Raw genomic sequence first — 109,883 nt, 5'->3', positions numbered from 1 at the left:
TGGTCTATTCATAAGTCATTAATAAAGTTTCGGCCTGGCTTAATTTCGCCTGCAGTTTACTAGGTTTAATAAATGGTATTACTTCAAACAATTTTATCTAAGGTTGCTTTTTAAAATGTGGTTTTATTCATTCTTTTTTTTTATTTGTAAGAAAGTTTATAACAATTTGTGATTAAATTATTTCACATTCCAGTTCAATGCCAGTAATCGTTTCTAATGTACATGTATGATTTTATAAAAGCAATATTTATAACTGTATTTTAGAATGTACTATGGCATTTCATACAGTTTTTAAAATCTGGTAATCTATTATGACACTTTGGTCACTATTGCAAATGTACCATAATACATAGTTACTCAAAGTCACTAAATTATTATTATTGTGATGAAAGGTTTAAACCTCATCATTTTCTTCCTTTTTAATTATTTTATAATGAAGATGAATATTTTGTTTGAGTATGGTCATCAAGATTGTTACCTGCCATGTATATATATGCTTGTATTTGAAACCCTTGAAAGCCTTTGGTAGTTTAGACAGTGCATGTGCAATAGCCCGATGTTGTGTATAGTACTATACACAAGACATGCCGTGTTAATAATAAAATATAAATGTCTTTTTTATAAATCATTATTTACGTTTGTTATGTAAACCTTTCAAGTAATGTATCTTAAGAAATGAAAATAAATCAGCACATACAGACTTTCAATTGTTTTAGTATTTTTTTGATTGTTTAATAAACAAAACTAATAGAAAAACAACAGAAATCAAATGTGTGGTTTCAGCTAACCAGCTAATGTAATTTTATTGCTGAATCCAAGTACTGGGTTTGAAATAAAATGTTTATCGATACCAGTACAGCAAGTTCCCTTATAGATTATTAACTTAAAATTCTCTTTTAAATTTTATTTGAAGTTAAAATATTACTTTCATTAAATATATTATAATACTACTGTATCTCTTCCATCGGTAAAAGTACATATTGTCATGTAATATTTAAATGTATATAAAGCCATCATACAAGTACACCACGAACATTCTTGCAGAAACTAATTCAATTTAATTTCAAAGAAACAATGCTACAACAAATACCTACCAGTTTTTATCAGAACTATACATTACAATTATTATGTAAAGGGAAAATTTAAAAAATGCAAGCTGCTAAAGTTTTACCAGGTTGATGCTATAATAAAGACTTTTTCTTTAATGTAACCATTAATGCAGTCAGTGCCCCAGTGAGAATCATTCTTTTTAAAAATGTGTAGAAACCTGAAGCTGTTGGAGCATTTCTCTCTAAAAATGTTGATTTCAATGGTGCAGCTGGTATTTCCTAGAAAATAATACAAATTTATATCAATGTGTTTATTAAAAGAAGATTTAAAAATGAGTTTTAGGTTGTTAGGTTTGAAAAATATGCATTGGAAACCTTTACTGCTCGAATGAATGCATTGCCCATTCAGAGGCTCTCTATTCTTACATTATTCATAAATGTATAAATTACGATATAAAATTGAAACTTAACTACTAATATCGGGACTAATATAGTGTAAATGTGTAGATAAAATCATATTAGGCCGGTGGCAAGAGGCGGGAATCATCACCCAAAAGGGGACAAATTGCCATCCAACTCTTCTAGACTAGAATTTTCCATAGATTACGAATGTGAAAGGTAATCGATCAGGATAGCGAAGCGTTTTCGAGATATAAAGTTAAAGTTGACCAATTATCACAATGTATTATGTATATGTATCGATATAAATTTACGTAAGGGCAAAATTCGGTAAATCGCACGTTACTTCTAGAATTTTTACTTAATGGTAAATAAAGTTGACTCATACGTTCGGCACTGATTTTAACCACCTAATGTAACCTTGTTTACTAATTAAGTTGAGTTAGATAATTATTTATCCCCATAGACAATTCGTTAACCACAGAGGATTGTCCACCATCCACTGTCTGATTGATATTTACCACCATCTAGTTTCAGGTGCAGAGAAGCCTAAAAACATTAGCACAATTTTGCTAACTGATTTTTCCAAGGCGTTCGAGTTAGTTGACCATCAAATCTCAGTCACTAAACTACTCGAACTTGGGGCACCTCCCAACTCGTACAGTGGGTGGTGGACTTCCAGACGGAAAGAAAATAAAGAGTTCGATATAAAAATTCGTACTCTGATTGGATTGAGTTGATGGGTGGAGTGCCCCAGGGTACTTCATTGGTCCCATAGCATTTTTAGCTATGATCAATGACGCTCTAGTTAACATCAATAATAACAAAATTAAAGTGTGGAAATATGTAGACGACCACACACTTGGTGAAAATAGGTATTAGTGGTGATACATCGATTCAAACTAGTTTAGACACTCTGTTTGAATGGAGCATTAATAATAAACTTAAACTAAATCCAAATAAATGCCTTGCAATGCATATCAATTTTAGTAAACATATATCCCCCTATCCTGATTTGCATATATCTATATCACTCTTTGGCTGTAGTACAGGAAGTTAAATTGTTAGGTGTAATCATTCAAAACAATTTAAAGTGGCATAGCCAGGTAGATAACATTTGTATTAAAGCTAACAAGAAAATGTTTATGATGCGCAAGTTGAAAGAAGCAGGTCTTAATAGTAATGAACTTATTTATGTTTACAAGGGTTATTTGAGACCCTTTGTGGCATGCAGGTCTTACGCAGGGACAGGTGAATCAGGTGGAAAAGATTCAGAAGCGTGTCTGCAAGATTGTGATGGCAAAGAGTATACAACATACTCTGATTCTCTTGCCATTTTAAATCTTGAACCACTCCACACTAGAAGATGGCACACTTGCAAGGTTTTTGCCTCTAAAGCACACGCCTCTGGTCAATTCTCCACCTGGTTCCCTGCCCCTCAGTATAGATCCTGCATGACCCTTAGGCATAATCGTAAAGTGGAAAATTATAGTTATAAAACAAAACATTTCCAGACAAGTCCAGTTCTTTTATGGTTGAACTTTTGAACAAACTTCAATTTATTTATTTTTTTGCTTGTATTATTTGAGGTAACTGCAGTTACTTATTCTTATTCATATATTTATATATAGTTGAAAACAGAAAAAAATGGAAACAAATTGTGGAAAGCGTAATGTTGGAAGACGGAAAACGTTAACAACAACAACAGTTGATAGTGTTGTCTATAGTTTAAATTTTTGTTATTGTGTTATACATATGCAATTCAGCCATGTGCTGCCATGTATGTATTGTACTTCTAAATGTGAATTTTTGAATAAATATACCGAGATATTATTGACGATTAAAACAAATTGAGGTTTAACGATTTGCTCCAAATAGAGGGGATTTCCGATCGTGGTATACACTCTCTAATGGATGTTGATGCTGAAAAATACCTCCACACAATAATAATAATATCTCCTTCTACGATAATTGTTTTTAATAGCTGAAAATTGGTTAAACAGTTCGAGTACAGCATGATAATGTTGGAGACAATCCCATTTTCTTTAAAAAATACAATTTTGATAGATTTAGTATACGTTTATACAAACGTATTGCTTGGCGATGAATGGAACATTCCAATCTCTCACTCTCCCAGATTATCTTTAAGATAAACTTAAAACCTTTGACAATAAAAAATACATAAACCATTTTTTGTCGCCATTTGAAGTGCAAATTTCTTACTGCGAGTGTAAACTTTATTACTCACAGTTGCTTCTCGTTAATTGTATCAATTAATAATTACAACAAATATAAACGTCAGAGTGGTGTACAGTTACATGTACTTTACTATTTCCATCGACTATGACAGTGACAGTTTCAACAAAGTATTGTTTAAATTTGACTCAAGTAATTCCCAGGGTGCTAATTTTAGTTGACTACATAAATCACCATGTCTATTTATTCGTTCATGCAAACGAGTCCACTTTTTTTCTTAGTCCAGCCCCAACCTTAGAGTTTCATATTTCGCAGTAAAAGGCATTTTCCAGGGACTTGTCTTGTTTCAGATTATTTCGAAGTATAAGTCCAATTTGGTTTTATAGGTAAGTTCTATGATTGGTCAATATTGACATTTCACAAGGTTGATGAATAGATACATGTAATGTAAATTTATATATTGTTATTTCTTTATTTTCTTTATTTTATTTTTTTTTTTTCTTCCGTGTTGTTTAAATCTTGTCTTTGTTTGGGCATGTCTGCCACAAGCTTTTTGCTTTTTTGAACATGCCTTCTTCAATCATATTACCTTTCTTTACACCATTTTGTATACTGTTTTTATTTAAAGAAAATAAATGTTACTTTGAATTGAATTGAAAAAATCATAAAAATGTCCAGATTCAGAAAATTCTGGTCTAGAAAAGTTGTATGGCCATTTGTCCCCTATTGGGTGGTGATTCCCCTCTCCTGTCTGCCACCGGACTATGGACTGAAGGTGGCATATTTAAGTGTGTGCATTCACCTTTGATTCTGGTTCATCTTGCCATATTTCTTCTTTTCTGATTTTGCCTTCCTTATACAGTATCTGTTAATACATAAAATGATCATAGAAGTACGCATATACTGTATTACTATTTAATCAAGTAACTGCCAACTTACCAATAGTTATGCCTAATAAAAAAGCTCATCAATCTGTGTTTTTCACAGCATTTGACACTTTTTTTCCTCTACTTATTTTTGTCAAGTTCGAATTTTTGCTTTCATGTGTTTATTGATACCATAAGGAAATTTTTCAACTTGGTGCCTAAATTTTAACACATTTATCACCCATTGGGGGTGCTTTGAAAAATGACCACATATGTTGTGACTCACCCACCTTATATCTCGGCAACCGCTAACTGTATACATTTCATTTTAGTTTCAAATTACTCACAATAATGTTTATATTTGCTCTAATAAAAAAGTTTGTTGAAAAATGGCGGGAAAAGTCATTTCTGGGTTTTTGACCTCTGACCTCTTAATATTATATCTCAATAACTGCTGGTCATACAACTAAATTGATCTTAAATTGTTCGTAAGCTCTGTTTTTCTATTTGCTCTAATTAAGTATTAACAAATCACAATATATACTTGTTACATACTATAGTTTTATTTGTGATTTGATGAATAAAATGTATTTGTATTTATATAAATAGGTAATTTTGACCCTTGACCTTGTATTATCATATCTTAATTACGAATGCCCATTCAGCTTTAAAAATAGTGCCAAATTGTTCGTAACATGTATATTTAGGTTATATGCATGATATGCATATAACCTCTTGATTCTGTCAGGATCTTTATTTATTTATTTATTTATTTATTTATTCTTTCCTTAGCACTATTTTGTCCGTGAATTATCTTGGCATCAGTTTCATCTAGCTAAGTCAATTTTTCAGAGTATATTCCTTATGGCCAGGAATCGATGTGGTTATGTTTTCACGGTGCGCAATCATAAATTACGCGGTCTACGCACGATTTAATGAAATCACGTTTGTAATCATATCTTCACAAGCATGAATCACTTTTAAACAAAATTTGGTACTCATAATTTTCAGGTCATATTTCATCATATGGCAATATAATTACGTGCGTAGCGCATATAACACATGCGTACGCGCGCTTAAAAGTTTTAAAATTGTCAACATTTATTTTCGATGAAATTAGAGTACGTTTCAGGCAATTTTAAGCGTTTAAAAAATTGCCATGAGTGCGCAGAATTTTGCACGCGCACTGCGCGTTAAACGTTAATGCGCACTCTTTTTGCCCGATTTCTGTTTTACAACCTTTCTTTAATAATATCATCATATTTGATTCACTTTTCAACTCGAAATTGCGTTATACAAGCACGTCAAAAGTGACAGGCTACGCACGTATAAGTTAACAAAATAGTGAAAATATGCTAAATTTTAAAATTAATATACATCGTCAGAATGCTGGGGAACACCTATTTTTTATTTCATTTTCTTGAAGTGTATGTATCATATGTATGATTTATTATCAAATTAAGAGAACAAAAGTTGATTAAGTCATCATTAATTGCATATTGAATTAAAAAAAATTAATTTCGACAATCAAACAAATTTTGACATTTTCTTAGGCCGAAATAACAAACTTAACATTAACTTTCTTTCTTAAGAAGTTCATATATTAAAGTTAAAAGTATATAGTTTGACAGTGCATCATTTTTTTAAATTGTTTAAGATGTCATCATAGTAACAAATTATAATTCATTGCGGTATGTAATAATCTATCTGCACCAAAGTGGCTACTGAATGGTAAATACACAAAGAAATCTTTCTACAAGTTTTAGTCAGTTGTGTATGGCTCGCTCGTCTATGCGCGTGTCTATGGCATTCAAGGTACCGAGATCGAGCCTCACCTTGGGTAACGAAACGAAATAAGATTTTTTTTATTATTCGTATTGTTTGTTCAATTGTATTTCTTAGTGTATAGATTATACACATGATTTATAATGAAATCTAATGTAACTTATGTCTTTATTATTATGTAACATTATTATGACATTATACGCAGAGGGATCTTTGATCGGATTGTGGTACCGGCTATTGTATTTGCGTTAGCAAGATACTATCACATATTATAAATAATTAAAGATTCTGAGAAAATCAATCAATCAATATATCTTTTACAAATCAATTATTTTTATTTAAATCAATGCATATAACCTATAATTCGTCATAGTGACGAATTAAATCTAGTTCTATTTATTATTATGTGAAATTAAAATGGCATATTCAACAAACAATTGTTTTAAAATTATTTTTAAGAGGGATAAAATATTTTAATTACATAGGCCTATGTAAATGTAACTTAAGATTAAAGCTAGAAAATAAGCAAATAATAGGAGTAAGAAAACAATTTTTATTATTATTTATTAGTTTTACATTCAATTGTATAATATTTAGGATATACAGGTCTCAATCCAATTAACGACCACTTTTTGAACCCATATTTTAGTGGTTTTTAGTAGCTTCTGTCTCCGATTTGATTCCTCCAACTAAAGATCGGCGCTATAAGTGGTCAATTAAATTACATAAGAGGCAAATTAAATATCAGAATGGTTGTTTTGCTCCCTAATGGGTGAGGGTAAAATGTAATCAGGTTGGTTGTTTTTGTCAATCTTTTTTTCATTGTCTGTATTTTGTATATTGTTTGATTTTCTTTTAACTTTCAGAGGCTGTTCTACCCTAAAAATGCATTAATTTTAAAAGTTTATTTTAATGTGGTCTTTAGTTGAGAGAAAAATTTAGAGAATGTTCAGTACCCCCAAACCATGGTCTAATTAGGAGTAGTTTTAAATTGCAATAACAATTGATTAATTGACAACAACAATATATTGCTGAACAATTCTGTTTTAATTTCATCACAATCGGAATATGAAAACTTCACTTTCTTATGACCGGTAATTTTAAGTAGTTGGTAATATTATTTGAATTATCATATTGGCTTGCCACCTCCTTGTAAATCTATAGAATATTAAATTATGCATTTGACTATGTATTGTATGTTGTTACAACAAACATGTTTTTAATATATGGCTATAAGCAGTGGTTTCTTCATAAATCTCCTTAATTATCGATGTGATTATATTTAAAGACCCCTTCCCTGCAATTTTGGACGGTTTTTGGAAAATAATACATATATATCACTTTAAAAACATTAAACCATGTCATTCCTTGTCTTAAATGTACGTTTTATGGTAAATTATGATAAAAAGTGAGAAACAATGCACTACCTAAGTAGCTCGCGGCGATCGACCTCTCGTGGACGGTCTTAGGCCTAGCCTAGCTAGGCTTAGTTTTGTAGGCCTAGCTGGAAAACATCGGTAACGTACGAACATCGTACGCTAGCTATATACCTAGCCTGACGTTGTATAGTTGCTGCATTATTTGTCTTTCTATTTTTGCCAGACTCCGTTGATACAAATTGGGGAAAACCCGGTATTTTCGCTGAAAAGTTAGGAGTCTTCCATTTGTTTTAGCCTCACGATCGATCGAAAAGTGGGCGAATTACAGGTGGAAAACAAAAATATCAATCCGCGCGCAATGCATTTTGGGATTTATAGCGGGCCGCTATAATTATTAGAATCGACTTAATTTTCACATTTTTAACCGTTTAAAGACGAAAAAAGTTATCGCAATAGGACCATATAGTATTATTTTTACTTTAAATATAGTTTGTGATCCTAAATTAGATCTAAAAAACGTAGGGAAGGGGGCTTTAAATTATAGTGCCTGGTGATTGGCTAGCGGTTATGTCATCCACATCACATCCAATCACCAGGCCTAATTAAATGAAAACTGCGATCCCTGATCCGGGATTGGCTGGCTATGTATAGTTGCGATACGTCACCACTGACTCTACTACTCTCTAGCTCTCATTTTGTTTTGAAAAGTAGACACAAGGCTAACTCAACCATGAACAAATGAAGCATAAAAGTAGCTACTATACTTAAGATTAGCCTACGAATAGGCCTACCTAGGCCTATATCAATGTCGGCAAATCATAGGGTTTACTAGTAAACCTAGAAGGTCCGGGCCTAGTATTCTTGCTGATCTTGTAATTTTACATGTAGGCTGAGATAACAACTACTGTAGTTGTTGTCTCAGATGTATGGCTACTACAGGTCATAAAAACATTAGCGTAGATCAATCACGGCAGATTTCGAACATGGCAAAATTAATGTTTTTTTAAACCCAAAGGGTACTACAATTTACAAACAATTTGTATTTAATCTTGTAATTACATTTATTAATAATCTTGTAATATTTCTGGGAGATCGTTTAATTTGAATTCAGAAAAGTTATATTAAATTCGTCACATAAAGTTTTGTTCGTCGCCATAGCAGCTAGCGCTAAAATATAAAATATTAATCATGCCACCAAGATAAGAGCACACGAAAGCATAGCCAACAAGGTTAAAGGTTGTTGAGCATGTGCAGTAAACAATATATTAGGCACACGACCGTTTCGTTGTTAACGACGGTTAATTAAACTGTGTTTATTTTGTAACATTGTGGGCGGTCCGCGCTCTGTCGGTTAGAGTCATGGAAGCTTTGATCTCAAACTGATGCATATCCTTCTTGAAAACAATTATGACTTTAATGACAAAGAAATTATGCTAATAGATAATTTAAATTGTGATCTACTTACAAATAATCCTACTTGCTATACTAAAAAATTAATTGAAATAAACTATAAATAATTTTTTAACTCAACTAATAACAACACCAACAAGAATCCTACACGAAAGCAAAACTTTAATAGATCATTTTTACACATCAGATCCTGATAAAGTATCAAAATCAGGTGTTTTTCATACAGGAATGTGTGATCATTCAGCAATTTATGCAATCCTGTGTAAAGATAAGAAACCTATGAGTAAACATAAACAAAAGAAACATTTTAATGAAAATGCTATCAAAATTGATATGCAAAATGTCAAGTGGGCTGACATCACAGATATTCAAATGTTGATGCTGCACTTAATTTCTTTGGAAAAACATTTTTAGATATTGCTAATATGAAGAAAAAAACTAGCCTATGGATAACTGATGACCTCATTCTACTAATGTTTAAAAAACTAAGAAACAAAGTAAATAGTGTAAGACAGAGTATTTCTCAAATCAATTAAAAACCAAAGACTCTAAAAACATTTGGGAAACATTAGGTATATTGTCCCATCTAAAAGTAAAAACAATCAAATACCTGCACTTAATACTAAAATGGTCTTTAATCAGACCTCAAAACTACTGCTAATGAAATGAACAATTAGTTTGCAAATGTAAAATTTCAATTTTGCCCGTTTTATCTAAACTTCTTGAACGTGCTGTTTTTGATCAGCTTTACCCATTTATTGAGCCTTTATTCTATGATCAACAATCTTGTTTCCGGCCTAATTTCTCTACAACATCAGGTTTATTAAACATTATTGAGGACTGGATTGATGAAATTAACAGTGGTAATTTTGTAGGATTAGTATGTTAGATCTCAAAAAAGCTTTTGACACAGTTGATCATGACATGACATGATAATCTAAATTATTTTAGTAAAAAAAAAGTCAACATGTAATACAATGGTTTAAAAATTACCTTAACAAACGAACCCATGTAACTATGATTAATGGAGTGATTACTAGTATTTGTGGTAACAAGGATCAATTCTTGGACCTCTACTTTTCATACTCTACATTAAAAACCACCCAAACTGTGTCAATCTTTGTAAAACAAGTATCTATGCTGATGACACAGCTATCCATTGCTCAGCAAATAACATTATACATTATAGTCCATGGGCTGGAGGGGGTTACCGTGCACCCCCCACACAGTTAAACTTCTTTGGTATCATTTTCTTTCCACGGACATATAGAGTGAAAAAATCGATGTTAACAAGAAAAATATAGGGATGCATTGTATGTACTTGCGTCATTTGTAATGATCATCAGTGTTTTATCTTCAAATATTTTTTGGGGTAGGGGGTAACATTTATCCTAATAACTCAAGAATCCAATATCTAATTAGTATTATCTTAGTAAAATTGTGTAGCATACATCTTTTAAAATCTTTTAAAATTTAAATAAAACTAATCGGAAGATTATTAAGGTCAATAGAGGTCAAAAGGTCATTGACCTTTTGCAAAATGCAAATTTTTCCTAAAATATAGATAAATTTCAATATCGTATCTACAATTTTAAATATTTTTTATCTTAATTGTGTTTTACTTGTGCTTACTGACATATTGAATAAGAAAATATATGTTAACAAGATAAAAATTGGAGTTCATTATATACAAATTGTTATTTTTTATTGTTAAAAATTGCAATAAAAATACATTTTTTGGGGTAGGGGGTAACAATAATAGCAATAACCCAAGAATCAAACATCTAATTAGTATGATCTTGGTGTCGTTGTGTAGCATTCATGTTTTTTAATCATATAAAATTTGAATAAAATTAATCGAACCATTTTTAAGGTCAGTAGAGGTCAAAAGGTCACTTACCTTTTGCAAAATTGCAAATATTTGCCATAATGAGATACATTTCAATATCAAATCTCCAATTTTCAATATTTTTTATTTTAATTGTGTTTTACTTGTGTTTACTGACATATTGAATAACAAAATATGTGTTAACATAAAAAAAATTGCACTGCATTAATACCATTGTCATGTAATTTTGTTATTCTTCAAAATTACAATAAAAAGACATTTTTGGGGTAGGGGGTAACATTTATCCCAATAACCAAAGAATCCAAAACCTAATTAGTATTATCTTGGTACCATTGTGTAGCATACATCTTTTAAAATCTTGTAAAATTTAAATAAAATTAATCGGACGATTAGTAGGGTCAGTAGAGGTCAAAAGGTCATTGACCTTTTACAAAAATGCACATTTTTGCCAAAATATAGATAAATTTCAACATAGTATCTACAATTTTCAATATGTTTTATCTTAATTGTGTTTTACTTGTGCTTACTGACATATTGAATAAGAAAATATATGTTAACAAGATTAAAATTGCAGTTCATTATACACAAATTATCATTTTTTATTCTTAAAAATTGCAATAAAAATAAATTTTTTGGGGTAGGGTGTAACATTAATAGCAATAACCCAAGAATCAAACATCTAATTAGTATGATCTTGGTGTCGTTGTGTAGCATTCGTATTTTTTAATCATATAGAATTTTAATAAAATTAATTGAACCATGTTTAAGGTCAGTAGAGGTCAAAAAGGTCACTGACCTTTTGCAAAATTGCAAATATTTGCTATAATGAGATACATTTCAATATCAAATCTCCCATTTTTTCAATACTTTTTATTTTAATTGTGTTTTACTTGTGTTTACTGACATTGAATAACAAAATGTGTGTTAACATTAAAAAAATTGGAGTGCATTAATACCATTGTCATGTAATTTTATTATTCTTCAAAATTGCAATAAAAAGACATTTTTTGGGGTAGGGGGTAGCATTAATACCAATAACCCAAGGATCAAACATCTAATTAGTATGATCTTGGTATCGATGTGTAGCATATATTTTTGTAATCATGTAGAATTTAAATGAAATTAATCGAACGATTACTAAGGTCAGTAGAGGTCAAAAGGTCACTGACCTTTTGCAAAAATATAATTTTTTTTTTTTTTTTTTATTATTACTGATGTAATAGATAAACTAAATTCTGACCTAATAAATGTTCAAAACTGGCTCATAAAGAATAAATTAACTTTAACCTTAAATGAACATTAACAAAACAGAATATATGAGTATATAGGAACGCACAAAAAATTAGCTAAAATAAATTATTCTGAATTAAATGTCAACAAATGGCACACAAATAAACTGTGTTGATCACTGTAAACACTTGGGTGTAGTCATAGACAAAACTCTAACTTGGAATAAACAAAAATTGATAATGTAATAAACAAAGTTCTTCCTGGTCTCTATTACCTGAAGAAAAGAAATTATTTTTTACCACAAAGCATACAATCAGTGATGTATAAATCAATAATTGTTCCCCATTTTGATTATTGAAATGTAATATAGGGCTGCTAAAATCATCACAAAAATTACAAGATACTGATTCAAGATCTGAAGCCCTGTTAAAACTAAACTGGATCAATCTCAATACTAAATTATATCAAAATGAAGCTCTATCCATGTATAAAATTATGAATTCACAAATGCCACAGCTTATTTAAGAAACTTATTCAAAGAAAGAAATATAAATTACAATACTAGGTCTACTGACATTCTTGAAGTTCCTAAACCAAACACTGAGTATAAAAAAATTATTATTATTATTGATTATTAAAAATATTGAAACAGTAGATTATATGTTCGAATTTGTTGAAATGTTTAACAAAATAAAGTCTTTAAACAACCACAATGCAGTGTCAGAAATATATTTTCTAGCCATTTTAGAAGAAAATTCTCTGAAAGTTGAAATTTGTTTCTTTATGATGTCATTGACCACATGAAAGTGAAAAATCAAACTTGTCGAAATTGCATAAAGAAAAATACAAATGCTGGCTGACTATTACCATTTTTTATTTGTTTTATTACTTTCAATTAGATGAAATGATTAAGTTTTGACAGTATAGGTAACTTTATTTGTATTAACAATTAACTTACTTCTCTAGCTGCTCTCTCACCAGACTCCACAGCACCATCCATATAACCTGCCCACTTACTAGCAGTTTCTGTTCCCCCAAAATGAATGCAACCAATTGGTTTACGAAGCTCCCTGTTAAGATTTTCGAATCATGAATATCAATTATAAATACACCGGCAGATAACTATACAATAGAGAACTATGACGCCATCTGGAAAAACTACATTCACATACACTGAGTTTAGTTTTGCAATTATTGTTTAGTTTTTTTTTTTTTAGTTGATTCTACGTCCAGATGATGACCTTTGATTCTGTTTATCACACACATACAACCTCATTTGAACACGTCATTGCAAAATACTAAAATAGATTTTACAAAGCGACAGAGGCTTTCAAGTCCTAGTCATGATGGTTCATTAACCTGCATGTAGATGTTATCTTCTTTTTTTTATTCTAGTTATGTTTTTATATATTTAATAATCAACAAAAATAAATATAAAATCTTTTTTAAATCCCACCGTCCATATCTGTACAAAGTTCCCGGGTGGAACACAGTTGTGTAGCAACCGCCAACATAAGGCTCTTCCATCCAATTCTTTTCAACATAGTATACAGGCTTTGAAGAAATGGGGAAAAATATATTAGAATCTTATAATTAGAACATAAAATGCTTACATTTTCTTTATGTTTCATTGTCAATTGTACACTTACATATAGGGCCTCGCTAGAGTCAAATGCCTTGGCAAAATACTGGCAGATTTTGTTTATTCTGTAAAATAAAAGTATTTATTTCATTTACAAAAAAATACTTAAAACTACAAAGCAAACATTAGGCCCTACTACTAATTGTATCAAGTCAAAAAGTTTTAAAATATTATTAATTATTTATTTTATATAAATAATAAGATCTTTTTTAGATTTTGAGATCTTTGTTAAATCTTAAGATCTTTGTGAGATATGTAGATTTTTTTAAGGAGATCTTTGTATTAGATATTGGGATCTTTGTGAGATATTGAGATCTTTGTAATTATTATTTTACATACGCAATATTAAAAAAAATAATGGCATCAAATAATAGCAACCTGCAATGAAATATAAAGTAAAAAATTAATCAGGTAGCAGGTTTGGAATTGGAAGGATTAAAATAACAAGACCAAAATAATACCATCAAACTTTGTTTAACAAGAAATATTTTTTACAAAAAACGCAGCTCGCTTGTTGACTAACAGTTTTAAATATACATCCAAAGGCAAATTACTGAAAAAAATGACAATGCTGTGGGTATCAGTGGCTGGATCTCAATGGAGATACAAATAAAAAAGCGAAAAGCTAAATCAAAACGATAAAGTAAACAGCCAGAAAAGTTAGCAGAGCTTTCGGGCAACACTAGCCCTTCATCAGTGCAAGTGAGGGAATTTGGATAAAGTCATAGCATATGAGTTGGCAAGTGCTGCCTGGGTGGACAGTTTTAAATATACATATATATATATTTTTCACTGATGAAGGGCTAGTGTTGGCCGAAAGCTCTGCTGACTTTTCTGGCTGTTTGATAATTTTGATAATAGCTTTTCGCTTTTTTTTTTGTATCTCCATTGAGATCCAGCCACTGATACTCACAGCATTGTCATTTTTTCAGTAATTTGCCTTTGGATTTATATATATATATATATATATATAAACACAAGAGGCAAAGAACATTAATTCTAAACCGCCCGGTGATATACTGAAAATTAATTAATCAATTTGAAACGATAAAGATGAGGAAATCTGTGAGAATGAGAAAAAGTCGTATATATATATATATATATATATATATATACTCAGGTTGAAGTTATCAGACCGTTAGGATAGAGTGCTCAATACCAAGGTAGAGCATAAATAAATAAAATAACAGCAGAAAACTTGGTTACTTCATTGTTTTAATCACTACAAACCTTACTCAAATATTAACAAAAGATGTAATTTATGTATATATGAAAAGTATATTATTATATGTCAACCAGAGCTATGCTCACTGAACCGTAAGAACGAGTTAGTCTCTACTTGTAGACATAGGAAAAAATTCTTACTAAATTGCAGATCCAAATAGTTTATCTAAATCTAAAACAATAGGCTATTGTATACGACTTCCTGATGACTCACTTCTATTAAGCACTATGAGACAACTGTGTCACTTATGTTTTACATTTCACCTGAAGAGTGCGGCCAGCTACATGCTGGTCGTACGAAACAAATTTGTAGTGATTAAAACAATGAAGTAACCAAGTTTTCTGCTGTTATTTTATTTATATATATATATATATCTTTATCGTTTCAAATTAATTAATTAAATTTCAGTATATCACCGGGCGGTTTAGAATTAATGTTCTTTGCCTGATGAGTTTATATATATATATATATATATAAATAAAATCACAGTAGGCAAAGAACATTAATTCTAAACCGCCCGGTGATATACTGAAATTTAATTAATTAATTTGAAACGATAAAGATGAGGAAATCTGTGAGAATGAGAAAAAGTCGCCCCAACCGAGACTCGAACTCGGACCGTCTGCTTGATATGCAGTTGCCCTAACCATTAGACCACTGGGGCTTTCATGGTATTGTTCAAACTCGATTGGATAGCGACTCTTTAACATTCTCGGCGTGGTACGGCGGAACAGCACTAGTCCTCAGTTGTACGCACGCGCAACAGAGATCAAATTGATACGCCCTCATCTTTCAGTATTTTTATTCACGAGGCGGGATCTCCGAAGAGATACTTTTTATATATATAAACACAGTAGGCAAAGAACATTAATTCTAAACCGCCCGGTGATATACTGAAATTTAATTAATTAATTTGAAACGATAAAGATGAGGAAATCTGTGAGAATGAGAAAAAGTCGCCCCAACCGAGACTCGAACTCGGACCGTCTGCTTGATATGCAGTTGCCCTAACCATTAGACCACTGGGGCTTTCATGGTATTGTTCAAACTCGATTGGATAGCGACTCTTTAACATTCTCGGCGTGGTACGGCGGAACAGCACTAGTCCTCAGTTGTACGCACGCGCAACAGAGATCAAATTGATACGCCCTCATCTTTCAGTATTTTTATTCACGAGGCGGGATCTCCGAAGAGATACTTTTTATATATATAAACACAGTAGGCAAAGAACATTAATTCTAAACCGCCCGGTGATATACTGAAATTTAATTAATTAATTTGAAACGATAAAGATGAGGAAATCTGTGAGAATGAGAAAAAGTCGCCCCAACCGAGACTCGAACTCGGACCGTCTGCTTGATATGCAGTTGCCCTAACCATTAGACCACTGGGGCTTTCATGGTATTGTTCAAACTCGATTGGATAGCGACTCTTTAACATTCTCGGCGTGGTACGGCGGAACAGCACTAGTCCTCAGTTGTACGCACGCGCAACAGAGATCAAATTGATACGCCCTCATCTTTCAGTATTTTTATTCACGAGGCGGGATCTCCGAAGAGATACTTTTTATATATATAAACACAGTAGGCAAAGAACATTAATTCTAAACCGCCCGGTGATATACTGAAATTTAATTAATTAATTTGAAACGATAAAGATGAGGAAATCTGTGAGAATGAGAAAAAGTCGCCCCAACCGAGACTCGAACTCGGACCGTCTGCTTGATATGCAGTTGCCCTAACCATTAGACCACTGGGGCTTTCATGGTATTGTTCAAACTCGATTGGATAGCGACTCTTTAACATTCTCGGCGTGGTACGGCGGAACAGCACTAGTCCTCAGTTGTACGCACGCGCAACAGAGATCAAATTGATACGCCCTCATCTTTCAGTATTTTTATTCACGAGGCGGGATCTCCGAAGAGATACTTTTTATATATATAAACACAGTAGGCAAAGAACATTAATTCTAAACCGCCCGGTGATATACTGAAATTTAATTAATTAATTTGAAACGATAAAGATGAGGAAATCTGTGAGAATGAGAAAAAGTCGCCCCAACCGAGACTCGAACTCGGACCGTCTGCTTGATATGCAGTTGCCCTAACCATTAGACCACTGGGGCTTTCATGGTATTGTTCAAACTCGATTGGATAGCGACTCTTTAACATTCTCGGCGTGGTACGGCGGAACAGCACTAGTCCTCAGTTGTACGCACGCGCAACAGAGATCAAATTGATACGCCCTCATCTTTCAGTATTTTTATTCACGAGGCGGGATCTCCGAAGAGATACTTTTTATATATATAAACACAGTAGGCAAAGAAAATTAATTCTTTATATATAATAAAGTCCATCTTGTATCATTTTATTTAACCATACCATGAAAGCCCCAGTGGTCTAATGGTTACATCTGCATATCAAGCAGAAGGTTCCGGGTTCGAATCTCGGTTGGGGCGACTTTTTCTCATTCTTTTTCTCATCTTTATCATTTCAAATTAATTAATTAAATATAAGATTATTTTGATTATATATACTGTTGTTAATGAAATGTAAAACAATTCAGTACAGTTGTATGTGTTTTCCTGTTTACAGTATATTGGATGTTCCAATTTTGTCCAATTTTTTTTTTTTTGCTGGTAGACATTGTTTATTAATCTAAGTAAATTTCTTGTCTATATACTAATTCATATGTTAATTAGGTGTTCATGGGGAATGGTTGTGGGTACAAAACATTTATTTTTTACGATGACTATTTACTTTAATACTTTTTAACTTTTAGAACAATGTGGATACTATTTTCTGACATTGAAATCATTGTACTATTGTTGTAAATGTAAGCGATTGTGTGAAAAATACAAGGGGGAAATTATTGAAATAAAAATATAATTGCAAACAGCATAAAAGTAAAGTTAACTAATTGGTAATCTGAATACTGTATATGTAACGCTCGCTTGTATGTACTGTAGTCCGAGACTGTAGTTGTAAGAACAAAGGTCTACAATCACCTCTGTGGGCCTGTTTCTGCTGCATAAAAATAACCGGTTAAAATCGGTGTGAATAAATTAAAATCGGTGTGAATAAATTAACTCCATTTTCTTGCCAGCAGAAACAGGACATATTTTTGGTAACCGGTTAAAAGGCAGCGCAAAATAACCGGTTAAAAACACCAATTTAAATCGGTGTTAGAACGCTGTTTAACCGGTTATCGCTGAGCAATTCTTAGCTGCAACACGAAATAACGGTTATTTGATTGACAGTTGTGACCCCGGGTCAGATACCGTCGCGTACCATGTGTGTTTTCCTTGTGGTTTTGACAGTCGAACGAAGAAGTGAACATGTATGTGGATGATTGAAATCACAAGATATGTTATTCAGTTGTGGGGGGGGGGGGGGGGGGGGTTGGGGGGGGGGGAGAGAAAATACGGGGAAGGATGGCAGGCAATAGAAAAGATTCACAGATATATAAGAGCATTTTTGCGAAAGTAAAAGAGGAATTCGGGGTGGAGTTCCGGACTACCCAAGCTAAACAATTTGAGGCGTTAAGAGCCATTGTCTGTAAGAATCAAAGAAATATAAAAAATAGTGGCAGACTAAAAAAAATGGATTTCTTCCAAATTTTGAACATGGCTATATATGTGTTGAGAGAAATCAAATATGAAGTATTTTTTATTTCACACATATATTTCCATGGCAACGGCCAAATTTGTGTTTTTGACAAATTTTGTCCTTTTTTAAGGTTTTTTAAAATGGATATTGGTACTACTTTGATGAATGATATTTTTGTTTTGTTCATTTAATTATAAAAAATAATTAGTGTATGCATAATAACAATGCATTGTGTACCTGTTTCATATTTTTTTTTTATTTTTGATTTCATACTTTGGGAGATACCATTTATTTAAAAAGGGGTGTTTTCACTTTTTTTAAATTGTTAAATGCAACTAAATTTTACTTCACCATAACGCCCAAAGTGGTGTATTTTTTTAGCTGATTTATTACAAATAGGTAGTTCTAATGTTTATTAATTGATTTCTAAAATAAAATACTGGGGTAATTTAAAAATCTACAAGCAGTGTTGCGAGAAACATAGGCATTTTTATAAAAAAAAAACATGGTATATTAGTAAAAACATTTTATTTTCTTTGATTATCTGATTTGAAACTCATTGGTCAGAAAAATTCTTAATGTTTTATATAGTTCTAGTTGTGTTGTGAGAAAAAAAACCAATATTTTTAATTATAGATTCTGTAATTCCCAGTTTTAATGTCATTTTTTAGGTTATATCCTCTGGAAATTTGAATAAATTATCAGATCGTTGTGAATTTTAATCTTTGCAACAGATTACTCCTCTCTTATTTTGAAGCTCCTCTTTCATTTTTTACTTCTTTTATTTGCTAACCTAAGCAGAAGATCCCACATGCCCATCCACCACCACTTTCGAAGCCCTGATGTGAAATTTCATTTCATTTAAGGTCAGCATGTAAAATATCACACTTTATATTAAATATTGGTTTTAAATTGAAATTCTATATTTTTTTTACTGTGATGGTTGGATTCAGTATTAATTATTAATTAATAATTATTTGATAATTATTTAATTTCCCTGAGTTATGCATAGCAACAGTTACTATGGTAACTAAAATTGAGATATTCTTTAAATTTTTCATACTTATCTTATACAAATTTAAATTTGTAGATTATTAGCAGGCATGCCTCATTTGCATTTTCAAATTACCGTTTTACAAGGTCATATTCGTAAGGACTTTCTTCTGTGATTATTTTTATTCATGAAAACCCCATATTTTATTTACAGCGGGCACCTCCCGTAAGTGGCCACCTCCCTTAACGGACGCACTTTGAAAAGCCTGTTTGTTCTTCCTATCTAATTAGTGCATTTGGTACCCACCGTAAGCAGCCTCCCGTAAGTAGCTGCGGACACCTTTTTATACTAAAAATGAGATTTTTTGTATGATAACTGACCTCCCGTAAGCGGCCACCCGCTTTATTTCGAAGCGGTTTTAAAAACATTACTGTGAAGAGATGAGAAAACTACACAGATTTTGACCGACCATTTTTCATATGATAAAAGCTTTTAACATTTGTCTGAAAATGCTAAAAAATACTAAACCACCTGATTATAAATAATAATACAATCAGCTGGAAAATTGAGAGGCTCGTTTCGTTAAGAATATCGTGTATAGCCATAATACGTGATTTTGGCCCTTTATCGGGAGAACCTCCCGTAAGGGGTCACCGCCCGTAAGCGGCCACTTTTCCAGGTCCCGAGGGTGGCCACTTACGGGAGGTTCAACTGTACAGTATTTAAAAAAACAATTATCCTCAGTTACGCATAAAAACGTTCTATAAAAAGGTTCTAAGATAACATAAATAATACATTTTGACATAATTTGACCCAACAAATGACCCTTTCACAAGGTCAGACATTTTCTGGGATTCAGTAGATAAGTAAATTTGGGAAAAAGTAGTAAAGCTATGTAATCAATTGTTTATAGTCATGAAACCCCATATTAAAAAAAATTATCCTTAGTTACGTAAACAGGTTTAAGATAACACTAAAGGTCAATTTTTTACCTTTATTCAGATTTGTCAAGACTTTCTTTCTGAGATTATTAGGATTCAGTATTTAAAGTAAATTTGGAAAAAAGTAGAAATGTAAAACTATGTAGAAAAAATGTTTTGTATTTATGAAAAACCCATTATTTGTTAAATATTTTCGCATAGAAACAGTTACTATGGTAAAATGTTGACCTCATTTTGACCTCAAAATGAATGAATTTACAAGGTCAAGTTTGTCATCACTTTAAGATTATTAGAATGCAGTAGAAGTAAAATTGAGAAAAATTACAAATGCAATCAATTCTTTGCATTCATAAAAATGCCATTTTTTACGTTTTTTTAAAAATTACTTTCCTTAGTTACACATAGAAATGGTTGCTAAGGTAACACTATAGGTAAAAAATGAAAACTGTTAAGAATTTTTTTGAACTATCTTGTAAATTTTGATCAAACATTAATAGTTGTAGTAAAGTGGGGACCTGTCCTGTTTTGCATTCTGACCCCTTTTGACCTCAAATGACCTATTTACAAGGTCAGATTTTTTGGGAGGTCTTTCTGTATCTCTTTACACAAAATAGACGTAAACATTTATAAAAACCATTGACGCAATTATTTCAAAGTTTAACATTATTTTCCATCAACTAAATATTTCAATGCGAAATACTGTTTTTCTGGCAATTAATTGAAATAAACCTGGCAACCCATTCTCGTATTTTATCTAAACTATTCGTATGACTCTAGTAGCATCATGACAAGCCACATATACATTTTATTATTGGATTAGCCATATTTAAATTGTGTTTCATGTATTTTGTTTCATGTATTTTGTTTGTATTTTTTTGTATTTTTCGTATTTTCCTGGCAACACAAAACCTATGTACGAAATTTACCCCAGTGTTTTTTTCGTGATTATTGTTGACAAACCTATTGACTATCAAATTACAAAACCTCATTGATATAAAAACACCACTTTGGAAGTTATAGGTATGTTTATGAGGTATACTTTTATAAAAAAAATATTTTTTAAAAACACCCCTTTTTAAAATAATGGTATCAACCAAACTCCAATTTGTAAATTTTTTTTTTCTACATTAAATGGAACTCAATACATGTTGTTTACACTGCTATAAACAAAAACTGTATACTGTAAGTATTTTTGGTTAAAATAAGTATACAAGTTTGTACTTTTTCACTATAGAAAATCTGTGAAAAATGGCAAAAACATCAAAATTTGGATAATTGACCGTTGTCATGGCAACGGAGGCTAAAAATTAAAATGAATGTTGTAGATATGCTTTTTATTGAAATGTCTATTCATGGTAAAAATTTGAGAGAAATCCATTTTTTTGCATCTGCCACCAAATCTTTGATTTTTACAGACAATGGCTCTTAATAAACGCTCGTGAAGGGTATGGTCCTATAAAATACCAAAACGGAAACAAAAGGGACTCAGAATGTTGCAAATACCTACCAAACGAGAATAGATAATGGTTTATTAATTATGAAAACCCAAATTTTATAGCAAAAATCGTCCGAATTTATGTTAAAAACGATGAATTTAGCAACAAAAACTGAAACCAAACGAGCGTATTTATGGCACGCCCTTAGTGCCTTTAATATGAGAACAATGAACAATCTTACTTTGATCGTTTTACATTATTATTATTATTATTATTTATTGCCAAAAACCAGTTACAAACAAACAAAAACACAGAAACTAAGGGAGTAGGCAGGAACCTAAAAGTGAACCTAATCACTATAACAAGAGTTCAGGTTCCGTACTCCCAAAGTAACAACAATGATATAAAATAAACTATATATATATATATTCCACGAGGAAAACTATAACTCGTTTTTAACATAATTTCGGACGATTTTTGCTATAAAAGTTGGGTTACATCATCATTTTTTAGAAAAACATCACATCGACCGAAAACAAAGGTTATCAGAGCCTTTGATAATATATTAAATATGATTTTATTAAGCATAGAAATGTGCTATTATTTATGTTAGTACATAAATATACGAAATAATGTTCAACACTCATTATTCTATTAAAGGCACTATGTGCGTGCGATATTCTATGACTTGGATACACTCGTTTGATTTAAGTTTTTGCGGCTAAACTCATCGTTTTTAACATAATTTCGGACGATTTTTGCTATAAAAGTTGGGTTTTCATAATTAATTAACAATTATATACTCTCGTTTGGTAGGTATTGCAACATTCTGAGTCTCGTTTTTGTTTCCGTTTGGTGTTTAGTAGTACCGCGCTCGCGAAAGACAACAGTCGTTCACGTGGGAAGGGCCGTATGACATCGCCTTTTTGAGGAGTTAGGCTAGATAATAATTATCCTAGGCGATCGGGCGCTGCACGACCCTCCCCATGTTTATTGAAGGCGGCACGAGAATTAATTTTATTAGTGATGGTAAGTAGGCTTTACAAAAAACAAAACTTGTAGACCTGGAGACAACATTTTATTATGTTAACATGTTTGAGATGTTCGGCGATATCACACACGTGTGTACTGACGTCGATGTAAACAAACAGCCAACTTACTACTTCCGTCTGAGTGTATTGCATTTTGGGTAATGATGACGTTTTGCTCGACGACCACCCATAGATTTAACCGGTTATTTCGGAGCACAAATTGAGCAGAAATGCGGTCTTGTTATTGTTATCTATTTTTAATCTATTTTAAAATAACCGGTTAAATTGCGTTATGCAGCAGAAACAGACCCTTAGACATTTGCAGGATCTCTTTGAAGTAAAACAACGCTGTTAATTTTCAAGACTGAGCGGGAACTGAGCTGTAGGAACGTTTCTCATTGTTTATAATGTGGACCGATTTTAACAACAAAACCATACACTTTTTACACCATTCACACTGTATTTCTTGGTTAGAGCACATGTTAACATTTAGCAGAAATGAGTAAACCCCAAAAACCCCACTTCGGTAACGATCCGACATACTCACAACACACTTCACGGATCACTTAACATAAATGATGTAATATGAGCGCCCAAAGCTTGCACGTGGTGTGTAACATGAGCTGCATGAGAATGAGTTAACTTGGCATGGACATTTTGCTGTGTTACATACTAAATAATTCAGTTTATGGACTTTACTTTTATTCCACAAATAATATGATTTTATTTTATGTAAGCTATAATTATTGGTTTATATGAGATATTGTTTGTCTGTAAACATTTGGGAAGCGTCAGCGCCAATTTTTAAATAATTTATAAATGGGATATAGTTTGTATACGATTCGTATACTGTCCCGTATACAGTATTTTTTATCATGAATAAACAAAGTATACATCCGTATGATAAACGTATACGACGCCAACTCTTTGTGAAGCAACAGAGTGGAAATAATGTAAACAGTATATGATCTGTATATCCTTATCATATAATGCTTTTTTGCAAAGGGCATTGTAAAAATACCAGCCTATAGGTTGACAGCCAAAATAAAGTTTCGATTATTTGACAGTGAATTATTATAATACCCGGCCTAGGTTGACAGCAAGAACGAAGTCATTATTTATTGAAAAAGATTTTACAGATTACCGTCTACATGCATCTCAAATACTGTATTATCAGCAAATGGTTTCATACTCTCTTCTCCCAGACGTACTTTGGGGTTTGTAATTTGAGCATGACCCGTCCAAGTTTACAAAATTCCAAAACTGTCAGCCTCCAGAATTATAGCTTCCGCTTGATGAGTAGTCCTCTGGGAATATAGCTGGATAAAGCCGCAGCGCGAAAACTAGTTAGCAAGCTGTGTGATGGATCAAATGGTCCTATACCTATTTGGTTTATGTATGTAAAGCAAAGATGAGATATAACTAAGCTTACCTTTGATCCTTAGTTAGTGCACAGAATTCTCTAGCTTTGTTAGCAGTTATGAACCTACCAGAAAAAAATTAAATTAATATTTTCCAAGTACAGTAGATAACAATTATGGATATTATATATTACACTGAGACATATTTCAAGAGAGATAATAGAAACATAATTTGTGATACTCCCAACATCGGCATATTCTTAAAGAACAGTTAGTATTAATAAAAACAGCATAGCCATTTATAATTGTGTAAAAAAAAAAGTTCATCGTAAATATAAACCAGTCTTCTTTTAACTTAGTGCAGATAGCAAAGTCTGCGGCTTACCTGTATATTGGAAGTTTCGTAGCAACACCACACGCTATCAATCAAGGATATCGGCAAAGATTGACAGAAAATGTTTTAATATGAATGCATTTTGAACATAGAGAACTTGGCAAGAAGTTATTAGAGGGGATACTTAGGGAGAAACGGATTTAGTAACAATGACCGAATTGTTAAAGGCCAGGTGCGGGCAAAAAATTTCTATTGATCATATATTCCAATAATTATCGATCTATAGTTTGTCCTATGTTTCATCATTTTTGGGATTTTATTTGTGTTACACAATCTTGTTGAAAATAAGCACTTTCTTATCAGTTCAAATTACACAGCAAAATCTCTATTCTTTTGTACACAACTGTAAATAGAGAGGCATTTTTAAAAAGCTATGAAAAATAAACGGCATGGTAAAAAATCTTATCAGATGACTAAATATGGGTAATATAACTTGAATTTTACGTGTCTGGTATTTTTATTCAACTTCAGCGTTTCATTTTTATGCTATAGCAAAAATTATCCACTCTATATCCACCATCTTTTTTTTACCTTCTAGGGAGTCACCAGACATTTTATTACATTAGGCTAAACTACCTAACTACTGAAAAAAAGGCTTCCTGGTTTTCATACCAGAATTTTGTCAAATTTTGTATTTGACCATTTTAAGGGATATTAATGTTTTTTCGTCTAGATTTCTATTACAGATATTTGATTTATGTACAATTAACCAGATATTATGGTTAAAATTCATGCCTGTACCTGAGCTTTAAATCCAATTTTTGCCGCCCTCCGTAATAAATCCCAAGATTAATTAAAAATACATCCCAAGAACAAAGAAGAAGAAATACATTTTTGATTTTTATTTATTTTATATTTAAACTATAGAAATTCATGATACTGTCGTATATTAATTTGACATTTTGAAACACAGATGTGTCGGACTAACACTGGAAAAAATGATAAGTTTAGACTGTGGTTTGAAATTTATCTAACCAATAAAAGAAATTAATTGCTCCCAGAAATTAAAAAAAAAAACCTCATGTCATAATTGCAATTGTTGAAGCCTGGTAGAATGAAAAAATTACTGATGGCAAAATAACGATTAAAAAGTATCATACAATTATAAGAGATACAAAATTTGAAACAGGAAAAGGTGGTGACATTGTAATTTATTACAAGACATCTTTAAATATCACAACCTGCCCTCAACTATTCAATCTGATCTTGATACAGCCCTATGGTTTGAAGCTAAATTTGATCACTAAGACACAATATGTTCATTGGAGTAGGTTTGTGAGAGTCCTAATTGCACAGTTGTAAAACTGAAAGATGCAAAATCAAACAATGTAATATTATTTGGTATTATTTAGACTTTTTGAGGTATACCATGGAATTCATTGGAGGTTTCAAATTCAACACTGGATGCCTATTAAACAAAAATATTAGAAAAAGAATGCACACTCGACATAAAGGGGCCATAGGAGAGGAGAAGGTTCTTGTATGTGTCGTCCACATGTGCGAAATTCTGAATCAGTTAGGCTGCAAGATTCCCCATATTTATAATACGAAGATAACCTCTGTAGTGCCGGAGGGTACTGAGCACTTTTCAGCGATCCTACAAGCACCCCTCGTCGTCGTCAGTTCTATCCATCCAGGATCCTTATACCCTGTTATCATTTCCTGAGGGATCTTCAGCATTGGAGGGTTATATAGTAGCGATCGAATAATGACGATGCGCTTCGAGGAAAGACCTGAAGGTTCTGCCATCTTTTATCCTCCCATGTATGAAGTACACTGACAGATACTAGTTACAAATAATTAAACGCTCTGTCCATACGGTAGCTAAATAAGAGAGATATGTTCTTTACTTTAGGAGTTGTCACTATAAATTGGAAATAAGTTTGAGACAAGTTAATCTTAAAGATGTATTGTCCCTTTGTCTAATTCCAAAAAAATAAAATATTTCGAAAAAAAGTGGGTCATTTTGAAGTATCATAATAGTTATTAACTTTCACCAAAAATTAGTCGAAAAAAAAAAATCATTTAACTGAAATACAGACGTTTTTTTGTTTAAAAAATAACTTTGACTTCCAGTCAAAGTTTTCGATCAAAACATATCTCATAATGCAACGCGCTTGTTTGGCTACTCTGTATGCATAATCATAAAACTTCCTTGCGGTCTGTGTGAAAACACCTTCTCAACCATGACAAGTTGTAAACAATCTTAATTAGCATATGCATAATGCATACTCGTGGTTTGAAATCTTTGTTTACTTTCGCTCGCGATGATTTTCCAGACGAAATGTAATCAAATTAATTTACCTGTTAATTACGTAAACTTCTTGTTTTTGGCTCAAATTTTCGACTTAAAGTGAATAACTTTAATATTATTTTGATATGGCCAATTTAAATTTAGAATATTTTGACCTTCATTTTTTTGTGTTTAAAGGGACAATACATCTTTAAGTTTAAAACACATTTTGTGTACACTGGAGTATCTTGGCGTATGAGTAATTTACAAGGAACGTGTATATGTTGACCTATTTATAATGTAGTCTAGGTCATAGGTTGATAAATTGTGTGCATTTACAACATTTCTTGACGTGCTTGGCGTATGGACTACGCTAGTGTATTCTTAACGTATATGAAACGTACATCTATCTATCCGTGGTCTTACATTGACTGGCCGCAAAATCGACAATCACTAAATTGGGTCAGGGCCGCTATCCGGATGTCGTACAACTCCTCAGACAACAACAACCGGCAAATATGTATCAAGTGTGTACGGTCGCTAATGTACTTCATGGGCGTTTTTTTTATGACATCCCTGCTTAGGATAACAGTCCACACTTCACAGTGTTTTGTATTTGAGTTATGCTGCCCTCTATGGCAAGTGTTAATAAAGGTTACACAAAATGGCCCCTGTGTGAGTTGCATGTCTGTCTCACGTGTTGAGGTAAAACAGAACATAACATGGTGTCAGAAGGATACATTTGTTTAAACTAAAGTAATAGATATGGAGTTTAAACCCCCAGAACAATTTAGAGTGAACCCAAATGAAAATACAGCTACAGCATGGGCCGAATGGAAACAAAATTTTGACCTGTATTTGACAGCCACGAACAAGGCAACAGCAACAGGTAGTAGGAAAGTCGCAATGCTATTGTGCATGATGGGAAAAGAATACATTAAGGTATACAACAATTTCATTTTTGAAGCTGGACAGAGCAAAGATAATTTGAATACTGTATTGGCTAAGTTTGATGGATACTTTGAACCAAAAAAGCTAATTAAGAAATATGTCACAAATTTCCAAAATAGGATGCAGGAAGAATCAGAGTCACTAGCTGACTATATAACTGAAATTAGAGAATTAGCCAAACATTGTGAGTTTGGAGAGTTAGAAGATAGACAAATTGCAATACAAATATCAAATGGAGTACGTGATGAAAAATTACGAGAAAAATTATGGGATGATGATCTTTCGCTAGATGATATTGTAAAGAAAAGCATGGCATTTGAACAAGCTAAGGAAAATAAGAAACTGTGCAGTACAAAACACAATATTAGTAATGGTATAGGTACCACAATCGAAGCTCGTGTTGATTCACATACATTTGGACACCACAGACCTACAACAAGTAGTAGAGGAAGAGCGTACCAACGAAGTAACGATCAGCAACGACATAGATCACGAGGACGAGGTAGACACACAGTTCAACGCACCTTCCAACGTGACTTACCACAAGGTCCACAGCAAAATTATTCGCATGCTAATTATGGAAGACAACCATTTACTTGTCAAAAATGTGGTAATCAGCACAGCAAAAGAAACTGCCCAGCGTATGGACAAGTATGTAGACACTGTAATAAGGTTGGACACTATGCTAGATGTTGTAGAATAAGAAAAAATGTTTTGTGTAATGAATTACAAGATAATGTACACAATGATGATGTAAATGAAAGTTATAATGATGTTGAGGATATCAACTTTACAGATTTGGATTTATTTGCACATTTTAATGATGATAAGTGTAACAATAATGAATGGATGGTTGAATTCAAAACCGATCAAAATGATACAATAATGTTTAAGATTGATACAGCAGCGGAATGTTCCGTAATTACAAAAACAACATATAACAATATGAAGAGTATGCCTAAATTAGAGAAAACAAATATTGTCATACATGGATATGGTGGAGCATCTATTAAGCCAATAGGCAAGGTTAGCATTCCTGTAAAAAGCAATCATAAAATGTATACGATTGTTTGTGAAGTAATAGAAAGCCAAGTACCTAATGTGTTATCTGGTAAAGATAGTGTTAGATTAAACCTCATAAGAAGAGTTAATGAAATTAACCTAAATGAAAATAAGAGTCAAAGTTCAAACAAAATCTATGAGAAATATAAGGATGTTACAGTTGGCATAGGTAATGTACCAGGAGTATATTCTCTCAAAGTAGATCCGACATGTAAACCAGTGGCTCATTCTCCGCGCCATTTGCCAGCGGCATTAAGAGAGCCAACCAAAATTAAATTAGAACAATTAGAAAAGGCAGGAATAATTAAGAAAATACCAATTGGGACACCAACTCCATGGTGTAGTAGCTTACATGTAGTACATAAGAAAAACTCAGAAAAAGACTTAAGAATTACAATATACCCAAAAGATCTAAACAAAGCATTACTAAGGGAATATCATCCAATGACTACAATAGAAGATGTATTAACTAGAACAAATGGATCCAAATTCTTTACTGTACTTGATGCAAACATGGGTTATTTTCAGTTAAAATTAGATGAAGATAGTACATTACTTACAGCATTTAATACACCCTTCGGTAGATATAAGTATCTTAGATTGCCTATGGGTATTTCGACAGCCCCAGAATTGTACCAACGAGCAATGAATGAAATGTTTGGAGACATCGAAGGAGTAGAGACTATAATGGACGATATATTGATACATGGATCAACAATAGAAATACATAACCAACGGTTAGAAACAGTCTTGAACCGATGCAGAGAAAAGAATTTGAAACTTAACCTGAATAAAACAAAGCTGTGTACTACAGAAGTTGAATACATTGGACATGTACTTACTGACAAAGGAGTAAGAATATCGCAAGAAAAAGTGAAAGCAGTCGCACAAATGCCGAAACCAAAAAGCGTTGCAGAAATTCAAACACTGCTTGGAATGGTAACTTATACATGTAAATTCATTCCAAACCTGTCATCAATTACAGAACCACTGAGACAGTTGGTAAAGAGTAGCAATGAACCAAATTTTGTATTTAGTTGGGAAGAAAAACATCAACAAGCATTTGAGAAATTAAAAGAACTAATGAGTTCAGCGCCAGTACTAAAGTACTACAGCCTATCAGACCCTATGATTATATCATGTGATGCTTCGCAGTCCGGATTAGGAGCTGTATTAATGCAAAATGGAAGTCCAGTAACTTATGCATCTAAGGCACTAACCACAACAGAATATGCATATGCTCAAATTGAAAAAGAACTGTTGGCGATAGTATTTGCATTTAGAAAATTTCATACTTATGTATATGGGAGAAGTGATATTATTGTTGAGACAGATCACATGCCGTTAGTGAGAATATTTGAGAAACCATTGCATCAGATTCCATTAAGATTACAGAAGATGGTGTTAAGATTACAACAATACTCATTTAAACTGATTGGAAAGTCAGGAAAGGACATACCTGTAGCGGATGCACTTAGTAGAGCATTTGTATCAGATACTTATCCAGGATTAGTAGATGATCAACAAGGATTTTTAGTATGTGCGAACGAAATCAAAAGCGTTTCATCATTTAGTGATGCAAAAATCAACGAAATTAAGGAAGCAACAGCAAATGATTCAGCATTAAGAAAAGTAATAGAAACAATACAAAAAGGATGGCCACAAACTAAATGGAGAACAGAAGCAGAAGTAAGACCATACTTTGAATTTCAAGAGGAATTATCAGTTGTAGAAGGGATAGTGTTTAAAGGAGATAGAGTAGTAGTACCAAAGAGTAAGCAAAAAGAAATGCTAGAAATTATACATCAGAGTCATTTAGGAAAAGTGAAATGCAAACAATTAGCAAGGGATATACTTTTCTGGATAGGGATGAATAAACAAATTGAAGATAACGTTTCACGATGTGACACTTGTCAGGAAAACAGAAATTATCAACCAAAAGAGCCAATGCAACCAAGTGAAGTACCACAATAACCATGGACAGTAGTAGCAACAGACTTGTTTGAATATTCAGGAACATCATTTATCATTGTAGTAGATTACTACTCAGAGTTTATTGAAATTGAACGATTAGAGCCAGATTCTACAAGCCAAACAGCAATAAGAAAATTGAGCAAAATATTTTCAGTGCATGGAATTCCTGAAAAAGTAATATCGGACAATGGTCCTCAGTTCAATTCTCATGAATTTGTTAAGTTTTCTGAGAAATGGAATTTCCAACATTGTACATCAAGCCCTTTGTATCCACAAAGTAATGGAATGGCTGAGCGAGCTGTACAAACAGTGAAGCGAATCATGAAGAAATGCATTGACAACAATGAGAACATATATCTGGCATTACTAAACTTAAGAAATACGCCAAGAGACAAAGACATTGGATCACCAGCACAAAGATTATTTGGAAGACGAACAAGAACAAGACTACCAACAGCAAAAGCACTACTCGAACCAGAAATCAAAAAAACATCAACAGTTCAAGCACGACTAAACATTCACAGAGAAACAGCGAAACAATATTGTGATCAATGATCAGCAGATTTAAGACCACTTACAGAAGGAGATACAGTACGAATAAGAACACAGGAAAAAACATGGAAAAAAGCAGAAGTTTTACCGCAGAACAAACAACCACATCAACCACGGTCTTATACAGTTAAAACACAATCAGGAAGAATATACAGACGAAATAGACGAGATTTACTCAAAACAAGAGAAGATAACAATCAACAACAATTACATAATTCTAATTCACAAAAATACAAATCATCATACCGAAATAATGATAGCAACTTAAAAACACCAATCATTCAACCTCATGAATATGTGACTAAAAGAGGCCGACAAATACACAAACCATCACATTATAAAGATTATTATGAGTAGAGATTGAATACAGTTAGAAATCATATAGTGTATAGTAGAGTTAATTGATCTATGATTAAAACAAGGATAGTTGATTTTTTGTAAATATGTTGGAGAAGAAAAGTTATATTTATAGTGATTGAAATTGATTGGATTAATTAACATAATCAATGAAAATGTAGAGTTTATAGTTATTGTTTCCATAAGAGTTTATTAGTGAACCAGAAGTAAGGTTTTGCTATTTTGAAAAAAAGGAAGATGTTATGTATTGTATTTGAGTTATGCTGCCCTCTATGGCAAGTGTTAATAAAGGTTACACAAAATGGCCCCTGTGTGAGTTGCATGTCTGTCTCATGTGTTGAGGTAAAACAGAACATAACACACAGTACCATTTCCACTAATAATATGGCACCAATATCACCGCTGACTAGTAGTACATAGTCCGTTGTTACACTGGCTAATTTTGGTTTATTCAGGTAAGATAGGCACAGAATAGACTATACAAACCAGAAATGGTGTTGGTACTATAGTCTATAAATTACCTGTGAATAAACACTCTCCTAACGTCATGCAGAGGTATTGAGAAAACGGTGGTACGGTACGGTCCGTCTACCACCAACTTTTATCAAAACGACTTTTCCCAGACTCTTTGGGCAACCTACGATACGTCTCTTACAGAAGCTCACCAACTTACAACCTGGCAAAACATCTAGCCAAAATAGTATACCCACTGGTAGGACTCTAACTAGTAGACTAACTAGAATTCTCAGCATTTCGTGGAACATCATCAAGGACGTTTACAGGACAAGCTGATCAGCTTCGACATCAAGTCTTTACTCACAAATGTTCCAGTCAGGAAGTCTGCACTATAGTCAAACATCGACTGCATGCTGACCCTAAACTCCAACAGAGGACCGCACTTACTGCAGAAGAAATCTATGACTTACTTCTACCATGTATATTATCTACTAACTTCAAATAGCAAGATCACTACTTTAAACAAACTGAAGGCATGGTTATGAGATCTCATTTATCCCAGACATTGCTAATATCTTTTTAGAACACCAACAAGCGACAAAAACGCTGGCTTCGATATGGCGATGATACATTCATCATCTGGCAGTACAGCAAAGTGGACCTAGATTGTTTTCTAAACAACTTTACTCTCAACATCAAAATTATAACATTCAATGTGGAAGAGAAAAACAACCACATTTTACCATTTCTCGGCGTGTTTGTTACAAAAAAAACAACCTGAGGGGACTCAAAGTTTATCGCAAATACACTCACACGGATAGATATTTACATAAGCGATCTTTCCTCCATCCATCGATGAGGAAATCAGTTAGTAAAGACTCTCATTAAATTATCGCACATCGTCAGCAACAAAAAGATAAAAAATACAACAATGTCATCAAAGCGTTGGAACTCAAATGGTTACAACAAAATGATATCAGCAACCAGCAACAACGGATCCTGCAGAGTTTAGAAAGTCTGAAAGTAAAGTCTCTGTATTTTTACCATATGTGGGACAGCTTTCTCATCATATCCAGCGAGTACTACAACATGCCGACATAAAAATATTTGATAGTGCACTCAACAAGTTGTCAGAGTCTCTTCAAACACACAAGGACAAACCATCATCGTCTGGTGTGTATCCCATGCGAATGTGGAAAGGTATACATTGGGAAGACTAGACGTGTGACCTTCCAATCAGGCTTAAAGAAGTTCAGAAGAGTAGAGCGAGACAAAGCATTCATAGTTATGCATTCTCACAACAGTACCGAGTTAATTGGAAAGATGCTAAAATAATTGCTACTGTTCCTTCTTGGCATTCCAGACGCACCAGTAAAGCCATAGTCTTTGGCCAGTTTACATTTCACAACCCTTTCTAATGGTTTTTGTTTGGCCAGTCTACATCCCACTTCGAAACAATGCTATTTAGCTTTGCTGTTCACACCTGAAACTAGGCTCTTCTATAGCTAGTTTCTAAATTCATCATTGTTCATGAGAAACAATGCGCTAGATTCAATCCCTCCCACTGTGAACCTTGCTATGTTTTAGCTTTCACACCAGTCTCACCTAATTTTACTTATATTTCCAGTTTCCTGGACTTCCTGTATTCGCACAATCAAAGTATATTGATCGAAATGTCGAGGAACTCAACAGTATCAATGACTTTCACAGCGTTGAGGCTGCCACGGAACAAGATAGACTAAGATGAAATGAAAATGGTATAATAATCTACTGTAGCCACTCCTAATTGTCATTATTTTATATTTATTTGTAATTTTTAGTCACATGCAACGCGACTCTACAGCTCACTATGTCGGTCGGTTGGTCAGTCGGTTGGTCTGTAAACACTAACTCAAATTTGAGCACGCGACTGCAGCCATGTATATGGCCTTGTTTGTATGTATATATGTACATATTTTATAATGAAGCAATAAATCTGTATTTACGGTTTCAACCCTTGGCATGTCTAATTTGATTGAGTGTCTTAATAATAATAAAGAAAATGATTGAAATTGAATTTAAAGAAAACAAGACTTACGTGATTAGGGCTGGTGCAGTTCCGTCTGGTTTTGTATCATCAAACGACCATTTAATTGGAAACTCTGGATCAATACTCCAAGTTGAGCCACAAAAACCTTATGATTATTAGAAATGAGAGAATTTAGTAAAAAATTATTCTTAGAGCAACATCATTTAATACTAAAAGTCACTGCAGATATTGTTTATTCAATTCAACGTCCATCATTTTATCATCTTACTCATTTATTCAGAACATATAAACTAGTGTTGCATGTCACTTGGCAGTTTATTACCTCGTCTCAACGCATCACCCATCATTTGTATTGACATTATCTCTTTAATGAATTCATCTTATAGAAGTAAACACTTATAAAGGTTACCTTTTTTCCTCCAAAATTGTGTTTTATAGTACACAATACATTTTAGAACAGATCCCATTGGGGCACGGGCGATGAGTTGGTTTCTTAATGGAGGTAATGGTGGCATAAAGTTAATCCTTTGTATCATGCCAGGAGGAATGGCCATCACTACATATCTAGACTGAATTAGAATAGAATTTTAAAATATTAAACTATAAATAGGCATTTTGTAGGTTTAATAAAGTTATCCACTTTTGCCAAAACAAAAACGCTTATAGAAAACAAAACAAATGGAACAAAAAATGCGTTTTCTTCCAGAAAATGTCCTTCCGGCTGATATTTTTTTCTTTAAATATTTAATATTTTATCAGGTAAATAACTTTAAAAATAAAAAACAAAGAATTTAAAGAAAGAATAAAAAAATAAATAATAATGCTATTTTACAGTTATCTCTGTAACTAAATACCAAACTTAGACTAAGCCTTTGTGTATACTGTAAACGATACACAAAAGTGGTGTTTAACATATTTATTATTTTGTCCAATAAAATAAAACAACGACACCCCTCATAAAAGCCACCTAATATAGAGTTTTTAGAATATAAATAATAAAATCATTTTTAGAATAGTAGTGAGTGCAGAAGCTTGGCTTGCTCTCACTCCTGGTTACTTTTCAGATGACAATACAACAAAATAACCTAAGTGCTAAATTCATTGTTTTAATGACATTTTGTAGACTACATCTTATTCTATACCTTGTATATTTCTCCTCCAAGCGTTTTAACAACAGCCTCATTATCGTTCTGCTCGATACTCATCACAACACTATTTAAGATCACTTTATCTTTTCCTAATTTGTCTTGGAGACGAAGACTAATCTGTTGTGACCCACCAATGAATTTTCTTTCCTGAAGATCAACAATATCAAATATAACAAAATATAAATTTACATAACATGGGTTAAACTAAATAAGAAAATAACTAAAAGAATAATTTTGGTATAAATTAAGAACTGTTCGTCTTCTTGTTACTCATCATTATAATTATTATCATAAAATGTAATATAATGAAAATTAATACTTGGATGTGATATATTTTTAAAGTTTAAATGAAAAGCTTTTCTTAGATATACAGCAACTTTAATATTTGAAGGTAGTTTATTCCATAGTTTAGGTCCACTAAATCTTATGTTATATTGAAATGATGTTTTTTTATGAAGAGGGATATGCATATCCTGTACAGTTCGAGTACAATAACTGTGAAAAGATTGACAGATCTTCTCTTTCTCTGAATGAAAGTTCATTTCGAACAAACATTGCTACACCACCGCCAACTTTCAGATGTCTGTGTTTAGAAATAAAAGAGTAGTTTGGTATATGCAATAAAGGGCTGTCATGCTTCAACCAACTTTCCGTAATAGAAATTATATCAAAGTTGAAATTTAAGGAATTTAAAAGAATATTAATCGAATCAAAATTACGACTAAGGCTTCTGGAATTGAAGTGTATGGTGGAAAAGCTTTTCTTATTATCAGTTTCGTTAGTATATTTAGAAAAATCACTTGGATGAAAATAATTAGATATATTCATAGAATCAGTAAAAAATTGAAGATCTGGGTCAATATTAGCATTATGATTATCATTAAATGAGAATAAACAGAATTAACATTGAACATAACAAAGAACAATAACAATTAATACAAGTAACGGTATAATATAGTATACAAGTTCAAAAACAGTCTCTGAGTTTAAGTAAATTACAAAGGATCTATGTGATCGAACGATAGATCAGTATCCAGCTTATCCTTCACCATATTAATTATTAGATCATCAGTATTTTCTCCTTCTTTCTCCGACATACCCTGATGAAATTAAGTCGACTATATTGCTGCAATGAATCTAATTCAGCATCCTGTGCTTGGATATTTTGCTCAAGATCGTTGATTTTATCAAGATGATTGGAGGTTTCGACCATTGCGAGCTCAATGTCGAAGAGCCGACTTTCGATTTTATCAAACCGATCTAAAAGTGGCGTGAGTTTGGACTCAATTTACCTCTGATATTACGCATCCGAAGATATCCTTGATTTCCTTACTTTTAAAGGCAATAGCAATGCTGTTGTTGATCATGGCTGCCAGCTCATCATATTGTAGAATCTCCGTCTTCGTGGCCTGTACCACCTATGTGGAATGCCTAGTAGATTGCTTTGTTCCGTCCTTTGTTGTAGACATTACAGATCCGTAGAGCAAAACAACAGTAAACCGTAAAGCACCGATAATATTCACAAAAACTCATTTAAAAGTTATAGGTAAAGACATCAATAATAAAATCACAGTTGAAGGGAAGGGAATTGCAACAGGTAAAAATATGAAGATATGAGACCGTTAGGAATGTGTATATGCTGATTTACGCCATCAAGCTAGGAGCTCATAAAAACACATCTGAAGCTCATAAAAACACGTCTGAAGCTCATAAAAACACGTCTTTTGCTAAAGTTATAAAAATTCATCATTATCTTACTGTAAAGTAGTATTACAGAAAGGTAGGTTGTTCACATTCTTTTTCACTGAGTTTCTGTCGAACTGTACAGGTCCCAAAAAATAATAAAATATATATACATATATATACATATGCGTACAGTATATAAAATAATCCATTAGGCCTACACTGGCACTATGTAGTTTTCATTTCCATTGGAATTCCTAAACATACATACTGTATAGTCTCAATGAACATAAGGCGCAAACTATAGTGTGAAATCATCTGCATGAATATTAATCTGACCAATTATGTAGACAGGATTTGATGGCCAACCGAAATAACTTTACTCATATTTTTGTCACTAACATGTTATAATTATTACCATACAGAATAGTTTTAGTATTTGGATTTGAACTTTTTTTTTCTTGTTACATACAAAACTGGAGTAAAGTATAACTGTATTCCTACCGGAGATATTAAAGATTTCTTTGAAGGTGAGTAAATTTCAACAATTTAATGTTGTTAATAATGTAATGGGTCGAGCATGGGGTGTTCTGACGCCTGACATTTGTAACATCAAGTGTCAGGACCGGCTAGCTCAAGCTTTGGGTGAAAATTAGTAGTCTTTCGGTGAACCGTAGAACACTCAAGTCAACATCACCTCCCTGTGGTGCTCCCTGGAAACTGACACCATCCTGTGTCAGGCTAACGAGGCGATGGCTAGGGGAAGGAAAACCCCGAAATTAAACCTACTGCGGTTCAGTTAACATTTTTGTAACGGAAACTATAAGAGAAACTCAGATACCAGTTAGTAATACTGAGGAAGGCTTTGGCGACGTGACGGTCCAAATACCAGCTGATGATAACATCACATTTGTGGACAGTATGAGACTGTTGGACCAAAGCCGAAAGGACGTTCAGCGGTTGAAGACGTCAATAACCAAGCCACAAGAAATTACAAATGTTGGAATCAAAATCGATATACTGGGAGTCAGTGAATGCAGATGGCTAGGATTTGGAAAAGTCAGACTGGAGAGAGCATAATATTTTCAAGGACATCGTCACGGTGTGGCACTGATGATGTCAAAGAAAGCAGAGAAATCACTACTCAATGGAAAACAATAAATAGCAGAATTATATATGCAAGATTTTTCTCAAAATTCATGAAATTGTCAATCATCCAAACGTATGCACCAACAAATGATGCAACCAAAGAGGAGAAAGACAACTTTGATGAGCAGTTGCAATCAGTCACGGACAGCATGCACAAACACGATCTACTTATGGGAGATTTTAATGCAAAAGTGGGAAAGGAAAATGAAGTATAAGGGCCGGGGAAACACGACATTGGAAAAAGAAACAATAACAGAGAAAGACTTGATGACAATTGTGGTCTAAACAACTTGGTGATAACTGGTACAATCTTTTCACACCGAAATATACACAAATACACCTGGACATCCCCACAACAAAATAGACCATATACTAGTTAGTAGGCAACACAGATCATCCATAAGGGACACTCGTGTTATGAGAGGTGCCTGTTATCGCAAATGACCATCAACTAATTCGCACAAAAATCAAACTGAAACTAGTAGCAGGATTAAGTTTGACACTAAACTTGAACATCCAAATACGAGAAAGCAATTTTCAATCAAACTAAATAACAGATTTGAAGTGTTAAAAGATGTCAGCGAAAGAGAAGATGTGGAGAAAAATGGAGTTAGCATTATAACTGCATACAAGAAAACTGCAAAAGAAGTACTTGGCTACAAGAAAAAAGGACAAAAGCCAAAGAAGAAAATTAAAGAGCAATATTGAACAAGCAAAGTAAGACAGAATTAAACAAAATCTCATGGAGAGATACAGAGATACAGATAAGAAAGTTAAGAACAGCATGAGAAAAGATAAAAGGAAATGGGCAGACGACCTGACAACGGAAGCCGAGAAAGCAGCTGGAAGAATGAGAGAATTGTACGAAATTACAAAGACGTTAAGCAATGAAAAGAGGAAAGTAACCAATGTAGTAAAGGACAGGTCTGCAACTGATGCAGAGAAGAGAGAGAGGTGGTGAGAGCACTTTGAAGAGATTCTTAACAGGCCTACTCCAGAACACACAGTTGCAGATGATACAGAAGATATTATCTATCCAACCATAGATGAAATCTTAACTGAATATATATTTCTAAAGCAGAGATCAGAACTGCAGTTCAGAAAATGAAAAATGGTATATGTGGTGGCTTAGATGAAATTAAAGTTAAAGAATTAACATAACAATTGAATGTCTTGAAGATTTATTTAAGACAATATGGGAAAAAGAAGTAGTCCAAAAACATGGAAACAGGGGCTCATCATAGAATTACCAAAGAAGGGTGACCTTACCGAATGTGGAAATTGGAGAGGCATAACTCTTACCTCTGCCCCTAGCAAGTGTTTGGTAGAGTGTAATTAAGCAGAATAAACAATGGGCTGGACAACATGCTATTAGAGATGAGCAAGCAGGTTTAAAAGGCAGAAGCATGGTGGACCAAATATTTGTCCTATGAAATATTGTTGAACAAGCTGTAGAATGGCATTCTGCCTTATATATCATTTTCATGGATTTTGAAAAACCTTTTGATTCAGTGCACAGAGAAGTTTGTGGAAAATCCTGGAAATCTATGGAATACCAAATAAAATCATAAAACTGATAAAGATTCTATATGAAGAAAGCAAGTGTGCCATCTTAGACGATGGAGTAGTGTCAGAGTGGTTTGAAGTCAAATCAGGAGTGAAGCAGGGAGATGTGCAGTTGACTAGATTATAAGGAAAACAACTGATGGAAGTAATACCGGGATACGATGGAAATTTACGACCAAACTTGAGGACTTAGACTTTGCGGATGACATTGCGCTCCTTTCATTTAATGTTCAGAATATGCAGTCAAAGGCAACAAAACTAAACGAATTCGCTGCAAAAACAGGGCTTAAAATAAATAAAAAGAAAACAGAAGTATTAAGGATTAACAGCAAGAATAAAATTGAAATCGACGACCAGGAGCTAAATGAGGTCAATAAATTCACATACCTAGGCGCCATTATTAGTAGTCAAGACATCAATAGTAGAATACGGAAAGCAATGACGTCATTTATGAAACTAGCTCAGATATGGAAGTCCAACAAATACTTACTGAAAACCAAAATAAGATTATTTAATTCACTAGTAAAATCTGTACTACTTTATGGCTACGAAACATGGAAAATCAATGAGGGAGACAAGAAGAAATTGGATATCTTTCAATTCAATGCTTAAGACGAATCTTAAAAATCAGATGGCCATATGTTATGTCTAACACAGAAATAATTACCAAAACTAAAGTTAAAAAAAGAAGTGAAAATGAGAAGGTGGAAGTGGATAGGCCATGTTCTGAGGATGAATCCTGAATGCCATTGTATGACTGCATTATTCAGAAGGGAAACGAAATGGGTCGACGCAAAACAACCTGGAGGCGCACAGTGGAGAAGGAAAGAGATAAATTAGGCTGAAGATCATGGAATGAAGCTAGAGCTGAAGCTAGAAACTGACTGGAGAGAGCATCTTGTAGCCTTATGGGACACTTGACCCGTAGAGGATAGGTAAGGTAATAATGTAATGATCGCCACTTTAAAGCTATTTGCTTAATTAATGTTGATAATTGTTTAAGTAGTTTATATCAGCTGCTGCTTTTATAAATGTTTTTGAGAGCTTTTCCAACTTTCGTAAGTCCGTAAAAGCAGCAGCTGATATTAAAATTGCAAAATGTTCCAAAATGATAATAATTGTATATTTATATTGATTCATACTTTTGTTTCTGAAAATGAATAAATTAAAATAGATAATTTGTGCACTATTTTGCCATTTCAACAGCATTAACTGTAGCGGAGACAGAAAAGCTCCCTGTTGTTGTCGTTGGTACAGACACTGATGTACTTGTCATGTTGGTGTCTAGGGCAACTCCTACCACAGATATGTACATGTTATGTTGCAAAAATCCTGTAACTGTCTACAACATTAATGAAATTCAAAATACTATAGGCGACACTAAGAATCACTTGATGTTTATACATGCTGTAACAGGATGCGACACGGTTTCTGCAATCTATCGACAAGGAAAGCGTAAAGCATTTAACATGATTCATAAAAGACAAGAATATGATGTGATGGACATGTTCACAACTACAAGTAGTCATGACGAGGTGAGAAAAGCTGGAGAAATGTTCATACTTAAACTGTATGGAGCAGTCCAACAATTTAAATCACTTGATGAATACCGACACATTGCATATAAACGGGTAATCAGTCGTAGTTCTCTAAGTTCAGAATTTCAGTTGGCCAGTCTACCTCCAACTAGTGCGGCAGCAAAGCAACATTCGTACTGCACTTATTTAACAGTTCAGGATTGGATGGGCAATACACTTCCTCCTACAGAATGGGGATGGAGATTGCAAGATGGGTCTCTTGCACCAATTGAAACAGAACGTCCTGTTGCTCCTGATACTTTGCTCAATATGGTATCATGGGTGCAAAGAGGATAAAATATTTCATTACACCAAATAAAAATATGCATGTTCTGAACAATTTGGGCCTAATTTCACTTCTCTAAGACAAGCCATTACCAAGATATGATAAGACCAGGTCAAAGGTCAAACTGCCAGAAACAGCAGTAGTGGCCATTTTTTGACAAAATTTTGTATTAGAGCAAATATGAATGTATATATTGTGAACTATTTGACACCAAAATCAATTATCTATGACAAGCGGTTACAAAGTTATAGACCAATTAAAATGGTGGACATTTTGGACGCCATCTTGGATTTCTCGGAGAGCACAAGGAGGATTTTTCAAGACTTCTAGTATGATGTTCCAATCATAGTTCTGGACCTTTTCTGAAAAAATCAGCTTGTTACCAGAAATGTCCGGGTCAAACTCTAATGCTCTTGGACTACCAGGACAGAATAATTACATAAACCAGCATCTAGATGAAACAGAAACTCACCTGACCTCCATTTTCTGCTGAAAATGTTCGTAGAAACCCATCGCATTGCTTGATATACCACATGAAAAATAGAACAGACATCTCATGAGGCTCAGCTGTTAAAATTTGACTAACCATGTGTGTACAGAAACGATTACCAGTCCTGTAAGGAATAGATTATAAAACCTTATATAAATATGTCTTGATACTGCTTTCCTAAAAAACAGTATGCCATGTAGCATTATATCATTGTGACAAATCAGGCACTCATTATTAGGAGTACGATACTAGGCCTATAGCCCAAAATGAATCCAGTAAATATACATTACGAAGATATTCATGAATAATTCACTAGTATAGAATCTATCACGATTTAGTATCAGATTGTTCGTACAGAAAGTAACATTAAAGCATTAATTATCTTACTTAGTCCATGTATTCTCATCTATCCACTGTTGCATTGTCATTTTATCTAGTTCTTCAGCATTTGGACATTCCCATGGTGCAGAAGATGGAATCTGATTAAAATTATTAAAATTATGTCATTCAAACTGCAGTTTAAACAATTTTAGCCATACATATTGAATCACAAACATATTTTAAAGTAGCACACTAATTATGGAAATAATGGTATTCGGAACTAGGAAGATCACTACTAAAATATATGATACTTACTGTTGACCCAATAACATCCCATTGTCTTCCAATATTATTGATGTCTAACCATACAAACGGATTCCAGAATCTTGGATAGTATCCTTCAGCAGGTACATATGGATAGAATTTGCCCTGAAAGTGGCATGGGTACACATTTTAAATGGAGATTTGTGTTGCCACAGTCTTATGGTAAATGATTTCTATAATGTAATCAATAGCATGTTTTATTCCAACATTTTTTAGAATATGGCTCTCAAATGTGAGTCCTCTTTATATTTTGGTACAGAATTATGTGAACTTACATTTAAAAACAGATAACAGTACATGTATCCTGTAGGATACCCTGTAGAGCTACATTAAAAATTAAAAGATGAAGGGCAGGGCGTATAACATTGGTATCATTCCTAAATAGGAATGAAATCCGTCAGGCTACTTCCACCAGTGTCTTCAAATCTCTCCTCAAAACCCACCTTTTTAATTTGTAATTTTTCAAAATTTTCTGTCTTTGTAAAGCGCATTGAGGCTTTCAGCATAATGCGCTATATCAAGTACCAGTTATTATTATTATTATTATTAATAGGATGCAGGTGTTATATATTATTAAGTCCAAGTGCGGTCGCAGGACTATTTTAACAGGGTTGCCCAAAGAGTCCAGGGCTGACACTGATGGGGTCTTGTGCCGAAGCGAATTGTTAAATGATACCCATAGATGGCCGCAATTATGGTACTCTCGCACATTAAATTCAAGATAAATGGAACCTCTAGTTCGCCGGAAATGTCACTCTATAGTGCGTTAGCAAACCAAGGATTGTAGCCTATATTATTCCGCCGGTAATAAAACATATGCGACTAACAATAGGATAACATTTTTTGCGTTTAATGTGAATGTTAGGAGGAAGTCCCCAACGAAGGTACTTCTGGTACAGTAATAAATTCTAATAACTACTGTATAATCAATTGCAATCAATTAATAATTTTAAGAGCGGTTGACTACAAATATCGACCTATTTCATTAAAAAGTGGCCAAAAGCCAAAAAATGGATTTCTTCATACTTATAATCACACTTTAGATAAATATAACAAAACTGAAACATTTTAGAAAAAAAAAGTAATGGTTGCCATGGTAACAGGTGTGGGATTCCCACACCCCCCCTCCCCAAAAAATGCAAATTTTACCCGATTTTGGCATGTGAATTTTGCCCTTTTTTCGAAAAAGAATTTGTGAATTGTTTTTGTGAAATCTTTTTGTACCAATCTTGCTCTAATGTAAAACAAAAATTTACGTAAATCAATTATTGAATTTAGGAGATACCATTATTTTTCTTAGGGGTGTTTTCAGGAATTTTATACATTTTATGTTTTTCAAAGGGCTATAACTCCGATGGCAACGCTTCAAATGCAACCATGGTGCAGGCATGGTTGGTTGAATGGTTGCTATTGCTGTTTCCATTAAAATTATCATGAGGAATCATCTAATTTCTGTGTAGTGTTTCTAGATAATATGGTTGAAATTTGCATTTTCTCATGTTATTTGTAATATAGAAATAGGTAGTAAAGCTTTTTCAGTCCAAAAATGTTTTTTTTTTTTGTTAAAACATACTAAACTATATGCCTATATAGATATTAGTATCTAAAATCTATTTGTTTATTATTAATTACGTATTTTCCATAAATTCAAAATGGCTGCCATTTAAAAACTTTGTCCCTAATTATCTCTTTAACCACTAAGTTTTTTGTAAAGAATGTTTTAAACACATATAAACATTATAATTAAGATTCAGAATAACTAATTTAATTTTGCCTTTGGAGTCTAGGTCAAAGGTCAATTTATTACACTACGGTATATCAAATTATTCTGTCAGGATCTTTATTTATTTATTAGGTTATATGCATTATCATGCATATAACCTCTTGATTCTGTCAGGATCTTTATTTATTTCTTTCTTTATTTATTTATTTATTCTTTCCTTAGCACTATTTTGTCCGTCAATTATCTTGATATCAGTTTCATCTAGCTAAGTCAATTTATATATTCTTATATTATATTCCTTATTGCCAGGAATCGATGTGGTTATGTTTTCACGGTGCGCAATCAAAATTACGCGCGATTTAACGAAATCACGTTTGTAATCATATCTTCACAAGCAGGAATCACTTTTAAACAAAATTTTGTACTCATAAATTTCAGGTCATATTTCATCATATGGCATATAACGCATGCGTACGCGCGCTTAAAATTGTCAAAATTAATTTTCGATGAAATTAGAGTACGTTTCAGGTAATTTTAAGCGCTTAAAAAATTGCCATGAGTGAGCAGATTTTTGCACGCGCACTGTGCGTTAAACGTTAATGCGCACTCTTTTTGTCCGATTTCTGTTGTACAACCTTTCTTTAATAATATCATCATATTTTATTCACTTTTCAATTCGAATTTGCGTTATACGAGCACATCAAATGTGACAGGCTACGCACGTGTAAGTTAACAAAATGGTGAAAATATGCTAAATTTTTAAATTAATATAGATTGTCAGAATACTCGGGAACACCTATTTTTTATTTCATTTTCTTGAAGTGTATGTATCATATGTATGATTTATTATTAAATTAAGAGAACAAAAGTTGATTAAGTCATCATTAATTGCATTTTAAATTTTTTTAAATTAATTTCGACAATCAAACAAATTATGACATTTTCTTAGGCCGAAATAACAAACAATTAACATTAACTTTCTTCCTTCAAAAGTGCATATATTAAAGTTAAAAGTATATAGTTTGACAGTGCATCATTTTTTTACATTTTTAAAGATGATCATCATAGTAAAAAATTATAATTCATTGCGGTATGTAATAATCTATTTGCACCAAAGTGGTTACTGCATAGTAAATACACGGAGGAATTTTTCTACAACTTTTAGTCAGTTGTGTATGGCTCGGTGGTCTGTGCTCGTGTCTTCATTCAAGGTACGGAGACCGAATCTCACCTTGGGAAACGAAATAAGATTTTGTTTTTATTATCCGTATTGTTTTAGATTATACATCTAGAGTAAGTAACTTATGTCTTTAGTATTATGTAACAACAAATGTGGTTTATGACATTATACGCAGAGGGATCTTTGATCGGATTGTGATACCGGCTATTGTATTTGCGTTCATTATCATTATTTTTTTAATAACCTTTTCAATATTTGATTTTAGTATTTTTTATTTTTTGCATAAAAAAAGAAAGGGACTGTAAATTATAAACGTAATATCCTTTATAGTATACGATTAGACCATAGTTCAACAATTTTCACTGCGTACATGGTGACCGAGTTGTTTCATCAACCCAGTATATATAGAAAAGACAACTTCAAAGAAAATTTCACCTAGAAGGGACACAGATCAAGGTTAGCAAATTGTTTGAAAGGAAAAACAGGTTATAAGCAACAAAATACAGTGCATGGGATATGAGAGGTCTACACTACGTACATTTTTTGGTATCTTTATATGTATCCCTACCTATATCCAGTGAACACAAAAATCGATGTCAAGATTAAATATTCTCATCCCTAACGGAGAGGAGATACGTAAATGCAAAGCATCCTCGTATTATTGTGTGCGGGTATTTTTCCAAGATGGACATCTATTAGACAGTGTATACTACGATCGGAAAACACCCCTATTTGGGGCAAATCGTTGAACCTAAATTCGTTTTAATTGTCAATAACTAATTATCTTACTTTAACATCAAAAGTATTATGGTTTTCATTAGGTGTTAAAAATCAGTATCGTCATTATGTACCAATTTATATACCATCGTGTAAACATGCTAGAAGTTACGCGCGATTTACCGATTTTGCCCTTACGTAAATTTATATATAGATACCATCAGTTCCACAGTTTTGGACGATTTTGGGATAGGGAACACAAATATCTGTAAGTGCAGTTTTCCTTGCTGATAATTGTTGGTATCAATGTATAAACCAATGTCTCTTTATTTTGATGTAAGTTGATTGTAATTAGATAGACGTCCCAAAAACATGAAAAATGAAGATTTAATTACATCAGACTTTGAATAGGTTATTTTGTAGTTTTAATCTGGCAGCCAATTTGACTATTTTTTGCTTTAAATTACAGTTTTTTCAGGTAAATAATTATTTTTTTTGATCCAAGTTTTGGTCAGAGTGGATAACTACATGATATTAAAATGGCATATTCAACAACAAAATAAAAAAATGTTTTTCTATTTAATTTAAATCTAAATCATCCTCCATGTTGGAAATGAGAGACAAGCAAAGAAAGGCGGAGCTTATACAGTAGTTAAACAAAAAATATTTGAAGAAAGACAAAAAATAGAATTAGAAGAAATTAAGTTGAAACAAGAAAAGGAAAAAAGTAATCTTAAAGAAGAGATTTTAATTTCAGAAGCCAGATCAAAGGTTTTAGAAGATTTTGAGTTTGAAAGAAAAAGTAATTAAAGTGTTTATTCTAAGGATGATGATAGCCAGCATATGTTATGAGAAGGCGGAACCAACTTTGGAGTACCACCCTTGAGCGGGAGGTCTGTTGTGGAGAAATTTTTGGATGAAGCTTTTGAGGCTCTTGACATTAATAACCCAACAAAAAGGAATCAAGAAGAAGGAAAGAGGATATGTGACGTGAACCGAGAATATGAAAATAGTGGAAATCAAGATAATGACAGTGGAATTCGGAAAGAAATGGTAAGGAAACCGGATCCGCATATGTTGATGACCACGCAGAAGCCAAGGTTGGAATTAAAGAAATTTTCTGGCGAAGTTCTAGAATTTAGAAGGTTTACACGCCAATTCAAAGCACGAATTGAGAAGGTATGCGACAATGATGAAAGGTTATCTTACTTAGAACAATTTACTGGTGGTGAGGCGAATAGTATAGTAGTTGGACACTCATACTTAGATGCTGATATTGGATATCCAGCTGCCATGAAGGAATTGACTGAAAGATATGGTGACGTTTGGTATATGAGTTAAAGAGCGAAGCTAAGATGATTACATTTCGAAAACTTGTAGAATTTGTTAAGGCTGAATCCAAGAAAGCAAATGACCCAATCTTTGGAAAGATCCACCTAGAAAATAAAAGAACCTTTACTAACTCTCAGAAGACCACTGCTCGAAACAAGGTTGGTGCAGGAGCTAACTTTTTGGGCGAGGGTAAGAGGCAGATTGAATGCTGGAACTGTAAGTCTAATCATCTTTTAATGCAATGCCCAGACTTCAAGAAAATATTGATCCCTAATCGTCTACAACTGTTACGCAAAAATAATTTATTTTTTTTGTGTTTTGGTAAGGGACATCTGAAGAAGAAATGTAGGTCACAGGGGCTGTGTAGTAAATGTAATGGTCATCATAATACACTCCTTCATTTTCAACAGAGTGTACAAGACCAAAATAATACAAGTACTCATATCCAACAAAGCCGTCAGTACAAAACTGTCGAAACACAAACTACCTTTGCTCATGCAAACGTCTCCAGTGATAAAGATACCGAATGCACATTAGCCATAATACCAGTGAAAAGTAACCTTAGGTTGGAAAACAATAAGCTGTTACGCCTTCATGGATCCTGGTAGTAACGTATCATTTTGCAGTGCTCATTTGATGAATTGTCTAAATGCAAGTGGTAAAAGAGTTAATATTAAATTAGATACCATGGCAGACACTCGCACAATTAATACACTTACTATTATTGGCCTTACTGTCTCTGATATGGATGATTGTAACAAAGTAATGATGCCGAAAGTTTATGTAAAAGATACACTACCTGTTGACAATCGTAACATACCTACTCAACAAGATATATCTTATTGGGAACATTTACAAGACATTACGTTGCCACAACTAGAAAAAGGAACGGTGGAATTACTCATTGGAAATAATGTTCCAGAAGCATACACACCATTAGATGTAAGAGCCGGGACTCCTCATGCTGTGAAGTCTTTACTTGCGTGGATACCCTGGAATGTAATAAGGGACCGAAATGAAGTCCGAAGCATGACTAGAGTTATTATATAGAGAAAGTCTAAGTTTGGATTTTCCAGAGAGAACTATTGATGACAAGAAAGAGTGGTCACAACAAGATAAATTGTTTTTGAACAGAGTGAACTCATCATGTAAGTTGGTGGAGGAACATTACGAAATGGCATTGCCCTTGAAGAATGAGAAGAAGAATGAGAAGGTGAAGCTACCTAATAACGAGATGTATGCTAAGAAAAGATTGTTGAGTTTGGAAAGAAAACTGAGAAATAATGGAGGGTTGAAACAAGATTACATCGAATTCATGACTAAAATAGTAACTAAAGGCTATGCCGAAAGGGTACCGTCTAATGAGAAGGCTGAAGAAGGTGGTACATGGTTCATCCCACATCATGGTGTATACCATCCAAAGAAACCAAACAAAATTAGAGTTGTTTTCGATTGCTCTTCTAAGTTTGCAGGTATATCCTTAAATGATGTTTTACTTCCAGGTCCTAACCTTCTAAAACCTTTCGAGAAGCAAGCTACAAGACTAGCCATACTGTCATTGGTAAGCTCCATATACGACCCTCTATAGGCTTAATCGCCCCATTAATTATTCCTGCCAAACTAATCTTACAAGAGATGTGTAGGTTGAACCTGACTTGGGATGGGCATATAAAAGGGGAATATCTTGAAAAATGGGAAAGCTGGTGCGCTGACTTAAATGATTTAGAAGGAATCAGAATACCAAGGTGTTATGTGCCAGCCACTTGGAAAGATGTTATCTGCCGTGAAATTCACACCTTTGCTGATGCGAGCAGTACAGGTTATGGATGTGTTGTTTACTTGCAGCAGACCGACCAGCAGAAAGGTGTATATTGTTCATTTGTACTGGGAAAGGCTAGGGTCGCGCCGCTTAAAAAGGTGACCATCCTTCGTATGGAACTAACAGCAGCTATGATTGCAGTAAAAGTTACCAAAGTTGTACCAAAGGTACATCCAAAAGCAGAGCACTCGCTTTCATACCTTTGTGGCTAAAACATATCTTGTAATGCAACGCGCTTGTTTGGCTACTCTGTATGCATCATAAAACTTCCTCGCGATCTGTGTGAAAACACCTTCTCAACCGTGACGAGTTGTAAACAATCCTAATTAGCATCATGCATAATGCATACTCGTGGTTTCCAGATGAATGTAATCAAATTAATTTACCTGTTAATTAGGTAAACTTGTTCTTTTTGGCTCGAATTTTCGACTTAAAGTAAACAACTTTAATATTACTTTGATATGGCCAATTTAAATTTAGAATATTTTGACCTTCATTTTTTGTGTTTCAAGGGACAATACATCTTATTATATACTATTATATTGTTGAAAATGGACTGCGTGATATGAAAATTGATTGATAGTAAAATGTAACAAAGATACGTTCTGGTCTGATGATTAGGTATCCATGCAGTGATGAAGCGGAGGATTATTTTTGTAGCTTTCCATTTAAAATTAATTTGTTTACAAAAAAATATTTTGGCTGTGAAGGTCGTTAATTTTGTTGGCGCCAGCATTACTTCTTTTACCAATTTTAACAATTACAGCAAGCTAACAACAAAACATTCAACAATTTAAAATGCCCTGTAACTATTTTATAACCGCACTTAATTATAATTACGGCTACCGTTTGACACCTATAATGATTTTGTTTAATATGGATTTCCTAATTTGTAATCAAAAAGTATGTTATGCATTTTAATTTTACTTTGCAGTGCTTACATCAGTTTACATGAAGGATACTGTACCTACAAGTCCCATTGTATCATCGTATTCGCGATTGTCAACGTTGGACCACATGAGTCTATTTCCAGTTTATAATCAGGATCAGTATAGTAGTAACGTAATTGTTATAAAACGTTACAAGCCTCAAAAGTTTGTCCCCGTATAGCTTATATTAGTTTTTGATTTTTGTCTGTACAATCCAAGTAAACTTTTGTAATGAAAATCCTACAATTAAATACGTGTTAATGTATATAAGCCCATGGAGTAATTTATAATTCTTCCATAAGCTTCCTAATTGCATGTACATGTATACAGTAAAGGTACGTAAAAGCGTCACATTTTATATCTTATTTGTGTTGTGTATTTGCATTGTATTTCAGTAAAAAGAAATGGCTACCCACTGTAAAGAAACATTTGTTTTACTGTAAAGTAGCATAAATTGAAATAATATTAATATTTAATTATTTGCATATCTACAGACGTACGTACCACCATTTTCAAAATTCAAAATGTTCTAGCAATACTTTCAAATTTGTAAATTAATAACAGTGGACTTGCCTTTTTGACCTAGATTTTTATTTCCTGTTGAGGATATCACAGAGCCTCTTATGTATTATTATCCATTTGACAAACATACACACATACAATGGATCTTTGACCTTTATTGTAAGCAGATTAAGGTGGTTCATGTCACACAAGCAATACAATAATAAAATAAACTAGAATTATACAATAATAAAATAAATAATAGATGAAGTATTTATACCTTTTGAACCCAAACCAACTTGGCATCTTCGATGATTTTATAATTCTTAATACCCAATTGTCTTGCAACTCGAAGTATTCGGTCTTGTGTAGGCCCTACGTACGATCCACCAAGGTCAACATAGCCACCACAGTTACTATCCTATCAAATTATTAATAAATTGAAAATTTAAATTAATGAAATGGTTATGAATTAAGTAGCAAAGATCACTTAAAACACAATATTCTCAAATTTGGATTGTAATTATACAATACAAGCATGTATATAGAGTGTTATCATAAATTAATGACATATAAACTCTGAAAAGAGGTTGTTGAATCAATAAATACTAATGACTACCTGCAAAACATTATAATGGAGCGAAGGAAAAATAATCTTCCTTACGAACTGCACTACTAGCATCAAACACTAAATGTTGTAATTAATACAATATACTGGTAATCAGTAGGCCTATAGTACCGTATTTATTGAATAAACACCCCGCCATATTCATATACATAATATTACAACACAATTTGATTTGTAGTAGAATTCATTGATTGGCATGACATGTATCCTACACAATTTATGGTTATTATCAAAATAGATACATAACCTACAAGAGGGAAGTAAATCCAAACCGGGTCCTCGAAATTATCAATATTCTCAACTAAATATAATATCTACTTTATCAAAATGTTTTTACCATGAAATAGAAATATTTAGCCTATTCAGCTTTCGTCTAGGATATATTTCTGGTAATGCTATAACTCGGCTCTTTTATTAATTAAAGAATCACAATTGGTAACAGTATACATAAAAGTAAATACATTTGTGCTTCTGGTGCAATTTCTTTCGCAGTGCTAACATTTCTGGGTCCATGCAAATTCTGCATGTTAGTTGAGACAAAAACTAGGCTTAACAATCCTACCATGCCTGATTGTTAACTCGTCCTCTCCAGATTCAATTCTCTCTTTCAATTTAGTTCTGAGAAACATACAGTATAACCTGAAACTAAGCTAACATCACAAATGGCCTTCATACTTTTTATGATCCTGATTTATTTGCCTTCAAATGACAGTCGACTATGACTGATTTAAAGCTGGGCTGAATGGGATCTACTGCATTGAATGGTTCAGGTCATACATCTCAGATAGATCTAAGGCCATATAAGTGGCGAATGCTCTCATCGAACCGCTTTTAAGATGACATATGGTGTGACAAGAGGGTCGCTATTATTTATTTTCATAAATGACAAAGATATCTTCGTCGATTGACTGAAAAGTATTGCTGTATGCAGATGTTATTTTTTGAAACAATTATTAAAAAAAACTGTCAACTATAGTGGTAACCAAATTGAAAATTTAACAATGATTTGATATTGGTTATCAGATTTGACCCAATATCTCAAAGGTAAGAGCTTTCCAGTAACGACCGACGTCGCAAAATGAAAGATCCCCAAAGCCTTATAGTTTTACACGCATAGAGGATTTGGAAGATGGAAACATGAATATGCATGCATATACTGTAAGCTGACCTTTCGGTTCGCGCAAATAAATTCGCGTAGTAAAATTGGTTTTACATTAAATGATGCGGTGTAAAATGTCTGATTTCTTTCATAATATATTGGTATAATACAGTAGTATAGTACAGTAGGTCCCATAACAAGTGTTACCACAATTTTCAGCCAGAAACACATGGAGCAGGAAGGAAAACTTTATTGTCCCACAAAAAAAAATGTTTTTACGGCAGGTATCTATGACTAGAAATTAGTTATCTAGGCATTCAATCATTATTTTCCTCACTGTAATCATGTATATACAGGTATGTTCTCTTTGTTAATAAATCAATCAATAATAATAACTGCATTTACTTGTATTGTGTAAGTTCGACCACCAACACATCTGGTTGCTTCCAATACTACAACATTAAATCCGTTCTCTTCCAAAAGATTAGCTGTACATAAACCTATAGAATAGACAATATAAAATACACTAGATTTACTATGATACTGTAAATGATATATCTCCTACAGATGCCATAATAGAAATGTAATAATATAATAGATAACATAATAAATAATGATGTGGAAGTGGAAAGAATTAGTTGCAGGACATACCTTTAACAAAGAATCAACGCAAAAACTATACGAAAGACAACTCGCAACAGAAGAGGACGTACAGATCATGCAGGTAATGACGACACAATAAAATCACTAATAACATCATTATAGTAAATAATACATACCGAGATGATCCGATTCTTAACTTTAATGACCAAATTGTTGGATGGATAATCAACAGGTTTGAGCAGAGAAACAAACTATTATTAAATTAGAACAAGAATTTTCATGTTGACATCAAAAAATTCTGCTGATGCTAATTCATTTGTAGGGCGGTTTAGAATTAATGTTCTTTGCCTGTTGTGTTTATATATATATATGTATTTTTATTTATGTGTGTATTTGTATAACTGAAAATAGTCTATATAGGCTATATATTTATATTATATTTCCTCATCTTTATCGTTTCAAATTAATTAATTAAAATTCTGTATATCACCTGGCGGTTTAGAACTAATGTTCTTTGCCTCTCGTGTTTATATATTATATTCATGAAATGTATTATTTGAAACTCGTACTTACTTTTTTAATACCTTATTCATTTGTTTTATTATTGATTGAAAGAAAGAAAATAAATGTTTGATTATTTTTATACCTGCCAACTTTTTCAGTGGCCAATGCGCGAGACGTAAATTAAAATTGTATGTATCTATGTTATAACTCAAAATAATCGCGAAATACGCCCTCTGTTTAATTTTTCGCCAGATTGAGTTTGGTTTTCCTGTACTACCTCAACCATAAAATACAAATAAACATAGGACTAGGCTAATTATGCTCAAATTAATTAAATAAAGTATAGTCCTAGGCTATTTTCCCTTCAAAATAGGCAAGTTAATTTCATAATGTTTTTCTGAATATCTTTTATGAATGCGTGAGAAATAGCTATTGTATGCGCAAGGCATAAAAAATTGGCCCTCATGCGCGAGACTCACATATTATGCATGACAGTTGGCGGGTGTACCTTTTGGGAGGAATTTTGGCAGTATCTTGATATTATCCACAACCGTTAATAAGACATTAAAAATTAATTTTAAACGTATAATTTGATAAAGAGGTAATAAAAAAGACACCAAAGTAGCCAAGCGATAGATGAAAATAAATTTGCTACAAGCTTAAACAACTTTGTAGTTCTATCATTCTATAGTTATTTTTATTATGCCAAGCAAATTTAATTTCCATTTTTTTAGTGGACCAATAAAATTTATTGAATCTTCGGTAGAAAACGTGGTTATACCGGTACATATTCCCCACTCCACGTAGTTTATAAATACAAACACACTTTCATTTAGATGCGTCAGTCATTTTCTTAAAAATAACCTACTTTACATCAAAAAAATTAATTACTCAATCAATGGAAAGACCGCACCAAAAAAATTGAATAAAATAGGCCTAACCCATTTTTAATCATATTTTTTTAGCCTCCTATCAAATTCATACGTATTATATAGGAAATTTACCAGATCTGAGTAAAATGACAGGCGCTAATGCAGTTTCGTACCCACCCCTTAAAATTACTCAAAATTGTTTCAATAGTTCATCTAACCTACTCACGAGTTGTCTACAACATTCTGCAAGCATAAAATTGTAAAATATCGATAATTTTTTATTTATAAATATTTTTAATCAATTAATAATTGAGCACCCTTCAGAAATCCATCGCCAGCTTAGCTTCGCGAAAATCATTGCTAGGCATGCCGAAAAAGTATGGAGGCCTCATAGGGCATCGATCTATAGAGGACGCTGTTACGGTCATATTATATGGCTATAACAAATATTTTTTACATGTTTACTCGTGAAACGAATTTTATGTTTTTTCATAAAGAAATATTTTGTTTTTAATTATGTTGTTAATTTTTAGAAATTCTTTTTATTTTGAGTGTTGTGTGTTATTGTCTTGTCAAATTGTATTTTTGTGAGGGTCCCTAATGATCAGCTTGGGCTGGATGGACCACCCTCGCAAAATATTGTTGAAATAAATAAATGAATAGTTGCTTCATTATTTAATGTTATATTTTTATTTTATTTTAATAAACACAACAGGAAAGAAGATAAAAAAGAAGAAATGAAATGATGTATTCATTGTCAGTAGAAGTAAAATAAATTCTAGTAATTCATGGAAAACATTTTTATTATAATTGTATTACTGTACATTACATTTCAATAAATTATATCTTTCTGTCTTGTTGCATTTCTTATTTCCATGTATTTGAAGAAGTCTTTCAATTAGGTGAAAAAAAAATGTTAATTTATATACTTCTATAAAATCTTAAAACAGGGAAACCATTAGCATTTCTAGTATAGATAACATTACTAAAACAATTGATTGGACTGAACAAAGTACTGTAATTCTTTTTATTTCATTTTATTTATTTATTTGACCATGACAAACCATAATGTAAATTAAACTAAAACAGAGGAAAATTGGTCAGTAGTAAGTTATATCTTCAGGAGTCAGCAGTCCCATATTTAACTTCTTTCCTGTGTGAAATTCTACTATTAAAAATAAAAGAACAATAAAAACATAACATATGATGTCATGATACCCACAATGATGAATACAACAATTGTATATTATTTCTTTATTAAAAATACGAAATTCATGTCGGAAATAATGCAAATTATTATTTAGTGCGTGCTTTAAACATTAGTAACTACGCCCTCTATAGAACGCAACTGTTTACAAGAGTTAATGTCTTGTGAGGCCTCCGTACTTTTATCGGCAGGCCTACAGGGATTACGGTCATGTCGGCCACATACCACATCGGCCCCCAACACAATAAAAGCAATATGTATGGAACGCCATTAATGCACGCTAGTGTCCATGCAAAGGTGCTATGTTAAATTTACCGTCCGTTTTGTGTTTCAGACGTTGGAATGTTGATTGAAGCATGGAAGTGCTGGAATCTTTGTTTTTTAAATTCCGATTTGACTACTTTTTCTATTATAGATCAGTAGGCCATGTTATTTGAGTATGAGATACGCATACATTACAAAAACGAAAGTCTTTATATTTGTTATTTCAGTTTTAAATTTTAAATATAATGTATCTTATATTAGTATTTAACTATTAACATTGCTTTTAAATTAATAAAAAAGTTTACTATATTAACAGTTTATAATTTATTTTAATTAATAAACTTAACAGAGTTAAAAATATATGTACTCACTTATTTATTTTAACATTATTTTATCATGCATTACGTGTACAGCCCCATTAGAGAATGTGTTCATTTTTACCCAAAGTTTTTCAAAACTTCAGGTAAATGTCACTTAACCTCCTACTTTGACATGTGTTTATATAAGTCCAACTTTGATAGGCAGGTCGTAAAACCTTTTGATCATTGCCACTTCTGCTAGTTTTTGCCTGACCATTTACCTTGCATACTGAAGAATGTACCTTGTCCTAATCAATCAATTCCAAGAGAGCTAATAAAATCACAGGGGTATAATAGGATTCAGGTCATTAATCACCTGCTTAGTTGATTTATCTGATAAGGATTTTGACCAAAAAGTTCTAATGGGGATGTACACCTAATGTGTCATTATTACATACTATTTAGTGCATGTACGTTAACAATTATTACTTTTACTAGAATTGAACCCGCCATTTTGACGAGTTCGGGTTATCCGCGCAAACATGCATGTACGGTAAAATATATGAACGCCGACAATTTATTATGCCATCATATGACATGTATTATATGGGCACGTAAACGTGAGATGCGATGAACTTTTACAAAAGAGATGAAAATGTGACTTTTTGAATTCAGCTAGCCATATGACGTAATGACATCAGCTAGACAAAATTTGTATATGAATTCATATCTACAATTCAACAGCTTCCATAATAAGTTTTAATCACGTGGGTCACTTTTCATTCTGATGAGCTATAACAGATTAAAATATACTGTAAAGATGAAAATAAGTAACTCATGTTATTCTGCCTGAGACTGAGACTATATGATCCGAAAGTTACAACTGGTTCAAAACTCAGCATCACGTATCATATATGCGCAGGAAGTATGACCATGTTACTCCACTTTTCATCAAACTGCACTGGTTACCAATAAAGAAACGCATTAGTCCATGGGCCAGGTCCAGTTTTTTGCGAAAGCAGTATCAAATTGGTGGCAAATGCTACCATACATTTTTGGAAAGCTTAATATGTCTACTTTTCAGAAATCCATGATAGCAATGCAAATTGTACAGCTTAATAGTCATTTTTTTGGATTATATAACACCGCCTACGGAAAATATGCAACACAAAATTTTGGGGTAGGGGGTAACATTTTTGCTAATAACTTTGGATTGAGTGAACATATTTGCATTTTCTTTGTGTCAGTATGTAGTGTATAGACTGCTTAAGCATAATATATTTTTATAAGTAAATCCAACAATTATTGACGCCATTAGAGGTCAGAAGGTCATTGAACTTTAATAAAAAATGAATTTTTTTGTAATATTAACTTATAACTTTCAGTTTTTAACAAAAAAAATACAATAGATGTTATGCAAACTGATGTTTTCATGAACATATAGACCCAATAATCAAGAAAATTGAAGTTAAAGATTAACAAAATATGAATATACTGTGTATTATGAAGAAATTTGTTGTTTTTAGTAATTTGTAATCGTTTACAATTATGGGGTGGGGGGTAACATTTTTGCGAATAATTTACAATTTAGTTAACAGATTTGCATTTTCTTGCTATCAGTATGTAGTGTATAGATTGCCTAAATGTAATATACTTTTTTAAAATGAATCCCGCATTTATTGACATCTTTAGAGGTCAAAAGGTCACTGACCTTTAATCAAAAATGCAATTTCTTCTAAATTAGCTTATAAATTTCAATTTTAAACACAAAAATACAAGATATCTTATGCAAACTAATTTTTTCTTAAACCTATAGACACAATAAATAAGAAAATTGAAGTTAACATTTTTTCAAAAATGAATATGCTGTTCATTATAAAGAAACTTGTTCGCCATTAGTAATCATTGACAATTATGGGGTAGGGGGTAACATTTTTGCAAATAACTTAAGATTTAGTTAACAGATTTACATTTTCTTGTTATCATTATGTAGTGTATGGATTTCTTTATTGTAATATGCTTTTTAAAAAATGAATCCAACATCTATTGATGTCTTTTAGAGGTCAAAGGTCAATGACCTTTAATCAAAAATGCAATTTCTTCTAAATTAACTTATAAATTTAAATTTTAAACACAAAAATATATAGAGATCTTATGTTAATGTTTTCCCAAACCTATAGACACAATGAACAAGAAAATTGAAGTTAAACAAACAAATATTCTGTGAATTTATGAGGACATTCTGTCTGTTAATAGTAATTTCTTATTAACAATTATAGGGCAATGGGTTACATTTTTCCTAATAACTTTGTATTTAGTGATCACATTTGCATTTTTTTTGGTATTAATATGTACTGTGTAGGTTGCTTAATTGTTATATTCATTTTGAAAAAAATAAAACGTAACATATATTGACATCTTTGTAGGTCAAATGGTCATTGAACATTTAAAAAAATGCAATTTCGTCCAAATTTACATTAATAAAGTTTCAATATTTAACGCAAAAATACAACAAATCTAATACAAACTTTTTTTTTTAAACCTATAAAGACAATGGACAAGAAATTGAAGTTAAAGATTAAAAACAAATAAACATGTGTACAGTAATAATATTAAGAATTGTGACCGTATTAGTAATTTGTAATTATTAAAAATTATGGGGTAAGGGGTAACATTTTTGCTAATAACTTTGAATTTAGTGAACAGATTTTGCATTTCTTGGTACCAATAAGTAGTATATAAACTGTTCAATTGCTATATATTAAAAAATTATCAAAATGTTATTACCAATAGATTTATGTGGTTTTTATTTTATTAAACCTATAGAAAAAAATTCACCGTTTAGTATTGTTATAGGGTACGAAATAACATGACTTTTTGGAGGGTATATTTACATTTACATATTCCAAACATTCAATTGTCTATAGTAATCATAGAAATGACAATTGTTTAGATTACCAATTATATCTGTAATTGATCTGTATTTGTAAATGATAAGATATTCTAAGGTTATAAATGTTCATCTGGTCTTCAAATGCAAATTAAGTAGTTTTCTTCTTTTTTTTTAAACAAAAACTGTTATGGTATTGTGATATTACAGGACAATAACATTTTCCTTCATCTTGATTTAAAGAAAACAGTTAGTTTATTCAAACTCATTAATATGTCAATTTTTTAGATTTTCATATTAGCTGCAGTTCAGCAATTCACACTTACTAGGAAATTTACACTACAGCCTCAGAGACCGGTGGAGCTTCCACATACGTTTGAAAGAACTGGGTATCTCTATGTTTTCATATCTCAGTTTGAATTATATTGGAGGATAACTCTGACACAACCACCTAAAGTTAGGTGAGAAGATCCAGTCAAGGCAATTTACACAGGAAGGAAAAATCGTATCTGGTACATCTTCAGAAGAGACTGTCATGCATACTTTACATTTTCTTCAGTGATCACAGACGCCACTGAGCCAAATAATGTTTCTATCCATTGTTGGATGCCCTTCACATCTCTAGAGAATACAGACTGAAGACTATAACGTGCTGTACCAGGGTACTTGGTTCTAACTAGTATTTTTGTCAGCTTTTTCATAACATTTTAAAAGATATTAGCGGTAACATTGATCAAAATCGGGAAACTTGCAAAGTATCACATTCCAAAATGTCAAGGAACATTGCACAAGATCATACTTCAGTTTGCGATAACAAAACCATGTCTTTTTAAAATTTCCATATATTACCCAGTTGTTTTAAATGATGTAGGCTCCACTGGAATTTGACGATGTAATATAATAGAATTAATTCCTAGAAAGTATGAATTGCTAAACTGCAGCTGATATTCAGATCTGAAACATTTACATATTGTTAATGAGTTCATTTTTGTAAACCAAGATACAGGAAAATGTCAGATGAACATTTATAGAAAAGAATATCTTTTAAATACAAATTTAATTGGTAGGCCCTAGTGTCATTTTTAAAATTACTATATATAAGTCGATTAATTCATTTAAAGTACAAAATGTAAAATAATAACAATTTACACAGTATATCCTAAAAACTAGAGCAGCAGCGTGAAAATAACCAAATACCCTATCAAAAATAGTGGAGCTGTAGCTTGGTGGTTAACATGCTTGCCTTCCAATCCCAAGGTCCGGGGTTTAATCCTGACGTAGTGCCAGGGTTGTAACTCTTTCAACTCCACTCCTTCACGATAAATTATAAAATAGTTTATCCATCCTGTAATTTCACAATGAAATAAATGTTTTTATAAAGCTCCATATCCTCATATTAAAACAAAATCATTAATTATTTTTTTTCAATAAATAAAATAATGTGTACCCAACACCAACACTAAATACTACAATTTTTCAATTTGTCTACAGGCTTTAAATAAAACTACACAACCACTATTGGTAATATTATTTGAGATCAAAATGTTGCATAATTTTTTGATATAATAATTTTTAATTAAACAGTTTATACAGTACCCTACTTATTGTTACCAAGAAATGCAAAATAAGTTTAATAAATTCAAAGTTATTAGCAAAAATGTTACCCCTTACCCCATCATTTTTAAGGATTACAAATTACTAATACGGTCAAAATTCTTCATATTGTTAGGGCCTATACATGTTTATTTGTGTTTAATCTTTAACTTCAATTTGTATTTGTACATTGTATATAAGTTTAAAAAAAACACCAGTTTGTAATAGATTTCTGGTATTTTTGTGTTTAAAATTGAAACTTTATTAATGTTAAATTTTGACGAAATTGTATTTTTTGTTAATGTTCAATGACCTTTTGACCTACAATGATGTCAATATGTTACGTTTTATTTTTTCAACATGAATATAACAATTAGCCAACCTACACAGTACATATTAATACCAAAAAAAAGCAAATTTGATCACTAAATACAAAGTTATTAGAAAAAATGTTACCCCTTACCCTATAATTGTTAATAACAAAGTATTATTAACGGACAAAATGTCCTCATAAATTCATAGAATATTTGTTTGTTTAATTTCAATTTCTTGTTCATTGTGTCTATATGTTAAGGAAAACATAAACATAAGATCTCTTATAAGTTTGTGTTTAAAATTGAAATGTATAAGTTATTTTAGAAGAAATTGCATTTTTGATTGAAGGTCATTGACCTTTTGACCTCTAAAGATGTCAATAAATGTTGGATTCATTTTTAAAAGTATATTACAATTAGGCAATCTATACACTACATACTGATAGCAAGAAAATGCAAATCTGTTAACTAAATTGTAAGTTATTCGCAAAAATGTTACTCCCTACCCCATAATTGTAAACGATTACAAATTTCTTCATAATACATAGCATAGTCATTTTTTGTTAATCTTTAATTTCAATTTTCTTGTTTATTGGGTCTATATGTTCATGAAAACATCTGTTTGTATAATATCTATTGTATTTTTTTTGTTAAAAACTGAAAGTTATAAGTTAATATTAGAAAAAAATTCATTTTTTATTAATTAAAGTTCAATGACCTTCTGACCTCTAATGTCGTCAATATTTGTTGGATTTACATAGAAAAAAATATTACGCTTAAGCAGTCTATACACTACATACTGATACCAAGTATGTGTGTAAATGTAAATATGTTCACTCAATCCCAAGTTATTAGCAAAAATGTTACCCCCTACCCCAAAATTTTGTGTTGCATATTTTCTGTAGGCGGTGTTATATAATCCTAAAAATTGACTATTAAGCTGTACAATTGGCATTGCTATCATGGATTTCTGAAATGTAGACATATTAAGCTTTCCAAAAATGTATGGTAGCATTTGCCACCAATTTGATACCGAAAAAATGTCTGGCCCATGGACTAGAGTACAAAATTCTGCTACTGACATATAAATGCCTTGGCCTGGCACCGGAGTACCTGAGCAAATTTTAAATTACCTATTCTTTAGTACACGATTATTAAAGTTTAACGTGCACGTGCGTCGTTATATTTTGCAATTAAAGTTCATCAAAATGTGGTGTAAAATTTCTGATTTCTTTCATAATATATTGGTATATAAAATACAGTAGTAGTAGTAGTAGAATGCGACCTTTCATTTCAGGGCGCGGCCGCCCTCACCCCTGGATCCAGACGATTTTCAGAGGGTGAATAAGCCTGTTTAACTTATAGTCTAGTATGTTTGCCACCACAATATCAAATTTGCTCAAATATACTTACCGCTTATTCCTCCTCCGACCACTACAATGTCTTTGTGATGAGCCATCAGTGATCAAACCCCGGATCAAACTTAATCGGTCAACTTATGAGAAGGCTAAAAAGTACCTTTGCTAAAACCAGGGAGATGTAATAAGAACACTAGAGGGCGTACTCCAGACTGAAAGTGATTCCAACAGCAGAGGGGGGGAACCAACAAGATTTCTTGTATACGAGGACCATATCGAATGCGTTCGCGTCTATACGCTTAACGCGCTGCGTTGCGTATCGTTCTCACGCAGATAGGCTCAATACAGGCGTAGTAGTGCGTACTGCGATATCTGATTGGTCGATTGCAGCCGCCATCTTGTTGGTTCCCTCTTCATGGAGAATCACTTTACTGCGATAACATTAAAAGATTGCCATCCAGCCTTCGGCTATTACAGATCACTGGCTAAAACACAGATCAAAAAATATTATCAAAGAATTATAAGTTCTTTGATATAATAATAATATATCGAGATATATTGTGTAGTCGTTTTTTGATAACTGAGAACAGTATGTATCATCCTCGTACAAAATTGTTTCTTAGTTGTATTAAATATCCATTTATTATAACATCTAGCATACTATTATGATACATAAATTTATAGGTATCAATACAAATATTTTTATTTTTAAAATAATTCGATAATTTGTTGATTAACACTGAAACAACATTCTTAATATTAACAAATTATAAGTACTAGTACTAAATCAATGCCTGGCGGTTGGATAGGACTATTTCAGGTATAAAATCGTATCCGGACAACTACCCCCTGGACAACTACCACCCGGACAATGACCCCCCTAGGACAACTACCACCCAGACACTACCCCCTAGGACAACTACCCCCTTAGGACAATTCCCACCCGGAAAACTTATACCCCCTAGGACAACTACCCCCTAGGACAACTACCCTCCTAGGACAACTACCCTCTAGTCCAACTGCTATGCCCCTAGGACAACAACACCCTATGAACAACCACACCTATATAATGACACACCTTTAGGTTATAATTACGATCTTGTAACTTACTGAACTTCAAAACGTGGAGAGAGATTGACCTTAAATGGAAGCTTTTGAATTGTTTAATATGCATATCGTCAGCAGTTATTTTTACATTAAACGAGAATCGATCAAATTATTAAAACGTATTCCAATCTTGAAAAATAAAGGGGTGGGCTTATTTTATTCTTGTGTGACATGAAGATGCCGTATATAAATCTAGGAACATACAGTTTACCTAGCTGCACCAGTCAATCAAACAGTCTTTCATTTAAGATCAATCTCTCTCCCTATGTTTTGAAGTTTACAAGATCGTAATTATAACCTAAGGTGTATAGATGTGGTTCTCTAGAGGGTTAGTTGTCCTAGGGGCATAGCAGTTGGACTAGAGGGTAGTTGTATGATAGTGGGACTGGAGCAGCCCCTTAATATCGATAAAATTGGCCCGATTTTGTTCTCTCTTTTCTTTTTCAAAACAAATGTTTTACCGTAAGAGCTTATGTCATGCTGTTTAATGACATTATACGTTTCCTACTACAAGTCCAGTAATAATGGAATATTGGTTTGGCTGTTACTACTTCATAGAAGAACTTTAATTGATTTGTTTTTTACATTTTCTCCCCACTCCTGAGAAAATAGGACAATAAACGTTTTTAGAACCTAAATAATAATTATAGGCCTATCCATGATGTGTTTATGACTTAAACATTTATACTTATTTCATTTTATTCCTATTCGTATTCTTCAAGATACAAGATAACTTTATTGTCAAATAGTTCGTCAATGAACGATTTGAAATTGGTTTTTCTCATGGCAGCATAATATAAAAATAGAATAAAATCAGTAAAATGTTAAAACACGAAGTAAAATACACAGAACAATAAAATATGTACAAAGGATAAATGCAATCAGGCGTTCCCAGGTGTTTGAAAATACAACTAATTGTGTTTGTTGTATTATATTTAAATATGCATTGTGGGACAAACGACAGTCGGTACCGAGCTGTCCGTAACCTTGATGGTACTCTTAGTCTACACCCATACGATTAAACACGAAGGATGTACGGAGTGGATGACGAGTGTCATCGTTCATAATTGCAATTCATTTCTGTTCCATTCGATTATCATACATTTCCATAACATTATGGCAGCCTGGTCTGTCCAGGTAAGTTTCTCATCAATCATGGTTCCTAAATATTTATATTTGTATACTTGTTCAACAACAGCTCCGTCGGTTATAAGTGGTTCAATTTGAGGTTCTTTAATTCTGAAATCAATAATTAATTCTTTAGTTTTCTTAATATTGAGCTCTAAGTAATTATCGCCACACCATTTTGCAAATATATTTACTTCATCGAAGTAACCGTTAGGTTTGTCTGACATGAAACCTGTTATTACAGTATCATCTGCATACTTGATGATGGAGCAATTAGGGTCTTCTATACTCGTATAGAGTGTACATAAAATGGAGGATAATACACAGCCTTGTGGGGCGCCTGTGCTAACTTTGCATACACTAGATTGTGCATCTCCGATCTTAACATACTGTGATCGTTCCCTAAGGTAACTGATAAGCCATAACAACATTTTAGTGTTGACATTTAATTTATACAATTTATCGATATTATACAATTTATCGATAAGTATGTGATGCTGGATACAATTGAAAGTACTGGAAAAGTCAATAACAGTTCTACAGCAAAGAACCTCCTAATTTTACTTTAGATTAAATTTTAAAAAAAACACTATTAATCAATTGATTACATTAGACGATTTGAAAATCAATCTCTCTCTCCCCGGTTTGACAGGTTCATACATTTCTTAGTCTAAGTTCCTAATATGAAAACATAGTTAACTGCGCCAATTGAGGAAATGGTTTTTCATAGTTTGTCCTAGAAGTTTTTAAAAAATAAATATCGCTACACTTATTACAAAATAGAATACAAATCTTAGGTACATACGTCGATATTTTATTAATTTCAAATACGTTTAAATGTATAGTGTGGTACAACGCCCTCGTAGTCCCCTCTCCACACACAATACAATTGGCACCAAAAGAAGCAGATTGTTAATTCGGTTACCAATCGTAGTTGTCCAAAGCTGTAGTTGTCCTATGGGCCAATTGTAATTTTACTAGTGGGTGGCTAGAGGGTAGTTTTCCTAGGGGTTAATTGTCCTAGGCGGTAATTGTCCTAGAGGGTAGTTGTCCTAAGGGGTAGTTGTCCTAGAGGGTAGTTGTCCTAGAGGGTAGTTGTCCTAAGAGGGTAGTTGTCCGAGGGGTAGTTGTCCTAGGAGGGTGATTGTCCAGGGGGTTATTGTCCGGGTGGTAGTTGTCCGGGTGGTAGTTGTCAAGTTGTGCTGCAAAACTTATACCCCTTTTACACCGCCGAGCTTATAATAGTAGGCATGTTAAGGTGCATATTTTAGGCGAATCCTTCAAATTGTGATAACATTTTGAAACTTTGCACAGTTATTCATTAGGGTGTCAAAAACATGAAATGGAAGGGTTGCACAAAATTTGGTCAGGGGAAAGCCGCCATTTTGGATTTCAAAATGGCGGACCCCAAATTTTTACTTTTCAGGTATATCCTGCTAAAAAGGCACCTAGAGTTCTGATTTTAGGTGCAAATTATATGGTAGTGGGGTCACCAAACATATTGGTACGGTATAACTAACATTTTGATTGCATGGCGGCCATGTTGGATTTCAAAATGGCGGACTTAAAATTTTCACTTTTCAGGTATATATCTGTTAAAAAGGCACATAGAGTTCTGAATTTAGGTGCAAATTATATGGTAATGGGGTCACTAAACATATTGGTATTTAAATAACATTTTGATTGCATGGCGGCCATGTTGGAATTCAAAATGGCGGACTTCAAATTTTCACTTTTCAGGTATATCTCTGCTAAAAAGGCACCTAGAGTTCGGATTTTAGGTGCAAATTATATGGTAATGGGGTCACCAAACATATTGGTATAACTAACATTTTGATTGTATGGTGGCCATTTTGGATTTCAAAATGGCGGACCCCAAATTTTCACTTTTCAGGTATATCTCTGCTAAAAAGGTACACAGAGTTCTGATTTTAGGTGCAAATTATATGGTAATGGGTCACCAAACATATTGGTATTTAAATAACATTTTGATTGCATGGCGGCCATGTTGGAATTCAAAATGGCGGACTTCAAATTTTCACTTTTCAGGTATATCTCTGCTAAAAAGGCACCTAGAGTTCGGATTTTAGGTGCAAATTATATGGTAATGGGGTCACCAAACATATTGGTATCTAACTAACACTTTGATTGCATGGCGGCCATTTTGAATTTCAAAATGGCGGACCCCAAATTTTCACTTTTCAGGTATATCTCTGCTAAAAAGGTACACAGAGTTCTGATTTTAGGTGCAAATTATATGGTAATAGGGTCACCAAACATATTGGTATAACTAACATTTTGGATTTCAAAATGGCGGACCCCAAATTTGTGTTACAATCAATACTCACCCAATAGAAAACATTGCAAGGTTATAATAAACCCCTTGGCGGCCGAACTGTGATAATAATACTATAAGGTTATAACAATTCTGTACAGTAATACACTGAAAATGTAATATTCGGCGAATAGCCGTAAAGTAGGTCTACTTGCGTTCAAACGTATAAATACTATTGTTTTGTAATCACGTTTCATTTTACTTTAAAAGTAGTGAAACACGATTACAAAACAATAATAATACGCTGGATATTATTTGAAAACAGAATAAGCCTATGCTGGCGGTCGGTATTGGAATTGTATTTGGAGTTATGATAAACCTATTATTTTTTTGTTTATAGCCCATGACAATCTCCGTAGCAATATGGATGCTAGGTGGATGTCGAATAGCGGCGTTCAGTGGACAAACGTTATGTGTTTGCCTTTTATATATACAGGTATAGATTATTGGATTTGCTACCCTTTCCACTACAACAGGGGTGTTGCCCCAGTTGCCCGGGCAACACCCTTAATTTCATACTAAATGTTTTTTTCTACCACTAAATTAAAATTTAAATTAGATCCCATTTCATCATAATATATATTAACCATTAGAGTCTATTATGTAAATTGACTGACTGCAGAGTAAAATTAACCGCGCACAATTTAACGGCGGTCAGTGGATTTATTTTCATTTCTCTACGTCCGGAAAATTAGGCCGAATTTCCGTAGTAATTACGAACGTTCCGAACTTTGAAATAACAGTTGTACAGTATAGTGGATAAATGAAAATGAATTTGGAAATTGTGGTTTTACTGACTTATTTAGCATTTATTTCAAAATAATACAATTCAACGTTTTACTCAATATATTTATAGCAGCAGCTTCACATTTTTTGTCTGAATTTTTAAAATTATTAATTGATAATAGGCCTAGTAATTAATTTGTATTAAAATTGATTATAATTGCTAGAATAATATTACCTTACCGGAAGTAAGGGGACTTCCTCTGACGTTCGTATTGAACGCAAAAAAATGTTATCCTTAGTCGCATTTGTTTTACCGGCGCGATAAATACTGCTGATAGATATTAGAGTGTCATTTCCGGCGAACTAGAGGTGCCATTTTCTCGTGAATTTTACGTGCGAGTGTACCATTTCCAGCCACCTAGAGGTGTCATTTAACAAAATTCGCGTCACCATGGGAGGCCTGTGGCGCAAATACTTGGTTTCTATTATTGCCCTGCACTCTTGGGCAACCCCCTTAAAATAGTCCTGCGACCGCCCCTGTACAAAAAGCAAATAGCTGCGATTATCGTGTTCATAGCATATGTCTGTTGAAGAGCTGAGTTCTCATGAACATAGCTAATTACCTGAGCTCTGAGTGTTGCGATTTTTCGCAAACATTGTGAAACATGAATACGCATGCACATAAGCTAACGCTTTCGATACACGCCAACATAATTCGCCTAGTGAAAAATAGGCTTCAAGATTCAAGAAATGTTATTGGTCCACTTTAAAATGGAAATTAATTTTGCTTTACATAATTTAGACAATAAAAAAAGTAAAATACATCACATTGTAAGGCAATTCTAAAATACTATTTAGAGGTCTATGTTAAAATAATGTTAAAAATAATATTAAAAATGCAGATTTCAAAAACGACATAGGCCCTGTAAAATACTGTTAAAACTTTACAAAATTCAAAAACAAAAATTACAGCTTGGGCCTATCCATATCACAGGAGGCATAAACAGTTACCCATGTTGGAGACATGTTTTAGCTAGCAGACAGTTAAACGAATGAGTTATACATTGTCGCTATTTTGTCTCATTTGGATAAATAAAGAAAAGTTGAGATACTACAATAATAAGTATTAATTACATTTTGCTTGCGTTTTTTTTTTCGGGTTTTCGCATTCGGTTTTTATTTTAATATTTATTCTATTTCATTTATTTAAATTACACTAAACAGCTGTATAGCAAATTAACAAATTGATGACACATACCCAACAGTGACAAGTAGCATCATTCACATAATATTGAGATGTGGTATTTTTGTGATTATGTCCCTTGTCACCACCTTGAATTGCTTAAGCAAATCTTAATGGTTTGTCAAGTGGTAACGGCCATTGTTAGCCAATACAGACGTGTCTCGACAGCCTACTTGTCCATATATATGGCCTACTCGATGAGCGTAATATTCAGTTTGAGATCAGTATCGCAGAGGACCAAGGTAAGTTTGAACGTGTTATTGTGTTTTTTGTTTCTTCGAAGTTTTAACTAATAAACTTAGGAAAAACATCGGGTGTCTCTATTATGTGGAAAATAAAGTATAATCCCGCTTTTAATGAACGTAATAAAATAAATATAAAAATATAACCTGGAACTAAATGCTTTAATAATTGAACCAAAGGGACGAAGTCCACAAAGAATAGTTTAAAAACTAACGAAAGTTTTATTAGTAAAAATGTTTCGGTTTCTATTCAAAATAGAATAAATTAATTGCAAAAACTGATTCCCTCTTTAAACAAGGCCAACAGCCATTAAGTCGCGTGCTACAATGTACAGTGATACCGGACCGACAGACCGACAGACAGACCGACAGACCGACAGACAGACCGACCGACCAACCTACCAACTGACCAAAATTACTGAACACGTGCGTAGCCTGTCACTTTTGACGTGCTCGTATAACGTAATTTCGAGTTGAAAAGTAAGTCAAGAAAACAGAAATCGGGCAAAAAGAGTGCGCAATAACATTTAACGCGCAGGGCGCGCGTAAAAATCTGCGCAATCATGGCAATTTTGTAAACGCTTAAAATTGCCTGAAACGTACTCTTATTTCATCGAAAATAAATTTTGAAAATTTTAAGCGCGCGTACGCGTGCGTTACATGCGCTACGCACGTAATTGTATTGCCATATGATGATTTATGCCCTGAAATTTATGAGTACCAAATTTTATTTAATTGTGATTCATGGTTGTGAAGATATGATTACAAACGTGATTTCGTTAAATCGTGCGTAGACCGCGTAATTTTTTATTGCGCACCGTGAAAACATAACCACATCGATTCCTGGCCATAAGGAATATACTGTGAAAAATTGACTTAGCTAGATTAAACTGATATCAAGATAAGGTCAGAAAGCGATAAAACGCATAGTGATACCGGACCGACAGACAGACAGACCGACAGACCGACCGACCGACATAGTGAACTATAGAGTCGCGTCTACGCGACTAAAAATGTTTACCGATGGTAATATAGTAATAAATATAATACTACTACATTTTACAGACTAGTTTTGCTTTTTCCACTTTCTAGTTTCTGAAACAATTACTATATTAAAAATGTTTATTCCATTTATATATTAAAACATTTAGGCCTAGTTGCATTTGCATTTAATCCTAATTACACATCTTGAACTCCAATGGTTTCATTTTCTGCCGAAACCTTGTTTTAAAATATGAATGAAATTGAACTGTATATACTCTGTATTAAGTTTTTGCTCTTCATCATCAACCTTGTACAAGCCTTTTATTATTGTCTTATTTTTCATTTGAATGTTTTAAAATCTGTATTTTTAGCATTTTTATTTTTATTGGATGAATAAATTAAATAAATAAAAACGGATCTTATAAATAACAGGATAACATTAACATTTTCATCTTCAACATAATTTCCATTACGATGCACCTGAAAAATGTTTTTCAGTTCTATAAATAAATCTTGTTTGTATAAATCTATCGTATGTCTACTTTCTGGAGCCTCCTATGATTATTTAAAACACTATTTCAATACAGTACATAGGTCAAACGGAGAAGACCAACATGAAGCTGTACCTAACCGCGATTGTGTTCTTTGCATTGATTTACGCCATCGATGCCAGTTGCAGCTATCAAAGTAAGTGTTTCTTCAGGGGAACTAGATTACAACTGCCTGTCAGTTGAAGGATTAACTTTTAACTTTTAAATATAACTGGTCACATGACTGCTTTTTATGGGAGCGATTACATTATAAGTTGTTGAAGTCATTAAAATAAGAACATAATTATTGTTGTCATAATAAACAAATTCAGACCTACTATAATTCATTTAAAGCAAAATGTGTGGATAACCTTGGCAAACGTTACAAACCGGGCAGACGATGGACTGAAAGGTATGAGAAGTATTGCAGAGAATGTTATTGTTCCAAATCTGGCGCGGGAGCATCATGCTGCAGCACGTACGTTTCAAGTTTAACTCATTGTTTTGGAACTAACAAATCTGTAACTCTCCAAATATACAATGTTATCCGGGTTATTAGTACGTTTGTGATATTTGTCTAAAAGACAAAGTACAGCTGTACGTAGGCCTAATTCTTACTCTAAAAATTTCAGTGTGTCGGTAGTGTGGAGTAGGGTTCCAAGTAAAATATTATTTAGGTCTGTTTCGTCCTTTTCTAAAGATATATCACTACAACAGCCTGGTAAAGGGAATATGAAGTTTCTGTAACTGTATTCACTAACATAAAAAAAAAACCATAGGCCTAATGATAAATTTCAATATAATGGAGACGTTATTATTGAACTTTTCTGTCTTCTGTGGGTTCGTTCCATTTTGATTGTCTTCAAAAGTTATTAACGTGTATACAAACAAATTGTCGTCACGTAATAAATTACGTTATGTCACAACAATTTCACATAACAATCAAAATAATTATCAGTTTGTTGTAAAAGTAAAAGGTATAGGATTATTACACAATTACGATTAGGAGTTCATACAATATATTTAAGGTCATACATTCAGTAGTTTCAATTTACCGAAAAAACAGTCTCACAAATATTCATTATTTTCCATAATTTCATTAGTGAATTAATAATTAATTCATGTTATCGGAATTATTTATAACAGACATGATGATCATCAACACGAATGGCACCATAGTTTGATGAACTCCACCTAGAGTTTATTAAATCAATTATCAAACAGTCATTAAATTAAAATACATAAATGGAAATAATTGTTATAGGGCGTGTATTATGATAGTTAATTGTATTAAATTATGTATAACTACTAGTGTAAAATGGTAACCAACGGAAGATGGAAATGAATATCATTTTTCCGTTTTAAAAAACTGGAAAAATGTTTAATTAGTTTTTTTTTTAATTACTTATAAGCCAATTGCTTTTCCTTGTAGTCATAACACGTTTATAATGATATATTGAAATTGTTGTTTTTAGAGGTTATATTTCTCGTTACCCAGAGCACTGTGTTGACATCTTTGATAACCAGAATTGCGTTCATCACGTCGTCGAAAAGTCAGACCCATGCAAACCATGTTCTGGACCAATAGCTGCTGTTGGAAAATAAGTAGGCCTAATCTTGTAAATTTCAAGAAACTCCAGCTTCTTTTTTTAAACTGTTTTTTTCTTGTAAAAAGATTTTATTAAAAATGTTTAATATTCAAAATGTACTGTATGTGCTATTCAAGAGCTTAAATCAAGGAACTAAATGTCAATTCTTCAAATTAATTATTTATCCTTTAATCTGAGACAAGAAAAAACAGTTACAAAAATGTAATTGGAAATATTGAAATAAAATTATAATTGATTATTATTATTACTATGGTTTCTCATCAATTAGCAATATTCAACGTACAAATATGACAGCCAATTTTCATCGTGAGGAGGTAATTTCCCGATTGATCGTAATCAAAACGGTACTGGGTTTGGTCTACTAGCGTTCCTGCTCCCAACCAGTACATCCATTCATAGAAGCCTTAATGAAGTAAGCCTACCTGGTGGTGGCCATAGAACGGTCCCGAGATAACGACTATACTTCGGCTTTAGTCGATAGAAGATTGAAAAAATGGTTAGAGATAGAGTATACGATGTTTGATTATGTGTGATTTGTTCTTTTATTCAAATGATGTTCTGCATAAGAAACGGAGATAGTAGTTGGGTATAATGATTTTTTATATCAATTAATTAAATTATCATAGATTGTATATTATGCGATAGGCCTAAATATTATTTAATACATTTTTGATCTATACATTACATTAGTATTTTGTTTCTTTGAATCATTTAAAAAAAAAAGGTTACTTAATAATAAACGTAAAATGTTATAAATTACTTGAACCTGAAAATTCACAAATTTAGAAAATACCAGATTGACCGACGTAAGTAATACTTAGGATTGTAACATTATTATATTGGATTTATGCATAGAGAAATGTTTAGCCACATATTATAATAAACTATATTAAAAGTTGACGTGAACTACTACAATTGACAATGGACATATCTGTACATATTAAAAAAAAGAAACCCAACTTATATGATTTTATTCCAAGAAATCCGATAAACTGAAGTAGTTCTTAAGGAAATACGCGATGGGAAGATCCGGCTTAACACTTCCGAGTTTGTGCAAGGGGAGTAATTTGTTTTTCAACATCTTAAAATCAATAGCAATAGTTGTACGATGTTTGAAATTGAAATCCTCAAGGCACCAAAGTCTCATGTGGATAAACTAAAATTGTGATAATTATGATATTAGCTCTAAAAGGATAAGCCAAAATTACACTATTAACGTTTAATTTAATCTACAACCAATGAGTAGATGAATATGTTTGTTGTAGAGGAAAATGTATACTTTGCTCAGCAGCAGCAGCAGCAGCATCATCATCATCATCATGAATATCATCATTATTATCATTTTGATTATTATTATGATATTTGTCGTGGTACGTGAGACCATGCCCGGATTCATTTGGAAGTTTGCTCCCCGGGTATCAAGCGTGCGAGGCTTGGCTCAAATGAATACAATATCAAGACCAACAGAAAGACAACAAGTTGTTGATTGCCGTTACCATACCATGTATTGTGCACGAATCAACGTTACTCAGAAAATAAAGAGAACGAAGGAAAACCCTGAAAATATACAAATAAGCGTTACATAATTTCAATAACAATCAGTTTATAACTTCACTTTACCACTGTATTACCACTATAATTAAACACAACCTCACTGTGTACAAACTGGTTACCATTAAGAACAATACAATTAATTAAACGTCATTACAAACGATTAATACCTGAATCAACTTGAATGATCGTACAGCAATCAACCATTTCTCTATAAATTTAAACACAAATTTAATTAATTAGCTTTGCCGATGATACAACAGGGTTCAAGTATGGAAATAACCTGAACGTATTGGCAAACACAATGAATGTGGAACTAGGTAGAATTAATATGTGGTTCAAAGCTAATACACTTTTATTAAACACCAGCAAAACAAATTACGTAATCTTTAAAACTGCCCAAAGGCGTATTATTACAACCAACATTGAATTGAAAATGAATAACACTACATTAGAACAAAAGAAAAACGTCAAATTTCTTGGGGTTGTAATCAATGAGAGGGAGTGAGCATTCACTCTTTACGGTGCAATTGTTATTGTTTAGAGGTGTTAATTTATTTCCCAGCACATATTTATTGTGCGAGCTAATTATGCTATCAATATTCGGCATTCAACTATAACTAAGTTTTAGTGTGTTCCTATATTGAACATCTTTCGGAGCTTATGGCCTTGTGGGAAACACTCATCCACTAAATGTAAAAATTTGTGTCCGATATTTAGTCTTTACGTTCTTGCTGTACGGAGGATTGAGCCAAATGATGTTTCTGTTTCAAATTTTCTGTGTTGTGTCATTCTCATACGGAGAGTGTTTTTTGTTTCCCCGACGTACTGTTTGCCACAAATATTACAGTATATGAGATAAATGACGTTTTTGGTTAGACAATTAATTGATTGTCTTATCCGAAAAATGCGGCCAGTTTGGTTACTCTTAAATTTTTCAGTAGAATAAACCAATGAACAAGATTTGCAAGATTTGCCACAAAGGTGACTGCCCAAATTTTTGCTGTCATGAGAGTTAATTTCACTCTTAAATTTGGATCTTACTAATATATCACGAAGGTTGGGAGGTCTACGAAATGCAATAATGGGTGGTTCCGGAAAAACAGTCCTGAGACGTTCTGTGGACTGTAGAATGGGCATATGGAAACGGTGTAAAGGTTATGTAACCAGCCAAGTTGTTTGGACAAGTAATTCTCGAGGAAATGCTATTTCTGTTTACTTATAACAATAACTTACTAACTGACTAACTGAGTAATCCTGCTAACAGACAAACAGACTCACGCGATCGATTACATATACCTCCTTGGCGGAGGTAAAAAAATAATAAAACGATTGTGATTGGTTATCAATAACGTTTCTCTCTTGGTATTTTACTTAAGCATATATCCAACAGCGAGGTGTCAATTACACGATGAATTATTATTAAAATGAATAAAATAACATATTTATGAAAATAATGGCAACAATGAAACTAACAACTTTTTTGTTACTGTTAATTGTTCCGCTTGCTGTTTCTGTGTTAATTTTCTATCGTGTATCAAACAACAATTCTATTAGGCCTATATGCATTATTGGACTTGCTATTAACAATTGAATACGTTCTTCAGTTTTAATCTCATAATGTACATCAGTGGAAATCGTGCGTAACTGTTCATATTACTAACACGTTCCTCAGTTTTGTATGCCATTATATAAACAAACAAACTCTTCTGAAAATAAATAAAATGATAAACAAATAGTAGCATAATAATGTAATTAGAATAGAATCTTTAAAATTACTAAAAACAATATACATTTAAACTGATCTAATAATCAAACAAATATTAAAGTCATTTATGGAAAAAAATTATATATTGTAAATATGATAGTAATAAGTCATTTAACCCTAAAAATACATACAGTATGAAAGAAATATGAGAGTATATAATTCGACTTAAACAAAACGAGTACATAATCATAAATCTTACAATTTTAGAAACAGTAATGAATTTCGATTACCATTATGTCAAAATATTAAAATTATTTATTATAATTAATATTAATAATAAAGTGTTTTCATGAACTGGTAAAATATTGCAGGCACAGCCCGCCGAATAATGTGTATTTTGTTAACTAGATGGTACGCGAGCCAAGCAAGCATACCATCTAGGTCGTACCCACAGATGGTTCTCGAATACACAGTAATTTCTGCGTTAAAACAATGGCGATTTCAAATGTACGTACCACAGGAACGAATAAATAGACACGGTGATTCGTTTGTAGTCAACTAAAATTAGCACCCTAGAAATCCCCAAATTTTTGAGTCAAATTTAAATAAACCAAATTCGTGTTTTGTATGTAACATTAGAGTTAGGGGATGGGGAAGAGGATGGGTGCAAAGAGAAACAATTTTTAAATAAAGTCTTTTATCCACTCAGTATTGAAATATTTGTTTTCATGTTTTATAAATAATATACGAATAATAAAACATTTGCGATTTAATACTTTGCTGAAACTGTCACTGTCATAGTCGATTAAAATTATTTATAAAATGAATCGTGTTAACAATAACAATAATAATAACAACAACAACAATAAATACAGTTTAAAAATTCAAAGTTCAAATTTGTTTTATAACACCACACCATTAGACAACTGTGGCTGTCAAATTGCACCACTCCAACACGTTTAAATCACAAAAAAAGTTCACAGAATTCTAATTCAAAACTAATACGATACATTCTGTAACATAAATAGCCTACTCACGATTTCGAACTAATACTTATAATAATACTTATAGTTAATAATAGTATACCTTGCCATATCCATTAATAGTTACAAATTTAAGGGAAATAAATACATTTCAATAACGCTTTTGAATATTTCTTTACATCGACATTTTTAGTTGTAATACTTTAGCCTTTAAATGTCATTTAAATAATATATAAATATGTTTGGTTTCTTATGTTCAATATAATTAATTTTATGTAAATAAAATGTTATATTATATGGCGATCTTGTATTGGTGTTTTGATACACTGTATCTTGAATAAATAAATAAATCACTGGTCACTCTGGTTTCATAACGTAGACCCAAATTAAATAAACAATATAACAATATACTTTGCAAAAGGTTTCGTGTAAAGGATGTAGGTTTAGAAATTACCAGCTGTGTTTGATTTCTATATTTTGTATGTATAAAAGATTAATATAATGGCAAGAATACAAGTCGATGGCAAATATAAAGGTGAGCTCCTTACATACATCTTCTCAGTTTGTATATGATTGTCTCTGAGAAAACATATTGTAAGTATGTACGTGTTAATAATCATCTTTTTGATCCATGGCCATCTTGTTCTTTCTTCGTCTCGTTTTCATTATTTCGTTTTACACTAGTCAATTATCATCATTGTAACAATCATTGTCTCCTTCACCTCCTTCTATATCATACAATTTACTGTTTATTACTATACTGTAGCCGTCTTCATTATTTTGAAATCATCTTCAGCATTTAATTGTTATACTCAGTGGTTTGTTTCTATGAGTACCGTATTATCCATATTAACAGCATATTCCTCGCTTAACAACCTATACCAATTTCTAAACTATCCAAATCATCATCATCAATTTTCATTTATTTAACCAATCTATCATATCTCTAGGTTCTGATTTTGTTTGTAATTGAAAATGGTTTTCTGCATTTTCTATCTATTTGTGTTACCATTTTGTGTTACCTTTTTCTTAAATACAAAATGTGCTTTTTAGGGCTTCTCATCATCACTCTGTGATTTTCATTAATTAATGTGTGTTGTTGCAATTAACACTCACTTATTAATGATCAAACGTTAATATCAAAATTATTAATTTATTATCCTCTGTAATACAATCAGTCATGTTAAACCCTACAGTAGTGGTCATCTTTCTATAGTCATAAACATGTTTGCAATTATGTGGTGAACGTTTCTACAAAAAGGTTGCATCATGATTGTTTTCGATAGATTTGATACCAAGATGAATCGGTTGAATGTACTTCTTGTTGTAGCTGTGTTATATGTTGTTATGTTCAAGGTTGATGCAGCGTGTGTTCAACAACGTGAGTATGCCCAAAGGCCAATTTACACAGGCGAGCGGTAGAGGTAAGTGGAAAACCGCGTAGCTTGTCCCAGCTAGAATCCGGTACCTATCGAGACGGAGTTTCCGCTCAATCGCCCGTCCGCGTTTTGTGTAAAGTCATAAAAAATAACATAGATTCTATGTTTTTTAATTCCGCTTACCCTTATAGATTACCGTTGTCACTTGTCTGTGTAAATTGACCTTAAAGCTTCTATTGAATGTTAATGGTTAACCTAATTTATCCATGAATATAAACATTAAAACCTTGTACACATCAGTGTAAGAGAAATTATAAGAGCAGGACCGGTTGAGACGAAGTGGCTGACTGGCCTACTGTATGACTGCTTCACAATCAGCGATGAAAGAAACAGTACAATACTTTTGTATAATTTAATTTAGAACTAAAAATTAGAGATACAATTTAGCTTGTCCCAGCTAGAATCCGGTATCTATCGAGACGGAGTTTCCGCTCAATCGCCCGTCCGCGTTTTGTGTAAAGCCATAAAATAAGGCCATATAAATGGCTGCAGTCGCGTGCTCAAAGTTGAGTTAGTGTTTACCGACCAACCGACCGACCAACCATCCGACCAACCGACCGACATAGTGAGCTGTTGAGTAGAGTAAAAATACTACAGTGGATGCTGCAATTTGCTTTAAAGGAGAAGGTATAGATTATCAGGTGGAAAGAGGAGAAAACCAAGGGCTGGAAAAAGAAAGCCCTACATGGAGATTCTTGATGATATTAGAAATGTTGTAAAACAGAAATCGGGCAAAAAAAGTGCATATTAAGGTTTAACGAGCAGTGCGCGTGCAAAAATCTGCGCACTTAAGGCAATTTTTTTAACGCTTAAAATTTCCTGAAACGTACTCTAATTTCATCGAAAATATTAGGCGCGCGTACGCATGCGTTATATGCACTGCGCACGTAATTGTATTGCCATATAATGAAATATGACCTGAAATTTTTGAGTACCAAATTTTATTTAATTGTGATTCATGCTTCTGAAGATATGATTACAAACGTGATTTCGTTAAATCGTGCGTAGACCGCGTAATTTTCGATTGCGCACCGTGAAAACATAACCACTGGCCATAAGGAATATACTGTAATAAATTGACTTAGCTAGATGAAACTGATATCAAGAAAAGGCCATATAAAGTTAGTGTTTACCGACCGACCGACCGACATAGTGAGCTGTAGAGTCGTAAAGAGTAAAAATTACATAGATTCACAATCAGCAATGAAAGAAACAATAATAATTTTGTATAATTTAATTATAAAACTAAAAATTAGAGATAAAATATAAGGGTAAAAATTAAAAAAGGTTACATGGCCTATAAATATATGTATCCATTTATAGAAACTTTAAATATAGATGACATAGCTATAATATAATAATAATATTACTAATAAATTACTAAATGCTGTGAAACTTTGTACACTTTGATGAATAAAGAAATAACGTGAAAACGAGTTTGACATGTGTCATTTGGAAAATTCCAGGGGGTTCACTTGTACAGTAATACAATTATCTTTATTGAAAAAAAGCATTATCTTCGGATCACAACAGACTAGACTTTACTTTCGTCAAAGTTTACGAAATTACATGTTAGTAATACAAAGTTAAATTATGTTGATAGTATCACCATAATAGATGAACTGCCATGGTATTATTTTTGTATGTACATTATAGCAGGATGTAAAGACAACGAAGGAAATCTGTATACATCTGGTGAGCAATGGACAACTAGAAATGATGATCACTGCATAACGTGCACTTGTTACGGCGAAGTTGCTGTTTGCTGTTCAACGTAAGTTTAATCCTGGTTGATGATTGCTTGTTGGTTTCTTCGTATTCCTGGTATTGCTATGCAATAAAAATAACTGTACAGTAAATCAATACGGTAGGCCTATATTAGTATAAAGTAACATGTCTAACGAAAAGTGAAGACCTGTTTAACATCCTCCATACATAAGTAAGATAAGTATGGACAGCATCATGTATAAAATAACTTGTTTAATTTTTTTGTTAATATTATTCATACTATTTATTATTTCTACATTAAGACGTAGTTATGGGATGAGTTACTACAAAATTTCGTTCCAAAATCAATCGAATCAAACTTTAAAATGTATTATTAACACCTAAATAGATTCCTGTCATTTGATTGGACGATTGTGGGTCACACGATAAAGAGTAAGTGAACTATAAATCGTTGAATCCAGAATTTTACCGGAAGAAGCCCGGACAGCGTAACAACAATGCTTTGCGCATGCTCCAGCGGCTTTGCGCATGCTCCGGTAAGAGCGCGGTGAATTACTATCAACCGGTTGCATTATTTGTTTTCCTATTTGGTTAAGGCAGAAACTATAGAGGATGTGCATTTATCATGAATATTCAAGATGCATGACTAAGCTCATGACGTCATACGTCAAAACACACTGCCTGATGCATCGCGCACGTTCGCACGTTCGCACTGTCGCAGTGCAGATTGGAGTACTGTAGGCCTACTCTTTTTCTCTCGATGTTGTTGACTAGACCTGCAATTTTTGACGTTTTGTAAAAATAATGCATATGCAGTATATAACTTTAAAAACATTAAACCAGGTCATTTCTTGTTTTAAATGTTCGTTATATTAAGGTTGATTATGGCTGGCCCAGTCGCGTGCGCAAATTTGAGTTAGTGTTTACCGACCGACCGCCCGACATAGTGAGCTATAGAGTCGCGTTTTGCTCGCGACTAAAAAGAGAAAAACAATGCACTCGCGTCGAAAGTTCTCTCGTAGACGTTTCTAGGCCTATCTTAGTTTGGCTTAGTTTTGTAGGCCTAGCTGGTAAGAGCGGTAGCGTACGAACATCGTACGCAAGCTATATAGTACAGGAAAACTATGAAATATGGTTGAAAAAATTGCAACAGAATTTATTTCACCACAATGCATTTCTATAAGGTCCCTATATGAACATACTAAAAGTCTAGAAAAATCCAGGTTGGGGAAATAGGTTTTTTTAAACAAAATGGCCGCCAATGGCGAAAATTCCTTAAAAAGGACAAAAAAACATAAATGATAGATCTAATTACCACTTTATAACAGTTTTTACAATGGTTTATATATTTCTTTACAATTTTGAAGAACTGAGCTACAATAAACACATTATTTTAAGTACTGTTAATTAGAAAATGGCCGAAAAACAAATGTTTAAGTATCTAGATATATCCCTATTGTTATAATATATAAAACGCAGTCCTTCCTATGCTTAATGCATAGGATTACGGTGTCTAATAATAAATCAGTTCATTTACATTTGTACTGTTATAACAATATATTACAACATTGGTGGTGCCAGTGGGGAGGGGTATAGGGATGGGAGATCATATGGGAAGGGTGAGGGAGTCTGTCCGTCCCCCCATCCCCTCTCCCCAATTGGCTATTTTTTATGTAGACAATATGATGATATTTCCTAATATAAAACAATACCCCATTGAGTGCTGTTTCAAGGATTTTCATTTTTAAAAGTGAGTAAAACTACCCTTTACCGGTAATATTGTCGGAACTTCTGGGTGCGCTCCCATTGATGGCCCAGCCAATTGATGCTAGCTGCGCTCTCTCCCCCCCCCTCCCTCGTCGGGAAAATCCTTGTGCCACAATCTATTACCGTATTTATTCGGATAAACGCTACATTTAGAAAAATCGAATAAACGCCCCCCCCCCCCTCTCCATAGAACATCATTTTGAATAACCTACGCCACCGCACCCCCTCCCCCGCCCCCATCGGACATCATTTTGAATTTATTTCCTCGAATGTACGTCCCGCCACATGCATATTATACACAACACTGTCTTTTAACACATCAAATTCACTGAATGACATGATGATGTTGTTTGTTCATATCTAAAGGGTGTATTTATTTGATTATACATGTTACCACATTACACCCACAAAAATAAACGCCTCTCCGAATAAACTCCTCACGACGATTACACGCCCCCACTACCCTCCTTAAAAATCAACCACCAAGGGCATTTATTCAAATAAATGCGGTAATTTCACTTTCATCTTGTCAGTATCTCATCCTCCATCTATTGGTGGGGAATTGAGCATGTGCTGATGCCGTGGCATTCTTAAAAAATAGTGGAGCAGCAGTCCAAATCATATTTTCTGCAACTGCAATTCATTTTACTACAACCTTATTTACAGGTACATCTAATCAACTTTAATAGTTTCTCTGGTGCTGGTAGTAAATTTGTCATCAATACTTTCCATCCCTAGTCTGTGGGTTGAAGAGTATTTCCTATTCACTGCTATACCTGGTAATAAAGACTCACGAAATGAAATTTTGCAGCAAAGTGTCCATTGACTTCCCTCCATATATAGCTACCAATGCCAAATTCCTGATGCAATGTTTTCTTTTTTTTTGGAAACTGTTTGGTTTACAGAATTTGACATACAACTCCAACTGTGATGTGATGATTTTGAAGACCAACACCTTTTCCTAAACCAAATTTACTTACGGCCCATACTTATAGCCATTAAACACAAGAGTTTACTTTGCCTTCACATAACGTAACAAACATACATGGTACATAATAAATGTCTTGAAATGTTGCTGTTTCGGGCCAAGAGGTTTGATGTAGCAGTGCTCCCCCATTGATAACATACAGTGGGCAGTGAGATGAAGGTTTCTGAGTAGTCTAGCAGTGTGTATGGAGTCAATGGAGTAAAAGAGGGCTGCAGGAAAAGTACAAGATTCTTTTTCAACAATTGATGCATTGTGTATGACTGTCTCACATAGATGATGAAATAGTATATGTGAGGGAATGTGCACTGCTTCTTTATTGATGAATATGGTTGATTTTGACCCATGTGTAATAATATGTTCTTTCCTCTTAAATTAATATTCTGTCACGGTTGCTTCATTCATTGATTTAATACCGTATGTTCTCGATGCGGGAGCACTGTGAATGCATGTAAAGTCTGTTCTTGGTGTAAAGCTCTGCAAAAATTAGTTTGCTTTTTATACATGGAATCCATGGATGTGATACTACGTCCTATCTATTTGGTATAGGAAAAGGTGTTAGTCTTATAAAGTCATAACACCTGGGCAGTAGTATGCTTACAAACTCTGTAAAACCAAACGTCTCCAAAAAAAGAAACAATCGCATTAGAGGAATTGGCATTGGTAGCTATATACTGTATGGAGGAATACGTTCTGGGAGAAAGTAGCAAAAAGCAAAACAGCACTTGAAATAAAGTCTATTCCCCCAACAACAAATGCTGCAAAATGTCATTCCCTGCGTGTATATTACCATGGTACAGCAGTGGATAGAAAATACTCTTCAACCCACAGACTGGGGGATGGAAAGTTACAAATGGCGTGATGTGTCCATTGATGACAAATTTACCACCAGTACCACTGTTTGTGACGAATACCACGGCATCAGCACATGCTTAATTCCTACCTATAGACAGAGGATGATAACTGGACAATAAAAATGAATGGATTAATTGTAAGATTGTATAATTCTACACCGTCTATTATTATAACCGTGGTGATATCTTGATACTTAAATGTGTGTTTTTGCTGCTAAATAGCACTTAAATTAATATGTATATTGCAGTTTAAATGTTTGACACTAGAGAAATATAAAAAGCATTATAAAAACTGCTATCAAGTGGTAATTAGATATAAAATATATGTTTTTTGTTCATTTTTAGACATTTTTTCGCCATTGGCGGCCATTTTGTTTAAAAAAACCTATTTCCCCTACCTGGATTTTTCTAGACTTTTAGTATGTTCATATAGGGACCTTATAGAAATGCATTGTGGTGAAAAAAATTCTGTTGCAATTTTTTCAACCTTTTACTGATTCTGAGCATATCTTTCCTGTACTAATAGGCCTAGCCTGACATTGTCGCGTTGCTGAATTGTTCCTTTTTTGGCAGAATCCGTTAATATGTAGGCCTAGCTATATCATATAATTAAATCTATAATCACAATTGATTCTAAGCTGTTGGCCTATTTACACTTAGAACTAATAAAAAAAATATATATATTTTCCGGGGAATTTTATGTAGAGGAATTTTACAGTAGGCGGAGGTTTGTACTCTCGAAGTACCCTCTAGTTTATTTTGTTTTTGCATTAGCAGTTCCAAATGTTTTCCCATATAGGGATAATTCATGTTATGAAAGTACAATGTGAGACTAAGCATGAATGTATGCCATTTTAGAGTCAAATTATTAATCAATTTCATTTACACTCATGCGTTTTGCAGCAGCTACACTAGCAGCGCGACTAGAGATCATTTTCGATTACCGCGTGAAAACTATTTCCAAGGTTTTCCGTCACATGAATATTCATGTATGGATTCAGGACATCTATAGCTTCTACCTTAACCTAATAGGAACAAAAATAATTCCAACCGGAATAACAAACAACGCGCGAACTCTCATAACAACCGATCTCCGATTGCAATTTTGCTATGTCGCGAGTGACACGATGAAATTACTAAATTATATAATGATAATGATGCAGACTAAAAACCACCAAAAACAAATTAAATATATGGTCATTAGGCTATAGAAGTAAATACAGTACCTACTTTTTTGTTTAAATGTATTCTACTGTAGCCGATCCTACTAGGCCCACGCTAGCCTACGTTTCAATCTTAATCAAAATGTAGCCTAGACAAGGCTTACCTTCCTCTCATTCTATCTGAATTAAATCACAAGAATCTACTTAGATGTTATATCAAACAAATAATTTTATTTTTCTGCTATGGTACAAATGCCATTCGGTGAAAGATGAAAGGTCATATTTCATCTTTCATCCCTTGAAATTATTTATTTTATACCATCACACTTAAAAACGGTAACGTAAAATGACGTTACCGTTAAAGTGTGTCGTCACATCTATATATAAATTATGCTTAATTTTGACATAGGCGAGTACATTGGAAAAACCTCGGGTACAATCTCCGCTTTGGACACATACCTCATAATATCTCAGATGTACCGTGAAACGTAGATTTGATAACATTAGTTCTCACTATTACGATATTGTTCCATATTTCAATCTTAGGAAGATAAAGGGTTTTAAAACAAAATTTCTGATTTCATCGGTAGACTTTCAACCGTACTCGGAAGTAATTTCCGGGTTCACGGTGAGAGTCATCACCTTGCAACTTTCTGGTTTCAACTAAGTTGGCCGTTGTTGGCGATAGCAATTTTAGTTAGTTAACAATATGCTTTGGCACATTTTTTTTATATTCAGTGGAAAATAGTGGCATTAAAATACAATTTCGGGGTATTTCATGAAATCCCCCGAATGTTGAGAGACTTATTATTTACTTCAATTAATAATTATTATATAGCTGGCCGAATAAAGAATTATTTTGTTTCATCACAGAATGAGATACACCAGTTACCCAGACCACTGTGCTGATATTTTTGACAAAGACAAGTGTGTGCATCATTTAGTAGAGAGATCAGATCCTTGCAAGAAATGTACCGGACCAGCAACAGGAGTTGGAAGATAAGAATTTCAATGCGATGCATCAGTAGGCCTGATACATATTTCGTACTTATCAGTAGACCTAGTATAAATTTCCCAAAAAATTCTATATTACTTTAACTCACAAAAATAACGAATAAATATTTTATGCATATGCATTTATAAGCATAATTTTTGTCTCACTTTTTTATAATCAAACTCAAATTTCGCGGCCCGACTCCACTTATGTTATGTTGATAACAATAGAAATTGAAAATGGGTCTTTTAACAATGTCTATTTATGAATTTTGAATCATAGTTAATTCTTTTATTAACGACTAGTAGAGTAGATTTATGTGACTTGTTTGAGGTAATTATTGTACGTATTGTATTGATAGTTCGTGTTGAAAATTGAATTGCCAAAGGAAATAATAAACAAGTAGGCCTAAGTAAGAATCTGAACTCATCATTCAGATTTCAGTATCATAACTACAGTATATTTAATCATTGTGTTGTTGGGAAGAGGAGTGGTCTAGATTACCAATGGTTTAATATTGACTATATCGGCGGATTAATATATCAAGGCGCAATACAACAAATACATTAAAATGTGCCATAAACCACCAAGAAGTGAATGTTGTATAAAATTGTATAGGAAAAAAACAGCCTGAAACAACTATGAATTCCATCTTTTATGACGATTCATCAGCCTAAATTTTACTTCTATGTAGAAAGGGTACTTTGTCAGAAATGTTATAAATCACATAAATGGTAATTCGTACGACGAATCTCTGCCTGTACCTGTGCCCGACATATACAAGCCACAGTCGTCGATTTTTCTTCGTGCAAACCTGTATCGCTGACAAACGGAAGAAAATCGTCCATTAGAGCATCATCAATTTCAACCAAAAAAAACCCCACAGAGACCAAATATATCAAGAGTGGAGCAAGTACCTCGACACAGTCCGCCGACTGCAAAGGCACACAGCGCCAAAAGTACTCATTTTTTTTTTGTAATTATGTGTATTTAATGCTTGATCCACGCAACGCAAAGCCTAAAAAAAAGAGTGGATCAAGTATCTGGAAATGGTGAGATGATTAGTCAATCCACAAAAAAGCATAGGTCCAAAGTAAAAGCACTATCACATCTTAATTTTGGCGTTCTAAATGCACGTTCACTGCGTAACAAGTGTGATGAATTTGTGGATCTAGTTGTTAGTTATAATCTAGATGTACGTAGTGGCGGTGTCTGAAACCTGGTTAAGACCAGATGATGATCTTGTGATTGGAAATTTAACTCCACTAGGATATCGTTTTGTGCATGTCCCGAGGGTGGACAAAACGGGGGGTGGGGTTGGAATTTTGTCTAAGTCTAGCTTAGTTGTAAACATGAAAACTGATGTACATACATATGCATCATTTGAGGCTACTAGAGGGTGAGCTCGCTTCGCTCGCTCCTCCTCTAGGAAGTGTAGACGATGGTTCTCGGAATGATAATGACTCGGGTAAAAAGGACGTTCTCCTTGTACGTTTTCTGTGGGTTACCATTATTAAAAATGCCTGACATTCGTAAAACTAAACCTACTCTGTTTCACAGTGTCTTAGATGATTAATAACATAAGTAGGCATATAGTGTGTATTGTTTGGTAGGGATATGTTTAATTATTTAGTTTTAATAATATGGTAACATTTATAATCAAATAAAATCCTCTAATAGATAGGCCTATATGAAAAGTGGTAAAAAAGAATAACAAATACTTGGTAAATTGTAAATACTATAAATATAATACAATATTGTGTGTATAAATGTGGATGGGCGTTTATTAGATAGTTGGGTTGGGGGGTGGGGGGCTGGTGAGGAGCGATTATTATTCAAAGTGATGTTTTATTGGGGAGGCATTTATTCAAATAAATGTCATCCTAAAAATTAATACATTATTTAATTTAAACATCTTTTGAAACTAACTTCCGCGACAGAGAAGGAAGACGTTTAAGACGGCTTGCAACATGGGCAGACATCCCGGTCCTAACGGGACACAGATAGCCTACAGTTATTCCTGCAAGCTTACTCAATAAAACTCGGCTATCGGGATTTCACTCGATTTTAAACACAAACTGTCTTATCATCAGATCTCCCTATGTAATTTTATAATACTATTCCGATGCTTTATGGCGTATATTTAATTTGATCTTTATTAATTTGCAGTACAATTTTTATTTGTTAACTACCGTACCTTCACACGCGCGGTCCGATCCAAATAAAAAAATAAATAAAATGGCTATAGCCGGCCACGGCCAACTTAGTTGTTGAAACCAGGAAGTTGCAAGGTGAACATGTGAACTTATCGTCAACCCGGAAATTACTTCGACCCGCGTACAATTGAAATTGAATTGGAAATATACTGATGAAATAAAAAATGTTGTTATAAAATCCTTTATAATATCTTTCTAAGATAGAAATCGTAATAGTGAAAACTAATGTTATCAAATTTACATTTCACGGTACATCTGAGATAGATCTGGTAGGTATCCAAGGCAGAGATTTGCACCGAAGTTTTTCCATTGTGCTCGCCTATGTCAGAATTAACCATAATTTATATATAGTGTAGATACATGTGCAGATACCGACGAAATCACTTCGTTTAGCGAATTGATTTAAAACACTGCTTAGGTCGTTTGGTCTCCAGCAGCATATAAATGAACCCACACACTGTAGTGGGCACTGCCTCGACCTTATCATCACTAGAAATGATCTACTGCTCTCGGATGTAATGATACACCCTGGCCTGTCAGATCATTTTGCCATATTTTGCAAATTTGATCTTAAACGGCCCACAATACATACTACTGTAAGAAAAAGTCGCAACATAAAACAAATTGATATTGAGAAATTTACAAATGACATTCAATCTCGTGTGTCTAATATAACCGATGTAAGTGTAATTCTTGAAGATAGTGTAGAAAGCTATTCCGATCTCAGAGCTGTACTTGATTTACATGTACCAGTTCAGGAAAAAACAATTAGGCAAAAGGAAGCTAACCCGTGGTATACAGATGAAATTCGATCCGAAAGGAAAGTACGTCGTCAATTGGAACGCAAGTGGATGAAATCAAAGCTTCTTAAGGATAGACAGGAAAGTTTTACTCTAGTCTGGTTAGTGACTGCACAGGTGATCAAAAGAAACTTTCAATTTAGTAAATAAACTTTTACATCGCTCAAAGTCATCAGTCCATCCTTCGTCTGTCTCAGATGAAGCTCTTGCGGAAAGAATTTCTGGGTTTTTTGTAAAGAAAATTAAATCAATTCGTGATTCACTAGAAAATGAAAATACTGCAGAAGTTGAAACTGCTTCTGATAAATGTACTATATCTTATGATTTAAATAGGTCTATACAGTTTTCTCAGTTCGAACCTGCAAGTGAGGAGGAAATTTTAAATATTGTAAAAAATTCTCCCTCAAAATCGTGTGCACTTGACCCGGTACCAACTTCACTGATAAAGAAATGTACTTCTGCATTATTCCATTAATTACGCATATTGTAAATAAGTCTATTGAAAGTGGTTCTTTCCCAGAGTCTCTAAAAGTCACTCATGTTCGACCCACATTGAACAAAATAGGTCTAGATCCCGAGATTCTGAAAAACTACAGACCTATCTCGAATCTTAGTTTTTTAGGAAAAATAATTGAGAAGGTTGTTTTTTAACGGATATTGTCGCATGTACAAAAACACAGCCTACTGTACTTGATCCGTATCAATCTGTCTACAAAGTGTATCATAGTACTGAAACGGCATTACTTCGTGTAAATAATGATATCCTACGTCCGATGGATGATGGAAAGATAACTGCTCTAGTATTATTATATTTAAGTGCAGCATTTGATACGGTTGACCATTCCGTATAGATAGATAAATAGACTTAGTACGTATATTGGTATTGAAGGAAATCGGTCATATTTGGAAAAAAGACCTCAACACGTATGTATTGGTAATGCTATCTCAAAAGCTTCTTTCCTAAATTTTTCGGTGCCACAAGGATCTGTTCTTGGGCCGCACTGGTTTACAATTTATTTGCACCCGATACGGGATATCATTTGTAAATATGATATGTTTATGCTGATGATACTCAGCTTTATATTTCTTTTAAACCTACAATGTAACACAGTGACATTTCTTTGGAATTGCTCCAACATTGTATCTATGAATTGCGAGTCTGGATGAAAAACAACTTTCTTAAATTAAAATGATGAAAAAACAGAATATATTCTCTTTGGATCACAACAGCAGTTGGAAAAACTGCCACCAAGTTTTATTTACATTGGTGAAACCCAAATTGACCCGGCTAGGCAGGTTAGAAATCTTGGGGATGAAATGGATGCGGGTATGACTATGATTTCTCATATCTCAAAAACGATTTCCGCGCCATATTTTCACTTACAAAACATCCGAAGGATTCGCAAGTTTATTAATGAGGCAGCGGCAAAACAACTTGTTCATGCTTTTGTCACTTCACGACTGGATATGGGAAACTCATTGCTATATGGGCTACCAAAAAAACAACTCCACAGGCTTCAGCTGATTCAAAATACTGCGGCACGAGTTGTTATTACCAAGATATGGACACATATCAAATACCTTGGAAATATTGCATTGGCTTCCTGTTAGGTACCGTATTGTTTTTAAAATATTACTCTTTGTTTTTAAGTCTATAAATGGCATGGCTCCTGAATATATTTCTGACATGCTTTGGTTGTATGTTCCCGGACGTAATCTGCGTTCTAATGATACGCTGCTTCTACATCAGCCAAAGTCTCGTGGGGAGACAGAGCTTTTTCCGTTACTACTTCTCGTCTATGGAATGCTCTACCGGGCTCTATAAGATTTTGCAAAACGGTTAATACTTTTAAAAAATTATCAAAAACACATCTTTGGGGTGCCTCTGTCTTGGTTTTTGTCTCTGAGCATCCGGTCGTCTGTGGCAAGGCTAATGTGTTTCCTGCTCCTTTGTTTGGTCACCTAGGTAGGGGTCCGGGACCGCGACAGGACGAGAACGGATGGGGACTCTCCAAAGAAATTGCATTTTATATGTCAGGAATTTGTATGATTTGTTTTTTTTATTTTAAATGCGCCTTGAGCACTCTTGAGTGGTATGGGCGCTATAAAAATCTTGTTATTATTTATTATTATTACTATTGTGTTCTTTTAGGCTATAGAGCCTTTATATTATATCAAAGGTAAAGTAGTAGGGCCGGTAGAACCCGCAAATGTCATAATATCTCGCCTGCAAATTTGAAAAATTCTATTTCTACCCGCATGTCACCCGCAAATGTAATAAAATGCTCTGTACATGTCTCTATATAGTATAGTTACTACAGTATCGTTGTTTTCTATTCAATTTGAATTTAAAAAACAGTTTTTACCATTATCTTCATAACTGGACTGCTATGTACTGACGATTTTTAATGATATTGCAATATATTTTAATTTATTTTGATATCGTATTTATATGCATTTTTAATGTTTATACAAATGTTATTCTAAATGTTTTTTAATATAATTAGTACAATAGGAGACCTACTAGATAGTGATTAGGAATCCTGTCTCTGCCTGGTTTTGTGTGATGTTTTCTTGTTGTTTGTCTACGTTTTTTATATTGTATTTTTATGGAGACAAAAATAAATGAAATGAAAAAGAAACTGGACCATTAGAATGTTAGTAGTCATGAACTTCAAGGCATACAAAGAATGGCAGATTATGCGCGTCATTGGTAAACACGCATGTACGCACGTCGTGACAAATTTTAAAAAAATGTAAAAAAATAATGATGTTTTTGATGAATAACAAGAGTAAGCTACTTTTGAGGGGTTTCGTACCGTATTTTTTCACGCACAATCTACAGGGAACGTAAAAACGCGCTTTTTACATGAATTACATTTTTCAAAACTTAGACCTATTATGACAAGGCATCAAATCAAATCGCGTTATAGGAGCATTTTTAATATGACGAATTGCGCACATGTAGGTCTAACTTTAAACAGTTTGTAAAATTGGCAAAATTATACATATTTTGAAAACGTCATATCTCACCAGAACCTACTCAAACATACTGGTATGTAATTGTTATTTTTATTATTAGATATTATTTTTGATACTCTGGCCAAAGATATTTTTGCTATAAGTGTGCCATACTTCCGCGTGCCTGCGCTATATATGCTTGCTACTATATAACGAAGATCTTATAAACAGCACGTCTAGTCTAGTTTATATTGTAATGGGGTTTGTTCTTTATTTTAAAGAGGCTATAATTACAAGCAATGCTTTCTATTAGGCTTTTCCACTTTATCTTCTTTATTTGAAGTAAAACAAATAAATTAAATTAAATGATAGTGGGCATAAACTTCAGGTGAAGAATGTACCTTGATTTCATGTAACGCGTATATTAATTTCGACTATTATAGGAACATTTGTTTTAAGAAGCGTTACGTTTTTCTGTATGCATTACATTTTCCTTAAACAACAATGATTTATTCTGATCTTTATTCTGTTGTTGAAAATTAACAGGTATGATAGATACTTGACCTTTTGATATCGAAATGAAGTCGATATGATTGATGTGTTCTTTTTAATAAGGTTATCGACGTCCCTTTTGATTCATTTTCATCTTCAAATACTTTTCTAGTAAGTTTAGACGATGGATTTCGGAATGTTAAATATTATATATTATTATATTATTTAAGTCGTCGCTGTTGATTGATTTTCACTCTTTTATTTATGTGTTTTGATGCAATATACCCTTTTTCTCTAAATCGCCGTTCCGCAACCTATGGGTCACTACCAAATGTTTGGGTCGCCAAAAAAAATTGATGTGTCGCGAAATTGTTTCGAATTAGACAGGGTGGCCGCGCTTATCTGACGTTTATGATTTGAGTTTGATTTAATTACCATTAAAAAAAACGAATTAGAACGCCATCTATCAACTTTCAACTTAAATGTAAATAAAGAAAAAACAGAACACACTATCGTAAGACGAGAAAAAGAAGACATACAAGAACAATGGAGAAACACGAAAAAAGTAGGATCGCTCCTTGGGGACAGACAAGACATAATTAGAAGAAAACAACTAGCGCGTGTAGCAAATGACAAAACTAAACTCGATGTGGCTTCGAAAAGTTAAAATCAAATTAAAAATACGCATCAAGCTGTACAACTTACTAGTTAAAAGTATATTACTCTACAACTCTGAAACATGGGGACTCACAAAAGAAGCACATAAACTTGACACATTTCACAGACAGCTACTTTGCAAAATCATAGGTATCAGGTTCCCAGACAGGATATCGAACATAAATTTATACAGAAGGACAGGAACAAAACCAATTTCGTTAGAAATAGTCGACGCAAGATGGAGACTATTGGGTCACATACTTATACAAGACCCATGTACACCAGCCAACACAGCAATAAGCTATTATTTCAGCAACACTACCAATATAAAATTTCGAGGAAGACCGAGAACCACCCTACCAATAACTCTCAGCAACGACCTACTCACCCTTTATAAGCAGAACACAAACATCAAGTATCCCGGACAATTGGAAACCAAGAAATACATCAAACAACTTAAACTAGCCAATGAAAGATCTGATTGGAAGAAACTGGTAAAAGAGATTTACGGAGCGGAAATGTCGGCAGACTTTTCAGCGGAGAGACAGTAATCATCATCATCATTAATTACCAAGGTATGACAGTCTTGTGTCGTGTTATAAGCATTAATTCAATGTAGGGGGAAAACTATAAGTAATACAATAATAAATGTAATTTAAAACTAGAATAAACTTTTAAAATCTTTTTTTGTCCGTAATCGTGTTTTGTGCAGTTTTGTATAACGTACATGCAGCATGTTATTATTTTAGTAAGTATCAATAAACATATACCAGATGTTCATTATCCTATTTAAATTTCAATAACAATAACAAAAAAGCAGTAAAACAATATTATGCGGTTCGCGAAAAAATAAATGTTAGCTTTAAAATGTTCATGTTAGTATATCTAGATTTCCGGGCTAATGCTTGTTTCTCATTTACTAACACTTCATCTTCACCTTACCAAATGTTTTAATGTATTTGTCTTACTTAAAAATAGATACCTGCGTTGATAACAATGGGTACAGTCACGTTCATAACGGAAAATGGATAGTAAGAAAACAAAACCACTGCGTTATATGTCAATGTATTGGAGCTCAGGCACGTTGTCTTGTGTTGCTTTAAGTTAATAATCTTATTCAGATGTTAATAATTACCAAAGCATCCAAATGTCGACAGCTTTTAAAGATTAAACTTCTTGTGCGGAATACGATAACATTCCGATCTTAAATCAAAGCTTTTTGCTCGCCTTCCTTCTTGCCCACTATAATACGTCAAGGAATTGTAGGCCTATGTTGTACACATGTCTTCATTAACGAAGAACAAAATAAAACACTCCTATTATAGAGAATTAATGTTAAAACATGTATTTCCCTATGTTCGTTTTACAGCAAAGTGTCCCTTTAATAGGGTGGAGGGATTGTGCAGAATATTTATGCCTAAAGAGTGATTTGAATTGAATACACTCCACGAGTAAAATATTTTCCATATTACAGAAATAGAAGATGCTCATTATTAATCCGTTATTTAATTAATTTCGATGGTAGGCGTTATTGACACAATTAAATATCACAATTACAGTAGAACTAATACTGAACAACACGTGATATGATGATACGTGTTGAAATTAACCAATCAATGTATTATAAAGCAAATTTATTCATACAATACAATATTGTTGTGTTTTTTCTCTTTATAGTCCGGTTTACACAGTTCCTGATCATTGTATTGACATCTTTAATCCACAAAATTGCTATCATCACATAGCTGACAGATCAGATCCCACTCAACCGTGTTCTGGGCCAATTAGTGGTGTTGGAAAATAAGTGTAGGCCTACATTCAATTTTCTGAATTATGTTATCCTGTAAAAATACAATTATATATTTGTCTTTCAATAACAAATGTCAGCGAAGGAACGGACAGTAGCGATATAGTATTAAATAGTATTGTACTGTCAAATAATATACAAATAATGAAAACATTCATTAATTGTTTTATATAACATCTAAACAGATTCCTGTCATTTGACATTTGAATCAAATATTTAAATTTCATTCACATTTATTAAAACAGTAACATTTGATTTTTAATAATATATTAAATATTATATTCATATGGATTTTATAAACACACCTGTTAATTGTCAACAAACGACCAAACAATTAGGCATAGGCCTAATACTAACAGGCCTACGCCAGTAAGGCAAAAGGCACACCACAATAAAGACGACCGGACCGGACGGAGTAGAATAAGATCTTTATTCGTCAAAACCAAATATCACAATAACATAACAACCAGCGGCCATAGTGTGTATGTCAACCCAGCTAGGGGGCGCTAGATTTTTTTTCTTTTTTCAAAAACACAAAAGTCAACAAAACAAAACAAAGCAGGCAAAAGCACTCAAAATTCTGAGGGCAAGGATGGGAAACCTAAAATTGAAATGTCGAAACTTAACTATATAATACGTATGAAACATTATAAATCAAGAACGTAGTCAGAGAGATGACTAGGAAATCTGCGTGAACGTGACGTGTAGATGTGCGATGAGACTGTGCTGGAACTTCCATTGGTGATTCTTCCGGGTTCTGTATGGATGATGGCTTGTCGTTCACCTCATTAGGAGAGGCTGAAAGTGTTGACGGTACATCGGGTGGAGGAAATGGAGAGACGGATCAACTGTGAAATTAGGTTCTTCATTAGAGGTGTCGCAGTGGCGTTGTGAGGCTGGTGTGGGAGGATGATGAACGTCAGTCGGTACAGTAAAACACACCCCAGTCAAGACATGATATAAACCACATATCACTATGATATCAGAAACATCTCACACGACTGATATCGTACATGTGATACAATTAAGATATCAGTCTGATATCAAAAATTGTTCACACTAATGATATCATACACATGATACAACTCAGATATCAGTATGATATAATATGAGATATCATTCTGATATCAGAAACTTATCACACTTTGATGTCATACAATATGGTAAAACTCAGATATCAGTCTGATATAAGAAACTTATCACACTTTAATGTCATACAATATGGTAAAACTCAGATATCAGTCTGATATAAGAAACTTATCACACTTTGATGTCATCCAATATGGTAAAACTCAGATATCAGTCTGATATAAGAAACTTATCACACTTTGATATCATACAATATGATATAACTTAGATATCAGTCTGATATCGGCAACTTCTTACACCATGATATCATACAATATGATATAACTCAGATATCAGTCTGATACCGGCAACTTCTCACACAAATGATATCATACATTATGATAACTCAGATATCAGTCTGATATCGGCAACCTCTCACATAGTTATATCATACAATATGATATAACTAAGATCAGTCTGATATCGGCAACTTCTTACACAAATGATATCATACAATATGATATAACTCAGATATCAGTCTGATATCGGCAACTTCTTACACAAATTATATCATACTTATGATATAACTAAGATATCAGTCTGATATCGGCAACTTCTTACACAAATGATATCATACTTATGATATAACTTAAATATCAGTCTGATATCGGCAACTTCTTATACAAATGATATCATACTTATGATATAACTAAGATATCAGTCTGATATCGGCAACTTATTATACAAATGATATCATACTTATGATATAACTAAGATATCAGTCCGATATCGGCAACTTCTCACACTAATGATATCATACAATATGATATAACTTAGATATCAGTCTAAATATCAGAAACTTCTAATACTAATGATATAATACAATGATATAATTCTGATATCAGAAACTTTTAATTTTATGATATCATCCGATAATCTCGGTCTCATACCTTGGGATAACATTTTATTTTATACCTCGCCATGCTCATTAAACTCTAACAAAATATATCCCAGTGGGCACAGAACATAATTTCAACATTGAATCAACGTTAAAATTTAGTTGATGTGTTGAAATGATGTTAACAGCGTATTCTAAACGTTGATTCAACGTTGAAATAACATTGTCTTTCTAACTAACCTTTTACGTTTATTTATCAATGTTAATTTAACGTTGAAATAATGTTCAAAATTTGTTGACATTTTTGTTTAAGATAACAACACGTTTTCAACGTTGAAAAAAGGTTAAAAGTATGTAGTGTTTTTAACCAACTATTATGTTTGTTTAACAATGTTATTTTAACGTTAATTTAACGTTGAAATCCAGTTGACAATTTTGGTTAAGATGACAACATGGTTTCAACGTTGAAAAAGGGTTGAAAGTATGTAGTATTTTTAACCAATTATTACGTTTGTTTAACAATGTTATTTCAATCCTGTCCTGTTGACAAGTTTGGTTAAAATGACAATATTTTTTCAACGTTGAAAAAAGGTTGAAATTATGTAGTGTTTTTAACCAACTATTATGTTTGTTTATCAGTGTTATTTTAACATTAATTTAACGTTGAAATCCAGTTGACATTTTTTATTAAAATGAATAAACATTGAATAAAGGTTGGTATTTTGTAGTGTTTTAACCAATATTACGTTTGTTTATCAACGTTAGGCCTATTTAAATTAAAGTTAAATTCCATTTATTATTTTTGGTTAAAATGACATGTGCTTTTTATGTAGGCCTACGAGATATCGATGTTTCAACGTTAAATTAACGTTGGATTTCGGTTGGCATTGATTTTTTTTTCTATCATCAATTACATAACATAAAAGTATGTAGTAACTTGGTTATTGGTTTATTGGTTATTTGGGCATTTTACATATTGGCAAATAGTATACAGTATTTGTTTTAATACAAATGTTCTACATATACAGTAGTAATGTATAGCCTATATAGTACAGGAAAACTATGAAATATGGTTGAAAAAATTGCAACAGAATTTATTTCACCACAATGCATTTCTATAAGGTCCCTATATGAACATACTAAAAGTCTAGAAAAATCCAGGTAGGGGAAATAGGTTTTTTTAAACAAAATGGCCGCCAATGGCGAAAATTCCTAAAAAAGGACAAAAAAACATAAATGATAGATCTAATTACCACTTTATAATAGTTTTTACAATGGTTTATATATTTCTTTACAATTTCGAAGATCTGAACTACAATAAACACATTATTTTAAGTGCTGATAATTAGAAAATGGCCTAAAAACAAATGTTTAAGTATCTAGATATATCCCTATTGTTATAATATATAAAACGCAGTCCTTCCTATGCTTAATGCATAGGATTACGGTGTCTAATAATAAATCAGTTCATTTACATTTGTACTGTTATAACAATGTATTACAACATTGGTGGTGCCAGTGGCGAGGGTATAGGGATGGGAGATCATATGGGAAGGGTGAGGGAGTCTGTCCGTTCCCCATCCCCTCTCCCCAATTGGCTATTTTTTATGTACACAATATGATGATATTTCCTAATATAAAACAATACCCCATTGAGTGCTGTTTCAAGGATTTTCATTTTTAAAAGTGAGTAAAACTACCCTTTACCGGTATAATATTGTCGGAACTTCTGGGTGCGCTTCCATTGATGGCCCAGCCAATTGATGCTAGCTGCGCTCTAAACCGTATTTATTCGGATAAACGCTACATTTAGAAAAATCAAATAAACGCCCCTCCCCCCTCCCTCCCCCCTCCCTCCCCCTCCATAGGACATCATTTTGAATAACCTACGCCACTGCACCCCCTCCCCCATCGGACATCATTTTGAATTTATTTCCTCGAATGTACGCCCCGCCACATGCATATTATACACAATATTGTATTTTAACACATCTCTATTGGTAATAGAATTCACTGACTGACATGATGGTGTTGTATTTGTTCATATCTAAAAGTGTAAAGAGTTACCACATTACACCCACAAAAATAAACGCCTCTCTGAATAAACTCCTCACGACGATTACACGCCCCCACTACCCTCCTTAAAAATCAACCACCAAAGGCAATTATTCAAATAAATGCGGTAATTTCACTTTCATCTTGTCAGTATTTCATCCTCCATCTATTGGTGGGGAATTGAGCATGTGCTGATGCCGTGGCATTCTTAAAAAATAGTGGAGCAGCTGTCCAAACCATATATTTTGCAACTGCAATTCATTTTACTACAACCTTATTTACAGGTACATCTAATCAACTTTAATAGTTTCTCTGGTGCTGGTAGTAAATTTGTCATCAATACTTTCCATCCCTAGTCTGTGGGTTGAATAGTATTTCCTATCCACTGCTATACCTGGTAATAAAGACTCACGAAATGAAATTTTGCAGCAAAGTCTCCATTGACTTCCCTCCATATATAGCTACCAATGCCAAATTCCTGATGCAATGTTTTCTTTTTTTTTGGAAACTGTTTGGTTTACAGAATTTGACATACAACTGTGATGTGATGATTTTTAAGACCAACACCTTTTCCTAAACCAAATTTACTTACGGCCCATAATTATAGCCATTAAACACAAGAGTTTACTTTGCCTTCACATAACGTAACAAACATACATGGTACATAATAAATGTCTTGAAATGTTGCTGTTTCGGGCCAAGAGGTTTGATGTAGCAGTGCTCCCCCATTGATAACATACAGTGGGCAGTGAGATGAAGGTTTCTGAGTAGTCTAGCAGTGTGTATGGAGTCAATGGAGTAAAAGAGGGCTTTTTATACATGGAATCCAGGGATATGATACTACATCCCATCTATTTGGTATAGGAAAAGGTGTCATAACACCTGGGCAGTAGTATGCTTACAAACTCTGTAAAACCAAGCGTCTCCAAAAAAAAGAAACCATCGCATCAGAGGAATTGGCATTGGTAGCTATATACTGTATGGAGGAATACGTACTGGGAGAAAGTAGCAAAAAGCAAAACAGCACTTGAAATAAAGTCTATTCCCCCAACAACAAATGCTGCAAAATTTCATTCCCCGCGTGTATATTACCATGGTACAGCAGTGGATAGAAAATACTCTTCAACCCACAGACTGGGGGATGGAAAGTTACAAATGGCGTGATGTGTCCATTGATGACAAATTTATCAGCACATGCTTAATTCCTACCTATAGACAGAGGATGATAACTGGACAATGAAAATGAATGGATTAATAGATTCTAAGATTGTATAATTCTATTGTTGTGACAGTACAAATGTAAATGAATCCAATTTATTAGACACCGTAGTCCTGCATTATAATGCATAAGGACTACGTTGTCTATTATTATAACCGTGGTGATATCTTGATACTTAAATGTGTGTTTTTGCTGCTAAACAGCACTTAAATTAATATGTATATTGCAGTTTAAATGTTTGACACTAAAGAAATATAAAAAGCATTATAAAAACTGCTATCAAGTGGTAATTAGATATAAAATATATGTTTTTTGTTCATTTTAGAAATTTTTCGCCATTGGCGGCCATTTTGTTTAAAAAAACCTATTTTACCTGGATTACCTGGATTTTTCTAGACTTTTAGTATGTTCATATAGGGACCTTATAGAAATGCATTGTGGTGAAAAAAATTCTGTTGCAATTTTTTCAACCTTTTACTGATTCTGAGCATATCTTTCCTGTACTAATACCAGTTGTATTGAATCAAAATGACCTTTCACGCAAGATCAAATTTCATAAGATACAAGCTTGTCATTGGTTGGTTTCATTTTGATACACTTTTTAAACTGTTGTCAGTTGCTTGGTGGTGTTGAGACAAAGACTCATCTTTTTGATATTGTAAATACAGGTAAGAAAACAATCTTGTTTTTATTTAGTAATCTACTAATTTATAAGCTTAGGCCTTACATTTTAACTAGTTTACAATAATAACTAGAGCCTTTAGTCCACTTGGCTTGTGATAATAAGAAACTAACTAGAGCCTGGCAGGGTGCTGAACTCAACTGTATTATAATTACTGGATACTATGCCAAGGATAACTCCAGTACTTTTTATGAAGGTTATAAAATGGTATGTTGTAGGCCTGGCTAGGCTTTCTGCAGCTCCTATAAACACATGCTAGGTATCACCGCTATACAATACACTCACTCACTCACTTTCTTTATTTCAGATGTAGGCCTATAGCCTAGTAGCTAAGTAGGCCATAACAAGCCGTTAGCTAGAAAAGACAGCAATGGAATAATAACTGTTTTAATACAGTTAACCTTCTCCATGATGTGCATTCAAATATACAGATGACCATTGAGATAATATATCTATGGGATGATCAATGATTTCAGAAATAAAAGGTTGGTATTTAGTGCTTAACTCATTGACTTGATAATAATAATTATTACACTGTTGTAATATTATTTATATTCATTCATAATTTGAGACTTTATATAGTGATTGTGTATGCATTATTTATCTAAGTACAGTACTACATATTGAACTATTTATAGGCCATACATAATGCTTATTATAAATACGAGATTAAATTATTTATTTTCAACGTATAATGTGGTTGGAATCTATAACTATTAACTTTAAATCTGTTAAAAAATGTTTAAATTTTAAACATATTAACTGACCAAACTCTGTAGTTTTTCATAAAATAATTTTAAAATAGTTTTAAGTCCTTTTTCTAGGTACTACATATTGAACTATGTATAGGCCTATAGATGTTTAGTAAAATCTGTAGCCCAATTCTTATTAGAAGATTATATACCCGGTAGTATTATATAAATAACCTTAACAATAAATGTAATGAGCCCAATGCTTATTAAAATAGTATATTAATTATTTTTTTATAATGTGATTGGTATCTACTATTAACATTAAATGTTTAAATTTTAAACATATTACTGACCAAACTCGGTTAAAGATATTAAAAGCATTTAAAATAATAGTGTTTTTTTTCTTCGAAATAATGGATATTACTATTTATACGTACATGTTAAAGTAAATATTATATTGTAGCCCTTGCTGTATTAGTGAGAGTATATATGGATAATTGTAGTCATGGACATGTACAGTAAATATTTAATTAAATAAAAAGCATAAAAATGGTATAATCGGAGAAATATGAACAATACCTCTATGGGCCAAGTAGTAAATAAAGGGAATTTATAATCTATGCTATTTAACACAGTGTACTAATTTCATAATACAGTACAAACTAAAATCGAAGTGTCTAATCTAAAAAAATGTAAATCCAAACATGATTAAATGGAAGAAAAACTTAGCATAAAGACAGAATACATTACACAACAGGAGATATTGCAGGCGTGACTGTACACAAACTATCAGTGAATTAGAAAGCTGTGTTTTGCAGTATTTGAAAAACTTTTTATTTTTACTTGTTTACAGTTAGGTGTAACATTGGTTAGATTCTAGAAAATTAATTAAAAGGTTGCATGTATGACTGTACACAAACTATCAGCGAATATTAGGAAAGCTGCATTTTTGCAGTATTGTTAAAACTTTAGTTGATTTTTTACAGTTAGGTATAACATTGGTTGGGGCGGGGTAGGGGGTGTCAAACTTTAGGGGGTGGGGTGTCTGTAAGGACCAAGGCAGTGTGTAGGTGGTCCGTAATAGGCCATTTGGTATTCCATACAATGTCATGGCATTTATTGCTGGTGGTATCTATAAGGCAGGCTATACTTGGGGTAAGGGAGGTCTCTAGTCAAACTTTAGAGGGGTCTGCCAGGGCCAAGGCAGTGTACAGATAGTCTGTATAGGTCATTTGGTATTTCTTACAATGTGCTAAATCATATAACATTGGTTGCTGGTGGTATCTACAATATCTAAGCTAGACTAGTTGGGGAGAAGGAGGGTCTCTAGTCAAACTTTAGGGTGTCTGGCACTTGCGGTGCAGCGGACAATTAGTCTGTCGTTACCCATTTAGTATTGTATGAACTCAACTTGTTCATTTGGCATTAATTGTGAGTGGTACCTCACTCATCTATGCTATCCCCATTATTTTAGGCCCTCCCTTGTGGGTCTGGCGGGCCTATTGCAGCGGACAAAATGTCTGTAGTTTGTGATATTGGTATGAGGATATGCCAATGGGCATCCCATGGTGGTGAAATTAGGTGGTATCTCTCTCATCTAATTGTTACCCCTTTTTTAGCACCTTTCGGGGTCCCCCAGGTCTATACGCAGCGGGGGGTACCCGGCAGACTCCCATTTTTATTGACTTCAGGTGATCCCCAACACACTTAAATAGTGAGATATTGGTACCTAGTTCATCTAACCAAATGTCTCTGGGCTGCCGGTCTAATACCAGAACATTGTTAGATTACATATAATACGGATGCTGTGCTGCACCCAGATCTCACTCAAGATATAAGTGTACAGTACTGTACACTATTAAAGCTAGAAATGCTTAGTCCTGTGAGTGGCCCGGATCTCGGCGAATTAGATTTGCTTTTGAAAGGGGGGTGGCACATATTTCTCAAAATGGGTAGTGCAATAACATTGATTTTTTAATAAAATGAAATATAATATATTATTTATTTTGCTGTTGCAGCTACAGTGAAACACTTCCACAAGGATGACAACATAAAAGTGAAGAGGGGAAAGGAGTACATCAATACAACAGTAAAAATGGAAGCCGGAAAACAGATGGAGGTTTTTCTTACAAATGCTGCAAGCAGAATTAAAAGAAAAGCAGCCCCACGAACTCCAAGACACACATAGAACTACTATTTTTTATACATCATTATAACTCAGCTTTAACCACGTGCCGTAGATCCGATAAAATATACCAACAAACCAACATAGAATAACAACTTTTTTCAGCTTCCTTTTTAATTTTAATAGACACTTTGCTTACTTTTTTTTGTTTTAATCAAGATTTTAAAATAGCTTGTAATAATAAAATGTTACTTGCCTATTAACATACTTGTATTTGGTTTATTTATGACTCTCGCGGTATAGGGAGGATCATGTTATTGAGAGTGTAACATCTAGTTCGCAAGAATAGGCACTAAATCAAGGATATTTCTATGGTATATTTATTATTGTTAAGCTCACAGCGATCTCACCATGATCTCCTATGATTATTTACTATAATTATCTCATGGCGATCTCACCGTGATCTCATTCTATGATATATTTATTAGCATTATCTCATGGTGATCTCACCAGGATCTCATGGTGATCTTACCATGATCTCATTAGTATCTCATGACAATCTCACTATGATCTCATTATTATCTCATGGCGATCTCACCATGATCTCATTATTATCTTCATGGCGATCTCACCATGATCTCATTCTATGATATCAATTGCTGATATCACTTTGGTATCTATTTGTGATTTCAATATGATATCATAATTGATCTCTTAAATATCTCAGAGGCCGACATCGATGTTGAGATCGCCATGAGATCATTCTATGATATCAATTGCTGATATCACTCTGGTATCTATTTGTGATTTCAATATGATATCATAAGTGATCTCTCAAATATCTCAGAGGCTGACATCAATGTTGAGATCGCCATGAGATCATTCTATGATATCAATTGCTGATATCACTCTGGTATCTATTTGTGATTTCAATATGATATCATAAGTGATCTCTCAAATATCTCAGAGGCTGACATCAATGTTGAGATCGCCATGAGATCATTCTATGATATCAATTGCTGATATCACTCTGGTATCTATTTGTGATTTCAATATGATATCATAAAGTGATCTCTCAAATATCTCAGAGGCTGACATCAATGTTGAGATCGCCATGAGATCATTATATGATATCAACAATTGCTGATATCACTCTGGTATCTATTTGTGATTTCAATATGATATCATAAGTGATCTCTCAAATATCTCAGAGGCTGACATCAATGTTGAGATCAACATGAGATCACTATGATATTAAATTCTTACCTGGGACGATAAGTAGCGCTTCTCAATTGTGAGTGCGTAAACTTTCGGACGTTGCACCACTTTCCATCTATAGAAACAACGAGGTAGCGATCTCGTGCACAGGTCTTGCGACGATCTGTCCACAGGTAGACTAAATCACCAACCGTAATAGAAACGTCAGGTGCTGCACACGCGACGGGTGCCTTAGACTTTTCACTGTGCGCGTGATTAGAGGCTCTGAGGTGCTGTTGGCTGATAATCAACTTGCGGTCAGAAATAGGGATTTGGACATGAGTGAACTGATCTTGCTGTGTCCACATTTCGCGGGACGACAATCCTCGCGTTTGAATACGGGAGTTAAGACGTGATGTGGCGACAGCAAGCACTGTCGGTGAGATGGGACCGCCACCAGGTTCTTGCCGAAGTAACTCTTCTGACAATTCGCGTACAGCTTTCTCTCCAACCGGGTTTTTGTTGATGTTCTTAACTCTGCCAAATTCGATCGAAATCCTATGTTTTAGTAAGAGGGGATCTTGGACGAGGCAGGGTCTGTGCAGATGGTTGCTGAGGGGCACATGCGAATGCATAAGCGGATTAAGGTATCACGAAGAGTATCGTGATTCTCATCGCTGATTAAATACGAAAGGGTGTAAGACGTCACCGTCTCTCTGACAACAAGAATAAGTTGACGCTCGCGTTTTAGGACATCGGCTGCAAAGGTGACTCCTCAGTGGTCTGTTCAATTTCGGTGGTGGGTACAGTACGGATCGAGGCACAGTGATGACACGATTCTGACACCTGTTCGATGGTTTTGTCCAAGTCAAGCGCAAAGAAGTGGCGGCGAACGGATAACTTGAGTTGGTGACCAGTTGGGTGATCTAGCCGGACGTGAAGTGATTAAGTGAGAGTGGTTCAGTGCGGTTGACTACAAGGAGACCATCTCTTCCAATGGAACAACAGTTAAGGTACCGTTTAATGTCCCTGACATTGGTTAACTTTTTAGATGGACGCGTTCCTTGAATAAGATGAGCTTTTACACGCCTAAGTTCTGAACACTCGGATTAGATGGCTAGCCAAGCTAGCCGACTGGTGAACGGGAGTTTGGCGTCTCCAGTAATGAAATCACGTATCGATGAACGTAGTACCATTGACTCCATCGCGCCGTTGAAAAATGAGCAAACCTGACAGTTGTCAACTGAGCATGGTGGAGCGTTGCGACTAGCAAAGTCGGATGGAACGTTGGCTGAGCCTGCCAAGTGCCGAATAGAAATCTTGTACCTGCTAGCGGTGGATTGGAAGGTGGACACACGGAGACTGACTGAGAATTCTCCCCTGCACAGCTTTTCGAGCGCTTGGACGCATGGCTTACTGTCAGTTAGGAAACATGTGTTATGTCGAGACTGGATAATAAAAGGACTAACATGTTTAACAGCTACCGCGATAGCCAAAGCTTCGATCTCGCAGGGTAGCCATGTGATCTGACGTGCACGGAGTTTGGCATTAAAAAAAACCGGCTAACTGTAGTTTAGATTCACGAGTAACGTATAAGGTTGCGCCTAGACCATGCCTTTTAACAGCACCATCCGTAACGATCCACAGTTGGTCATCGGGATGAGGTAAATCTATGACTTTGTTTGAGTCAAGTGCGTTCTGTGCTACTGTTAAATGCTTCGTGTAAGGCATCGTACCAATGTATTGTTTCTTTGGACTGTAAGACGGCTATGGCTTGTTTCAGTGGAGCGATGAGAGATGCGCACTGAGGCAAAACGTGTGCTAAAACCTTATATGCCCCGATAAATGAGCGGTGGAGTGCATATCTTTAACGTTGAAATACGATGAGTATTTGCGCGAATAGACCCTAGGGACCAGGTCCACCCAATAATGGTTGTAGTTCGTGGACAAATCACCGTTTTGCTAGCAGACAATCGCAGACCACACTTGTAAATGCATTGGAGTAGACGCTGCCAATTGTAAATTAACTCCTCTAAAATTTCACCCTCTAAAAGAAAGGTCATCCGCAAGCTTTGCTACTACTCCCTCCTTAATCAAATCCCCCAGTACCCGACAAGTCAGCTCTTCGAGGGCGGTCTCTGAACCGGGCATACCCATGGCACACCGGGCATAAACTCTGACACCTCGATATGGTGTGGCAACGCCGCAGTACTTCATAGAATCTGGTAAAAGGCCTTTGTGAGGTCAGTAGTAATTAAGTGCTTCCATTTTGCGATGTTACGTAGAACGGAGTTGACATCCGGCATAAGGGAGGTTTGGAGTTTCGCATATCGTCCGACCTCGGCGAATGCTGTGACCAGAAGGTAACCACCACTCTCTTTTTTGACAAGGAAAGATGGGTTAAGACATTCGACTTGGACACCGACGTCCTCGGGGCGAACAAATACTCCCACTCATCAAATTTGTCCTGTAGCTCAACCAGTTTATCTCTGGAGTACTGAGGAACTCGACCCTTCCTTTGAGGAGGCTGTACAGGTCCCATATTAACAACAGCCTGGAATGGGCCAACAGAGCCGTTGTAGGCTTTAATCATTGGATCGAAAACAACATCGTATTCAGTAATAATGGATTGGAATTTGGATTTCACATTCTGTGGGAGGATATGGTCTGGATCTAGCTTGACATAATCAGAATACGCGACAGAGGAAGAAGGCTTACAGGGCTTAGATGGCGACTTTTGGGGAATAGCGTTTTTGGCCGACAACGGCACAAAGGTGGGTCGGACTTGGCAAAAACGTTTGATAACCTGAGGTGTGTCAGTAGAGTTTGGAATACGTACCCTTCCCGCAACACTAGAGACCAAGTCAAACTTTGGCCAGGTTCGAGGAAACGTACCCGTACTATGTGGTTCGAGAGCACGTCATCCTGTTGGATGAAGTCAGACGGAATGGCTACCTCGATAAATTCTCCCGGCCATATAGTGGTCTCCCCTTCAGGAGCACGAAGCACACGGGTCGGAGGGCGATGTCATTTAGCTCCATAAAAGGAGTTCCGGCAAGAATGTCGACGTCAAGTTTTTCGACGACGAGACCCTCAAATTTGAATTCCCTGTCGTCCCTTGTGAGAATAATTGTTGTTTCGCAACTCACACCCTACCTTAACTCTTATACCTCTCCTCCAATCAGCAACCTCCACACTCCTTCTCTGCAACACAAATACTCTGCTCCACTGGCTTCACACAATAGCTTCCTAAAACAAAAGAAAGGTTCAAATAGTGAAAACAAAGTATAATACAAAATATATACAGTATACAACTTTATGTCACTTGTGACACTCTTCATGTTAGCGCACTCATGTGTGGCTTGTTAAAAAGAATTATGAATGATGATGGTGCTAAATGGAAAAGTATTCCAATGTATTATATTAAAACAATAATGTGATGTTAATGTTTTACTTAATATTTCATATTATAGTATTATTGATGTTAATTCAGGTAATATTCCACTGTTTTACAAAAATATGATAAAAGCCTACATAAATTATAACAGAATCTCAAAAAAAAAAACCTGAAACTTATGACGATATAATGAATGAGCAACTGTGGGGAAACGTTAAACTAAAAAATGAATCGCTTTTCTACAAGCATTGGATTGCCAGTGGCATTAATCGTATTAAAGACATTGTTAATAAGAACATTGTTTTAACATCAAACGATTTACTGGTGAAACTACAATGTAAAACAAACTGGTTAAATGAGCATTTGTGCATTATTAAGGCAATACCAATTCAGTGGAAACGTATTATAAGATGCAGATATTTTCAAATGTGATGATAATAATAAGTTAGCTGGGACCAAATATGAGGTTAATATTACCAAACTAATATATTCATGGTTTGTGAAAGAATATTTCATTATTCCAATGTCACAACTAAAATTGGAAGAGTAGGCTACTTCAATGATAACAACATAGATTGGATAACATCTTGGTTACGGAAAATATGTAAAATGAAGGAGAAGAAACTAGCAAAATTCAATTATAAGTGTTACATAGAATACTGCCTACCAACAGGCAAATGTGGACTCATTTTGTGACAAGTTTCTCTTTCGGAAGTAATTCCCAGGATGCTAATTTGAGTTGACTACATAAATCATCGTGTTTATTTATTCGTTTCTGTAAACGACAATGTATTATAGTCCTGTGGTACGTACAAAAATAGGTTTTTTACGCTGAAATTACTGTGTATTCGAGAACCATCTGTGGCCACGACCTAGATGGTACGCGAGCGAAGCGAGCGTACCATCTAGTATGTATCAATTGTATATTAATCTTAATTTATAATAGTATTTTTGGTACATATACAATAATGTAGTCCTAGCTAAGATATCATCACCGTGAACTTTACATTTTAAATCATTACTAATTGTTACGTATAATATTTGAATGTGGCTAACCTTCTCAAACTCAGTGGCATAAATGAAGAAACCGGAAGGCGAACATCTCTGCGGAGAAAACTAATTTACATAGAGCGACATTTCCGTAATTATAATATGTCCCAATTTGGCTCCCGAATAATATTAACCATAAATGAAAATTCATTCTCATGTTTAATTGGTGCGATTACTGAGAGTTAATAAAATGTCTTGAGATGGCTTGAGATTACAACATTTCTAGATTTTGCTATGCCATTTTGAAGCATCATTATAAGTTTCAGGTTAGCAATGGAATTAGTATAAAACGCAGCCGTAGCTTGCTTGATTGCATTGTGAGCTGCGTTGCGAGATTTCCTCCAATGTTCAGTTTATTTATTTATTATTATTTGCTTATGTGAAGCAAAAAGGAGTCTTTCCATTTAACTTCTTCAATTTCGTGAATCAATTTGACTTTTGACTAAATAAGTGAGGCATATTTAGACTGACTTCTTCTATTGTCCGGAAAAGAATGCATCCTTTAATTCTTACCGGGCATTTAATTCAAACAAACCCATAGGCCTATTATTTTATCAATTTGTCGACCGCCCCTGAATGCTGACCTCTAATAAAAATAAATTATAACGGCGCTGAAACAATGTGTTTTAATCAAAAGTGGAAGTAGGCCTACTTTACTCATACACTTTTTTCCCAAATTTGTTTTCCTTATGGTATGATTTTTCAG

At 33.5% G+C, this 109,883-nt stretch overlaps 2 protein-coding genes and 1 long non-coding RNA gene across 3 annotated transcripts; 2 read left to right on the top strand and 1 right to left on the bottom strand.

Moving 5' to 3' along the window:
• Positions 1 to 409: 409 nt before the first annotated feature.
• LOC144848623 (amine oxidase [flavin-containing]-like) lies at positions 410 to 62,951 on the bottom strand. The gene is made up of 15 exons (XM_078705441.1): positions 62,840 to 62,951; positions 53,286 to 53,380; positions 51,434 to 51,574; positions 42,944 to 43,057; positions 42,695 to 42,786; positions 42,290 to 42,431; positions 35,551 to 35,703; positions 34,818 to 34,977; positions 34,457 to 34,553; positions 24,472 to 24,525; positions 13,813 to 13,870; positions 13,620 to 13,717; positions 13,122 to 13,233; positions 4,447 to 4,509; positions 410 to 1,328 (listed from the first exon to the last, which is right to left on the bottom strand). Exons 1-15 carry the CDS (start codon positions 62,883 to 62,885, stop codon positions 1,182 to 1,184), a joined length of 1,572 nt encoding a protein of 523 aa, XP_078561567.1. The 5' UTR covers positions 62,886 to 62,951; the 3' UTR covers positions 410 to 1,181.
• Positions 62,952 to 69,487: 6,536 nt separating this feature from the next.
• On the top strand, positions 69,488 to 73,595 carry LOC144848108 (beta-microseminoprotein-like). The gene is made up of 4 exons (XM_078704799.1): positions 69,488 to 69,565; positions 71,137 to 71,236; positions 71,434 to 71,557; positions 72,555 to 73,595. The coding sequence occupies exons 1-4, from the start codon at positions 69,509 to 69,511 to the stop codon at positions 72,682 to 72,684; spliced, it is 411 nt and encodes a 136-aa protein (XP_078560925.1). The 5' UTR covers positions 69,488 to 69,508; the 3' UTR covers positions 72,685 to 73,595.
• Positions 73,596 to 100,662: 27,067 nt separating this feature from the next.
• LOC144849034 (uncharacterized) lies at positions 100,663 to 103,747 on the top strand. The gene is made up of 3 exons (XR_013613945.1): positions 100,663 to 100,702; positions 101,024 to 101,201; positions 103,427 to 103,747. It is a non-coding gene; the product is annotated as an uncharacterized LOC144849034 (long non-coding RNA).
• Positions 103,748 to 109,883: the final 6,136 nt, after the last annotated feature.

Source organism: Antedon bifida, chromosome 7 (genome assembly GCF_963402885.1).
Source record: "Antedon bifida chromosome 7, ecAntBifi1.1, whole genome shotgun sequence".
Taxonomy (NCBI): Eukaryota; Metazoa; Echinodermata; class Crinoidea; order Comatulida; family Antedonidae; genus Antedon; species Antedon bifida.
This window is presented reverse-complemented; position numbering and strand designations above follow the sequence as displayed.

Bases quoted from the DNA above. Each gene is read 5' to 3' on its own strand.
- LOC144848623 (XM_078705441.1), bottom strand. From the start codon at position 62,885: ATGGCTCATCACAAAGACATTGTAGTGGTCGGAGGAGGAATAAGCG. The intron at 34,554-34,817 runs GTAACCTTTATA...AATAATCATAAG, and splicing joins ACAATTTTGGAGGAAAAAAG to GTTTTTGTGGCTCAACTTGG. The intron at 13,871-24,471 runs GTAAGCTTAGTT...TTTATTTTACAG, and splicing joins GCACTAACTAAGGATCAAAG to AATAAACAAAATCTGCCAGT.
- LOC144848108 (XM_078704799.1), top strand. From the start codon at position 69,509: ATGGCCTACTCGATGAGCGTAATATTCAGTTTGAGATCAGTATCGCAG. The intron at 71,237-71,433 runs GTAAGTGTTTCT...ATTCATTTAAAG, and splicing joins TGCCAGTTGCAGCTATCAAA to CAAAATGTGTGGATAACCTT. The intron at 71,558-72,554 runs GTACGTTTCAAG...TGTTGTTTTTAG, and splicing joins GGAGCATCATGCTGCAGCAC to AGGTTATATTTCTCGTTACC.